At 52.6% G+C, this 115,457-nt stretch overlaps 2 protein-coding genes and 1 pseudogene across 11 annotated transcripts; 1 reads left to right on the forward strand and 2 right to left on the reverse strand.

Moving 5' to 3' along the window:
- Positions 1–10,367: 10,367 nt before the first annotated feature.
- LOC132514016 (ADP/ATP translocase 3-like) lies at positions 10,368–13,097 on the forward strand (annotated as a pseudogene).
- A 4,975-nt stretch (positions 13,098–18,072) lies between these two features.
- On the reverse strand, positions 18,073–19,435 carry LOC132514124 (paraneoplastic antigen-like protein 5). Its single transcript, XM_060138887.1, has one exon. It carries the CDS (start codon positions 19,433–19,435, stop codon positions 18,092–18,094), a length of 1,344 nt encoding a protein of 447 aa, XP_059994870.1. The 3' UTR covers positions 18,073–18,091.
- On the reverse strand, positions 19,427–89,815 carry ZNF185 (zinc finger protein 185 with LIM domain). Of its 10 annotated transcripts, XR_009538626.1 has the most exons (24): positions 89,675–89,815; positions 77,222–77,300; positions 76,912–77,035; positions 76,606–76,671; positions 74,389–74,427; positions 74,208–74,285; positions 73,692–73,757; positions 72,809–72,895; positions 72,003–72,086; positions 71,708–71,749; positions 70,306–70,365; positions 65,824–65,910; positions 62,632–62,736; positions 61,733–61,822; positions 59,583–59,678; positions 58,763–58,852; positions 53,602–53,799; positions 51,348–51,458; positions 50,144–50,224; positions 48,195–48,266; positions 47,032–47,134; positions 34,406–34,504; positions 19,733–19,793; positions 19,497–19,562 (listed from the first exon to the last, which is right to left on the reverse strand). XR_009538626.1 is itself a non-coding variant. In XM_060138879.1 (23 exons), the coding sequence occupies exons 2-23, from the start codon at positions 77,253–77,255 to the stop codon at positions 19,519–19,521; spliced, it is 1,818 nt and encodes a 605-aa protein (XP_059994862.1). In that variant the 5' UTR covers positions 77,256–77,300; positions 89,675–89,815; the 3' UTR covers positions 19,427–19,518. The 10 variants fall into 10 exon arrangements, 9 of the variants coding, with proteins under 9 accessions (XP_059994862.1, XP_059994867.1, XP_059994866.1 ...); XM_060138879.1 differs by lacking the exon at positions 34,406–34,504 and having other exon boundaries at positions 19,427–19,562; XM_060138881.1 differs by lacking the exon at positions 19,497–19,562 and having other exon boundaries at positions 19,704–19,793.
- Positions 89,816–115,457: the final 25,642 nt, after the last annotated feature.

Below are 115,457 nucleotides of genomic sequence, written 5' to 3' on the forward strand. Positions count from 1 at the left end.
CAACGGGCTCTGCATCGCCAAGTTCGCTCCCCCAACTCCGCAGCCTTGCAGGAGGCCTTCCTATTGGTGGAAGGCCAATGGGCGTGAAGGCGCCAAGCCTTGGGACCTCAGGCCCTCAGTGCGCATGGCTACTGCTGCTTCCGTGGCAGAGCGCCTCCTCACGTGCTCTTCTGATCCAACCAGTTTCTCGGTAAAGAGACGTCTAGAACTTTCTCCCTCATCTTCCTGGGGCTTCCGGGAGCACCCGGAAGCCCACGTGGCGTTCGCACAGAGTGCCTGGGACAGTCGGCGGCACAGTTCCTGGCTGCTCTGCTGAGACGAGCTCTTCAGCCCCTCGTGAGCGGGACTCCGGAGCCATCCAGAGAGTCAGAGCGAGTCAGGAGACAGGCGGGGGCTTTGCCGGGGGCTGGACTCCGCAGGTACCGGGGGCCCTGGGAAGGAGTGGAGGTCGGGGGAGGGCTACGGGCTGCTCGGTTGGGAGTGGGGGAGCGGCGGCGGAGGGTAGCGGGCTGAAGGGGGGCTGAGGGAAGGGTCCCCCAGTGAGCGGGTCAGAGGGGAGGACCGCTGGCTTCCGGGGTGGCTGGTGGGGGGCGTTCTGGAGTCGGGGTGCAGAGGGTGGGGCTAATGGCTAAGCGTGGGGGGGGGCCTGAGCGGAGGGCTTCCTGCTGGTCGGGTGGGGCCGGCCTTGGGGGCCAGAGGAGAGGACGACTGGCTGCGGGGCTGGGGAGGACGGGACGGGACGGGACGGACGGGACGGGACGGGACGGACGGGACGGGCGGGCCCCACCCCCGGGGCCGAGACGGGAGGGGAGGGCTAACGGCTGCGGCGTGTGGCGGGAGGAAGGCTGAGGCGGGGGTCGATGGGGAGGACTCCCGGGCGCGGGTGCGGTAGGCGTTAGGGGAGCTCCCGCCGGGGCGGGGCGTGGGGTGGGGGGGAGGACGCTCGTGGCAGTTAGGGGGCTCCGGCTCCCGGGTGGGCGGGGGCAAGACGGGTGGGCTCTGCGTCTGGGGTACGAGAAGCGAGAGCTCCTGACGCTGAGTGTGCTCGGGGGAGGACAAAACAGTATTTCCTCAGGCAAGTCTGAAAATTCCAGACCTGGTTAGCCTCCAAAAGATTTCACTTTGAGCATGTTTGTTCACTTTGCAAATTAAGTATTGAGGTTCTATGGCCACAGGTATTTGGGCCCTTGAAGCTAATAGGTAGCCAGCCCAGACAGCTTCTAGGCCCTGGACAGGCTAGTCAAAGAACTAAAATCTTAAACGCACCAACACCATTAGCTGTCCATTCTGTGCAGTGACAGCTTTAGTGCCCTATCCCTGCATGGGTTGCAATGTCAAATCAGGGAGTCTCCTACAGGTTGTTGCAAATGTCAATGCTCACTCCAGAAGCCTTCTGGGTGCAGTGTCTTTGTTGCCACTAACCACAGACTAGGGACGTATCTAACTAACCTGGAGAATACTAGAGGCTAATTTGAAAAGAAGTCATGGGAATTCTTGAAATTTAAAACTTCTGTTGCCTGAATTAAGAAAATATTCTGGTTCCCTAGTGGCTCAGTGGTTAATAATCTGCCTCCCAATGCAGGGGACACGGGTTCAATCCCTGGTCCAGGAAGATCCCACATGCTGCGGAGCAACTAAGCTACCGTGTGCCATAACTACTGAGCCTGCACGCCACAACTACTTAAGCCTGCGTACTCTAGGGTCTGCACACCACAACTACTGAGGCCTGCATGCTCTAGGGCCCGCGTGCCATAACTACTGAGCCCGCGTGTTGCTACTACTGAAGCCTGAGCGCCTAGAGCCCGCGCTCCACAACAAGAGAAGCCACTGCAAGGAGAAGCCCGCGCACCGCAAGGAAGAGTAGCCCCCGCTAGTGGCAACTAGAGGAAGTCCCGCACAGCAATGAAGACCCAATGCAGCCAAAAATAAATAAAATAAAATAAAATATTCCAATAGAAGGAATGATACCATTGATGACTAAATTAGATAGCTGAAAGTTAACACTGAGTAACTCTCCCAGGAAGACAAAGAAGTGGAAACCGTGAGGAAAAGAGCACTAACAGGATTTCCCAAAAGAGAAACAAAGGAAAAAGGAATACAACTTCTTCCCTTGGGATGTGGAGAGCTCCCTGTACTGCGTGTCTCCTCTCCTCCCGCCCCCACGCCTCTCCAGCTGCAGTGCTCCATCGGATCTTGTCTTCCTCCTTGAGTGTTCTCAATGGGAAAAAACTGTTCCAGAGCGTTATAACCTGGCTGAATCCATCGCCGCCCAGAGCAACTCCCCAGAGCAGCCTCGGCCAGCCCACGTTAACTCTGGTTGGGACGTCCGGACTGGTTGTGATCCGCCCCCATTTGGACGGTATGTGTACCGCACACACGTGTTCCCTGCAGGAATCGAGGAGAAACACCTTCTGTTCCCCAGCATACTGTGGGGAAAGCACTTCCTGAGCCGTTCAGGCTTGTGAGGGGCTGCAGCAAGCTTAGCAGCATCCCCATCACTTCTCAGAGCCTTCCCCCCTCGGCCAGTCAAGAGGCCGCGCTGTCTGGACCACTGCCCTCTGCTGGTGGGAGGTCCTAGTGCGGTCACAGACTTGGAATCTAGCCCCCTGTCTCTGTGAGCCTGACAGTTAAAGCTTCTCTCCTCCAGGCTTTTAAGGGTATTTGAAACAGTAAAGACAGTCCGATATACAGGTAATTTTCCTTAAATGCTTAGGAGTGTTTGATTAGTTTTGTAGCCAGTGTTTAAAGGTTTGGGGAAAGTTACTTTGTCAAATCCAGAACTAACAAGGGAATATTCATTCAGAGCAATCTTGGCCATTTGTCTTTCTAAAGTTATTATTATTATCTGGTTGCTTTAAAGTTCATAAGATTGATTTAAAGGGCATTAAACAGAGTACAAATAGCAGTGACTATTTCTATGTCTTCCCCCTTTCCCCTGAACCTTACGTACAACCATAGGCGGCCTCTGACGTGGTCTAGGGCATCCTGATCTCCAGTCAGTCTCTGTCTCCATTTTCCCAGCATCCTGCCATGCATAGCCATCCCATGTCCCCTAGATTTCTTGTGCACCACGGTGATGGCAGATTCATTACAGCTTTAAGATTCTGCCAAAGTGCCACTAATTAATTAAGAATTTATTAATATGGTCCCTCGAATCATTGGCCTCTGACCAAGCCTCTCCCCTAGAGTGCTCGCTTAAAGAATGAGGACCCTGTAACTCTATTCACTGTTGCCTTCGCTTGTCTACCTCACAAACCACTCACAGGGGCGTAAACATTGATCCAAGTCCTCAGATTCCCCTTTAATTTCTCTGTCCATTCCTCAGTCACAGGGAGATCCCCAAGGTCAAAATCTTTATGCATTGTTCCTACCGCTGGAGCCTGGGCACCCAAGCACGTTGGCAGTTGCCTCTCCAAAGCTCCTGCCTCCTCTGTGACCGTCTGGCATTTATCAGTGGCACACTAGGTGTGTATGGAAGTTGTGGCTGACACTTAAACAGTTAGACTTGGTCCCGTATGAGCTTTCTATGGCTGCTCTAACAAATTACCACAAACTGGGTGGTATAAAACAATAGAAATTTATTCTATCACAGTTCTGGAGGCCAGAAATTCAAAATTATTATCACTGAGCTGAATCCAAGGTTGACAGGGCTGAGCTACCTCTGGAGGCTCTAGAGTAGAATTCTTCTTTGCCTCTTCCAGCTTCTGTTGGCTGCCAGCATTCCTTGGCTTGTGTCTGCATCACTTCAAGGTCAGCATCTTCCAATCTCTTTGTGCTGCTTCACATCACCTTCTCCTCTTCTGTATGTGTGTGTGTGTGTGTGTGTGTGTGAGAGAGAGAGAGAGAGAGAGAGAGAGACAGAGAGAGAGACAGACAGAGAGAGAGACAGAGAGAGAGACAGACAGAGAGACAGAGAGACAGAGAGAGACAGAGAGAGACAGAGACAGAGAGAGACAGAGAGAGAGAGAGAGAGAGAGAGATCTCCTCTGCTTCTGTCTTATAAGGACAGTTGTGATTGGATTTAAGGCCCATCCTGATAACCCAGGATAAACTCCCCATCTCAAAATGCTCCCTTCCCCTGATATCTTCTGTTGGAAACTTCCTGCAGATAATTGTGTAAAAAATCCACACAGTAAAACAAAGTCTTGGCTTTCTGGTTGAAAAATTATTCTTGACCTTTATATACCCATCCCCCAACCTGGGAGCTAATAGCTCCTGGCCCCAAGTTTGAAGGGAAAGGGTGATGCTTACAGCCGTCAGCCACTGACAGTCCTCCAAAGGAATAGTCTTAAACTTTTCATATGCTTCATAGTGTCACACTTGCAAGACAAACAACCTTCTCTCTTATTAATATAGACTTTGTCTCATGACATAATCTCAATGTCATAACATGCCATTCTTGACATAAGTTATGCAGGGGTAAAGATGGAGAAGAATAGAGCACATGAAGGGGATGCAGGGTCACACTCTGTCATCTTCAGCTCCGTGTGTAATATTGTGTCCAAAGTTTCCATGTGTACACACCAAATGATAACAGCGTTTACCTTTGAGGAAGAGAGCGAGGTTCAGGAAGGGGGTCAAAGATGGACTTTTGCTTTTCACTCAATTGTATCACCTAATATTGTAAGCGCTGAATAAATGTTTTGTTTGTCTAAGTAAAAAAATAAAAGATAAATATATGTGACTTACCAATCAAGAGGGAAAACAAGACACAAACAATACTTACAGAATGATCCCATTTAAATAAAATAAACCAAATTTTATATATATATATATATATATTTATATATTTATATGTATGAATGTTAAAGGAATAGGCAGCGCTCCGGAAGGATGTTCACTGAGAGGTTGACAGTGTTCATCTCTGTGGAGGTAAAGGGGACAGAAGTGGGAGTGTGACTCTCAGTGTTTCTTCTCTATACTTCCCACTGTTTGAATTCTTTACAATGAAAATACAGGCAGGTAGTATGGTGGGCGATTTTATGTGCCAACTTGGCTGGGCTGTACTGCCCAGTTGCTTGGTTACACATGTCTCTAGATGTTGCTGTGAAGGTATTTTTAGATGTGATTGACATTTGAATCAGTGGCTATAAATAAAGCTGATTATTTTCCATAATCTGAGTGCACTGCATCCAAAGAGTTGAAGGTCTTAAGAGAAAAGACTGAAGTCCCTCAAAGAGGAAGAAATTCTGCCTGCAGACTGCGTTCGGACTCAAGCTGTAACATTAACTCTTCCCTGGGTCTCCAGTCTACCTGCCTGCCCTGAAGAAGTCAGGTATCTATATATCTAAACTGTTTCAAACACGTACATTAGAGCTGAAAAGGCCTGGCTTGGAATTCCAGCTTCACCACTTCTAACTGTGTCCTTAACCAATTAAATTCAGCTTTATAGATTTCTACTTACTCATTGGTATAAACAAGGGAAATAATCATTTGCATTACTATGAAAATCAAACGATACTGTGCCTGGTACATTGAGCATTATCACAACTCAGCCAATGCCATTTATTGTGATTAAAAATGTTTTTCATTTTATGCTAAGAAAGCAGTAGGAAGAATTGAAGGGTTTTGAGCATGGAAGTAACATAATATGATTTGTTTTTTAAAAATAATTCTGGGGCTTCCCTGGTGGCGCAGTGGTTGAGAGTCCGCCTGCTGAGGCAAGGGACGCGGGTTCGTGCCCCGGTCCGGGAGGATCCCACATGCCACGGAGCGGCTGGGCCAGTGAGCCATGGCCGCTGAGCCTGCGCGTCCAGAGAGAAGCCACCGCGGAGAGAGGCCCGCGTACCGCAAAAAAAAAAAAAAAAAAAAGTGAAAAAAAATAATTCTGGCTGCTATATGAGGAATGCATAAGAAGGAGGCAAAGTGGATACAAGATCAGTTTAGGAGGCTATTGGACTAGTATAGGGGATATATGGTCATAACTTGGACTACATGGTGGTAGAAGAGATGAGAACAGGTGGTAAAATTTGAGAACCATTGAAGGTGTCATGATTTTATTGATTTGACTTCTGCTTATGGGTACGACAGGGTAGTTTTTGGCAGACAAACGCTCCTATAGAGAACAACAGGAAAATCCCATTAAAACATGACATGTGTCCCCACCACAAAAAATAAATGAAAATTATGTGATGTGACAGACATGTTAGCTAACCCTAAAGTGGTAACACATTGCAACATATGAATGTATGAAGTCAACACATTGTACGCCTTAAACTTACACAGTTATACATCAATTATATCTCATTTAAATGAATTTTTTAAAATAACAATAATGTAGAATAGTTGCATGAGGGTGGACCGGGACTGAATATAAGTGAGGAGGGTCGGGGGCTCTGTCCTAAAGCTTACCTTCATGGTGGGTTTGTTACCGAGCCCAAGCCCGTACTATTCGGCACATGACAGGCCAATAAATGGAGACACAAGGCGCTGAGGCAAGGAACAGCGACTTTATTCAGAAGGCCAGCAGACTGAGAAGATCGCAGATTCATATCCCAAAGAACCATTTTACCCAGGTTAGAATTCAGGCTCCTTTTATACTAAAAGGGGAGGGGGTGTGGCTGGCTGTTGCAGACCTCTCGGTGCTGGCCAGACCTCAGAGAGGACGTGATAGTCCCTTGTTCTCGCAGGTGTCCAGGTAGGTCAGGTCACGAAGTTCCTGTAAACCTTCAATAAGACAAATTTTATTTTCTGTTCTATAAGTTTTTATGTCTATATGAATGAAAGTGTTATGGCTTTAAAGGTTAAGCCTGGGAGGCAGAGCCTTGAGAAAAGACTATTGTATATTTCAGGCTATAGGCAATGTTCTTTTACTGATTGAAGAGACAAAGGTTCAGAGCCAGCATGACTAAGCACAGAGATTAGAGCTAAAGGAATAGATCGAATATGGAGTTAGGTTTGTTCTTCTCTGTTATAGATTCATGGGCTTTTGGTTTTCTACTATTCCTTGGACTGTTAATGTACACGATACATTATCTTTCTTTTGTATATATGCAATATTTAATAATAATAACATTCTAAATAGCAAAAACAATTTTTAAAAATATGACGAAAAAGATCAGTTTGAACCACTGGAGACCTCCTGAAGTGATCAGAACTTAAAGGGCCACCGTGCAGGAGAAGGAGAACCATGGGAAGGTACACTGGTATTTTGCAGCTGCTTCTCCTCTGGGGACATTTGCCAATTCTAGGGCAGTGAAGGAGGCTGAGAATTCAGGCTTCATCCAGGTAGATGGATATATCTGGGGACCAAAAAACCAGCACAGCTTTCAGTGGTCTCACGGGCCTGGAGACACAAAATTGGAGATTTAAGGAGCCAAGATTGCAATGACGAAGAAGAGATAGAGGACTGAGTCAGAAGCTAAGGAGCTAAGCAGAAAGCCTTTCTAAGACACAGAAGAGTTTTGTCTCATGTTAAGAAAAAGAAATAAAAGGTATTCATTATTAGAAAAGAAAACTGCTGTTATCTGAAGACAACATTTTCTGTGTAGAAAAATCTCATAGAATCTACCAAGAAAAAGCTGCTAGAAGTAATAAGTGAGTTTAGCAAGGTTGCAGGATACAGGAGGGAGGGACTTCAAAAGGGTATGAGAAGGGCTTCCCGGGTGGCACAGTGGTTGAGAGTCCGCCTGCCGATGCAGGGGACACGGGTTCGTGCCCGGGTCCGGGAAGATCCCACATACTGCGGAGCGGCTGGGCCCGTGAGCCATGGCCGCTGAGCCTGCGCGTCCGGAGCCTGTGCTCCGCAACGGGAGAGGCAGCGGCGGTGAGGGGCCCACATACCGCAAGAAAGAAGAAAAAAAGGGTATGAGAAAGCTTTATCAAACTGTACACTTTAAATATGTGCATTTTAATTATACCTGAGTAAAGTCATTTAAATAAAGATTAAGTGAAAAAGGAGATGGCTGACAGGTAGAGACAGAGAAAGGCAATGCCTGAAGGCCCTGAAGAGGTCGGAAAATGACCACAGCGGGGATGCTTGAATCACTGATTATCAAGGTGGGGGCAGTTACAGGAGATGACAAAGCCTGGAAAGTGACAGCAAAAGTGGGTGGCTGAGGTAGAGGTCACTTTTGTGCCCACTGCATACTCTGTTCTTTTTGCCTGAGCACAACCTCCCTCACTCTTTGCCTGGCCAACTCCTACTCATCCTTCAGGTCTCAGCATCCATGTCCCTTCACCAAGGGCACCTCAAGTGGCGCTCCTGCCTCCATCTAACTTAAGTTCCTAACACACTCCTGTAGCAGTCTCGTAGTACTTGCCTTTCTCAAGCACTTAACATAATGATTACATGTGTATTTGTGCAGTTCCTCCCGCAGTTCAAAGCTCCATGATGACAGGAACCATGAGTGGTTTCGCTGTCCATTGCACCTCCAGCACCTGGGGCAATGCATGGCAGAACACAGCTATATACATACTTATTGAATACATATTTATTAAATACGTAATAGGATGTTAAATGGAATGTTGCCCATCTCCTCAGGGTTTTAGCCCAAACCTGAGGACAGGAGGTGCCAAGTCCCTGCACGGTCTCCGTTCTCAACAGAAATACATCGAAATGCTTGTTATATAAATCAGCCTCAGATGGCCTCTGTGTATTGGCCCCTCACTTTTCTATTTCTTCATTGCGGGCTGAGATTCATTAGCTCAAAATCCCACTGGTGCCAAACTCCAGTTTTTACACATTAAATTATTTTTAAAATAGCCCAAGCCAGCAGATTATTAGTCAATTAGGGCCTGCCTGCCTTGCAATTCCCAGGACACCTTACCCCACATCCGCTGGTCATTGATAAGACGCCAAGCCACTGCTGCCCTTCAGAATTCTCTGGCCTGGAGGCTCCCCGCCGTGCTGCTGAGTGCCGTAACAGTTACCCTACCCTCCTCTCCTTCTGGGTGGTGCTCCCTCAGCCCACCCATAAGCCTCTGGATGGTCTCACGCTACGGAGCACACGCAACCCAATAAAGCTTGTTGCGTGCGAGCAGCTCCCAAATCCCTCAAACAAACCCCCTACAGCGCTGAATTTCCTAAAATACGGCAAAGCCACTCCCGCAAGCACCACCCCATCAATGCTAGTTAAGAGAAGATAAAATATTTCGAAGGTAATTTTTAAAGGAAATTTTTAGGAGGAAAGAGTGTTTTGGCTTTTCTCCTACCTTCACCATGAAAGAAGAGGAGTACTCTCTAGCCTCAAATGAAATGTGTCAGTTCAGGTCCGCCAGGAAGCCAATATGGAGTTAGAAAGTGCAAAAGATTTATTGAGAAAGATAAAGGGGGGTAGGCAGGAAGAGCCTTCAGACCACAGTGAATGTAAGACACCTGTGGAAGGAGGGAGATGGAAGAAGGGCTGGAAGGGAGCGCCTTAGACGATGGTGCAGCTTTGAGAAAGTCTTGGCCAGCCCACTGGGAGCTCTGGTGCAAAGACGGCCCATTGAGGAGTCCCACACTGAGCAGAAATAATTCTAGTAGCCCTGCTGTGCTAAGTCATAGACTGGGCGCTGCCTGGGAATAGCATGACCTCTGTGCAAATGCTGCAGTGGATCCTGAAAGCATTGCATCTGGGTGCTGTCAGCTGACTGCACTCCTGTCTTAAAGTGACATCTAAGTGGTGAACTTCCATAGCTGCCCCGGTCCACCCCTTGTGCCACACAGATCCACTATTCCATGTACGTATGTTCAGGGAGCAGTTTCTCTGTGGTTCCCATGTGCCTGTCTTCTTGAGTGTCCACTTAGAAGAGAGAAATTGGTGGGACACAGTACAACGCCATTGATGCAGTTGGTCTTGCAGCTGTGACAGCTACTCATTACCTCCCTCCTCCACTGCCCCTTCTAGGTCTCCCTCACCCTCTGCTATCACCTCCGCAGTCTTGGCCACTTTCCTTCATCCCTGAGGTCTGAGTCCCTGGTATCCATGCCCTTCTCAGGGCAGAATCGCTGCACTTGGCCATTCACAGGCACAACTGGGCAAATGAGTACCACGAGTCACCTAAGCACATCATCTGTGTTCCGCACATATTCCAGCTGTAAGAGCAGTTCTCCCTCTTCCTTGATTAAGTGTTGGTTACTGCTGAAATGGCGACTCTTCCTGCCTGCTGGTCTCTGGACACAGGGGACAAAAAAATGCCGGGCAGCAGTCATATCTATAAGCACCACAGGACTCTGGCTGTGTCTCCTGGTGAGAGTGCACTGTCTTTAGGGACCAGAATATCCTCTCCTGCAAAGTCCAGAGCTAAGGAGATGTGACACACAATGTCCACCTGAGTAGGTCACTAGGGAAGATGGAAAGGGGGGCCACTCTGGCTTCCACCCCTCGGATCCCAGTCCCATGTATTCTTCCTATTGGGGACACAGTGCCACAGGGAGGTCTCAGATGCAGTGCATATACTGCATTCTGGAGGACGGCACCCCATCACTGCAGAGGATCGCCTCTAAGCATGGGCTTCAGCTGCACCTTCAGCAGGACACTGTGGCACGCTACAAAGCTAGCAGCTTCTGGGTGATGGAATGTGTGATACCAGAGGATCCCATGCTCATGCGCCCGCTCAGACACATCCTTCAGTCTGAAGTATATCCCCTGACAGTATACCATCTTGCATGGGATGCCAGGCCTGCATTTTCGGTCCCAGCGGCAACAGGGCTGGCCAGCAGTGCCCACCCTCCAGCTCTCTGTGCCTCCACTCTGTTTCCCACTCACTGAGCTGCCCGTTCTGCCACCACAACGAAACAGGCCCTCTCCTTTGCCAAGGACTTCCTGGCCAGAGGCATTGCCGCCACCATCTCCAAGGTGGCTGTGGCCCCGATGGAGTGGGCAAAACTGCTGTGCAGGTACGATACACCAGCAAGCAGATCACAGCCGACGAGCAGGACAAGGGCATCGTGGACTGCACCGTGCGCAGCCCCAAGGAGCAGGGTGTGCTGTCCTTCTGGACGGACAGCCTGGGTCATACACTACTTCCCACTCAAGTCCTCAACTCCGCCTTCAAGGATAAGTACAAGCAGATCTTCCTGGGGGCCTTGGACAAGCACACGCAGCTCTGGAAGTATTTTGCTGGCAATCTGGCCTCTGGTGGGGTGGCCAGAGCCACCTCCCTCTTGCTTCGTCTACTCCCTGGATTTCACCAGAACCCACCTGGCGGCTGACTTTGGGAAATCTGACATCGAGTTCAGAGGATTAGGAGACTGGTGAAGATCACCAGGTCTGATGGCATCCGGGGCCTATGCCAGGGCTTCAGCCTCTCCGTGCGGAGCATCGTCATCTACCAGCCCACCTACTCCGGCAAAGTCATGCTCCTTGACTCCAAGAACGTGACAGTGGTGGCCAGCACGGTCTCCTGCCCCTTCAACACCAAGTGGCGGCAGATGATGATGCAGTCAGGGCACAAAGGAGCCAACATCACGTACAGGGGGCCTCTTCAAAGACGAAAGGGGCAAAGCCTTCTTCAAGGGCGCCTGTCCAACGTCCTCTGCCTCATGGGTGGTGCCTTCATGCTGGTCCTGTACGATGACCTGAAGGAGGTCATCTAGGCCCCACCCCGCTGGACACACAGACCCAAGAGAACCACATAGAATACTTAACTTTTATGGACCATTGACCTTCGAGAAATTTCACCATGTTTGTGGAGAGCTGGAGGTGGCTCTGGCGAAAGGCTCATTGTGATCACGACCATTGGCACCCTGTGTCCATGTATTGATTAGGGAGGGAGTGGAATCGTGATGTCTTCATGGGTCCACAGGTGAGGCCGCTCCTACCAGACCTAGACTTCAGGTGGTCATAGGAGCAACTTCTATTTAAGTATTTATCTTAAAAAACCACGTCTCCCATTTGTACTTCAGCGTTATTAGCTTTGGCACGACCACATATTTGCAGTTATGCTCAATGTTGGGCATTCTGCTGCAAAACAATAAAACCAGGACACACACAAAAGAAAAACAGAAAACACCCTTTGTCCCTCCACCCTAACCCACGTAGGGGTTTAGATCTTCCCTCCCCCTTGTCTTTCAGGGACGTCCCTAGGTGTGGCTAGAATGTAACTGCCATCCATTTTCAACTTGTATCCAAAGACCAAGCAAATCCATCCAAAAGCCGGGCTTAGACCTTTTCCTCCTCCTTCATCTGGCTGTATGGGATCATGTGGCCATAGTGTGAGCTGAGGGAGGAGCTCTGGTATGACTGTGATGCGTAACATGAGGGCCTGTGCTACTGCTCACAAACCTTACTCACATCTCTGTCCCTGCCCAGCCTGCATTCCAGATGCACCACTGCCATCCTACAGTGAGTTGCCATCTGATTTTGACTTGGCAGGACCCAGCTCATGATGAGAAGTTCCAGACACAGAGTCAGTTGGTGTCCCATAGTCAAGCATCTGTCTCTACCAGGGCCCAGAAACACACCAGAGGCTATTTCTAGAAAGACATAGAATCTCTGATGCTGATGGCATGACCCTCCTCCAGAACCCCAGGGGACTGAGTGGCAATTCTCTTACAGGGGCTGGCCTTGAACTTGACACTGCATCCTTGCCCATTACTGATACCTCTGACACCACGGGGTCTGTCGTATAAGATGGTCCACGCGGCTACTTGCACCACAGCCTGGACCTGCTGCAGGTTCCTCTCCCGCACCCCACCTCTGCCGCAGGCGCCTCTCCTGCACCCCAGCTCTGCTGAAGCTTCCTCTCCTGCAGCCCAGCTCTCAGCCTTCTGTGTCGCCTGATATATGGACCGCAGCAATGATCCTGGGGCCTGCCAGGTGTGCTCCTTTCTTCTTTGTGCTGGAGGATCCAAGACGCAATGATTTGTCTTGTGCTTTGGAGGGGGCATCCTGGCATGCCTCTGATTACTGGACTCCTAAACACTTCACTGAAATGGCAGGTCCCTGAATCTTCATAGGGTTTAGCTCCCATGCTCTCGAGAGGCCATGTGTCTTAGAGAGAGGCCTCTTACTCTTCCTGTCCAATCAGTATGATGGTGTCAGTGTAACTGATCTGACTGATGTTCTATGGGCTGTCTAGATGGTCCACATCTCTTTGTACTATGTTATAAGAGAGTACAGATATGACATAGGGCAGGAGAGTTAACATGGTAGTGGACCAAATTGTAAATAAAGATGTCCACATAATTGTGAACTGCTTCTTATCCTCTTTCTTTGATTGGTTGGAATAGAAAGGAATGCACTCATCAAATCAATGGCCACGTAACATGGACCTAAGGCCTTATTCATCTGCTTGAGCGATTCTACCACGTCCAGCACACAGCATCCACAACTGGAATTGATAGTTGGTGAAGCCTGGGGTATACAGTCACTCTATGGAATTCATCCAATTTCTGCAGTGAACAGATTGGCAAAGTAAATGGAGATATGATGGGGACCACCACCCCTACATCTTTCAGAGCAGCTCTAATCTCTGCCATGCTTCCTGTGATATTGTCTGTAATTGACTCTCTTGGTTGTGTGTGTGGGGTGGGGGGGCAGTTCCATAGACTTGCACATAATTTCCACCAACGTAACCTGACAGACAGACCCCCACCCAAAATTTGCTTTGGATGTGGAGACCAATGACACCACACACACACACACACACACACCCCCAAGAAGTCAAGAAATGGTTCATTACTTACAGAATCAAGGGTTCTCAAGAGAGCAGGGCAAGCCTCTCAAGCAGTTGTAAAGTGACTTGTGCGAGAGCAAAGGATAGAGAGTGGCCTGGGATTTTACCATGTGAGGGGGCGGGGCCGAGGGGAGAGTTCTCACATGTGCTCAGGGGCATACATGGTTCTAATCTCCCTCTGGTGCCAAAGGAAGGAGCACCCAGGCTTTCTTACCAGCTTGCCCAGATATCGGGCACAAGGGGAAGACTGAGGGCTAGCTGAAAAGGAAAGGCCCGATTCTACCGAGAATAAGGGATGGGGGCGGTACTCTTCCCTGAACTGCTGGTGCTATGGGAAATGGGGGCTCTTAGGACTTGAAATATAAACCTCAAAATTACCTGTGCTGTGCCTGGCCTTAATTCAGGGAGAGGTTTTGCTAGAAAGAATAAAAATCAAATAAGGCTGAAAGGCAGAACCTGACTGTGGAAAGGGAGACAACGAAAGCCACAATCATGTCACCCAGAGTGTAACAGTTGAGTTTTAGTTAAATGACACAGAGGGTCTGTCAGGCATGAACAGTAATGCTAGATGTCTACATAGAATAGAGGTGTTGGCGAACCATCATTAGCATCTGAGAGGCAGGAGGTTAGATGACAAATAGGACAGGTTAAGAGGCACCCCTCCCTCACGTTTGGACAGACTGCCAGAGCTATCAGTATGGGTCCACCAGGCTCACCAAGGCCTTAGGGGTAATAACTACCCACGAACTGGGAGCAATACATAATGTGATGGAAGCAGCACAGGTCCCAGACTTAAGAAGCCTATAGCTCTGCAACTCGGCAACCTGGACAGTCCCCTCAGTCCTCTTCTACTCACTTTCGACCACAGAACAAGGAAAGGCTCCATGAACTCTGAGCTAGGAAAAGGCTCCACTGCTCTGCAGGAGGTCCCTGCCCACCCCATTCCCCTCCTTCCCCCACCTCTTAGGAACAAGCCCCTTCCCCACGGAGCCCCAGCGCCCAGAGCAGCATCTCCGCCCGAGGTCCCTCGTGGTTGGAGGGTCGAGCCGCCCTCCCCGCGTGTCCACAGCTCCTGGCCCCGGCCAGCTCTGAAAGCCAGCGCCCAGAGACCACCGACACCAGGGCACCCCGCCAAACAGCCCCCTTGGCTCCTTGCGGGCACCCAGCTCCCTTTCTCTCTCCCGCCTCTGCCGGCACTGCGGCGAGGGTGCACACGTGGCCGGGGGGGTGAGGGCTGCTTCAGCCGCAAGGCCGGCGAGACCACCGACGTCCTCCAGGCCAACGGGGGAAGGGCAGCAGGAGGCCAGGGTGCCCGAGACGGGCGGCGCGGCCCAATTGTGATCCTCGCGCGCCATCTAGCGGCAGGATCGGGCACGACGGCGGGAGAAGCGACGCCGAGGCCTCTCGCGCCCGCGGTAGCCATTTCGCTGTGTGGACGGTCCTGTTTCCCGATAGGCACCGGACACAAGCTCGGGGCTGCAGGAAATGGCGGCGCGCGCAGGCGCACACTCGCCGAACGCAAACGCGCACCCTCCCGGGGCACGCAGGCGCAGGACCACAGGGCACGGTCTCAGGGTCAGGGAGGCTTCTCCTGGATCACTAGGGACCCCACCCCTGGCCGATGCCCTCAGGTGGCACGGAGGGCCCCGGGGGTCCAGAGCCAGCCTCTGGGCAGGAAGGGGTCATCCCCGGGCCCCATCTACAGCCTCCCACTCACAGGACACCCGCCCCCCCGCCCCCCCCCGCCCCCCCCCCCCCCCCCCCCCCCCCCCCCGCCTCCTGCCTGCTCCCAGGACACAGGAGTGATGCAGGGAGTGGGACAGGGAGGGGGCGCCCCTGCCCCTCGGGGGGCCGCCCCGCCCGGGACTTAAAGTGGAGGACAGCTCTCCTTGCCTTTCTGTGCCCCCACCCAGGGCCTGAGGGCTCTGCAACTCCTGCTGGGCGGCCCTCCTTCCCTCGGCCACCCCATAGCCCCAGGTCCCCTGCCGTCCCTCAGCGCCTAGACCAGGGCAGGCCGCTGCGGGACGGCAGGGGCAGACGATCTCAGGCAGGTGGGCAAACGACCCCCACCCCGGAATCCTGCACTGCGTTCCTGGCAGGGGCCTCTGACCTCACGCCCGGACCCTTCTGTGGCCGGCTGGTCCTGGGAGGGCACACGCGACGTCTCTGAACTCTCTGGGTGCCCCGAGCCCCCCCAGCGCTGCCAGGGATCCTGGAGCTTCCGGTCCTGCCTGCCGTCCCTCCCCCTCCCCCCCGACACCGAACCCACTGGTTCCCGGGGACTCCCCGAGTTTCCCGGGGACCCAACCAGCCATGGCCCGTGCCCACAAGGCCCTGCCGCCCGGCTCCATCCAGCCGAGGAGACCACATGGACCCTCTTGGACGCTGCCCGGACCGTACCTCCGTGCCGACTCGGGGTGCCAGGCCACTGCTGCTGCCCCCAACCCTGACCCCACCACAGCAGCCCCTTCACTCCATTGCCCACAGCAGAGGCCAGACTCAGATGAAACGTTCAGGGAAATTTATTAAACAGAAACATTGACTGAAACCATTGAACACAGGGCATAACAACACACAGAGGAACTTCTAACGGCCACCGGAGCTCACGGGTCCCGCCCCATCCCAGGGTCCTCGAAAAGGTGCCTCCGCTACACCCCACCCGGCGGCCCTCCATCTCCCCACAGTCTCCCTTCCTGAGGGCCCCGCGGGTGGCCTCTCGCCAGGAAGATGGGCGCCGGCCATGCCCGCTCCCCCCAGGGCAGACCCTCCATTTCTGGCCCACATGCCCGGGGCCTGGCCCTGCCCTATGGCGGGCACAGGGCAGCCCCACAGCAGGGCGCACGCCACCGAGCCGGGGACGTGGAGTCCCGAGGAACAACGGGGTGGCCCAGCAGAACACAAGCCCTGGGGGGCCTCCCGCAGACCTCCTGCAGCCCCGGTCAAGGTCTTCCTTCCCAAGGTCCCGGGGGGGAGCCCAGGTCCTGGGGTGGGCGCTGGCTGTGACCTCGTCCATCCTGTCCTTCCTGCCGGCTCCTGAGACTGGGCTTCCTGTCTCGGCGCCGGGACCGGGGCGGGGTGGACTGCTCAGAGGAGAACACATGCACCTTTCCACAACAACAGGCAGCGCTGGGCCTGAATCTATGCCCAGAAAGCACACGTTGAGCTCACGACACTGGCCCACAGAGACCAGAGCCTTGGCTGGCTCGTGGCGCACCTCAGGGCTCTGCGGGGGGACGATGGCTAGGGTGTGTGTGTTGGGGGGAGGGGAGCGGGGGCTGGGGGTTCCTTGACACCTGGGTCCCTCTGGGGCCTACAGGGACACATTTGGGCTTGCCAGTACAGGGAGCAACCTGCCCCAGGGGATGATGAATAGGGGTCCCCTCTCAGGAGGGAGGCCCAGGCACCTGGAGTGGCCCCTAACGACTCCCAGGCCAGTGTGGGTGGCAGCCATCTGCAGGTGCCCCTCACCCAGGCCGGGGCTGGCCACTCAGGGCTGCTCCCAGGTGGCAGCCTTTGGGGCTGGCCTTGGCATTGGCAGCTGTGAGCTGTGGTTCTCCAGGCCAGTCCCACGTCTCCAGTGGCCACGCACAAACCTAGGGAGGACTAAACACTCCTTCCTCCCGCCAACTAATTCTCTTGGACCCTGCCCGGACCCCCTCCCCCTCCCGCCCCTCCCCCTCCCCTCTTCTCCAAGTCTCCCTCCTCCGTCTCCTCCTCCTCCTCCTTTGGAACAAACGCTTCCCTGCACCCCCACTCACACCAAAGCCAGTTGCGGGGTACTGGGCAACCAGGGACTCAGCGCCCTGCCTGCCAAGCTGACCTGACGCTCTCGCGTGGGATCGTCTCCTCAGTGTCTGCTGTCCTTGCCCCTACTGCCCTTTCAGGCTGCAGGGGGAGGAGACTTGCTCCTGCCCTCACCTGCGCAGAGGCTCCAGGGTGCTGCCTTCCCGGGGCTCCCCTCCAGCGGTGTAGATGATCGTGAAGTTGGACCCCGCGGTGTCCCTCCGGGGCATCTCCTCTCTGCCCCACAGCCCTTCCTCGCCAGCGCCGGCTCCTCCTGGCAGGGGCGGCCCCGGGGGAGGCGCCTCTAGGCCCCGCGTGGCCTGGGGGCCCGTCAACACCCTTAGCTCAGAGCCCCCAGGGTGGGCGTTTGAGGGTGGCCAGAAGACAGGGCTGACGCCAGAGCCCCCGACTATACCTTTTTCAGCCTCTGCTGTGTTGGGGTCTGTGTCTGAGGCTCGGGTACGCCTCGTGCTGCGTATGGCGGCTTCCCGCTTGTGCCGCCGGTGCCTCCCTGAGCTGATTTCGGCTTGCTTGGTGGAGTCCCTAACAGCTGGTGGACGCTGCGGGGGCTGGGGCGGGGCCTCGGCCTGGCTGCCCTGCCCCTGTGCCCCAGTCAAGGCCCCCACTGTTTCTGTGGGCTGCCCCTTCCCCTCGTTGAAATATCTGTGTTGCCTGCTAGGGGAGGGGGTGCCTGCGTATCTTGAGCCTATGCTTCCTGGGGCCTGGGGTGGCTCCCGGCCCCAGCCCGCATCTCGTTTCCCGACTCTTCTGCTGCGGGCTGAGGCGCCTGCTTTGCCGGGGGCTGGTCCTCGGCCCTAGGACACGCGGCCTGGCTGTGGCCTTCCTCCCCAGTCTCGCGGCAGCGTGGCACCCGCTTGCGCTTCAGTGACAGGGTAGCCCCTTCCTGGACGGTCTGAGTGCTGCTGTCATGGAACCGCCCTGCCCGCACCATGACCGGACGGACCGGGACTCTGGTTTCTGCCACTACCTGGGTGCCAGAGGCCCTGTGGCCCCCTCCTACCTGCCTCTGCTTCTCCCTGGTCACTGCCGCGGCGGTCTGCCACTCCTCCACGTCTCGAACGAGCTGCATCAACTCCAGGAAGGGGGGCGCACAGCCTCGCTGATCCAAGACCATGAGCTTGTCCCGGAGGCCGGTGCTCACGTGGGCCTGGGCTAGGATGTATTTCAGGCGAATCATGTCTGCGCTTCTCACCGGCAAGGGGCTGTGCCGCACAGCGTTCTGCAGCACGGGCTCTAGCCGTAGCAAGAAGGCAGAGACTTTCTCTCCGGGCTTCTGCAAGGTCTGGAGCAACTGAAAGCGTGCGGTTCTATAGTTCTCTTTATTCCCGAAGATCTGCTTCAGGGCGTCCAGGCACTGCGCCACGGTCATGGAGCCACTGTTGGCCCGGAGCATCCGCACGATGGACAGGGCGGGGCCGCGCAAGCTCTCCAGCAAACGCCGCTGCTTCTCTACCTCAGACACCCGCCACATCTGCATCATCTGAGTCACCTGCTCTAGCCAGGCTTCAAAGTTCTCTTCGCCCGGGCCTGGGGAAGTGCTTCCCGAAAACACCTTCAGTTTTCGGTACCACATGCTTTCTTGCAGAGGCTGCGGGTCTGGCGGCCTGACTTGGGCCAAGCCTTTTGGCTGTCCCTGCTCGGGGCGAGTGCTATACCCCAGGGTTTTGACCACATCTACCATTCTCCGGCCCTCAGCTTTCAGGAAGTGGTTCAGTCTGTTGATAAGTTCATCATCCGGGCTACGGGGCTTCACCACCACTTCCCAGGTACCTCCCTTTCCTGGGATCTGACTCGGCACCGTAGCGTAATTGACCTGGTCGGCCAATCCAATGAGAACTGCCTTAGAGCTGTCTTCCCTTCTGAACATTCTGCCCAGCACCCCGTAGGCACACAGTGGCTGTAAGCCCGCCTTCAGGGTCTCTTTAATTTCCTCTTCACTACACTCCACAGGAATGCCCACGATCAGCAGGGCCTTCCTGGGGTCCAGGTCCATGCCTTTGCACCAATCCTCCAACAGATTCACAGGCATTGCTCCCACTATCTATGGACTGATCTAACACTAGGGGCAGTAGGCAGCTCACAGAGTTGGACCGGGACTCAGGCAATTCTGAGTCAACGCCGAGTATGGAGGCAGAATCGTTCCGGGTTTGCACAGCCTATAATGCAAATGGGGTGAGAGCATCATTCACGCGCACCCTCCCACCCCGACTAAAAGCCCACGCACTACCCCCACTTCTGGTCACAGAGATTCAGGCCCTGCTTTTCAGGGCTTCCCCAGTCATTTGCTGGAGAGGTGTCTTTAGGCCAAGCTCCCCTCCCTGCTGACCTCGGCTTGCCGTGCACTCCTCCTCAAAGTCCAAGGACTCCTCTGTGTGTACTGCAGGTGCCTGTGGTGAAAAGGTCAGCGTCAGGAGGAGGGGCCTGACAAAGCCCGCCAAACGGGAGAGGACAGCAGGCTGTCCCACTCCCTGCCTCAGGGCTGTTCAGGCCCAGGGCACCTGGTACCCACTTCTCTGGGGCAAAGGTTGGAGGACGGAGATGTGAGTTCCCTCCTTTCTCAGAGAATGTCTGACAAATGAGAAAGACGGTTGGATCTCTCTCTGCACAAGGCAATGAAACTGGTGGGTGTGGAGAACGTGTGACAAGCTGCAGTGTTGCCGTGGATACTGAGAACGGCGGGGACCATGGGTTTCCATCGCAGAGGGGTGCTATGTGGTAAAGGTTAAGGAGCAACAGGGGATGTCACTGGCCTCCAACCAAACAAGTGTCCTGTTGTCGCTGGAGGGGAGGGGACATGGGGGGTGGCGGCAAGGATCACGTGCTGAAAAACAGTAGCCTACCGTTTCAAACTGTGTGGAAGCTAGAATCAGGGACAGAAAAGGGACCCAAAAAGGGTCTACAGTGCCACACTGCTGAAACAGACAACCCTCACCCTAGGTGTGACCCCACCCTGCAGACCCTGGAAACCCTGGCAGGCAACCCCACCCCTCCGGCTTTTTGCCAGGAAGTTACAGAAGCCTCTCCCGACATAGGTCTACGTCACAGCCGTTCACCATGCTGACTAGGGACCCACCGGCAGTGCAGATACGGGGATTCCACCCACACGCAACACTAGGCCTGCCCTCTAGCTCTGCCCAGAGGCAGCTCCCGGTGCTGGGGAGGTGGTACTGCCTCACTGCATCTGTCCAAGGCGAGGCAGAGGTGCTTTGCTACGGTTCCACCCCACACGGCCCTGCTCAGGCTGTGCCAATTCTGAGCCTACAGAGGCACTCTGGTACAGGGATACAGGAAACTGCTCAGGGGGCGGGGGGTGGTGGTGTGATGAACTGGGCCATTGGGATTGACATGTATACACTGATGTGTATAAAATGGATGACTAATAAGAACCTGCTGTAAAAAAAATAAAATTCAAAAATTCAAAAAAAAAAAAGAAAAGAAACTTCTCAACTGGTATACAGTGCTAGTACCGGAGGGATCCTACAGTATGATTATTGCCCCGCCCTCCAATCCACCCCCTCCCTCAAACTCTGCCCCCACTGACGCACGACGTAGGACTTAAGCCCCACCCCTGACGCCAAGCCTCCCCTCACAGAAGTTTGATCCCTGTCCCCCCTCCAAGTCCCACCCCCACCCAAGCGCCACCCCCACCTAAGCCCAGCCCCTGACGCCAAGCCCCATGCTTACGGAAGTCCGATCCCTGTCCCCACCGAGCCCCACCCCTTCCCATGTCCCATCCCCCACTCAAGTCCGATCCCTAACAAAGCCCTGCCCCCACTCAAGCCAAATCCCTGCCCCCACTCAAGCCATGTCCCCCCCCTTCCCAAGCATCATCCCTGTCCCAAGCCCTGACCTCACTCAAGTCCAACTACTGTCCCCAAGCCTCCCGCCCTCATTCCCCTGTTGTCCCCACCCACACCTAAACCCTCCTCCCTAAGTCCCCACGACCCCTCACACACCCGCTACCTCAAACGTCCCTCATTCCAGAGCAGGAATACACGTGGTCAGTGGAAGTTGGTGGAGGCCAGGGGAGGAAGGGCTGAAGCCACTTTCCCTCTAGGATAAGGCCCAGAGCCACCAGTCCTGACCGCAATGGCTGTGAGCAGGGTTAGGTGTGGAATAGGTTCCCCTGCAATTCCTAGGCTGGTCGCGGTGCCTGGAAATGGCACGGAATGGATGCGGTGCCAATGCCTGATGTAGTGGGATCCCATTTCCAGGGGAAACCTGTAGCCACCAACCCCTGGGACGCCAAGGGAGATGGCAAGGGTCATTGTGCGGAACCCCACGCGGTTTGGATGGCTCTCTGTGCCCGGGGCCTGACCAGTACCTGCTGGAGGTGCCTACAGGCCGAAGCGCCTGTACCCACGACCACCACGCGTCCGGAACCACGGCTCGCGCGGCGCACACCGGGACGGGAGCCCGTGGAAAGGGGCTGTCGGGCTACAAACTCCCCGCCCCCCCGCCCCCACTTCCCGCCCAGCAGAGCTGCACACGGCCCACTCGCGGCTGCGCCCTAGCAGCGTGGCGCCCACCATTTCCCCTCGGAAGGGGGAGACCTCGCCCCGCCCTGCGCCAGGGTGCGCAACTAGGCGGACGGAGTTCAAATTAAACCGGGGCACCTTAAACTGCAGAGCTGGACAGAATCCAGCCTTGGACTGTGAGCGGGGTTAGGTGTGGAATAGGGTCCCCTGCATTGCTAGGCTGGTCCCTGGAAGGAGGCCGCCAGACCCACCACGTGCCACGCCAGGCCCAGCAGCCATCTTGGCTCTTGTTTAGCCTGTCTGTTCCCCATTGAGCGGGAGCTGTGGCGTGACAGTCACCAGTCGCTCTCCCTATTTGAATATAACAAGAGGTCAGCGCAGGGCCGGGTGCAAAAGTAAAAGCCCGGTGGGTGCTTTTAAATGAAATCCTGATCTTTTTTTAATTGTTCTGTTTTCTAGAGGCGGACAGCATAAATACAGCTGCTTCCGGGAAAAATGCAAGGGCAGGAAAATTTTTCGTATTCACCAAGAGACCGAAAACTTTCAAAGGATTACATTCTCCCATTATTCCCTTGACTTCACAGCCTAGTACTACCCACCTAGTACTACCCACCTAGTACCCAAACTGCTTCCCGCCCTTTTCCAAAGAAAATTTCTTCCACAGAAGGAAGACTGGAACATTTTCCCTGGGGCCCGCGGGACTCTTAACTCGCTGTTCCAGAGAACGGCGTGGGGGGAGCTCAGGTTATCGCACTGGAAGTCTGCAAATCTGGTAGATCTTGGTAAAAATGAAAGTTCTGATTCAGGAGGACTGGGGTGGGACTGAGGTTCTGCGTTTCTCGAAAGCTAGGTGACTCCCATGCTGCAGATCCCTGACTACGCTTGGAGTACCAAGGCTCTGAAGCCTGTAGTCACTTTTCGGACCAGAAGTTGTGGTCATCTGGTGACAGAATAGATTTCTTTTGCTTTATTCGGGACACAGAAGAAGAGGCTTTTCGATAACGTTTTAATAAAAATATTAAAAGCAGACAAAAATGTTAAATTAAAGATTACCTTTAAGTCCAGATATTTCCTATATCAGAGAAGGAGAACACAGACCTGAACATGTCTTACTTAATTAGAACGTACTATTGAGAGGCTGTTAAATCATTCTCCTTCCATGCCAAGATAAAGGGGTTACCTGCTGGTGTCAGAAAGTTATGGACTCCAAGTGGGACATTTTACTTGAGGGATCTCATAACACTAGCCCACTGTGGCTCCATGAATCCCCCACTCAGCCACGTAGCATTACAGGTATGAGAAGGTGTCATAAAGGGTGATACCATGGGAAGAGGGGTTCTGACCGTCATGCTGGAAAACAGCGGAGGTTAAGAAATATGTTTGAAAACATATAACATTATATTAGTTTCAGGTGTGTTTGTATATGTTGCAAAATGATCACCATGATAAGTCTAGCAAACATTTATCAGCACACATAGTTGTTTTTTTCTTATCAGGAGAATTTTAAACATCTACTCTCTCAGCCAATTTCAAATATACAGTACAGTATTATTAATTACAGTCTCCATGCTGTACATTACATCCCCAGGACTTATTTATTTTATGTTTTTGTGTGTATGTATGTGTATATAATGTTTCCTACCCTGATGGTATTACCAAATTAGATTATAAAAGTCTTTCAAGGAGCTCCATTATTATTGGTTTAGAGATACTTAAGTGCTTTTATAAATTGAATCCTCAAAATTCTCAGGAATTAGTGACAGTGAATTTGTTCTCACAAAAACTTTATTTTAGCAGTAATTGTTTCATATGTAGTATGTCAGTCTTAAAGATAGTTTCCAAGATCTTTTGCTCACTTAAAACATTCCACTTATACTAAATTAACTATGCAGGATGTGTTTTTGTTAAATAAAAGACTAAAGTAAAATGACTAGCTGTTCCAGAATGAAAAAGATGGAAGTGTAGGACAAAACCTGAACGGATATGGTTCTCAGAGGAGATTTTATCTCTTGTGGTCAAAGCTGGCTAAAGTTCAGTGGGTTTGTTTATAAGATTTAAAAAAATGAGCTATAATATCAAATAGTACACTGATGCAAAACTAGAATTTGATTTTCTCTGTTAAAATGGAAACATTTCCTTAGATTATTGGTCTGCTCTTCATAAGAGGTAGTAGAAGATTTTTCTTTACTTTTTGAGTAATCTGCCTAGAAAGCAAAGATTCTTTCTTTCTTCTTCTTTTTTTTTAATTCAAGACCCATTTATTCTCTAGTTCTGCCCACATGGAGACAGCCTCCTTGAAAAGGCACTAAATCCTTCCATTCACTTTAACACCTTGTGCTGAAAACACGTGTTCCAAGGTTTCAACTACGAGATCCACATTCTTAAAGCACTGATTCTTAAACCTCATCTAGATTTCTCCCCGTGGATGGGGGGAGATGACCCAAACACAGAGAAGAACAGCTCAGGACCGCGGGCTCTGCTCGCCCAGAAGACCTTGCAGCTCCCCTGACCACCCGGCTGGAGCCAGGATTAGGGCCCTGAGACGAGGGGCGCCTGCTGGGCTGCCGCCCCCGCCCCCGCCTCCTGTCCTCTTCACTAGGCTGGCTGTCACCTTTAGTTTCCCTGGAGTCTGGGGATTCTAGACGGTCTCTGCTCACACTTCTGCATCACGCCTGCTGCCTCAGCACTGCTGATCCACACCAAGGGGGAAAGGCACACAGAACTGCTTTCAGCACACCAACGTTCCACACAAAAGTTATTTGATAAGCCTGCAGGTTCTTTTTCATCAGAGGACACTCCCAAGGCCATGACTTCCCCCGGCTCCCCACTGCCCTTGCCAGCAGACTGGACGTGCGTGGTCGCCGTGCTGAGTCAGGCACCCCCCCTTGGCTCCACTCCGGCGCACTCTCCTGGAGAGCTGAGGACAGTGCCCTGGGCTCATCGGCAGGATCTGTCCAGAAGCCAGTCCTAGAGTGACAAGAGCCACACCTGCAGGTCTATTCCACCGACCAGCCGCACAGGACCAAGCTGGGCCCTCGGACCCGGGTCTGGATTGTGTTGGCTGCTCGTTCTTGCCTAGGTTCACAGGCCAACAGCCAGTGTCCTTTTTTTCCTGCTCATCACCGCACCAGCGGCTCACTCCTACCTGCTGCCATCACACGCCTGGCAACCTCATGTTCCGGGGCCAGCCAAGAACTGAGACCCCAGCAGGCCCCTAGTTCCCAGCAGGCCAACTCTCCACTAAACTGCCGCTGCTTAGCCGTGTTCTCGAGGCTGCAGAGCCAGGAGAGTGCAGAGAGCATCGCAAGTCCGGACGCCCCCAGCCCCGGACCCACGATGCTCCGGCAGAACCGCTGGAACCTAGCCGCAGCCCCGCCCCCCAACACGGGCGACCTCTGCGCCAGCTTGTCCCGCGGCCCCGGGGCGCACCTCTGGCCAAAGAGTCTTTCTTATCAGAATAATTTTCTTTGCTTTATGTTGACTTTATCATGGCCTCAACCAAGTCTTGTCACTTTTGAAAGAACTAAGGTTCTTTATAATTGCATTACTGCCAAAGATTTACTTTTAAAATATTTTGTCACTTTGGTTAAATAGACAAGTAGTGTTTCTTACTGACACATGATCTTATTTAACCAAGTGTTCAAACCTTCTGACAACTTTTTTATCTTACTTTCCCCACGCTCAAATCCTAAGCGATATATTCTTTTTTTTTCTCTTCTTTATTTTTCGCTGCACCCGGTGGCTTGTGAGATCTTATTTCCCTGACCAGGGATTGAACCCTGGCCCTCGGCAGGGAAAGTGCTGAGTCCTAACCACTGGAACGGCAGCGAATTCCCCTGAGTGGTATATTCCTGATCTCAAAGCTTATTTGAGTTTTCCCAGATAGAGCCTGGAAAATCACAAAGTATCTCTTCCCTTGGAAAAACAGAGGTGCCAGAAATAATTAGGTTTATTTGATATATTGAGTTTCATGGGAGGCTTTGTCGTATCATAAGAGATGCCTAACCTTCTCTAGGTTACGTTTGTGTGAGCGAAATGTCATTAATATAAATGTTTCAGAAACCGTATTAATTTCCTGGCGGTTTGTCAATGCCCTCAGTGTTCGTGATACGTCCTGGTATTGCTTTGCCTGATATTAAAGAGTGTAGTGTTATCAATCATAATTGTAGTTATCTTTTAAAATGTTGCATGCCACAGAAACAACAAAATTTCCTTGTCAATTCCATTATTTTTGCGATGAACCCTCATCAGATCTTTAACCATGAGCATTTAAAACCTTTTGTCATGCACTAAGGCTTCCCTGAAAGAGCTTGCAATCAGCTACAGGCCAGAATGCTTCACCTTCAAGAAAAAGGGACTGTCTCAGACCCCCATGGAAAGGACTATGCCACATGCTCTGAGGCACGAGCTTCTGATGCCATTACTTAAATAACTTTGAAATCCTGTCACTGGACTAAGCCAGAATTCCCAGAACTCTAGTGAAGAAGCTGATGGGTTCATGAGACTGAGCGGAACAAGAATTGATGACATAGGACTTAATGAACTCATGAAAGATGATTACGGGTTTTGTTTGGAATGTTGCCAATGCTTTCATGCTCTATATTCTGGATATAAGGAACCCTTTCTCATTTCTCTTAAGCTATCCATAACTGATAACAATTTAGTAGACTATACTTTCATAAATGGACACAAACCATTTAGTTTTTCCTCCCTGCCCAATCCCTCTAGAATTTGGAAATTATTTTTGAGCACTCTTATTTTCATGGTCATACAGTTATATGCCTATAGGTTCAATAAGAACCTGCCTTTCTTATTAACAGGACATAATTGGAAACACTGGTTATATAACCAAGGCTTTGACTGGAATGTCATATTTGTAAATGATGTTCATAGAATCACATGTGACCTGACAATTTTAAGGAACTCGGGTTGAGTTTATGAAGCCAAGTCTTATAAAACTCCCTTGGGAACCTGGTACCTGGCTTACAGAGTTCCCAGCCTTATAGGTGAGTAAGGAACGTCTCTCCTTGGCAAGTCCAGGAAACTCAGGTGGCTTTGGGTACCTTGAGAAGAGAGGAATTCACCAATATGTATATATAGGAAGCACGGGTGATATCTGGTGGTGAGTTCTTGGCTTGGCCTACTAGCCTCGAGAGGCTTTAACAGTCCAATCTGAAATTCTTTATAAAAACTTCAGCAAAGCGAACTTTAAAAGGCCTGTATGGCCAATGACCATCCTTGCTGCACCTGTGCAAATAATCAGGTCAAATCTAGTAAGACCAGAGTTAGTTTGCAATCGAGAGTAACCTTATTTGAGATGATCTTTGATCAAAAGGAGGGCGACCATTGAGAGAAATTTTGCATTTCATTAGAAAATACTATGAGATGTGGGTTGTGACATTCTGGTCCTGTTCATTGTCTCTGAGCTATTTTGCCCCTCTTTGTAGAACGTCATGGTTTTGTTACCATGTAAGAATTTGTAAATTGGACTGAATCCTGCAATCTTGCGCACACTGTCCACACTTAAGAAATTTTCAGTTATTCCAATTTCTTTCAATATCTGCCTACAACCCTCCAAACTAACATTTCTCATTTTCCTCTCTCCCTCCTGATTTGGCCCCACAGACCTAAAAGCTGATAGATCCTTATGAAGACTCTAAGTTGTCTTTAAGCATAGATGAATTGAAAAAAAAATGATTGTTAATCAAAGTTTGGTTCAGCTCCTCTCCTTCCTCCAGGCCCCTGAACTTTGGCCCACCCCCAGCCTGAGTCAGCAGACAGCCCCTCCTGAGAATAGACTGGCCACCATTTCATCCCACTTCCCCACATCCAATTCTTTCTAACCTTGCTTACTCTTTAAAAAAGAAAAACTTTTTTCCTAACTTTTCAGATGCTCGCAGAATTTACTAGCACAGCATTCTCCCTATTGCAGAAGTCCCCCTCCCTCTGTTGCAAAAGTCCCTTTCCCCTCTTTCAACGATTCTTCTGAATAAAAGTCTCTCCTTAATGAGTCTGTATTTGTTTTTTATTTGACAATACTTAACAGACAATAAAACACATCCATTTTAAGTGTACATATGATGAGTTTTGACAAATGTATACATTCGTATATACTCACCATCCCAATCAAGGTTTAGAATGTTTCCATCCCTCCATCGAAGGGTGCATACTGTATGATTCCATTTATGTAAAACTCTTTATATAAAACTTTTTACGTAAAATGCTTTAAAATACAAAGTAATGCACAGTAGCAGAAAGCAGATAGGTGGCTGCAGGATAGAAGGATTACAAAGAAGCAGGAGGAAAGTCTTGAGAGTGATGTATATATTCACTATTTTAATGGGGTGATGAGTCCACAGATACATACATGTGTCAAAACTAATTTTAAAAAGTGAACACTTTTTTTTTTTTTTGTGGTACGCGGGCCTCTCACTGCTGTGGCCTCTCCCGCTGTGGAGCACAGGCTCTGGACACGCGGGCTCAGTGGCCATGGCTCACAGGCCCAGCCGCTCCGTGGCATGTGGGATCCTCCCGGACTGGGGCACGAACCCGTGTCCCCTGCATCGGCAGGTGGACTCTCAGTCACTGCACCACCAGGGAAGCCCAGTGAACAATTTTAATGTGTGCAGTTTCTTGTGTGTTAAATATATCTCAATAAAGCTGTTAAAAATATGAGTGTGCAGACAATCTTCACTAGAATGGCCTGTAGCAATGTCTCACAGCCAGAGGACTTTAGGAAGAGACCCACACATTCCCAAGCAGAGAGTTAGACGCAGAAAGCACCCAGAGGAGGAGGTCACGCTGATTACATTATGAAGAGTGCAGCAGACAGGAGTTCCTGGGCAGTGGGGGGTGGGATGGGGAGGGAACACGGGCAGCATTCATGAGCAGGGCTCAGTGTTCAGAGGATGTTCAAAAGGAAAGGAATCCTGCAGATGGCATTAGATAACGGGCCTGGCACACAAAGTGCTCCTTGGGCGACAGCACTGTGCAGAAGGTGTTCAGAGACAGAGTGTACAGTGAGGAAGGGCTGGAGCAGGGATTCTTCATGGGACAGATGGCATGGTGGGAAACACTCACAGGTAGAGTGCATGCTCCGGAAGCCATTCACAGGCAGGACATGCGGTACAGAAGAAGGTTGGGTGGAGACAGCATTAACAGGGAAGCCCATCAGGAAAGCAGTGCCACTCCCTCCCTAGCAGGAAGGGTTGAGAACAAGGAATCAGTGGCTTACACAAGCGGTAGAAGGCTGGAGCAGTGAAGGTCAGGGAAACTCTGCTGCTGGTACGCGAGGAAAAAGCCCCCAGCAATTCCACCCGCAGGACTGTCATGGATAATTCGCAGGAGGTTTCCCAGAAGGCGCCGGGAAAAAAGCCAGGTGTACCCTCTTTTTGACACCCCATATTTTTCTTACAAATGATAACAACAGTGACACTATGCTTCTGCTTAGCATGATGCAACCATACCTCATATACACGAATATGCCTTTGCCTTCTTCAAGAAGGGGGGACGTCAAAAGTCCCAGTAGATACACTCTCATTCTCTGGGGGATGTCTGTTCCTTCTCTAGTTCTGTCATAATTCCACTTTGACATACTGTGATCTACAGGTTAAATTATATGATTAAGCACCACCCACACAATTTAAACGCGAGATTTGGAAACAGGAGAAAGAAAAGTAATGGGGCAGATTTAAATATATAATAGCAAAGCAAGACGAAGTATGCATAGCTTCTGTAGCTGTTATTTTTGCAACTGGCCATGAGGTCATAGTATTTGTAACTTCCTTTCCCACTAGCATTTCAGTTCCCTATGACCTCGTCTAGCTGGCTGTGGTCGTCTACCAGGCAGTAAGATACAAACCTTTATTCCTAACCAATCTGATCCCTTAGTGGTCCTGCCTGCATGAGTCATCACAGTCATCCGTTATCTTACGTTATTGGACGTGGGAACACTAAGAGACACCCCCAGAAGACTCTCCTCCGGGGTTTGCTATGTGGTCCTTGCAGCGACCCTTTTCCCCTCGATTGTCAGGAGCGCTCAGCCGGCAGGTAAATAACACCCTTCTTGTTGATTCAGTGGCAAGAGGGGCCCCAAATGGCCACGTAGTGATCTCAACTTTGAATTCAATGTAACCAGTGTTGGGTCCCCCTGGTGGAAGCTTTCCTCCCTTGGGAAGTTCATGGGAAAAGGATATTGTGCAGAGAAACATCACAAGAGAAATGGAGCGTGTGGAAATTCACAGGCGGAATACATTCATAAGCAGAGTCCCCCAGAGGACCCCACGTGGGGGTGTATGGGTTGGGGGCCCTCACAGGTGTGGACCTATAAAGGGGAAGGAAGAATAGGGGAGGCTGGGTACTGGGGATCAACCGGCTTGGTGGGAACCTGGTCTGCTAAGCCATTTTTCAAAATAACTCTCCCCTATTTTTTTTCTAGGTCTTTGTGTCACATGCTATCACCAACAGAGACTCCAGGTCCTGGTTAGGAGCTACTGTTATAGTTCTTGCCTTTGAAGTGGTAAAACCTCTTCTTCCTTTCCCAAATGTACTCGTAGCCAAGATGGTGGGTGAGGTTGGGGTGAGAAAGTAGCTAGAGGGACACTAGTTCAATACCTACTGAATACTGGGTCCCAACGCCCCTGCTCAGTTGTAGAGGGATTTCTCTGTCATGTCTTCTATCTTTGGACTGACTTCCTGACCACCCTTTTTGGCCCCAGGCTGGATCAAGACATCGATGACATGCAAATTATATTTTCGGAAACAAAACCTGGAAGCATGGATCACGTGATAGGCAGAATGACTGTTCCACAGGATTCTGACCGCTTGGGCACCAGCCTTAATGAACAAGGTGAAAGTCCTGCCTGTCGGTACACATCTGGAGGAATGGGTTCGGACGTGCGGTTGGGGGCACCTCTGAGGGTTAAGAGATGCATACGCAGAATTCCTGTCAGAGTTGATGGGATCAGGGGTGTTTAAATGGGAGAAGAGTTGACAGAGGAAGAACCCAACAAGTGTATTTACCGATTTTAGGGGCTGGCATATAAAAGAGGGATTACAGATTACCGGTGGGTGATAGTTAAAGGGAACAGGTTGTAAGTCAGCTGAGGAATGCATTTCCCCAGACAGAATGGGCTTTTAAGGGACTGAGCTCTTGGTCACTGCAAGAGTTCAATAAGGACTGTCGACAATGAAAGGAAGGATGGGCCCGAAAGAATAAAATCTCCTTCATTCGATCTGACAGGCCTAGAATTGCACACTCGCTGTGCAGGCATAGTTTCTAGATAATGCTGTTGTTTTCTCTTTAGATTTGATACTTCTTAAAAGTATTTGCTTCTGTAGAGAAAACTTTGATACTCCTTAAAGTATTTATTTGCTTTTGTAAAGAGAGTGGCTTCAGGTAATAGGAGAAAATAAATCACACAGCCAAATACACCAAGTTATTACACCTATAAAAGGAAACCTTAACATTTACACATGAAATATCTTACCATTTATTATAATTGTGTACATTAATGAGTTAAGCAAGTATGATTAAAAATTCTAGGCAAATAAAAAGAAGCGAAAGAATTCTGTGCCATTTAAACATGAAAGAGACTTTTTCAGATTGGAGTCAATATCTTGCATGTTGGTTCTAAAACTCTCTTAAAGGCAGAGTGTATCTAGAAGGCAGGGAAGCCAGCCTATCTTGCACCTCTTGATCCTGCCAAGACTCAGGGGTGCTGCCTCCCACCCAAAGGCACGACCTTTCTTTCCCTTTCACTCATTCATTCAGCACCTACGTGTCAGTCCCTACCGTCCTGAGGAAAACCAGCTCATGTTTTGTGCGAGTACATGGCCAGTTTTCCACTCCACAGCAAATCTGACGCACATCTATGGAAATAAATGGAACATTCCTCTCTGCTCATTTGGCAGGAAGAAGAAGTCCACCAGCCAACGTGCACAGGGCTCAGAAACTGGAGAGAGATGGAGAGGCACTTTCTAATTAAACCAAGAGAAAACGCCCTCATTTGTCATCATAAAAACTGTCAGGTTGTCCTTTCGAGGAACTTACACAGCGATGCTGGTCCCAAAGGCAGAGGGGCCCAGTCGAACCTGAGCAGAGCATCAGCTGACTGCATGAATGGGCCTGCATCTGTCCAGCTGGCCGACAGGTATCCCTGTTCCAAGTACCTGGGGTCTCAGTAGTTGCCACTAGCATGGGACAGAGTCTGGACTGGAAAATGGGAGGTCACTGAGGGCCCTGTGCCCAGATCCGCTAGCCTACTGGAGCTTCCCCTGGGTTGACAAGCTCGTCTTTGGGAAGGTCTGTGAGTCAAATCTGTTCCCAGCTGAGAGTATTTCAGTTCAGAAGTGTTTTCATGGAAAAGGGAGGTGAGAGGGCCAGTTTGGCCCTTCTGGTATTTGATGGGGACCCAGGATGCCCAGAGGAGGGGTGCAATTCCCCACCTTCCCCTCTTTGTAGAAGTGTGCGTCAGGGTGTCACCTCCACACAGTGCTTCACATATACTCAGCATTACTGTTACTGGAGAGGGCATGGGTGCTAGAGAGCGTTACATGGGTGCGCCGTGCACAACGCAATGACCGCCTCCCTGAGCCTCAACGTCCTCACTTGCAAACTGCGGAGAGGAACACCCTCTGTACACGATTAGCATGGGGATTAACGCCACCACCTTGTGATGATGCCTGGTACGCAGTAAGGCCTCAAGAGATGTTAGCTGATTTTCTCCCTTCATAATCCTGCTGGAGTCTATAGACCCTACAACTTGCTTTAGGGGATTTCTGTGTAAAGTTTAGGGACCGGACATTGAGGGCAAAGGTATTAATCAGCCAGCAAGGTTCAGACACAGATGCCCCTTTGGTCAGTAGCCTCTTAAGAATCACATCCTATAGAATTTAAACCTAACGCATAAACTTTCTAATACGTGTCCACATGCCTGCAGGACAAAACGCAACTACACTGAAAGGTAGGTAGGTAGGAGGTCATTAAAATCTGCTATATAACTCAATCAAAAGCAACTAACTAGTTGTAAAAGTATACGGAAAGTTTAAAAAATATATACGGCAAATAGACAAGCTGAACTTTAGCCTATGTCAATCCCTAGCATTCAGCGTCTGCAATTTACCCACCAGGGATCGTCAACAGTCTTTAACCCCTCAGAAGCTTCAGGAGGTCTGCTTCTTCTGTCAAGTTCCAAAGGTACACTCAGAGCTGTGAACCAGAATGTGATTTGCTCTCTGTCCCAAGAGTCAGGATACACCGCACCCCACGCTCTTGTCCGTGACTATCGTACCAGGCCACCTAAACTCATCAGGAAGCCGACCAGTCTGAGGGAAGCCAAAATGGAATTACTGTTCAATCCGCTTTGCTTGAGCCGGAAGTAACATAATGGATGGGAAGTGCTTTCTAAGCTCTAAAAAGCCACACACACAAGTAATTATCATAACATCATTAAGATATGCTACTGGATGTAAGCAAGTTCAACTTAAGAAGAGCAAAAACGTGAAGCAATCACATGGAGGAGAGAGGAAGTGAGGAAAGAAGAGTCAGCAACTTGGGGCTCGTGGGGACAGTCAAACTTGTCCAGGAGTTATCAGCTTCTTCTTAGCCTGGAGGAGCTAAAAGGAAATAGAAGTGTCCATGAGACTGGAAACACACAGCCGATCCAGTGAGCAGTCAGAAGCCCTTGGCGAGGGCGACTGCTCCAGGCACCGGGAGGGACAGGCCAGGTCAATGTGTCTTCTGGAGAAAAGGCGGAACAGGCTTGTGGCTGGTGGAGGGCCCGGTTGGTACCGATCCCCACTGCCTTCAAGGGAGATATTCTGCTCTGTGCTTCTGGCTGAGGAGGGTCACTGGGCCCCGTGAAGCTGACACCGGGGTCGATCCCACGGGCTTTCAGCATGCAAACCTGACTTCAGGCAGAGTTCACAATGTGGCCCAGAGGCCGCCCAGGCGCTGGGACAGCACCATCATCTCCCACACACGCCTGCGTATCCTGGCCTTTACCTGCTGCTGCTACCCAGCTGTGCATCTGTTTCACTGAATACCTCAGCTGAGGCCTGATCTGATGCTATATGAGCAATGCCGGAGGCGACTCGAGGGAATGTGGCAGAGAGCCCCGGACCTGAATCTGAAGTCCTGGGTTGAGGTCCTGACTCTGCCATCTACAAGCCAGGTGTTTCCCCGTGTCCTTTTCCTTTCTAGGTCTTTACTTCCTTGTTCCCAAATGAGGCTAACAACATAGGCCTGGCCAGCATTTCAGGGCAGCTAGAGGGCTTAGCTGAGGTACTGCATGGAAGGTGCTTCTTGACAGGAAGAGACAATGACTCCTGCAACTTGGAAATGTCCACGGGGAGGGTCTTTATCTGCGCCACCTAAGACTTCAAAGTATCACAAGGCATAGGGACACAAGGACTCGGGGTCCCCTGAACATAAAGGCTAAGAGAGAGACCACTGTCCCAGGTCAAGACTCAGGGAGAGACCAGAGCCCATTTCTGCCCTCTAGTAAGTTTCCAGCACCCACCTAGAAGAGCTTCTCATAGCATTTCCCACAGTGGATGGTGTCGCGGTGAATGAAGATCTGATCCAGAAGCTCACCCATCGGTTTACTGCAAATCCCACACTGAAAGAGAGAACAAGCTAGAGGTCGGCACACAAGCGAAGCAACATAAGCGAGTGGAGCGGGCAGGCTCCAAGCTGATCGCACATCCTGGACTTCGAAGCAGACGATTTAAAAATGGCTAACAGAGACAAAACCCAACCAAAAACAAAAAGAACCTAACAGGCAGAATGATCACACAGCGGTTAGGAGCCAACGTTTCAGAATTGGGCCTGGGTTTGAGCCCTAAATCCACTACTTATTAGCCAGGTGAGCTTGGGTAAGTTACGGAGGCTCCCTGAGCCTCCATTTCCTCACCTACAGGAGGGCTTTAATTGTGACATTGAAAGTCCAAAAGAAGGTGACATGAAGGCCCACTGAAAGGTAAAGCTATTTCAGCAGTCCAGCCGCTCCGGCGTGTCTCTCCAGCGAACGTCTAAAGGATGAGAACAGTCAGTCATCTGCAGCAGACCCTCCTGGTACGAGGAGTCAGAGTAGGGCAGCCTGCAGACAGTCTCAGCTAAGAGGAGACCAAGAGTCCCCATGTTTCTGAGACTCCAGCTGTCTCCAGGCCCAGCCTGGCTAAGGCTGCTGGTTTCCAGCTGAAAGCAGCGGAGAGCGGCCGCAAGGGTCCCCAAGTCCCTCTGTGGGTTCTCACTAAGCACCTCTCTAGTGGCTCTTTCTTCCGTTTTTCAGTTCCTGTCTCCTGGCCATTTATTTTTTGAATTTTATTTTATGTACATTTTTATACAGCTGGTTCTTATCAGTTACCCATTTTATACATATTAGTGTACATTTGTCAATCCCAATCTCCCAATTCATCACACCCCCGCCCGCCCCCACCATTTTCTCACCTTGGTGCCCATATGTTTGTGCTCTACGTCTGTGTCTCTATTCCTGCCATGCAAACCGGTTCATCTGTACCATTTATCTAGGTTTCACATATGTGCATTAATACACGATATTTGTTTCTCTCTGACTTCCTTCACTCTGTATGACAGTCTCTAGATCCATCCACATCTCTACAAATGACCCAATTTCGTTCCTTTTGACGGCTGAGTAATATTCCATTGTATCTATGTACCATTTTTTCTTTATCCATTCGTCTGTCAATGGGCATTTAGATTGCTTCCATGACCTGGCTATTATAAATAGTGCTGCAATGAACATAGGGGTGCATGTGTCTTTTTGAATTATGGTATTCTCCGGGTATATGCCCAGTAGTGGGATTGCTGGGTCATATGGTAATTCTATTTTTAGTTTTTTAAGGAACCTCCATACTGGTCTCCATAGTGGCTCTATCAGTTTACATCGTCACCAATAGTGGAAGAGGGCTCCCTTTTCTCCACACCCTCTCCAGCGTTTATTGTTTATAGATTTTTTTTTCCCCGGTACGCGGGCCTCTCACTGCTGTGGCCTCTCCCGCTGCGGAGCACAGGCTCCGGACGCGCAGGCTCAGCGGTCATGGCTCACGGGCCCAGCCGCTCCGCGGCATGTGGGATCTTCCCGGACCGGGGCACGAACCCGTGTCCCCTGCACTGGCAGGCGGACTCTCAACCACTGCGCCACCAGGGAAGCCCTGTTTATAGATTTTTTATGATGGCCATTCTGACTGGTGTGAGATGATACCTCATTGTAGTTTTGATTTGCATTTCTGTAATAATTAGTGATGTTGAGCAGCTTTTCATGTGCTTCTTGGCCATCTGTATGTCTTCTTTGGAGAAACGTCTATTTAGGTCTTCTGCCCATTTTTGGATTGGGTTGTTTGTTTTTTTCAATATTGAGCTGCATGAGCTGTTTATATATTTTGGAGATTAATCCTTCGTCCGTTGATTCGTTTCAAATATTTTTTCCCATTCTGAGGGTTGTCTTTTCGTCTTGTTTGTAGTCTCTTTTGCTTTGCAAAAGCTTTTAAGTTTCATTAGGTCCCATTTGTTTATTTTTGTTTTTATTTCCATTTCTCTAGGAGGTGGCTCAAAAAAGATCTTGCTGTGATTTATGTCAAAGAGTGTTCTTCCTATGTTTTCCTCTAAGAGTTTTATAGTGTCCGGTCTTACACTTAGGTCTCTAATCCATTTTGAGTCTATTTTTGTGTATGGTGTTAGGGAGTGTTCTAATTTCATTCTTTTACATGTAGCTGTCCAGTTTTCCCAGCACCACTTACTTAAGAGACTGTCTTTTCTCCATTGTATATCCTTGCCTCCTTTGTCATAGATTAGCTGACCATAGGTGCATGGGTTTATCTCTGGGCTTTCCATCCTGTTCCATTGATCTATCTTTCTGTTTTTGTGCCAGTACCATACTGTCTTGATTACTGTAGCTTTGTAGTATAGTCTGAAGTCAGGGAGTCTGATTCCTCCAGCTCCGTTTTTTTCCCTCAAGACTGCTTTGGCTATTCGGGGTCTTTTGTGTCTCCATACAAATTTTAAGATTTTTTGTTCTAGTTCTGTAAAAAATACCATTGGTAATTTGATAAGGATTGCATTGAATCTGTAGACTGCTTTGGGCAGTATGGTCATTTTCACAATATTGATTCTTCCAATCCAAGAACATGGTATATCTCTCCATGTGTTTGTATCACCTTTAATTGCTTTCAACAGTGTCACAGTTTTCTGCATACAGGTCTTTTGTCTCCCTAGGAAGGTATATTCCTAGGTATTTTATTCTTTTTGTTGCAATGGTAAATGGGAGTGTTTCCTTCATTTCTCTTTCAGATAGTTCATCATTAGTGTATAGGAATGCAAGAGATTTCTGTGCATTAATTTTGTCTCCTGCAACTTTACCAAATTCATTGATTAGCTCTAGCAGTTTTCTGGTGGCATCTTTAGGATTCTCTATGTATAGTATCATGTCATCTGTGAACAGTGACAGTTTTACTACTTCTTTTCCGATTTGGATTCGTTTTATTTCTTTTTCTTCTCTGACTGCCATGGCTAGGACTTCCAAAACTATGTTGAATAATAGTGGCTTGAGTGGACATCCTTGTCTTGTTCCTGATCTCAGGAGGAAATGCTTTCAGTTTTTCACCATTGAGAAAAATGTTTGCTGTGGGTTTGTCATATATGGCCTTTATTATGTTGAGGTAGGTTCCCCCTCTATGCTCACTTTCTGGAGAGTTTCTTATCATAAATGGGTGTTGAATTTTGTCAAAAGCTTTCTCTGCATCTATTGAGATGATCATATGGTTTTTCTTCTTCAATTTGTTGATATGGTGTATCACATTGGTTAATTTGTGTATACTGAACAATTCTTGCATCCCTGGGATAAATCCCACTTGATCATGGTGTATGATCCTTTTAGTCTGTTGTTGGATTCTGTTTGCTAATATTTTGTTGAGGATTTTTGCATCTATATTCATCAGTGATATTGGTCTGTAATTTTTTTTTGGAGTATCTTTGTCTTGTTTTGGTATCAGGGTGATGGTGGCCTCATAGAATGAGTTTGGGAGTTTTCTTTCGTCTGCAATTTTTTGGAAGAGTTTGAGAAAGATGGGTGTCAGCTCTTCTCTAATTGTTGGATAGAATTCACCTGTGAAGCCATCTGGTCCTGGGCTTTTGTTTGTTGGAAGATTTTTAATCACAGTTTCATTACTTGTGAGTGGTCTGTTCATATTTCCTATTTCTTCCTGGTTCAGTCTTGGAAGGTTATACCTTTCTAAGAATTTGTCCATTTCTTCCAGGTTGTCCATTTTATTGGCATATAGTTGTCTGTAGTAATCTCTTATAATTCTTTGTATTTCTGCAGTGTTGGTTGTGATTTCTCCTTTTTCATTTCTAATTTTATTGATTTGAGTCCTCTCCCTCTTTTTCTTGATGAGTCTGGCTAATGGTTTAACAATTTTGTTTGTCTTCTCAAAGAACCAGCTTTTACTTTTATCAATCTTTGCTAATGTTTTCTTTGTTTCTATTTCATTTATTTCTGCTCTGATCTTTATGATTTCTCTCTTTCTACTAACTTTGGGTTTTGTTTGTTCTCCTTTCCCTAGTTCCTTTAGGTGTAACATTAGATTGTTTATTTGAGATTTTTCTTGTTTCTTGAGGCAGGCTTGTATAGCTATAAACTTCCCTCTTAGAACTGCTTTTGCTGCATCCCATAGGTTTTGGACCATCGTGTTTTCATTGTCATTTGTCTCTAGGTAGTTTTTGATTTCCTCTTTGACTTCTTTAGTGATCTCTTGGTTATTTAGTAACGTATTGTTTAGCCTCCATGTGTTTGTGCTTTTTACGTTGTTTTCCCTGTAACTGATTTCTAATCTCATGGCGTTGTGGTCAGAAAACATGCTTGATATGATTTCAGTTTTCTTAAATTTACTGAGGCTTGATTTGTGACCCAACATGTGATCTACCCTGGAGAATGTTCCGTGTGCACTTGAGAAGAAAGTGTAATCTGCGGTTTTTGGATGGAATGTCCTATAAATATCAATTAAATCTAGCTGGTCTGTTGTGTCATTTAAAGCTTGTGTTTCCTTATTAATTTTCTGTCTGGATGATCTGTCCACTGATGTTAAGTGAGGTGTTAAAGTCCCCCACTATTATTGTGTTACTGTCGATTTCCTCTTTTATAGCTGTTAGCAGTTGCCTTATGTACGGAGGTGCTATGTTGGGTGCATATATATTTATAATTGTCATATCTTCTTCTTGGATTGATCCCTTGATCATTATGTAGTGTCCTTCCTTGTCACTTGTAACATTCTTTATTTAAAAGTCTATTTTATCTGATATGAGTATTGCTACTCCAGCTTTCTTTTGATTTCCATTTGCATAGAATATCTTTTTCCATCCCCTCACTTTCAGTCTGAATGTGTCCCTAGGTCTGAAGTGGGTCTCTTGTAGACAGCATATATCTGGGTCTTGTTTTTGTATCCATTCAGCAAGCCTGTGTCTTTTGGCTGGAACATTTAATCCATTCACATTTAAGGTAATTATCGATATGTATGTTCCTATTACCATTTTCTTAATTGTTTTGGGTTTGTTCTTACAGGTCCTTTTCTTCTCTTGTGTTTCCCACTTAGAGAAGTTCCTTTAGCATTTGTTGTACAGCTGGTTTGGTGGTGCTGACTTCTCTTAGCTTTTGCTTGTCTGTAAAGCTTTTGATTTCTCCATCGAATCTGATGATATCCTTGCCGGGTAGAGTAATCTTGGTTGTAGGTTCTTCCCTTTCATCACTTTAAATATGTCATGCCATTCCCTTCTAGATTGTAGAGTTTCTGCTGAGAAATCAGTTGTTAAGCTTATGGGAGTTCCCTTGTATGTTATTTGTTGTTTTTCCCTTGCTGCTTTCAATAATTTTTCTTGTCTTTTTCTTTAATTTTTGCCAATTTGATTACTGTGTGTCTCGGCGTGTTTCTCATTGGGTTTATCCTGTATGGGACTCTCTGCATTTCCTGGACTTGGGTGGCTATTTCCTTTCCCATGTTAGGGAATTTTTTTTTCTGCTTTAAAATATACTCTTTATTTTTTTCAATTATAAAAATAATACATTATCTAAACAGATAGCTTAGGAAGCACAAAAATCCACCCAGGTAAACGACAACAAAAGCCCCTCCATCCCACCAGCCAGAGATAAGCACTGCTGGTGTCTGTGACGAAGGCGCACCTGAGGCCGTGCACCGTGTACAGATGATGCCTTTTAAGTCTGAGCAGAAGACAGAAGAACTCACACTAGAAGGAAGGCTGCATGCAGTAAGGCTCGAAAGTTTCTGCACGTAGAATGGTGGCCTTAAAGTCTCCTCCCCTTGACCATTTTTGATGCTGCAGAGCCCCACCCACCCGGGGACACAGGAAGAGCTCATCCCGGCTTCCTGGGGGCAGGGCTGGCCTCTGCTCCTCTCAGCCAGACGCCCACGTCCATGGCCACATGAGAAGCCCCAGGGCTCCACGGGGCACAGCGGGGACCTGCGGGTAGGGACCCCGAGACTGTGGGTGCGACTGTGCATTCCAGAGCGGGCACCAGGAGACAGGGCTGGAGTCCCAGCTCTGCTGCCCACTGCCCTTGGACCAGGCAGTCTCTTGGGCCTCAGTTTCCTCGTCTGTAAAATGGGAATAACGCCTACCTCATGGGCTCCTGAAGGGACTAAATAAAACATGAGAAGCAGGTCACAGCACTGGTACATCTCAAGGGTCAATAAATGTCCAGTACCCATCGCTCCTTCCCATTAACCTGCTTTGTGTCAACCCTGTGGCTCTCATTTTTTAAAAAAACCGTCCCTCTGAGCGCTGACCAAAGCCCGGGGGCGGGGGTAAAGGCGAGGTTTATCATATCCAGAGCCAACCCAAGTCTAGATCCAGCCAGGCCTGCCAGATGACGAGAACCCGTGAGCCTGGGGCCTGGACCCTGGACCAGAGAAGAGCAGCCTGGTGAGGACTCTGCCAGGGCCACGTTCATGCTGCAGAGCAGACAGGGCCCAACAAAGGACGGGCCTATGTGGAGGGGCCCCGTGGGGGGCATCGAGGCCACCCGGCAGACCTTGGGGGAAGGAAGCCCTTTCAGCGGCCAAGCTGGAACCCTCCCTGCAAAACAATGAATCCCCCATCATTGTTTTGCCCTTAATCACATTTTTAAACACTTAACATATGAACATCTGTTCCCTGACGTTTCGTCTTTGTGCATCTGTCATCCTCAAGATGAAAGTCTGGAACTTTCTGCACTAATTTTAAAGTCGGGCTGGATGTTTAGTAATGAACAAAGCTGCTTAAATTTCCCTCTAATTCTGTCTAAGTCTTCATGAAGTTTATCATAAGTAGGGTCATCATAAGGGAATTTCTGAATCATTCCAATCAACGATTCTAAGACCTTCATCTCTTTGCTGTCTTTCTCAGTGGCCCAGCCGTGCAGGAGACATCTCCACGCAAAAGCAAAACCTTGGTAGCACCCGATCTCAGATCCGATTTTAGCTCCATGTAACATGCCATACTGTCTTCCTTCAATCATACCCAAACTACTTCCTTCTTCATAGCCTTCCTGATAACCTTCCCCATGAAACTGGGCTTTCCATCACATCTCAGGAGACTAGCAAGGAGAAACGTCATCAGATGATCACAAAATGTACCGTGACTGTGGCTCTAACTTTGAAGGCCCAGCTGTGTAATTGGCACCATCATCACCTCTCATCCGCCATCACGATGGCGTCGAACATGTCCTGACTCCCGGCCATGGCAGCAGCCAGCCCGCCCCCAACCCCCACCCCCTCGAGCTCCAGCACCACACGCTGCGGCCGCAGACCCACAAGCCTCGGGCACGGACGCCGGGAAGTTTTTGACTATAATTTCTTCAAGTATTTTCTCCGGTCCTTTCTCTCTCTCTTGTCCTTTTGGGACCCCCTATAATGCAAATGTTGTTGCGTTTAATGTTGTTCCAGAGGTCTCTTAGGCTGTCTTCATTTCTTTTCATTCTTTTTTCTTTATTTTCTTCCGCGGCAGTGAATTCCACCATTCTGTCTTCCAGGTCACTTATCCATTCTTCTGCCTCAGTTATTCTGCTATTGATTCCTTCTAGTGTAGTTTTCATTTCAGTTACTGTAATGTTCATCTCTGTTTGTTTGTTCTTTAACTCTTCTAGGTCTTTGTTAAACATTTCTTGCATCTTCTCGATCTTTGCCTCCATTCTTTTTCTGAGGTCCTGGATCATCTTCCCTATCATTATTCTGAATTCTTTTTCTGGAAGGTTGCCTATCTCCACTTCATTCAGTTGCTTTTCTGGGGTTTTATCTTGTTCCTTCATCTGGTACATAGCCCTCAGCCTTTTCATCTTGTCTGTCTTTCTGTGAATGTGGTTTCTGTCCCACAGGCTGCAGGACTGTAGTTCTTCTTGCTTCTGCTGTCTGCCCTCTGGTGGATGAGGCTATCCTCCTGGCCATTTTTTCACTGTAAATTTATCAGCCCTCTGTGATTCTAGTTACTGTAGACCAGGACTTGAACCTCAACTTAGCCAGCTAATGGTGCTGATCCATTTAGGGGGTCACCTCTGGGAACACAGGAAAAAAATCAACAATCTGGGCTTGCAACATGCCTCACGCTGCGGAGAACAGGGACCCTAAAAGGTTGTTGTGATGCTGTGGCCATAAGTGTCTGCTCTTTCTTCCTAAATATAACAAAACAAACTAGTATTCCATTTTATTTATTTATTTTAGTATTTATTTATTTTAATGTTCATTTATTTATTTATTTTGGCTGCACCAGGTCTTAGTTGCGGCACGCAGGATCTTTAGTTGCGGCATGCGGACTCTTAGTTGTGGCATGTGGACTCTTAGTTGTGGCATACGGACTCTTAGCTAAGGCATGCATGAGGGATCTAGTTCCCTGACCAGGGATTGAACCGGGGCCCCCTGCATTGGGAGCGCGGAGGCTTACCCACTGGACCAGCAGGGAAGTCCCCTACAAACTAGTATTTTAAAATGTTATGTCAATCTAACAAAGGTAAGATAAACCTACAGTTAAGGATAGTGACAGATTAGTTTATACAAATGAACTTGAGCAATGGAATGGCATATCCTGGGAGGCTGCAGGGTGTAGCTGAGACAACACTGGCTCTGATATTGGAACCAGGATTTCCACCCTCGGTTCTGAGCAGCTGTGTGATCTTACGAAAATAATATCCTCTTCACCTCTGTGCTCATGGACCCCAGGGGTGGCTCTCAGGCACCCTGCCCACATTCCAAGAATTCCCCAAGAATATCAGGCCTATTTTGCCACAACTCCAAGTTCCCCAGCTCTGTGTGAGCTCCAATCAGGCAAGTTTAAAATCCCTGCCGTTCTGTGCCTCCTCCTCCCAGGCCTGCCAGCCTCCTGCCTGTCTCTTCATCCCTATTCCCTCCGTACGCATGATGGAGACCTGTTTAGCCACCTGGAAAAGACCCTTGGACACCTCTTCACCTCTGACTCTGGACCCACCTCCCTCACAAAGCCTTCCTGGGACCCCAACCCACTCCAACTGCACCCTTAACCCAACACTTGGCTCTGAGAGACCAAATGTGCCCAGAGTTGCTTAGGTCTGAGACTCCCGTAATTTTGCTCTCTGTTTAACAGGGGTGCCCTGTAATTAAAGTATATAACCAAAAATTGACAAAATATTCTAGATCTCTAGAACTTACTTATCTTGGGTACCTGACACGTTGTACCCTTTGACCATCACCTCCCCATTTCCCCCTCCCCAGCCCCTGGCAACCACCCTTCTACTCTCTTCTATGGGTTTGGCTGTTTTAGATTCCTCACATAAGTGGTACTAGGTAGTATTTGTCCTTCTGTGTCTGGCTTACTTCACTTAGCACAACGTCCTACGTGTTCATCCATGTTGTTGCAAATGGCAGGATTTCCTTCTTTCTTTAAAGGCTGAATAATATCCCATTTTGTGTATATACCACATTTTATTTTTTTAATGTATTTTTGGCTGCGTCGGGTCTTCGTTGCTGCACGCGGGCTTTTCTCTAGTTGTGTAGGTGGGGGCTGCTCTTCATTGCAGTGCATGGGCTTCTCACTGCGGTGGCTTATCTTGTCGCGGAGCACAGGCTCTAGGTGCACGGGCTTCAGTAGTTGTGGCACGTGGGCTCAGTAGTTGTGGCTCGTGGGGCTCTAGGGCACAGGCTCAGTAGTTGTGGTGCACGGGCTTAGTGGTTCCATGGCATGTGGGACCTTCCCGGACCAGGGCTCGAACCCGTGTCCCCTGCATTGGCAGGCGGATTCTTAACCACTGTGCCACCAGGGAAGTCCCTATATACCACATTTTCTTCAGCCATTCATCAGGGAACGCACAATCAGGTTGCTTCCATGTTTTGGCTATTGTTAACAATGCTGCAATGAACAGAGAATACAGACACCTCTTTGAGATCCTGATTTCAATTCCTTTGTGTATATACACAGAAGTGGGATTGCTGGATCATCTGGTAGCTCTATTTCTAATTTTTTGCCTGGCTTTGGTGTCAGGATAATGCTAACTTCATAAAATGAGTTTGGAAGTGTTCTTTCTTCCATTTCTGGAAGGGTATAAAAAGGATTGGTATTAATTTTTCTTTAAATGTTTGGTAGACTCGCCTGTGAAGACCCAGCCTTGAGTTCTTCTTTGTTGAGAGGTGTTTGGTTACTGAGTCAATCTTCTTATTTATTATTCGTCTGTTCAAGCTTCCAATTTCTTCTTGGTTCTGTCTTGGTAGGTTGTATGTTTCTAAGGATTTATCCACCTCTTCTAGGGTGTCCAATTTATTGGTATGTAATTGCTCATAATAGTTTCTAATAAGTTTTCATGTAAGTCCAGGAATCAGGGAAACAGAAAGTTCTTTGCCTGCAGCACTCCTGAGTCAATTCTGGGTCCACGCAGATGGAAGAGCTTCCCACCACGTGGCCTTTTGTTCCCTTCCTCCAATGTTCTGGGCCCCTCTCTGCCTCGGCCACTGCTCTGGCCAGACTCCATGTGGACAAGCAGCCTCAGCATTGCCTGGAAACTTGTTAGAGAGGCCAATTCTCAGGTCCCACCCAGACGTACTGAGCTAGATACTGGGCTGGGGCCCAGCACTCTGTGTCTTAACAAGCCCTTCAGGGGCTGGTCAAGTGTGAGATGCACACTCCAGAGTGAGAACTGCTGCTCTAGATCTCGTTACAACCAACAAGTCATACACCCCACTGCTTGACTTCCATGTCCTCCAGCTTATTTGGCTGGCCTCTGCCACCGCTGGAAGCTCCATTACTGGACCAGCTCGCCGCCTCACTGTTACTGTTCCGTTGCACACAGACCAAACCCTGCCAACTCACCTGGCATAATCTCCGCCCCAGTAAATGCAACTGCCCCCGCTTCACCCTTGTGGCTGAGCCTGGCTAGGGAACAACACAGTACATGCTGACCGGTCTCCATAGGAACGAACGAGCCCTCCCTTCAAGCAGGCTCTGCACAGCCCATCCACCCTCCCTGTCTCTGAGACAACATTTCACAGACTCCCCTTTCTTCTCGAGTGTCCAACACCCCTTGCCCACTCTCACTCATAGATGATCATGTTTTCTAATCGACTGAGAAAACAGAAGCAAGTACTGAAGTTCTTCATTCTTCCACCAGCCAACTTGGGAACCTCTCTGTATGTGACGCAGAGATTTGGCCTTTCCTATTCCTGCCATGTGTCAACTGGTACCCATCTTTCTCTCCTACAGACGTACATCATGATCACCATCAACATCTCTTTCTCCTGTGTCATCAGTGTCTGCTCACTACTGTATCGCTCCCATCTGCACCAACCCATGCCTGGCACCTCTGCCCCACTGTCTGCTTGCACTGCTCCCTTACAAAGCCAACCCATCAGGAGAGTCTTCCAGGCTCACTCTGTCCATTTCCACATGAGCCCACTCCAGTCAACCTTCTATCCCCCTCACTCCAGCAAAACTGCTCCAACTGAGGTCACAGATGACCACCATGCTGCAAAATTCAAGGTCAGTTCTCAGGCTTCATCCCATTTGATCTCTCAGCAACCACTGACAGGGTGACCAATGCAGTCTTCGGAGAAACTGTGTCACTTGGGGCATTGCACTCTGTGTTACTTCTCACCCTCCTCTGTGGACCCCCTCCTCTTCCCAACCTCTAAATGCTAGAAAGCCACAAGGCTCAGCGTCAGCCCCCCTCTCCACCCACTCACACCTTAGGTGATTTCATCAGGTCAGGGATGGCTCAGGGAAAAAGCATGCCCTGCGGACTCCCAGCTCCAGCCTTACCCTGGAACACAAACTCACATATCCAAACGACCATGTGAGCTCCTCACATAGCTCTCACTGAGGCATCTTCAATTTCACTCATCTCTGCCTTCCCTCTGCTCAAACCTGCTCCCCTCTAGTCCTTCCCTTCTCGGTAAAAGGTGCCACCATCCTTTCAGCTAATGGCCTGGGCCCCAAACTTTGCAATCTCCTTTGACTCCTCTCATTTTCTCATAGCCACAACCTACCAGCTCTATTTTCAAACAGTATCCCCGATCCAGGCACCATCTTGACATGTCCCCTGCCAACTCCTTAATCAAGTGACTGCTTTCTCTAGCTTGATCTACTGCAGCAGTTTCCTAACTGATCTCCCTTTTCCCATTCCTGCCCCTCTACATTCGCTCCTTCACCTAGCAGTCAGAGGGATCCTTTGAAAAGCATGAGTCAGACCCTGTCTCTCCACGACCCAAACCATCCAGTAGGTTCCAACTGCGTTCAGAATAAAACCCAAAGTCTCTCTGTGTCCTGAAAGGCCTGCATGATCCAGTTCTTAGCCATCCTTTAGACTTTATCTCCTACCACTCACCCCTCACTCATGTCATTCCAGCCACGCGAGCTAAACTACTCCATGCTGCTGCCCCAGGGCCTATGCACTTGTTGGCTGTCTGCTGGGAATAGTCTTTCCCCAGAAGAATGCTTTTGTTTCCCTCAAAGTATTAAGCACATAGTACTCCTTTTGACTTGGGAGCCCATTCAGCTCCCAGTTCTGCACAGCCTTTGAGATGGAGCACATTCATACAGAGATAAAGCCTTCTCCACACTCTCTGCACCCATAAAGGCTCCCCAGCTCTGGATGACGTTCTCAGCAACACCACCTGTCTTCCTTACCTTAAAGCAATAGTCATGGCAGCAAAGGCCGAGATGTTCCAAGGTAATCTTTGGACAGTCTCCGATCTCCTGGTTGCAGTAAGTACAGACCCCTCCACTTGTTCTGGGAAATGAAAAACAAGAATCTGCGGTCAGGCTGGTACGCAGACTATTGCTGTGACGCAGCCAGGTCCTGTGGTCTGACGCAGCCAGGCTTAGGCTGCTGCCAGGATTCCCAGCCTGCCATCTTTTCCTGTGCTGTGAACTGGCCACATAGCCTTGGGCCAGACTGGACCGCAGCCCACTGTAGACCGTCACACTGTTTCCAGAAACCAGTCCTGTGTCTTCACGCTACTCTCTATCGTATGTTTGGACACCACGATCTGATGCTTATTCCAGGCAGCTTGCTTGCCTCTGTCCCTCTGCCTAGCATATCTGCTTGGGGGGCTGTTCCCCCCTAGAATAGGAAGACATACGTCTTCTCCTACAGGAGACACGTCTCTGTATGCTCCACCTGGCCCCTTGTCTTGATGGCCCTTCTCTTCATGCCTGGGAGCACTGAGTCCTACCTGGAGTACCACAGAGGCAGCATGGGTCCAAGGACTATCACAAAATCAGTGTGGCTGTAGAGCCTGCTGGGACCTCATACTGAAGTCCTAGACACCGACTTGTAGATTGAGTATCTCCCCAGTTCCAGGATCCCTGCCTTTGTTCCTCAAGTCACCCCCTGGTTTTCCTCCTCAGACAGAACCTGTCAAAAGTCCCTGCCTGCCTTGCTGCTGGTCCAGGGCTCGGGCTCTTGACAGTGTTGCCCTCGTCACAGCCCTGTTCCTCCCTCCTATTTTGCGACCACCAGTCCCAGCCCACAGTTAGTCAGATGGCAGAGTGGAAACACCCCTTACCTGGGAGTACTCAGGGCCCTGGGGTTTAGCCCTAGCTCTGCCACTAACTCACTGTTTTTGCCCTTTGGTCTTAGCTGGATTCAAAGGCTTTCATTGCCACAAGTGTGACACCCCGATGAGGGAAGCAGTGCCCTGTGCTGTGGTGTGACACATCCCATCTGGAAATGGACCAGAAGTAGCAAAGCGGCAGACAAAAGCAAATGGACTTTCAGCGTGTAAATCTCCCTCACCTGCTTCTCCTTCTGGAGACCTGTGAGCTCCCTGGTAACACAGCAGACTTACCTCTCAGAGTATGGAGTACTGTCATGTGGGAGTTTCTTCTCCATGTTGTGTGAGTCCTCAATGCTGCTGACGCTGCAGGGAGTGTGATGGGAGAGAGGAGAGCAGTCATGAGTGGAGAATGCTTTTCTGATTAACACATGACTCTGCATGACCAGCCATCATCTGTTATGCCAAATGAACTTGGTGCCAACGAGGCATAATTCTCTGGGGGCAAAGAAGACCTGCTGTGGTGAGGAGATGAGAAGGGGGTGGCTAGGGTTCTGGAGAACTGTCAGTTTCACGGACCAGTGGGAAAGGACCATGGCTTTTCTCCCCACATACGGCCCTCGGTTATAATGTGACAATCGCCAGGGGCCCACTCACTGCAGGAATCAACTAAGAACGGGAACAAAAAAAACAAGGAAACATTCCAACATAATACTGTGCTGGGTTACACAGTGGAATTAGGGGTGATTTTTAATTTGTTTTTTTCCTTTTCGCATCTTCATTTTTCAATAATATGACTTTTTATAAGAAAAAATAATGATCAAAAAAACTATTTCCAGGGAAGGGCAACTAGCTACAAGCTCTGGGATATGGCTTAGTGAAGCTGTCATGCTAACAGGAGCTGTGTGATGACCTTCTGAGGTTAAGTGACTTGCCTAAGGTCATGCTTGGAGTAAGGGGTGAGCCAGAATTTCAGCCCAGCTTCTCATTTCTTTTGAGATTTAAGCTTACCTCTAAGCCTCCTGGAAGGTAAAGCAAAAGGCGAAAACACGCTGGACTACACAACTCTAAGTGCCCCATTAAACAAAATACTGGTGGGACTGGAAGAAGAAAAACCAGGAGATGGACAGAGTTCATAGAGGCACAGGTTCGATCCTTGGCTAGGGAACTAAGATCCCACATGCTGCGTGGCATGTCAAAAAAAAACCCCAAAGAAACAAACAAAAACAAAAAACCACCTCCCTGAAAAAAGCTATAGAGACAGAAAATAGTGGTGGCCAGGGGCTGTGGCTTGTGGTGCTGGGGGCGCTGCTAATGGGTCTGGGGTTCCCTTTTTGTGTGATAAAAATGTCCTGGAATTGGATGGTGGTGATGATTGCACAACATTGTAAATATACCAAAAACCACTGGACTGTACACTTTAAAGAGTGAATTTTATGATATATTAATTATATCTCAATAAAGCTACTAGGAAAAATCACTCTAAGGAGTTATAAGTGAAGAAGCTGAGGCTCATAAAGGTTGAGCATCTTCTCCAAAATGACCCAACAAATGGGGGCTGAGCAGGCACTTGAATTTGACCCCTACGCCCATGATCATCATTCCGCAGCAGCAGTGAAAGCTGGTCTGGAGTCCCCAGAGGCCCAATCCTGAAATAAGGCCAGGATGCACCTCTCTGTTACTAAAATCCTCGCCCTAGCAGTGGGGTGATGGACGTGTCATAAAAAAAAAATCCCAGGAGTACACTGTCTCAGTGTGGGTTAGTTTTCAGCTGAGGTGGCATCCGGAAGCAAGCAATGTGTGTTCAGATGAGGCAACCTGGCATGCTGGAAGGAGCGTGCGAGCTGAAGAGAGGAGCCCTGAGTTCTGGAACAGGATGGAATTAACTAGATGGTTCTTAGGGGCCTCACCAGCTCTATCATGAGTGATGCTCTCAGGATTTCACAAAAGAAAGCCTGTAGTCTACCGAGAAACAAATACAGGCAGAAACGGCTGCTGCTGGAAGTGGAGTGTAGGATGAGTTAATGACAAAAGGGGAGTGCAAAGGCACCGAGTCAGGTAGAACGTCGGGAAACGCATAAATCTTGTCCGTGAGCAATTAAATCATCTACCTATTCGATAAATGATTACACAGAAGGTACTCTGGGTGAAGTACTTAATGAGGTACTGGGGATGCAGGAATGAGGACAACACAGGGCCTGGCAGGAGAAGGCCGTGACATGGAAAGATCTGGGACTTCTCACCTGCTGTAGAATGAGGACAGTGGCTTCCCGGAAGATACCTCACCAGCATTCACGTACTCCTTCATAAAGAGAATCCCTTTGCTGTAGAAAAAAAACACAGCAGAACAGAAGGAGGTATACTGGAAGATTCCAGGGGACTGGGCCTGACCCAAAGCAGGGGCCCAGGACAGGAAGGACCCCCATTTTGTTTGAAGGAAGTGCAGGAGCTCATGGGAATGCCTGGGCGCAGAGGCGCTGGTGCTGTAGCCCCCAGCGGGCAGCAGAAGCAGGGAACAGGAGCTGCTAGGCTGCTGAGCCCACTGTGGACTCGGGCTGAACTCAAAGCCCATGACTACAGCCTGCTGTGTGTGGATGTGAGAGCGCTAGCAAGACGCTCCCTGCAGCCAGTGGTGGGACGCTACCCTCCTGAGACCTCAGTCCAGTGGACTTTCCATTCTCCTCTCTGACCACGTTTTGTTTCCCTTCTGCCTGGGACCGAGATCACCTCTAAGCCTCATCTTACACTGTCAAATCTCCAGCAGCAGTCCAACCTCTCCCTTCCCACTCTTGGAGCTCCAGGGTGAGCTCAGGAAGTTGCCTCACCCTGGACAAGCCCCTGGCAACTTTGGGAACAAGGTCTACCTCTCGATGGGCTCACCATGACACCATATTTGGCTCCATTTTCATGCTCTGCACTCCAGCCTGCTGGCTTGATGGCAGTAGGCGCTCCTCTGATCTCTCCTACACACACACACACACACACACACACACACACACACACACAGTTCACTCAGCCTCCTTGTAATGGCTCCCTTCCTGCACTCTAAGATGGCAGGTGAGGACAGAAGCTCAGGTGAGGCAGTGGTTATGCGCCTCTTCTCACAACAGATAACGTGAGAGAGACAGACATAGGCCCTGACCTCAAAGGGATTTCTTTGGACTTCACAAGCATGTTCCCCAAGAAACATTAGCAAGGTCCAAAGGATGGCAGAGCCCTAGGAAGTGCTACCTCAGCTTCTCATTGGGAGACTGTTCAGGCCCACACACAGGAGTTTATATTAGGGGAACTTGGGCTACGCTCTGTGGCCCCTCGACCAATGGGCTGCTGAGAATTGGAGTAGGTACTAGAGCTAATATCAGGGAAGTAACGTGGGACAAAAGCCGAGTCCTTTAGCTCCAGGGAGGAAACAGCCCACAGAACATCTCCCAGATTGTCCCTTCTTACCTGGTTGAGTTAGACTCCAATTCACTTGGGGAGCCTGGCACGTAAACCTGAGGCTGCTCAGAGGTGGCAGTGACAGTAACAGTGACCATACAGCTTGAGGGGTTCCTCGCCCTGAAAGAAGTGGAGGGAGCAGCAAGGGTGTCGACACTGAGAGCTGGTGCCTTCCAGGGTCCAGCAGGGTTATCAGGGGCTAATGCCGAGACTGCCACTTCAAAGAGTTTAAAAGAACACTGACGCTTTTTAAACAACCCTTGAAAATCACTCAGCTGTTCCTTGAGGCTCCTGAGATCAATGGGTAGAAGTACTCATTTTATAGATGAGAAAACCCAGGCTATGTGGCCCAGGTTACATTGTAAGTTGGTGGCAAAACCCCAGCCTTCCAGTGTGTGCCCAGAACGATCCCTGCAGCCAAGGGCCTTGGCCCATGACTCACTTGGTTACAGCAGAGCTATGGGGCTAGCAAGGGCTTGACAGACACAGCCCCGCTCACCTCCTCAGTGGGTGGGGCAGCCCCTTCCTGCAATGAGCTCCCTGCCCCCAACCTCCAGTGAAGTTTCTGGAGAGCACAAGGCTGAGTGAGAGGGACAAATGAATTTAGGTGTCACCAAGGAAGAGATGTGGATGGACCTCATTCTGGAAGTCACCTACCATAAGAAGAAGCAGGAGACTGACAGGTATAATGGTTTTTCTGAATCTCCACCCCTCGGCGTAGCACACAGCCCCTGGCTCGGAATCCAGTGCCCAGGACTTCAACTCGTTTAAGAGTGGAGAGGGTAGAGAACAATCATGACAGCAGCTGCCCAGCTTCCCAGCCTCATCTTCCCAGACCACGTCACGCGGACCTGATCGCTCTTGTACCTTTGCACGTGACACTACTTTCTCCTCGGGGAAGCCATTCCCAGAGTACCTGCCCTGTCACCCCAGGCTGGCTGAGGTACCCTGCCTCAATGTGCCCAGTCACCCTGTGCCTAGTCCTATGTCACTCTAGGACACAGGAATGCACCATGCAGACTGAAGGAGGTGGACGGGCTGGGAGGGGAGGCCCAATGGGAACGTGGAGAGACAGACGGGGGATAAAGTACAGGACCAGACAGTCAGAAGACGACTGAGTACAAGAGGAAGGAAACAGCATCCACTTCTGACTGAACAGCTATAGCAAGTGTCTGGCATCCTCTGACCCACACACAGCATGATAGTCGAGAGGACAGAAGAGCTGAGGGGGCAAGGAGGCCTGAAGCACAAGGAGAAGCCGGCTTATCAAAAACGGAGAGGCAGCGGATGGGCTTCCCTGGTGGCGCAGTGGTTGAGAGTCCGCCTGCCGATGCAGGGGACACGGGTTCGTGCCCCGATCCGGGAAGATCCCACATGCCGCGGAGCGGCTGGGCCCGTGAGCCATGGCCACTGAGCCTGCGCGTCCGGAGCCTGTGCCCCGCAACGGGAGAGGCCACAACAGTGAGAGGCCCGTGTACCGCAAAAAAAAAAAAAAAGAAAAAGAAAAAAAAATGGAGAGGCAGCGGACATAGCACAGTGATTAGCAATACAGGCTCTGGGCTGACTGCCGGGTTCTAACCCCTGTTAGGCCACTGCCTGGCTGGGTGACTACTGGCCAGCTATTCAACGTCCCTCCGCCTCAGCCTCCCAACTATAGAACAGATATAATAACAACACCTCTCTCGTAGGGTTGGTGTGAGGACACATAAAGCACGAGAAGGAGGCCTGCACGTTCTCAGCACGCAGCAAATACTAACGGTTCCTTCCGTGGTGTTACTGCTGTGGTATTTGTCTGCTTCCTGAGGGTGTGCTTGGGGGCCTGGCCATCGTGTTCAGTGTGTGTATGGCCGCTACCTACAACTGGTTCATATGAAGTACTGGTATATCGTCTCTGGGTTATTCCCAAACTCATGACCACTTTGGGCAAAGATCTCTGTAGAGCTAAGAGAACACTGAAATGGTACCATACAAGGCACAGCTTAGAAATCCTCCAGCCCCACGAACGGCAAAGCACCCCGTATCCTTCTGCCAAGCCAGGTCTTCACGCTCCTTGTGGCTACCAGATACCATGGTTCTCTGGGCGCCTTCTCTCTGTCAGGTTTGGTGTAACAGATTTGGTGCTGTCAGCCTCCCATGGGCTCCTAGCCCACCACACCGCAGAAGGTAGCTGGCATGCCTAGCGTGTTAGGGTTTGCTCTGGCCTACGGGCCCTGACAAAAGTCAGGTTCAGGCAGCTAGGAGTCCAGCACAGAGTGGCCCTTACCTGCTGGCCTGGTTGTCCACTTCCAGGTGCTGGTCAGGATTCCTGGGGCTGCTCTGCTGCTCGGGGCTGCTGGGGTCTGCTGGCTTATGGGTGGGTGCAGCTGGGTCTCCCCGGTCATCTTGCTGGGCTCCAGGCCTCCCCTGCCAGGCGTCTCCCACCTGGGTGACCACATTCTCCTCCTCAAAATCAGCCGAGGTACTGAGGGAGAATAAGCCCTTGGTTACCGACTACACATCGATATCCCCTCCCGTGGCCATAGCAGGCTCCTCTCCCAGGAGGTGGGGCAGACAGGAGCCCGGCACGGCCCCCACCTCGGGGAGAGCTCGTGTCTTCCTCAGGGGGACCCCAGCGCCGCTGCTCCCCTCCCACCAACAACGGCTGTCCCCACGTGTATGACACGAAGCCTGAGCCCAGATGCATTTGTCACCCCCTCAGTCCAGCAAGCGGGGAGCACCTTCCCTGCTGTCCTTGGCATCAGGCTCTTTGGGAGCTCTTCCTTCCTTCCTGGCCTCACATCACAGCTACCCCTGCACATCCCTGCCATCACCATCCCCACCCTGAGGTGCTTTGGAGGGCCTTGTTCTCAGTGCTGCCGCCTTCTCCACGTCCCGTGGGACGGCGCTGCTGCCTGGCGGCCTCAAGCACCCAAGATGTCATATGCCCACTGGCCGGGGCCAAGACTCAGTGAGATTATCGAGAACACGATGAGTATCTAGTTCACCATCACCTCGATCCTGGCCCATCCCGAACTCAACCCTCCTAACAGCATCTTAGGACAAGATCACACCACCAGCCACCTCCAGCCCTGGGGCTCTATTCATGGAAGTGAATCCCCTAGTAGGCAGGCAGGCTCGCTGCCTTCAAGCTGGAATAACAAGGGGAGTGGAGCTCACACCTTTCGGAGGGTACGCTCTCCTCAGATAGTGCCAGCCCCTTACCCCAGAGTGCCCGGACACACCCACCCCACCCTGCCTGGGACATACAGGCTGGAGCTAAAGGCAAACCAAGAAGGCCTTAAGAGTTTGCTTCCCAATTCTGGAAGCCCTGAGCTAGCTTTACCATGGACTTAATCGGAGTCCTGTACCAACCCATATCCCCTACAGAATTACGGTAATAGAAGTTATCCTCACCAAGTCTGTGAATAAAGCCAAGATTCTCAGCAAAGAGCAATCTGGATGTCCACTGCGACACATGGACAAGTGGATGAATAAGGCTCCTTCACCCTAGGCCTCAGAGCAGACTCACTACAATTCTAGGCAGTATAACCCACCTAACCCATAACAAGGAAATCTTAGTAAAACAGTCACAGGAAGTCTTGCTGAGCAGTGTAGCAACTAGAGGTCTTCCAGGCCCCTAACGAATTGCCTGGAAGTCAATTAGAGATAGGGAAGGTAATACCTGTGGCTGTAACCAGACCAAAGATCCAGAAACCTAACACAGCCACTGACAATTCTGGACACAATCACACTCTCTACGTGGAAGAACACAGCCCCTTCGACTCTTGTGCTACCTCCATCACACTTCTCCAATGGTTGACAGTTGTCCGCGGTGAACAAATGTGGTTAAAGTTCACCTGTTCCTGAAGCAGAGAGAATAGAAACCTGAAAATCCCAGACTTGCAACACAGAGGAAAACAGCATATGCTTTAGATGTAAAGTCTAATAACACAAATTTAGTGGGAAGAAGGTGAGCTAATCTAGCTTATTAAATGAAGTCAGGCCAATACGGCTGGTAAAGGGGACCAGAGGCCAGCTTTCTGAGTGTCCTTAAATAGTTCTGGTGGAAAGAGACAGTCCTCTGGGACTGCTTTATTTGGCTGTAACTTCTTATAAAAGGAGAATCCAACATTTATGTAGTACTTTGTGCCAGGAAATGTCCTACATGCAAACGCATTTAACCCTCACAACAACCCTGCGTGGTAGGATCCATTACGGCCACTACTCTACAAGTAGGGAAACTGAACCACATAGCTGAGCACGACACCCAAAACCACATAGCAAGTAACTGACAGAGCTTAGGTTTGAGCCCAGGCACAGGAGTCCGTGCTCACTATACTATACCACCTCTTCCTGTACCTGTACCGTGATGAAGCAAACCAAGTTAGACTAGGGTAGACTTCCTCAACTTTGGGACAGCTCCACTGCTCTGCAGGAGGTCCCTGCCCACCCCATTCCCCTCCTTCCCCCACCTCCTGGGAACAAGCCCCTTCCCCACGGAGCCCCAGCGCCCAGAGCAGCATCTCCGCCCGAGGTCCCTCGTGGTTGGAGGGTCGAGCCGCCCTCCCCGCGTGTCCACAGCTCCTGGCCCCGGCCAGCTCTGAAAGCCAGCGCCCAGAGACCACCGACACCAGGGCACCCCGCCAAACAGCCCCCTTGGCTCCTTGCGGGCACCCAGCTCCCTTTCTCTCTCCCGCCTCTGCCGGCACTGCGGCGAGGGTGCACACGTGGTCGGGGGGTCTGCTTCAGCCCCAAGGCCGGTGGAACCACCCACGTCCTCCAGGCCATCGGGGGAAGGGCAGGGAGAGCCTAGGGTGCCCGAGACGGGCGGCCCGGCCCAATTGTGATCCTCGCGCGCCATCTAGCGGCAGGCACGGGCACGACCGCGGGAGAAGCGCCGCCGAGGCCGCTCACGCCCGCGGTAGCCATTTCGCTGTGTGGACGGTCCCGTTTCCCGACGCACACCGGACCAAGCTCGGGGCTGCAGGAAATGGCGGCGAGCGCAGGCGCACACTCGCTGAACGCAAACGCGCACCCTCCCGGGGCACGCACGCGCAGGCGCACACAGGACGCTCTCACGCTGGTCTAGACCCAAAAGCGTGCAGGCATGCGCAAGTCGGGGACGCACGCACAGACGCACACGTTCTGTGACGGCGCGCGTGCGCAGGCGCACACTTCTGTGCCGGTGCGCGTGCGCAGGCGCACACTTCTGTGCCGGTGCGCGTGCACAGGCGTACAGTGTGTGCCGGCGCGCGTGGGCAATCACATTGCGTGCTGGCGCGCATGCGCAGGCGCACACGTGCGTGCCGGCGCGCGTGTTCAGGCGCAAACGTTGTGTCCCGGCGCGCGTGCGCAGGCGTACATGTTCGCGCAGGCGCTCGTGCGCAAGCGCACACGTTCTGTGCCGCCTGCGCAGTTCCATGCAGAGCAGGTGGGGACTCTGTCCACCTTTTTTTCTTCCCATTTCAGAATCTCCTGGCCTCCCACGACATCGTGACAGCTCTAGGACAGAGTTTGTCAGCCTCACCATTATTGACATTTTGGACTCGATAACTGTGGTGGGAGCTGTCCTCTGCACTGTAGGACGCTGGGCAGCATCCCTGGGCTCCACCCACTATTTGCCAGTTGTGGCAATCAACAGTGTCTTCAGACATTGCCAAGTGACTCTTGGGGGGTTGGAGGTGGGGGAGATGCCCCTGTTTCAGAACCACTACCCTCGAACAATTGAATCTAAATCTCTCTGCGTGGGTCACAGGATACTTAAAAAAAAAACAAACCACTTCTCAGGTGATTACCAAGTGCAGCCAGAGTTGTGAAACACTGATCAAGAGAGTTTGTTTTGATTTTGTGAACTTTTAATCAGAGAAAATTAGTTCTAAGCCTGGGCTCTACAGTTAGCCAGATCTGAGCTCTATTCCTAGCTTTGCTCTTCATAGGAGCCCACCGTTTCCTCCACTGTCAAACTGCGTAATAAGAAGCCAGATCCTTCCCCAGGTTTGGGGAATGTTACACGCGATTGTGCAGATGGCATGCTGTACACATTAACCATCTGACAGTTACTGGTTCTGGGTCTTGAGAATAGGCTCCAAAGAACAGAGTTCATAAACTAGCTTTTCAAAGTTTTTCCTGGGGTTTTTCTTAGAACCTCTTCAGTTGCGACTCAGCTCTGCCATTTGGAATCCCTTGACAAGTCAGTTAACATTTCTATGCCTCAGTTTCCCCATCTTATCAATTTCACAGGGTTGCTGGCAAGAGTAAAGCACCTGGCAGAGCGCACTATAGGTGTCAGTTTTTGTTTTCACTCTGTTAATTGTCAGGGCAATTTGAAACAAAAAAGTCACATAATAGGGCCTCATACCTTAGAGATCCATTACCCACCCCACCCCCAGCATCACGGTTTATGTAGGGGTGACGAATGTAAAAACGTAGCTGTAATGTGGTGTGAAATTGCAAACATTCACTCACTTCTTAAACACCTAAATCAGACTGTGTTCCTCTCTGGCTTAAAACTTGAAAGAAGATCCAATCTCCCTCTCATGGCTTTTACCAGGGCACGGTTCCATCTATGGTCCCCCTCACCAGGTAGGCTACTTTATGCTTTGGAACTGCTAAGCGTGTTCCCGAAGCAGGGTTTTAAGTCTGTGTTTCCCTATCTGCAGCTCTTTACTCCTTGCTCTTCCTAGAGTTGTTGGTTCCTCCACTCATCTAAGTAGTACCCTCCTCACCACCATTACTCTCTATCTTAGCACCCCGGCTATTTCTTTCAAAGCACTGTTCTTCCCAGGAGTCACAGAGACCTGACTTCCAGTCCTTTGTTATTCATTATAGTTAGGCACAAAGCTCACATGATTGTGGGGAGGGCCGTATGAGACACTGAGTTCAGGGCCGTGCACGCAGTAGGTGCCCCGAAGTGAAGCAGCTGTGGTGATGATTAACGATACCTGATAGAAAAGGCCACTCAGCCCCCGCCTACCTTGAGAAACCTCATGTTCCACGCTTAGCTACTTACAGTGCCCAGTAAACACCAGGTTATTTGGACTCCTTTGTACATCCTGTACCCTTTGCTTGGAGAACTCCTATTCACCTTTCAAGATTCAGCTCAAAAGTCACCTCTCCCATGAGGCTGTCCTGGGGCCCCCTTCCCCTGTTCCAGTCTGGACCAGGTTTTGCCCCCCCTTAGCCCTGTCCGATTTGTCTGTGTACTCGTCTCCAGCACAGAGCAGCTGCCTTCCAAGTAGTTGCTGACTGAAAGAGCGGTTGACTTCCTGACTATGGAGGACTTCCTGGCAGAGGCCAGAGGTTTCCAGCTGGGGCTTCCGCCCTCGCCACGTGCCTTGGGCCAGCTCACGGGCCTCACTGGCCTCACCTTCCCAGCCAAAGGCTAATGCACACTTGAGCCGCCTCTCTCCACCGCACGAGCTCAGCACTGTTAGCTGATGCCTTACCCCTTTGGGTCCGTCTCCATGTCCTCCAGGTGTGCCGGGCTGTTGCTCTTCCTGCCAGCCAGGACAGCAGAGGCAGGAGTGGCACCAGAGCTGAAGGAGGAAGCACACAGACCTTCTGAAGCCTCAGACCAAAGGAGACTTGGAGCCCAGGTCTTCCCCTTCCCAGCTGCATTCTCACGGGAAAGGAGGACCTACATCTGGCCGTGACCAGCTTGGAATTCCTGGGGAAGTGTCCTCCTAGTTTGGGGTTCCAGCATCCTTGCATGACCTACACCTCCCGGGGCTCTGTGGGAATCTAGAACGATCGTTCCTTACTAAATGTTGCACACACCCACAGCAAAATGGCCACTTCCCACTGGTGGATTGGTAGAGGAAATAGGGCAGAAGCCTGCAGCCTGGGAATGCACAACCTCCTCCCATTGCACCTTTGCACCTCCCCAGCCACCTCCACATGCTCCCTGGGGCTGAGCCCTCTGCTGCCGGCTGGCTGTCCGTGGGATTCTTCCCACCGACTTCTCCTAGCAGGGTCTCTTCCCAAGCTACACTTCTCAATGCCCTCTTCTCTGCCTCCTCAGCTTGGGTCCCTCTGGGTAGGTGCTGAGTTGTCTGGGTCCCCTGACTTATCACCTGTACCCACTCCTCCACTGCCCCTGGTGGGTGGGTTCGCCTCCCAGCCTTCTCTGTCCTGCAGTGATCACCTGATGTGAAGATGCCATGGAGCTGAGAGGTTCAAGGGGGACCCTGGGGTGCTGGACGTGAGGATGAAGCCTAAGGCCGTCTGGCAATGGGATTGGTCATTGAGCAGTTGCCCCACCCTTACCTGGTGGCTGCCGGTCCAGGCTTATGAGGCTGCGAGTTGGCACTGGGCACCTCCTGATCATCCAGCAGAGGGGTAAAGACAGCAGGTGAGCACAGCCTGTGGAAGGAGGCCAAGCCCGGTCTTGGTTCAGGACTTTGCGTCTTTATGTCTACACCCCCCGAGAGGGTGGCTTCTGTTCCCAACACATGCTGGGCACTAAGGAGTTCCTCAAGTGGTTGCCTGGAGTACGGTACTCACTCACATCCTACAGCTGACTGACACCAGGACAGCGTGGCCTCGTGGTGAAGTGCACACTCCCTGGGGGGGCACATTCCTCTGATTCAAATCACAGCTTTATTAAGCTTCTGGCTATGTGACCTTGGGCACATCAAGTGACCTCTCTGGGCCTCAGTTGGATCATCAGTGAAATGGGGTGACAACTGTGTCTGCCTCACACATTTTCTGAGAAGATTATCACTGGGCCCTGTGGCCATTTGTAGAAGCAGCAACCCTTTGCAGTCCGTCTGTGCCCGTCAACTTGATACAGATTCGGTGGGTGCTGTGTTATGCAGCCCTCCCAGGTACAGGCTGAGTTCCATGTCTCTCTGTGACTCACAGCATGCCGAGCAGTTACCTGTGCGCGCCTGCACCCTCCACTTGAATAGCATGCGTGCTAAGAGTTCCTCGTGTTTGTTTCCACACCCACTTACACCAGTTGCACTTGCAACCATAATCACTGAGTTCAATTATTAAGGAAACTCATAAAAATGAATGGAAAAGGAGAGTGGGTGTTCTTTTTCATGACAAACAACCTTTTCTTTGCAAAGACCATAAAAGCAAGTCTCTTGAAAATCATTGTCTACAGAAGAGACAATGTAAAAGACTGTTAAAAGTCATAAACGTCTAGAAGATATTACGATAATTTTGCAAGTTAATATGAGCTTTGGCTTCATTTTAAGGAAACAATGCAGAAAGCAAAGACTTCATTTTTGCGAGGGGGTAGAGGCAAGAAGGATGTTCTGGCCCAGTCATGTTGGACCGGAGAATGGAGTCAACCTGCAGGACCGTGCTGGCCGGCACCGTGATGCAGGCCGCGGGTGTTGGGCTCTTCCACAGTCCTCCCCACTAGCGGGAGCTCAGAGAACCGAGGCCCCGGCCCCGTGGCGTTTCCCGGCACTGGCTGAGGCACGGTGGGCAGACGCTGGGGCCTGTCATCCTCTTCCCGTGTTGGCTTGTGCTACCGATTTGGAAGTAGGGCCTTGGGGGTCCAGGCATCAGTTGCAAACTAGTGAAGTTAGTCAGGGCAAGGGGCTCCCGGTGGGCTTGGGCGAGCAGGGGCAGCTGAGAGGGCCAGACTCTTGGGAAAGCGGAGATTCTCTCCTCGGCCAGACTGCTGTAGGGCGGGGTGCCGGCTGGCAGCGTGCCTTGGCGGCTCTCTGGAGACACCGGCTTCACCATTCCTCCCTGGCCATCTGTTCTGAACCATAAGGGCTCTAGCACGGCTTGCAGCTGAACTATCTGTGCCAACATCTGTACACCTAACCTTTGTCCCCAGGGATAAGTCATGCTTGGTTTGGAACCACTTGGGGACAAGTGGGACCTTGCCACTCCGCATATCACCTGAGAAAATGGCCCCTGACTCTACCCAGGTCCAAGAAGTCAGAGCCCAGCTAGACACGCTTGCCTCCTACTTTGTCTCACTGGGGCCACTGCTTTTCCGCTCACTGAACTTGAGAGCAGAGCTGGACAGAGGAGGAAGGTGGAGGAGGCTCTGGGGCTTCTGGAAGGGATGACGGACCGCCTTCCAGCTTGCCCTCACAGCTCAGCCAAGAAGCAGGAAGGCAGCGATTCATCCATCATTCCCTCCTTCCCCACGTGTGCATCCTGCCCGCCCAGGCCCGCCCTCGTGCCTACTTGGGAGGAGCTTGAGAGCCAGTGGAAGAGGGTAGGAGAAGGAGCGAGACTGAAGCAGAGGTAAATCTCAGAAGTGGAAAGTCTGGGGACAAAGGAGGTGCTGGCGGCGGGAGTGCCGGAGATGGGAGAAGCAGTAGACGGGACTATGGGAAATGACCAATGCCCCGCCCCCAGCAGCCCAAGCAGCTGTGGCGACTTGACGAGGAACAGGAGAGAATCAACAACTTGGGGCCACGGGCCTCCCCCAGGTAGCTCACCCTCCTCTCCCAGAGCTGATGTCTGCTCCAGCCAAGCCTTCAGGTGTGGAGCCCGTGGCTCCGGATCCCACGTTGCCATCACTTGATCTGTTACGGGAAGAGAAACATTTGCTGGCTGATTGGGTTTCCATTGGATGTAACTCATATGTCCTGAGAGTGGGCGCCTTCAGCGGCCACTCTGCACCGCTCCAACTGAAGCCAAGCTGATATCAGCAATATTTCTGCCTTTTTTCCGAACTTGATGGGCTGGGAGCAAAAGTGGAGCCAAGAAACAGAGCCCAGGGCTGAGACAGGCTCCCTGAACAATCCTGGGTCCCCTTCCCTCATTCCAGTGCTGGGGCTCCGCAGGGCCCAGGGCTGCGCACTAAGAAGACAGTGGCCGGCAGACAAGCCTGTGGGCTCTTATCCATTACTTCCTGTTCAGGAAGTGCCCAGCTGTGAGCGACTGGTCACCATGCCCAGGCTCCCCTGGTCTGGCTTGAAGGACAGGTCGGTGGGATGGCTGTGGGGTGGCTGGCTATCATTCTGCCTCCTATCCCTGCACCCCCTCCGCGTCTCCCTTCGCCTACAGGCCACCCTGGAAGGCCCTGTTAGATGCTCTGCTGGGGTCCACGAATCCTTTGGTCACTGGCTTCCTGAAACCTCCAGCTTGGCGGCCTTGCTGGCCTAGAGTTTTGTCCTCCTCTGCAGCTGGCTCCCTGAGGAATCTTGGCAGGGGCCTGCCCTTCTCCAGGCCTCATGCATTCCTTCGTTCATTCCTTCAGCAGATATTCATTGAGGACCTGCACTGCCCCCGACTCTGGGGACACAGTGAAGAATGGGACAGTCCTGGTCCCAGCTCCATCCACTGACCTTGGATGGGGGGGCCACGTGGGCTCCGTGTCCCTGCACTGAGTTACCTTTCAGAGTCTGCACCAAGGCCCTTGAAGGCCCTTTCACCAGTCAAGTCTCTCTTGGGCTCTCTGGGGTTGGGGGCTTCGTTGTCCTTGGAGCCTGGGGAAGACCTATGGTGGAAAGAAACATACGTTAACTACCCATCAGCCAACCATACTTAGGTGGGGGCAGTTACCTCATCCCCAAATGCCAGCTTTCTCCAAAGAGCGCAAAGCCTGACATTGCAGGATTGGCTAATTATCAAAATCTACCAACAGCTGCTGTTGACTGAGGGTCAGACCCCATTCTCATGACTCTGAATGCATTAGCTCTCCGCATCAACCCCACAACATGGTCACTGTTCTTATCCATGCCCACCTTCCAGATGAGCAAACTGAGGCACAGAGAGCCTGGAGTGACTTGCCCCGAGTTCCACAAGTAACAAGGGGAAAAGCTGAGATTTAAACCCAAGCAGTCTGACTTCAGAGTTCCAGACTATAATCTTCTATGGTGCAAGACTGATCCTAACTCCTGATTCAACCTCCCTCTGTTCTCTCTGAGGTCATCAGGGAGCCTCATGGTGTCAAACCCAACAGAGACACTCCCATCATTCTCACCATTCAGGACCACTGACCCAGTGGGCCACTCCCGCCTTCTGTCCCCCATCCGTCCATCATGACTCTGTGTCACTGGCTTAAATGTCGGTGTTCCTGGCACCCCTCTCCATCTGCATGCTCTGCCACCTACCTTGGTCACCTCCTCTGCTCCCATGGCGTCAACTGTCATTCTTCAGCCAATGACGTCTGCCTGTTCCCACCTCTCCTCTGTGCTCTGACCCGTACCCTCACTGCTTCCGGGACTGGCCCTCAGGCACCTCACCCTCAACATGGCCAGAACTGACCACCCTCACCAGCTGCCCTCAGGGGAATGACCAGGCAGCTGCCACCTCCACGATACTATCTGTGCTCAGTTTGCCGGCTCCTCTCTCCTCGAGTCCCTTGACTTTGTACCCCATGTAAATATCGACGTTGAACCCCATTATTTCTGCTCTCATCCCTCTGCACAGAACATGGAAATCTCCTGAGCCCTGATCTCTCTGCCAAAGCTCAACCAGAAACCCTCAAAAGCCTCCTGGTAATTTGCATTTGGATGCCTACAAATAAACTCATCATATAGTCATTTGAAAGTACTAAGTATTTATAGCACCCCTTCCTGCCCCCTCCCCTTAGTTCCCACTACTGTAGAGACTTATGCAGCAAAAAGCGCAGGGAGGGAGTCAGGCAGTGGGGTGGGAGTCATGGATCTGCCTACTCTTGGCCGTGTGGCTTTGAGGAAGTTACTTAAGCATTCATGGTCTCAGTTTCCTCATCTGTAAAATGGGCATAGTGATTGCATCTACATCCTGCATGGGGACACGTGTTAGGCTGTTTGGGACAGGGCAGGGCTTAGTGAATTCTAGCTTTCCCTCTTTCTTCCTTTTCTCCAACATGACTTTCCTGTTGGAAAGTGGGGGAGGGGTGCTCCAGAGGATCTCCAAGGGCTGTTATAGCTTTGTCACTCCCAGACAAAATGCCAGAGGCCTTATGGGTTGTGGAGGCCTTATGGGGCGCACAGCACAGACCTTCCTGAGAGACAGCCTGGCTTCCTGCTGCATCTCTCAGGGTCACTTTGCCCCTGTTTCTCAGGGACTGGTCACCTTAGGGAAACCAGTGAAGCAGCTTCCAGTGTTGCCTTATTAAAGACGTTGTCACACTGGGTGATTCTCAATCATTCCAGCAATAAGTGCTCCTGCAGTCCTGTTCTGGACCAGCCAGGCCTTGAGCTCTCCAGGAGCTTGGAGTCCTTGGGGCAGAGCCATCTGTGAGTGGACAACTGTGACTCCGTGTGGAACACTCTCTGGTGGAGGGAGGAACACAGCGCTGTGTGAGCTCAGCGCGGAAAGCCCCTCACAGGCGCTGCCTCAGAAAGAAACACGAGCAAAGGAGGTGCTACAGAGGGGAGACATCTGAGCTGCGACTGAAAAGTGCAGATGGGAAAGGGCATCCTGCAGCCTGCATAGACGAATGGCGCTGGGGGAGGCTGGTGGGGAGGGCCCAGGGAGGAAAGGTGTACGAGGGGAACCTGGGGAGCGGGTGGATGAGCCCCGCCGGGCAAGGTAGAGAGTTCAGGCTGCGGAGCCTAAGGGGGAGGGGGCATTGCAGGGTTTTTCCCCAGGGACTGGCATAGGACTACTGCTGCCCTTTAGAAATGGCACCCAGGTAGAAATATGAAGGAGATTCTGGGATGGAGCGAGTGATGAAGGAGGCCTGGCCCCAGGGGAAAGGCACTAGGGACAGAAATATCTCTAAAATAGAATGGACAGGACTCAGTGCCCGACTGCGGTGAGGGTGTAGAGAGGGAGGGGCCAGTGAAGACAGTCAACGGCCCCAGAGATCAGAGCTCCCACCGCCCCAAGGATTAGCCTGGGCTTATGCTCTGGCCTCCCTCCCCAGACACTGGCTTCACAAGGTGGGGTCCCAGTCTGTCGGCTTCACTGCTGTGAGCTGGGTGAGTAGCTAAATGATCAGGAGTCAGAGCCCCTCCGGGAACAAGCGGCCCCTCCCTGCTCGCATCTCCCTTTGCCCCCACCCAACCTTCCCTGGGGCCCAGCTCCCAGCCCCCTGAACCCTGCCTGCATGTTACCTGACTGTCTGCCCCCTATCTTGGGGCAGGGGCTGGGCCTGCCGTGCTCCCTGCTGGTTGTGCCCCCCCGACCCCCTCCCCTGTCCCTTGAACTGTCAAGGCTGACCTAGTGACCCTGCCCTGTTCCTGGTGCCTCCCCCCGCCACAGCTGCTTCAGTGGCTTCACGGGGCTCTGCAAAGCCCAGATCCCCACCCAGCACGGCTGGCTGCTCCCATCCACAGGGCCCAGAGGGTGAACCATCACTTCCAGGGGCTCCTGGCACACGCTCAGCATCTCACTTGTGTCTGCATCTGCCCCCCCCAACAGGCAGACAGTCAGCAACTTCAGCGGGTCCCCAGGGCCGGGTCTGGTCTCCCATGGACCAAGTGCTCGCTCCCCAGGACTTGTGGAGTGAAATGGGATGGGGGCAGAGAACCCAGGTGGCTCATGTCTCTCACCAACCAGCCCCCAGGCCTCATCGCTTGCACCCTGACCCTGCTGCCCCCAACTCTAGAATCGTGTGTAAGGAGCCCAGGCAGCAGCAGGGCTCCTGTACCTCATTTCTTCCAGGTCTGGGGCCACCAGGCGGAGTCCCGCCCCGGGTGTTGTGATCTGCAGGCGGACAGTCTCCTCACCTCTTGCGCTGTGACCAAAGGAGAGCGTCAGAGAGTCGGTGGTAAGAAAGGCCTCCGCTTCTCCATCTGTGCTGGGGATCCAAGGGTGTCCTCTCTGAGGAGCCTCCTGGCTAGTGCAGTGGGACACCCAGACCCATTGCCTTCCCCCACCCCTTGTTTTTTCTCTCTCGTCTCCTCTTTGGGCTGAGCTCGGGCCACTGACCTCCAGGTCCCAGAGGAAAGGCATCGGAGGACCCGCTCACCAGTCTCCCATCCTCGACCCCAGCCCCCTTCAGACCGTGCTGCTGATCGGTTGCAGAGGCGCGCCCTGCCCGTGGCCGCACTGCGGCATCCAAAGTGGCTACTTGTGAGCTCAGGGGCTGATGGGAACGGGTGACGAACAAAATGCCCAGGAAACCTACAGACCGAATCTGGAGTGAGAGCCAGTGGAAGGGGCATGTGGGAGACTCGGGGGATGAAGGTCAGAGAGAAGGTGCCGGTGAGCTTGAGACCAGGGAGGATCAGACAGTCTCAGCCCTCAGAGGGTCCCTTTGAGGGTTCCTGCACTCAGAGGCTGGTCCGAGGGTGACTGCACACAGCCCTCCAGTTCCAGTGTTTTTGGGCCCCCACTGCAGCTCCTGACGCCCAGCAGGACCGGGCCGTGGTGATGGCTAGGGCTGGAGAGAATCTAGAACTCCCTGGCTTTCTGGGGTTCCCCCTCACTCCAAACCACACCCACCCAGGTCCACATCACAGACACTCAGTCTTTCCTTTGGTTGCACCTGGCCACTGGGCTACAGATGGGGGTGAGCCCCAGGTCTGCCTTGGTGAAGCCCCAGCCCAGCAGGGGGCAAGATGAGGGCTGAGTGGCATGGGCTGTGCACCCGAAAAGCTCCACGGAGGAGTAGGCCAGCCCAGGCCAACTGTGGGCACATAAGGGTAGGAGGTGGAGGCTGGCGGGGGACTTAAAAGCAGAGACCAGATTGAGTGCGGCGAAGGGAAGCCACAAGATGGGCTTGAAGTGGGGATTCGGGGTGGGTCTTGAGATGATCAGCCTGGCACGTTAGAAAGGACACTCCGGGGTCCCAAGAGGAGGAGGGGTGGGGGGTACAGGGTGGAGACAGGGACTTGAGTCGTCCGAGTAGTCCCCCTGGAGTTGACCGTGGCATCTGGCTCCAACCTAGACTAGGAGCTCGTGGAGGCCAGGTCGGTGGGATGCTCATCTCTGCCCCTCCTGGACACTGCAGATGACCAGAGGAAATGGAAGGGCTGCCAGAGACAGGGCCTCTCTGCACATGAAAGACCAGCGAGGGCCTGGTGCACGCAGGTAGCTCTGATCTGCGCCTGTCTCCATGATAGCCACGAAGACAGCGTAAAGCCCCGGGCTGCTGTCGCTACTCTGTCCCATCTAAAGCACATGGTGCCAGGGAACAAGGACACGTCCCACTTGGGGACGTCACAGGCAAGTAAAGCATACCTTCTCCCTGGCGTTTCTAGCTATGTCAGAGGGGAAATGGGGACCCCAGCTGGCGCCTGTCCCTCAGCACCCTGCTCCTGAGCGATTTCTTCTCAAAGGCCCAGCTCAAATGGTACCTCTTCCAGGGGTCCTGTTACAGGTTGCATTGTGTCCCCGCTAAAAGGTATGCTGAAGTCCTAACCCAGGTATCTGCGTGAACGTGACCCTATTTGGAAATAGGGTCTCTGCGGAGGTAATTAGTTAAGATAAGGTTGTACTGCAGTAGGATGCATCCTAATCCAATATGACTGGCGTCCTGACAGAAAGGGGACATTTGAACACAGACACACAGAGGGAAGACAGCCACGTGATGATAGAAGCAGAGGGTGGAGGGATGCACCTACCAGCTGAGAGGCGCCAAGGGCTGACTGCACTACCAGAAGCTGAGAGAAAGGCCTGGAACAGATTCTACCCCAGAGCCTTCGGAGGAGCACACAGCCCTGCCGACACCTTCCTTCATTTAACTTCTGGCCTCTAGAGCTGTGGAAGGACAACTTTCTGTTGCTTAATCCACCCGGTTTCTGGTACCTTGTCACGGAAGCCCCAGCAAATTCATACAGAGGCAGTAGCTCCTTCTCAGGCACCCACAGCGGCATTTCCCTCTGAGACCAGCAGGTGCCGATGTTGGTCTCTCCATTTGTTGAAGGGCCCAGCAAATCAGGAAGCGCCCAACCACACCAGCACCCAGGCAATGTGCAAAGGGCTTTATGTGTACTATCTCATATGGGATTTGGGACGGCCTCTGGAGGTACGTATCACTGCTCCCTATTTCACACATGAGGACACTGGGGCACAGAGAGGTAAAGTGACTTACTCAAGGTCACACAGCCAGTACAGGGCAATGCCAGGGTTTTGCCTTGTGCCAGAAGCTGTGCTCTTACTCACTGCTCCCCAGCCCCTCTGCCAGGCAGCATGTTGGGGCCCAGCCTCCAGGCCCCACCTTGATCAGGTGGGGCAGAGAGCCAAGAAAGCCTGAGCGGCGCTGTGATGGGGCAGCAGCCAGGCCTGGGGCTCTCACACAGGCCAGTTTCGCTGACAGAAGGTATCTGAGTGAGCTTAGTTTGGAAGGTGGGGAAATGAGCTGAACCCAAGAAACCAGCCCCATGGTGCCTGGAGGGAGGGCCATTGCCACAGGTGAGTGGGGGAGGGGGGAGGGGAGGGGGCTGATGGTGGAGACAGGAGCTCAGATTTGTACACTTGGTGCTGAGAAGCCTTTGAGGCACCCAGGCAGGTCAGGGGTCCGGAGGAAGACAGGGCATCCTTGTGCGGCACTCCTTCTGCTCCCCTCTGAAGTCCCTGAAGGGTTTGGTGCCTAGACAGGGGAGCCCCTCCTAGGTGGCTGAGAAGCTGACCTTCAGACCCAAGCCAAGGGGGATGGGGCAGGGACACGCTTGCAGAGGGGCCTGGGGACCAGGCTGTGAAACTCTCCTTTCCTACTTTGCCATAAACCAGCCTCCAGAACTGAGACAATACATTTCCATTGTCTGAGCCACCAGTTTGGGGGACTTCGTTATGGCAGCCTGAGCAGGACAGACAGCCATCTTGCTATGACAGCAGGTGATGGGTAGTGAACATCCAAAGGAATATTCTGGAATAAATGTTAAAATGCCTCTCAACTGAGAATATAGCACAACCTACTTCCTCCTCCTATGTTCTTTCAGAAGGCATCTGAAACCAACATTAATCGCTTTCTTTTATTCAAAAGAGAAATTAAGGAGAATTCAGAGATGTGCATTGTTTTTGCTGAATTGTGTCCCCTCCAAAATTTGTATATTTAAGTCCTAATCCCCAGTGCCTCAGAACGTGAGCTTATTTGGAATAAGGTCGTTGCAGATATAATAAAGATGACGTCATACTTGAGTAGGGTGGCCCCTAATCTAATACGACTAATATCCTCATAAGAAGAGGAGGTCAGAACACAGACACACAGAGGAAGACCTTATAAGAGATGCAGGGAGAAGACAGGCGTCTACACGCCAAGGAGAGAGGTCTTAAGGAGAAACCCTGACAACACCTTGACCTTGGACTTGCAGCCTCCATAACTGGGAGACAATAACTGGGTTATTTGAGTCACCCAGTTTGTGGTACTCTGTTACAGCAGCTCTGGCAAACTAAGCCCCCATGTTCCATCAATCACCATGTCCCATCAATGCTACCTCGCGAAGAGCTCTCAAATTTTCCTACTTGTTCAAAAGTTCTTAGGGTGTCCTGTCTCCCTCCCGGCACAGAAGAGGCGGCCCCGAGGACCGAGGTCACATACAAATGGTTGTGGGGCTTGAGTCGGGGAGGGGCGTGTGGGACATGCAGTGGCAATTCCAAGACCTGTAACAGCCCCAGAGGCAGTGGCACTGTCGGCAGGACTTAGCATGATTCAGCTCAAAGTACAAGGAGGTATTGATTGCCTTTGGCCTGCAGACAAGAGAGAGCCATTATCTGCCCGGAGACTCTGGGGCTCAGAAATCAGGGCAAATCAGAGCCCCACGTGGAGTGAGATTACCCACGCTCAGCCTGTCCCTGCCCTGTCACCCCGCTGCCAGACCCTCCCACCTGAGGGCCTCAGAGGCCAGAGCCAGTTCTTGGCACCCACCTGAGAATAGCAGGGCTAGTGCCCTGGCCACAGACCCCCTCACATCCCACAGCTGGTACTTTTCCTCGGGATGCCACTGGACTCAGTGGTGGAAGGGTTAAGTTGACACAGATAAGCACCTAACAGACAAGACCGAAGCACTGTCTCCCAGGAGACCAGGCTGTTTTGCGCCTTTCAACCCCAGGACATCCAGCCAGAGAGGCCCTTACTGGTTTCTGGGCCCCATCCTGTCACTGGGCATACAGGGACACTGACCCTGAGGTCCTGTAGGGAGATGACCTGGCAGTCACCAGCCCTGGGCGGAGATGAGCAATTGATTACCTGCTCGAGCCGGGAGGGGATCGCGCCAGAGCAGGTGGGTCCTCATCCACCACCTCAATCCTTTGGGCAAGAAGAGAAACAGATGCACCGCTATCCTCAGGGCACTTTTGGCCTGCGAAGCTGCCCCGGAGCTTGCAGACCCTGAAGGACATGCTTTCTTTCAGTGGTGTTTATGGCTTAGCAACTCCAGCTTGGGATAAGGGCAGACCACTGGGTTGAATAGCATCCCACCAGAATTCATGTCTTTCTGGAACCTGGGAATGTGATCTTATTTGGAAATAGAGTCTTTGCAATCAATTTGTCATCAAGTTACAATGAGGTCACACTGGGGTAGGGTGAGCCCTAAATCCATGACTGTTGTCCTTATAAGAGGGAAATTTGGACACAGACACACAGAGAAAAGAAGGTCATGTGATGATGGGGGCAGAGATAGGAGTGATGTGTCTACAAGTCAAGGACTGCCGGCAACAGCAGATGCTGAGAGAGAGGCCTGAGATGGCTTCTCCCTCACAGCTCCCAGAAGGAACCAAGCCTGCCCACACATTGATCTCGGACTTGTAGCCTCCAGAACTGGGAGACAATCTGTTCCTGGACCTTGTGTTCCCGCAAAGTGCCGGTTTGTGGTACTCTGATATCGCAGTCCCAGGAACCTCATGCAGCCAGGAGGAGGACAGCATTATCTGTCACTCCCGTCATGCTGCCACCACCCTCTGCCTGGAACACCTGGTATGCCGAGTCCTCCTTGTTTTTCAGTCCTCAGCTCGTCATGGATATCTTCCCTCTCTACCCAGTAGAATACCCCTAAATTTCAACGGGCCAGAAGTTTCTTCCCTCTCCTCCCCAAATACTCCCCTTTCCCAGAAGATGTCCTGTCAACTGATGGTACCATCCCTCCCTCATTCAGCTGGAGTGTCTTGATATCCCGATCATGGCCCATTGAACCCTGTTCACCCTTTAGGGTCCATCTCCAGTGTCATGGTCACTTCCAAGGGCCTGGTCAGGCAGGCGCCCCCAATGACAAGCCTCTGGACTCCAGCCCAATGATCCGTCCTACCCAGGCACTGTCCGGCCCACCCCTGGTAGGGTGGGCAACAGGGCAAAGGGACAACTTTTCTGTAGCCCAGTAGCTACTTTTGCTGCAAAACCCCAGAGGCCTTGGAAACACCTAAAGCTCCATCTTGGGTCGGCGGCTGGGTTCTCTCAGCTCCTGCCTACGCAGCGTTGGTTGCCAGGGTCTTATGTGCCACCACAGCCACCCACGTGCTTCCCTGGCTTCCAAACAGAAGCCACCAGCCCCTCACAACTCCCTCTACTCAGGGACAGTGACCGCATCCCACCCTGCGCCTGCTCTCCCCACACTCCACCCCTGCCAATGGAAGACCTTCCCTTTGCCGACACTTACCTCTTTGCGATGAACGGGGCCTGTGTCTCCTGGGCGAGGCTGCTGGAAGAAGGCAGAGAGGTGACAAGTTGGGCAGAACCCACAGCCAGGTGACATCACTCCCAGCACCTTGCCTACCCTGATGGCGGCAGCCAGACCTCTCAGGTTTCCAGAAAGTAGATCTGAGAGTCCCAGAAGGTCTGGTTAGGAGGGCCCTCTCAACCCGCCCGTCACCAGCCAGAGGAAGACCAGAGCCCTGAAGGGAAAGGAAGTGGCCCAGAGCAGGGAGCGGGTTGGTGTCTGAGCCACAGCTCACCTGGCACTCTTCTTGGCCGCCGACAGGACGTAGGAATGCTCCCGGGGAGCTGTCTTCCTCACCACACTGCTGGCAGCCTCTGACCTGGGGTGGCACAGGGAGGGGGCATCTGATGGCATGAGGAGGGGCTTGCTCTGCCAGCCTAGCCAGGCAGCTACTCGGGAGGCAGGGGGAGCTTTAGGGAGCTGCCCGAGACCCCACACCTAGAGGGCGGCAGAGTGGGCAGTCGATGCCCAGCAGCCTGGCTCTGGAGCTCTCGGCTCTTCCCCGGTACCTCCGAGGCCTGGGGACCCCTGCTACTGTTGACTCTGCCCTTAGGACTGCCTGTCTGCTGGGCCTTCAGTGTGGGGGGCTTTGGTGTGTTTCCTAAGTCACGGAGGGGCCAGCAGGTGTTGGGAGTGAGGGCAGGCTGAGCTCGGAGCCGAGCTGCTGCCCAAACATCCAACCCTCACTTTGGGACAAGGGGCGTGGGCACCTCTGGAGCCTGGCCCTGCCCCCAGGCACATACAGGAGGCTTCTACCAGGGCACCACGCACTGCCTATTTTGGTCCAATTTGCTCAGGAACCTCTTTAACAAACTATAGAAATTCCTCATTACCTAGGTTCTGCCCTCTTAGAAGGTTCATAAGAGGGTCCCCTGGGCTGGCCCAGCACTGAGTGGGTAGTTCGGGGGTTCCAGGAGTGCCGCCTGTGCTGGCAGCGACCCTCCAGCCAATAGACCAGCACCGATGCTCCGCATGTGGTGCACCAGGCTTCAGAGACCTGAGCCCCGCCCGGCCCACGGGACGCCCAGCAGGCACCGTTACCTCCGTTTCTGCTCATCAGAAGAGAAGGGCACCTCCTCGTCTTCAGCAACCCCTGACGCTGAGCTGCGCCTGACGTTGTAGGGTGCCCTGCGGGGGTGAAGAAGCTGGCAGTTATGGCCGCTCCTCCCTCTACGTCTGCCCCTGCTCCCTGTCACAGGCCGCCACCCTCAGCGGCTTGGTTGCCCTTGGACTCTGCTCGCGCCGCTTCTTCCTCTTCGAAAGCTACACTTGCTATCTGTCCCTGTTCCAACCCTTACTGTACCCCAGGACCCAGTTCAAGCCTCATCCCTTCTCCAGAAAGATTCCCTAGCTGCTCTGTGTCACTGGATGATGGTGACAAGGGACAAACAATATAAAGACGTGGGGCCCTGGGAATGCGGGCCCTGGGCACACAGGAGAGGGGCTTGGACAGGGGCCACAAGGGGAGCTCCAGAGGGAATCCCAAAGATTTATATCGAAGAAGCAAGCCAGAGTTAGGCACCAAGTGCCCATAGGTGACTGGCTGCCAGGGCCATCAGCATGCTTGGGCTCACCAGGTGCCCGCCCAGTTCGGCCCAGCCCAGGAAACAGCGAGGGCCATGACCCATGACACTTTCCCCAGACCCACTAGCTCCTTCTACAAGCTTCCTACAGCCCCTGCTTTGCTTCAGATCAGAAGTACAATGTGCACACTGTCCAATTTTCTGGAGCTTGTCAACCTCTGGTGGGTTCCAGGCCACAGTGGCAACTGGCAGGGATGTCAGGCCGACAGGACTTGCACTCCTGGGCTGTGCTCAGACCTGGCTGTGCCCAGAGGCAAGCAGCCAGCTGCCCTCAGCGGGCCCAGGGTTCGGGCTCGTCCTTGGAGGAGGGAACCAAGTTGAGTCTGTGATTGCATACTCACAGCTTCTTGTAATCCTCTGTGGTCATCCTGTAGCCAGAGGAGGAGGGGCGGGGAGGCCCGGCAGTGCTGCAGAGGCAAGGAATTTCTGTGAGTCCACCCGCAGGGCCCTCTTGCTTCCAGATTTGCCTACGTGGCCCAGCAGGCATGTGGCAGGTGGACAGGGGGTGCTGGCGCCCTTTCCTCTCTGCTCTCAGCCCTGCCAGATACCCAGAACAGCTGTGCAGAGCAGCCCTCTTGCCACAGACCCCTCAGCCACCTTGGTCCTGCTTTTCTGATGAAGCAGGTATCAGCGAGTCAGGGCTCCCACCCAGCCTCCTCCCGGTGCCTCTGTCTCAGTGACCTTGTCTCAAGGACAAGGGCACTGGTAGTGGTCCAGGGCCTTGCCTTACACAGGAAGACACCTGCCACCCACCCCCCCACCCCCTCAGTGACAGGCAGAGGACTCTCTCTGGCCTGAGCGTGGCCTGGGCCCTCACACCTCTCACGGGCCAACTGGCCAGCACCCTGTGAACATACCGTTTTGGAGCTCCGTTGGCCTTGGGTAAGTGCGGCTGGGGCTGAGACGAGCTGTCTACAGGCTTGGTGAACACTCCCCTGAAAGAGAGCCCGGGAGAAGCAGCACCGTGAGCGCCCCTGGAGAAGCTGGGGGCAGTGCGGGCGGGCATGGGGAGGTGGGCAGGGTCCTGTGGTCACCTACCGGATGATGTAGCCGGTGGGAGCCCTCGTGCTCGGGGGCCTGCCAAGGGAAAAGAAGGGATGGTGTGAAGCCAGGCTGCCCAGTGACGGCAAAGTGGGTTGGCTGCTGGGTGTCCCAGTGCAGGCAGAACGAGGGGAGCGACAGTGGCCAGCTGCTTCCCAAGAAATCCAGCCACGCCTGCACCCCTAGCTGGGCTACCTGTCCTGCTCTGCCTGTCTCCCTCATGCCCCCCAAGAAAGGTACCCCAGGCCGATTCTTCTGGGCCCTGGCTCACAGCAGGTGCCCCGGAAGGGCATTTATACAGAGGTGTCCCCTCCAAAGTCCGGTTTCTCCCTGTTCTGACAGCCCTCCTCCCCTCCCCTCTCAGAGCTGACCCAGCTCAGGCTGGAGGCTCTGTGCTCAGAGGTCTGGGGCTGAGGCGACGTCAGGCAGAGCCCCCAACCTGATCTGACCCCCTACTCTGCCCAGCCCCCTCCAGGAAGACTCATGAGGGCCCAAGGGGCAGAGCCAGGCAGGAGCCAGCCGCCCTTTCCTTCCCGCTCCGCTTGAGCCCCCCTCCCCCAGCCCGTGCGATGCCCACGTCACAAGTCTTGATGGAAGTTTGCGACCGGAAGGCACGGCCAGGGCTTGGTCAGTGCCTGGAAAACATTAGACTCCATGTGCTGGGCACCTTCCGCCTGGGCGGGGGCTCAGAGGACTCGGGTGAGGAGTGTGGGCAGGCAAGAGCTGGTAGTGCTGGGGAAGCAGGGCTGTGAGTTCTGGGATCAGAGGCAGGAGACAAAGACTCGGCAGATGGCTCTTCTGTCCAGGAATAGGGGAGCTTGGGGCTGGAGCAGCTGGGAGGGCAGTGCAGAGCCCCAGTGTTCTCCATCCCCATGGACCCTGTCCTTAACAGGGCATGGCCTCCTGGAGGTGACCAAGTTACAGGAACGCTTGGAGTGGAACCCGAGAAAGAAAGGTCACTCATCCCACGTGTTTTCCAAATATACTCCCAAACCAAAGCCCAGGCTGAGAACTGCACCCCCAAAGTAAACATACTCTCCAACGAATGGATTATCTTTGAACTGTGCTCAGGCTCTGGCCAACTGCCGCTATCACAGTCCGCAATTCTCTCTTTCATGCTCATCTCTCTACTCAGGACGTGCCCGTGTTCCTGGTGAGGATGTCAGTTCCCTGAGGAGAGGGTTGTGTACTCTGTGCCCAACACAGGACCTGGCAGGTAACAGGTGCTGAGTCATTGAGAGATTACGGGCAAGCACATAGTTGCCGGAGGGAGCCCCTGTAGCTAGCAGTGAACTTGGACGCCTGCCTTCCAGCTGCTGCCACTGCCTGTACCACCACCCCAGGAAGGCACTGGCCCTGCACTCAACTGCTAACTGCTGGCTCTTTGAAGCAAGGATCAAGCCTGAATTGAGGGGTCCCCCTAACCCTAACCCCGCACTTCTCAGGAGTAGTTCCTCCCCATACGGGCAGGATGTGCCCACCCTTCAGAGCCTCCCTGGATGCCATTATGCAAAAGTCCTTGAAACAGAGAGAAGAGCTGGTTCCCCTCGGCCAGCTGTCAAGATATGTCATCTTGAACTTGGGAGACAGTTGGGGCAAGTGTGTGAGTCTCCCCTGGCACTTGGGACGCTGTGCTGATACAACAAAAAAGTGACAAGTAAGCACGTCTTAGAGCTTGCAGAATTTGCATAAAACTGAAGTTGTCCAGACCTGTGGGTATTGCCTTTTTAAAAATGTGCCTGGGCTTCCCTGGTGGCGCAGTGGTTGAGAGTCCGCCTGCCGATGCAGGGGACGCGGGTTCGTGCCCCGGTCCGGGAAGATCCCACATGCCGCGGAGCGGCTGGGCCCGTGAGCCATGGCCGCTGAGCCTGCGCGTCCGGAGCCTGTGCTCCGCAACGGGAGAGGCCACAGCGGTGAGAGGCCCTGTGCCTGATAATGTGTATTATGCAGAATACGCATTTGCTTTTATAATCCCATATGCTCTGGCAGAACTTCGCATTTTGGAGCTAAGACTTTATTATTATGCTCAGTGACAATTTTGATCCCAGTTGACAGCTGAAGCCATGGACCTGGACCCAGTGACTCCCGCACTCCTTTTCCCAGGAAGGAGCAGAGTGGAAAAGCCATCCTTCCTGTGGAGTTCAAATGACTCAGCGTCCGCCAAAGGCTGCAGCGCAGGGCCCACCCACCGGCCACCTGGGCACCACTTCTTACCTGGCCTTCGGGACCTCCCCAGCTGAAGAAAAAGATATGGCACGACTCCGGCCCGAGGGCAGCTCGCTGAGGAAAGAGGGGACACAAAAGAGGGCGGCCACTACATGTACCCCAGGAACTTGGCCCACCGTTCCCGTCTCACCTTCTCCTTCCCTGGCCTGTGTCCACACTGCAGAGGCGTGTGTGTCCACGCACGCCCTGGCAGCCGCTCCTTTCTCACCCTGTGACTTAGACTGAGTGTGGCCCATGGAGTGCCACCCCACGCCCAGCCTGTCGCTGCCGGCCCTCCTGGCCTCCTGGACTTACAGGGTGTGGCTCTCCGATTCATCCTGCTTGGTGATCCAGCTCTTGTCCCCCTTCAGCGTGGTCCGAACCTTCATCTGCTTGAGGACATTATTGCGTTCCTCCTCGCCTGGTGGGAGAGGCTTCCCTGGTGGCGGCAAGGCCAGGCAGCATCAGAAGTGGAGCCCAGCCCCAGGACCCCGAGGCCTCCTTTCCAGCCCTCCCAATACGTTGCTGTCACTCGGCTGCCCAGGCAGTGCTGTGCCTTGCAGGGCAGGCCTGGAAGGAGGCAGCCACGTACCAAGCCCAGGACAAGAGGGCACCCAGGCCTCACCTTTGCTGCCTCCTCCGAGAGCTGAGATACTCATGGTGTTTGCTCTGAACGTCCCTTCTCGGTGGATTCAACAGGGCTCCTGGGGGCAAAGGCAAGCACATGGCTTGTCACTTCATGCACTTATAATGGCTCGTGGGTCACCGTACGGTCCTTGGCAAATTGAGACCATGCAGACTGTCCTTTGGGTGGAGTCTGGGCAGAGGCCGCCGCTGGGCTGCACACTGGGAAGCATGGCAAGGCCTGCCAGGGGCTCTCTGTTGGAGAGATGGCTGAGACAGGCAGACCACCAACTCTCTTAGAGACCTCTGATGGCCAGACTCCCGCCCAGCGAGTGTAGGGGAGGGGTGGAAGCAGTGGCCGACACTGGTGGACCCAGGAGGAGGGATGGGGGAAGGAAGGGTACAGGCTGGGGGATGGTCGCTTTGGGGGACCGTCTCTCTCACTCCTTAGTCGTCATCTGACAGACCTTGAACGGGTCATCTGACCTCTCCAGCCTGACCCAGTGTCTACCCTTCAGGACTGCTGGGAGGACAGAAGGCACCACTGTTCTTGCAACTGCCCAACACTCCCCAGGACAGCAAAGATCGCCGTGACTCTCAACCTATCCTTGTTGGGAGAGACCCTCGCATCAGCACAAGCACAGCCTGGAGGTGTCAGCCCCGTGTGGTTCGGGGGTTGGGTCCATCTCCGGTGGGGAAAGCCTGGGGCCCCACTGCCAACTCCTAGTGACCCTCGGGCACGAGGTCATGTTGGGGAAGAAGGGAACGTCCTGTGCTCTGCTTTCTCTTCCTCTCTCTGTCTTTTCGCCCTGCCCTCCCCCATTGTCTCCTCTCTGCCCTTGAGCCAGGCGCTGCCCTTCTGCGGCCCGTGAAGGGGGGGCCGTCATGGTCCCCGACACCTTCCAGCTCCAGGAGGCGCTGGGGTGAGGAAGTCGGCTCTCCAGAATGGGACTGGCCCAGCACGGGTTTAGTCAAGGCAGTGACCCTTGGGCCTCAAGCGAGTGGGCGTGACAGGAAGCAGGGGCCCTGGCTCTGCCCACACAGTCCTAAGGCACAGCCACCTCCCTCTTAGGGGCCTGCCACCCTCTGGGCCCCTCCAGGGCCAGGCCCTGAGCAGCCGGGCCATGCTGCCAGCTGGCAGAGTCCCGGGAATGTTTTCACGGAGGTCACGGGCATACTAAAACGGGCAGGGCAGAGGGCCAAGAGGAAACCAAATTTGCCCCGTCAGCAAGAGCTGGATTTCCCATAAACTGCACCGAACGAGCAGCCCAGCAGGCCCGAGCCCTCTGAGTGCCAGGAACGGCACCTCATCACTGCGAACGGGAGCCCCGCGTGCCTAGCCCTGCACCAAGGCTGCCACGTCAGAGTTCTGTTGAGCAGAGCTCACTCCATAGGTGACCGTCGGACCACACTGCCCAGCTGCCCCATCCCAGCAGCCCCTGGAACGGCCCCACTGGGCCGCCTGAGATCTCGGCCCCTCCGTCTCCTGAGGCTGCTGACTGACCGCGTGGCCTTGGGGGAGTCCCTCACCTCCTCTGGACCTTAGCTCATCAGTTTCCCCTCAACAAGCCTGTTGGCCACGTTGCCTAGAAATTTTCTGTCAAATCAGAAGCAAATAAGCCACTTACTTCCAAAATCAGGGCAGATGCACGAACATGCAGAATGACAGAGGCAGAGGGGCCACTGGGGACCCCCAAGCCAAAGGGGCAGGGACGCGCCCGAGAGCCCACAGCAAGGGCTGGCTTTACAGCTTCCTGTCCCACCTCACCAGATAAAGACCAGGACCGACGCCTCATCTCAGAAGTCAAGTGTCTTTTTTCATGGAACAAGAAATCTGAGTCAGGAAGTAGAGTCTCCTCATGGGACTGAAGAAGAACGCAGCGCTTCAGGACAAGGAGACTTTAAGGTGATGAGTCCCAGCCAGATGGACATGACATTTGAACCTATGTCCCGGCTGGACAGCTGGCTTCTCCCTCCACCTCACTGCCTGCCTTCCCTCCCCACAACAGCGCTGGTTCAGGCTGCAGTGACTTCTGCCTTCCTCCTTGGTCCACTGGTTTCCATCTGTGCCTCCTTCTGGCAGCACTCATCGGCCCCTGATCCCTCCTGCTGGTCCCCCACTGTCTCCAAGACTGGGGGCAAACTCCCCAGTCCTCCGACCCAGCCACTTCTCACACCTCAATGTCAACAGTGCGCTCCAAGCGGACCACATGCCTCAGCATCCCTGGAACGTGGCCCTGCGAAGTCAGTCCCCGCGCCTTTGCTTATGCCGCTGGGCTGGAGGCTGGCGGGGGCCGTGCTCCTAACTTATCCGATAGCGCCACCGCTCCTTTGAGCCAGGTCTCCTCTCAGACCCACCATCCATTCCCCTCCTCTGACCCTTCTCAGAAAGCAGGGCAAAGTAGCCGCCCAATCCGTGGGCAACCAGAAAACCCTCACTGCAGACACGAGCAGCTTTGGAGGATGGAGGGTGGACCACTCAGGAGGGCATTTCCTGGCGGCTCTCAAACACTGCTGGCGGGCAGGTCAGTCAGGGCATCTTTCTGGAGGACAGGTCTCCACGTGTGTCAAAAGCTTTGGAGAGGGCAAGCCCATTGATCCAACAGTTCCCCTCACAGTAACCTCTCCTAAGGATTCAAGTGCATAAGTACAACACAGTATACAAGAGGGTGTCATTCCAGTGTAGAATATGATGGTGAAAATTTGGCAATAATCTAAATTCCCAACAGTTGTATTTAAACATATTATGATCTACTGTTCAAGCAGATGATATGTGCCCATCACAAATGATATTGATATATGCGATATTCTACAGATAGAACTACCATACGACCCGGCAATCCCACTACTGGGATGCTTCCATTTCCTTAAAAATACAGTTACATAAAAATGCCCAGGAAAAGAAACAACTGAAAGGACATATACAAAAATAGTTTGCAGAAGCACCCTTGGGAGCAGGCTCAAAAACACAGGAGACACAGCAGCAGAGAATGAAGGCGCTTTGCACGTGCAGAGGCTCTCTGCTCCCTCCCTCACTTGGGGAGAACTGACCAAGCATCGAGGACCCACACCACCCCCTCCAGCCTGGCTGACTGGAGCCTTGGTCCTGCCCGTCCATGGGGCCTTGGGATGTGGGGTCCCAGCATCTAGTCCAGGCACCAGGGCAACCCGCCAGCAGTAAGTATACCATCGTCCTGCTTCACTGTGAGCAAACTGGGATCGGGGAGGTTGGGCAACTGGCCCCAGGCCACACTTCCAACACTTTCAGAGGGTGGCGGGCCCAGCTAGAATCTGGGCCCCAGCTGTGGCCGCACAGTAGCCCTGCTGACCCCACACACGACATCACGGAGTGCTCCTTGGAGCAAAATCCTGGGGTCCAGGCAGCTCACCACCAGTATGATTCCTGCAAAGCACGGCACATGGTCCCAGCAGCTGGCTCACACCTGCGGCAGGGAGGAGACTCTTGGACTCAGGCCAGCCATGCACACGGTGCCTGCCTGGACTCTCAGCCTCACTACCAACTCCGAGCTCCTGACTCCAGCATCCTCTCTGAGCTGGGCAGCCCTCGCCCTGCAGCCCCGGACTCTACCCTCTCCACGTCCAACGTGCCAAGGTCTCTTATGCCCAGGGCTTGCACCTGAGACGCAGGATGCAAAATTCAAGAAGACCTGGGAAGAGAGAAACTGTTCTGCACCTCCCCACTCACCCCACGCAGAAGGTGGAGAAAGAGGCAAGATGGACGCCACATCACTGGAATGTTCCATCTCCAGCGGCCTTCAAAAGTGGGGCAGGAGGGCTTCCCTGGTGGCGCAGTGGTTGAGGGTCCGCCTGCTGATGCAGGGGACGCGGGTTCGTGCCCCGATCTGGGAAGATCCCACATGCCGCGGAGCGGCTGGGCCCGTGAGCCATGGCCGCTGAGCCTGCGCGTCCGGAGCCTGTGCTCCGCAACGGGAGAGGCCACAGCAGTGAGAGGCCCGCGTACCGCAAAAAAAATAATAATAAAGTGGGGCAGGAGTCCTCCCAGCTGCCCAGGCCTTCCAGTCTTCCTCTTCGTCTGCGCACTTGGGCTTCTCCCAAACCGTCCTAGGCCCTCCTGGCGCACGAGGCCTGCCATCAGGAAGGGCCCCCCAGCCTGACAGCAAGCCCCGCCCAGCAGGCTCACGGCTCTGTTCCTCGTCCCTAAGGGGCCTCACAGGGCTGCAATGTTGTCCCACTCTCTGAGCCCCATCTGTGAAGTGGTGCGGAGCCGCCAAGCCCGTGAACCTACTCGCCGGCTCTACTCTTGGCAGGACGCCTCCAAGCCAGAGCATGTGCCACTCGCTGGAATTTGGTGCCATGGCTTGGTGTCTGGATGCTGGTGGGTGTCCCAACCTCCCAAATGGCCCATGTGAGCCCCGGTCTAGTCAGGGCAGCCGCTCTGTGCGCCGTTTCAGGACGATGGCCCCACTTCTACCTTGAGAGGGAGAAGTCTTCTGACTCTTTAGGAATTCTCACATCGCCTTGCCCAAGGGCCCGGCCTGGGCCACCAAAGGAACGGGTGGCTTATGTGCCACCTTCTACCGCAGCTACCCCTCATGGCACAGCCCTGGATCCTCACTAGATGTAGCCTCACTCGGCAGGACCCCTTCCCGTGCTAACTCCCAGGGAAAGGGCTTCCAGCCCTGATTGGATAGACAGAAGCAAGGAGCCGATGAGGGGCGTGCACGGAGCCTGTGGTCCCGGCCACAGCGAGCCTGGTGGCATCAGAGGCCAACAGAGCTGATGCAGGCAGACTAGCATGAGGGAGGGATGTGCTGTGCCTCCAAAATGAGAAAACTAACTCAGAGAAAGTTTTCTAGAATCGCCGGCCTGCCTGACACCCCATGTCGTGCACATCCACTTTCCCAAGCAGGCCTCTGTGCGTCTCCCCTCGCAGCTACCAACTTGACAAATGGCCCCGAGCTTCAGCCCAGGAGGCATCTCCCAGAGGCGCCCTCAAGTTCCCCTGGGGCTGCTCTCCCCACACCTTTCCCGGCTCCCCCCGGCACAGCTGGGACGGGCTGGCTTCTTCCGGACAACAGGAAGGACACCAAGGACGGGCCTGAGAACGCAGGCAGCCCCGCCCCCCGGTCCCTGCCCAGGATCCTTGTGTGAAAGGAGATGGCGGCTGAGTGACTGCTCTTGCCCCACCCTGGATGGCAGTGAGATGAGTGGGGGGCAGCGCTGGATGCCAGGCAGGGACCTCCTAGGTAAACTGCGACGGAAGAGGAACAAAACACCTTTAGCCGTGCTTTCCAGGAGCACAGGACACCGTTTCACACACAGGAGCTGCAGCCAGAGGGCGTGGCTGTTGGGGCTTGTCTGCAGGTGTTATGCTGGGCGCTGGCCACTGTGAACAGGCAGGCGTGGGTGCGCCACTGGCAGAAGAGCGAGGGGCAGGGCTTCTTCCCCAGAGGTGAGCTGTGACACTCTGCACCCAGGGAGCTGACAGGAAGCCTGGCTGTGTTTCCTCACATGTATCGACCTTCTGCGGGACCCCATCTCTGGCTGGCAGGGATCAGACGCGATTCTGTCTCTTGGCACCAGAGCCCACGGCTCAGCTCCGGGCAGACTCGTTAGGTGTGGTCACAGTGTGACCCACGCAGCCAAGCCCAGTGACCAAATACAGATGTGACGAGGACATCTGGAAGATGTCATTGAGGCTTCGGGCCCCCCGGGGGCTGGTTGCTGGGCCAACTTTAGGCCGTATTTCAGTAAAGCTCTGTCTGCGAGCATTTTTATGCGGCTCGGGGGCAGGGACTGCTAACAGCGGCAGGGCCCCGAATATGGCCTCCCCCATCACTTCAGCAGAGACACAGCACTCCTATCTGGGGCGGGAGGGAAGAGGTGAAGTGGCGAGAAGTCCCTTGTTTCCCAGCAGCTTGTTCCTGAGACGGGCGGACCCAGCCAGTTCTGATGCCTTCAGCTGGGTGCTGTCGGGGGGTCTCAGAGAAGACAGCTGGCCTGGGAGGAAGGAGACTCCTTCCTTCCATGGGGCCTTGGCTCCAGATGGGATGTCATGACTAAACCATGAAGAAACAAAACCTGCCAGGGGGACCTCAGCTGTCACACCTGTCCCCTCTGGCCCTCTACGACAAACAGCCTGGCCAGAGTCCCTCCACGCCTCCCTCCTGGCCCAATTCAACCTGGGGGCTGCCACTGGCAGCGAGAAGGGGGTGGGAGGGAGGGAGTGAGGACACCTGTGCATGACCTCCCAGGCCGTGCCCCTCCTCACCTGTCCAACAGCTCTACCCACCGGAAGACTTGCCCCGCTGACGGTGGCTACCTCCCAGAAGAGACACCTGGGCCCTCTTTGGGTGTGTTTCAAGCAAATGCCTTGAAGCTTCAACATAAAGGTCCCCCTAGTGTGTAAGTGCCCGTGAGAGGCCCCTCTCAAGGTCCTTCAGGGTAATGAGGTGTCCCAGAATTGGGGCAGTCTGCATCACCAGGGGACGGGTGACACCAAGGTAGTCAAAGCCCACCCGCTGGAGAGCCCTGGCTCTACCCAACGGGCAGCAGGTGCCTTCACCCACCCTGTCCGTCCTTAGAGAGCTTCCCTCTACAGTTGGCCTGGCAGCCCCTTGAGCCTGAAGGGGGCAGCAGAAACAAAAGCTGACGGGGCAGTGGGGACACTGCCTGCTCAGAGATGAGCTGGCCAGGCCCATCATCTGTCCCTTCACAGGAGGGGCACACATGGTGTTTCTTCCAAGTCAGGTGCAAAGGAAAGAGCAAGAGACACGGAGTCCCAGTCCTGTTCTGTCAGAAAAGGTCACCGGACATGTCACTTACCCCCTCTGGCTGAAGATGAAGCCCCAGCTTCAAAGCGCTCCCTGACCCCTGCCCCTGGCCGTGGGGGTAAGGCACAGGCTTCAGTGCGGCTCATCACCAGGGCCACAGCCTCCTGTCCTTCCTCTGCAACATCCCCGGAGGTCAAAGGTCTAGCGCCGTAGGGAGGGCCCAGGTTGCGCTGGGCTAAGGAAGGCCTGGACCCAGATGAGCGACGCTGAGGCCCCAGGCAGGACGTATGAGGGGGCTGGGGACCCCTGTTTGGGTGTCCTCGTCCAGTCCTTTCTCAAGGCACACACTTGGCTGGGTGTCAAAATCTGGACCCAGGCTGACTTACGGCAGCACTGGGTCAGCTGACCTGATTCCCCAGGCCAAAAGGGCTGGAACGATCAAACGTCCCATTTTATGAGGAGTCTCCTGAGAGCACGTCTCATGAATGAGGACATCCTGGTTCCCAGTCGCAGCAGCCGGCAAGAGGACAGCCAGCAGACGGGCTGCTTTCCTCCAGGGGTTCCTGGGATCCGGAGATGCTCAGCAGCGGTCCAGGGGGAAGGGGCCCTTCAGAGGCCTTCCAGATCCATGGCTGAGCAGCTGGGTTATGTCCAAGCCCCTCAGCTGGCTGCACAGCACACAGCTCCCGGGAGCCCTGGCTGGCCTCTCTGGCCTGTGCGAGCGACAGAGTGGAGCATCTCGCCGGCCCGTGATGCTCCAGTCCCAGGCCTCCTGCCCGGAAGCCAAGGGGTGGCAGGAAGGAGGCGTACCACATGGAAAAAAGAGCTGGAGGAGACTTGGGTTCCAGAGAGGGAAAATGTAATATGGAAAAAAAATGCATTGACTGGGGGGGAGTATTTGTAAATGTGCTTTACAGGTAAATGACTTCTGCATGAAAGTCTGGAATTTCACCTCCCCTCATCCCACCCCCAACACCCCAGAATCTAGACTTCTCGGCGTCAGCACCAGAGGGGCCCTGGGAGGCAGACATCTGAGGCTGGTCAGCTCCCTCCGGGCGGTGGGGAGCTGGAGCCCCAAGAGGACAAAAGGAGCCACAGCCACCCAGCCACACGCCACTCCTGTGCCCATTTGCTAGCGCTCAGCCGGCCAGATACGAGCGACTGCTTCGGGCAACTGGGCCATTTCAGAGGTGGCTTGGCCTCAAGGGCCAGCAAGGGTTTCCGGCAGGACCCCCTGAGATGTCTCTGTGGAGGCCAGGGGGCTGGGCGGGGCCAACATGCTGGGGACAGCAGGGCCCATGCATGGGCCTCACCCCACGCAGGACCCTTTGCCGGAGCCACGCACATGAGCTATTCCCAGGGCCGCGACCTCCCCTGCCGTGCCAGGAGAAGGGGCCCAGACAAAGCCCAGGAGCCGTCTTGTGGGGCCTGGGCCAGCTCTGTCCCTCCCACCACACACCCCAGTTGTCTCTGCAGCCCGGAACCAAGGTGGTCTTAAGCTCATCCCAGTGGGGCAGAGATGCTATCCACATCTGCACACAGACAGTCAAGGGGGTTGAAAGGGACCCAGGGGTCATTGGAGCCCACTTCCACCCCACACAACTCTTCCCACCCCAGGAATACCCCTGCACCCTCTCTACTGCCACCCATTCAGCCTTTGCCAGAGCAGGCCTGGTGACAGGGAAGTCCCTTCCATTTTCCCCTGACTGACACTGGCCAAGGCTGATGCCTTCTGTCCTAGTCACAGGTGATCACGAGTGGCGCTGCCCTCTCCCTTCCCACCTTCCTGTCCAGCCCAGACCCAGAGTCCCCTGAGCTCCACCCCGACCTCTTATCGCTGTCCGCACTTCTGGGTGAGAATATGGAGACCCGGGGAGGAGAAAGTGTTTGCCCAAGGCCACATATTCATTGATTCCATAAGCCTTTAGAGAAAGTGGAAGCCAGGCTAGGTGCTGGGCAGACAGGCAGACAGGAGCCTAGAGCGGCACCGCGTTTCCCAGGAAGGTGCCCTTGGCTCGGGCCATCTGAAGGAATGAAAGAATGAGTAGGAGCTCACTGGGCAGAAGCGATAAGGCAAGTCCTGGTTTTTTGTTTTGTTTTGTTTTGCTTCTTTCAGTCTGAAAGCGGGCGCTGCCTGAGGTAAGCATTTACACCAGGGATACCCGTTCTGCTGCTGGGAATCCTCGGGCCTGCTCTCTGCACCATCAAGCTCCGTGGGAAACTGACCTAGTCATCAGAAAGTGGCGAGCTGAGCCAGTGATCACGGGGACCAGATCAAGGCTGCTGGACCGAGCACCCGAGGTGTGCCCACAGACGTGGCCAGGGCCAGGGGCTGCCAGAGACAACCAGCAGCAGCGTGGGGCCTGCGCACCGGTGGCCCTGGAGGCCAGGCCTCCTCTTGGACCCAGGGTGTGCCACACAGCCCCACAGCCACCTCGGCTGCCACCACCAGCAGCCCCAGTGCCCGGCTCCCTCTTGAAATGGGAAGTGAGCACCCTCCCCACAGGAAAAGCCTAGGCAGTGTTTCTGAAAGTGGCCCCTGGGTCCCTCTGGCATCCAGGTCACCGGGGACGTGGGCTTAAGTTGCAAATTCCTGTTCTCCCAACCCCCATTAGACTTTGAGAATGACACCCACAGGGCCTCTCGTCCTTTCATTTTCCAGTCCCTTCTCCACGCAGCCCTGCCCCTCCTGCTTCCCTACCCCTGTCCTCCTCAGCCCTCAGTCCGCCCTGGGCCCCAGCGCCAAATACGGACATGCGTATCTGTGAGCTAAGGTAGCCTGGCTCTGCTCCTAATCCTCAAATGAGTATTGAGTTCCTCCCTGTGCCTCAGTTTCCCTTTGGAAAAATGAACTGACACCAGCCCTGCCCACCTCCTGACCCTGCCATGACCACTGAAAGGTGACAGTCACACAAGTACTCCCACGTCAACTTCCCCCTTCCTGAAGAAAACGATCAGAAATGTTCACACTGGGGGATGCAGATAAGGGAGTTCTTGGTACCATTTTTACCACTTTTCTGTGAGCTTTTGATTAATCCAAGATAAAAGTTAAAAAGAAAAACATTGAAAATTGTCAAAGAAAGCAAATCAGATGTTAGTAGGCATCCAGAAATGACCCAAGAATTAAGTGTTCTGTAGCAAATCACTGAACTGTGGGTAGACACAATATGCATCGTCGGCATAGACTAGCAGGGATTTTAAAACAGTTTCTCCTCCGGTGGGGAGGCCACAACCCTCCCAATCCGGCCTCAACCCCACTCCTGGCGACCACGGCTCCTGCAGGAGGACAGCTCTGACAGCATACGGGTGACAACCTGGGGCCTCCAGAGCTTTCGTGACGCACTCAGGTTTGCACAACTAGACAGTGGCCGAGCTGGTGTCTTAACGCAGTCTGACCTCCGAGCCGCGTTCTTACCGCTAGGCTGTAAAGGCGCCTCTGTGTCCCACCACACACCCTATGACCAGCCATCTCCCGTCGCCACTTCACAACCCTCAGCAGCAAAGATGCCAGCCTCTCCTGAGTGTCACTTCAGGCGCATGGGTCCCTGCATGGCTGCTCTTGTCCTGGCATCGGCCAGCTCTCTGTGGGCGCAGCAGGAATGGACGCAGAAGCCCTGATGGACCCCAACCTTAGGGGCCTGAACACCCGGGTTGCTGCTCACGGTCCTGTCCAATGCCAGGGGGCCTGCTTGCCAGCTGGTGTTACGCATGAGATGGCACCTTATGAGCTGTGGCTTGAAGCAAGATCCAGACCAAAGGGATCAGTCAGCCGTGGAGGCTGAGTGGGGATGGGGGACGGCAGGCTCCCAGAGCGCACTGGGCCAGATCTGAAACTTTTTTGGGCATGCAGCTGAGGGCAGTTTGGGGACCGGGTGCCAATGTCTATGTAGCCAGGTCCCAGGCCCGCTGCTGGGGGCCCAGAGTCTCTGTCCTGCTTGGTCTTAGAAGGCCACAGGGGCGCTAAGCAGAAACGCAAGGCAGGCTGAAGGAGGCTGAGGTGAAGCACTGGCTGCTCCTGGGGTCACTGCACTCCGTCTGGAATCTGGACTCGAGTTGGCGAGGAAAGGAGGTTGGATAGTTTCTTTACTGAGCGCCTGTCTCCTTGGGGCAAGGCTTGCCCCTGCTTTCTCTCCAGCGCCCTGCTGCCTAGCTCCGGGTGGAACATCGAGGGCTTAGGGAGTTTTTTCTGATCTTCCCCTACCCCAGACTCCCACAGCCCCTCGGGTTTATGCCTCCTCTGTCGCTGACTTGTGCGTGTCCAGAGGGTGGAGATGAACAGATCCCCACACTTGAGTACAGAGCCCCCAGCCCGGCCCCGGCTTCTCAAGGCCAGGCCAGGAAGGCACACGGGCTGGGGCTGGGAATTGATGGAAAGTGGGGGGAGGGCAGGTGAGGTGGATCCTCTCCTTCTCATCCTGGGGTGGCCCAGGGGTGATGAGGTGAACAGGCCAAGTACCACGGCCTACCTGCAAGCTGGCTCCTGGTCTGTGCATCCACCTCCCGGCCACTTGCTTCTAAGTGGTGAGCAGGGCCTCTGAGCTGCCCTTGGTTTTATGGATGAGGTAGTGGAGGCCCTGGGAAGGTAGGACACTCCTCCGCCGCCCCCTGCCGCCTTCCACCACAGCTCTAAGTGACCTGGTGAGGAGGGAGTGGGAACCCAGAGCCCCTCCCCACTGTCCAGGCCTATTGGCCCATGGGGCCCTGCCCCCTGTCCCCAGCCAGGTACCACGATCAGAAGTCCAAAAGGCCATGAGGCCCAGGCACGACTGGGTCCAGGTGCCAGAGGCCTGAACCACCGCTAGGTGGGTTGTGAGGGGCTCTCTCTCAGGGTTCGCTGAGTGGTCCTGAGATGCGGCCTTCCACGATGTTAAGACTAAGTGCAAACGGCTCAGTGCGAACACAATTCCTATCGCGCCTCAGGTGTCCCAAACCCCAGGCACAACCACCACCGACCTCATCTGAGACCCCAGCAGCCCCCGGTGGGAAGCGACCTAGTGTCTTACCCCCTTGGACCGTGGAGCTGCTGCCTGGGTGCCCCCGGCTCAGAAGCAGCAGAGTGGACAGAGCAGCTGAGCTTTCAGTCTCTTTCCAAGGCAGAGGTATCACTCTGCCTTTCCAAAGAGGACAAGGCTCTTGGCTCCCCTGCCCCCATGAAACAATCCAGCCACAGAGCCTGCTCACTGCAGATCCCGTCGATAACACCCAGCGGCGCTTGATTCGGCGCCTTCTGTCTGAGAAGCTACCTTCCCAGTGGCCCTTCAGGGACTGCCCTGTGCCCAGCACATGCTCATCACAAGCAACCGGTGAGCCTCCTGCTCTGGGCTCCAGGGTGAGCTGGACTCTGGGTCTCAGTTTTCTCATCTATAAAATGGACACAGGGAGAACTAGCTGATGTGAGACAGCACCCTGGGTCCAGGCCATTTACTAACCATCAAACCCTCTCTTCCAGAAAGAGTGAGGACGCCGGGACCAGGCCAGCCTTAGGTGCCTCTCTCCTTAGTCTCTTTGCTCAAAGTGAAAACCAGAAAACTAAGTACCCTGCCTCAGCCGGCGGAAGCCCGGGAGGGATGCTTAGAGAGGGTGAAGGTTATGGATGGGGAAACTGAGGTCCTGAGTTGTCCCTGTCACCCGGCTCAACACTGGCCGGGTTCCCCGCGCTGACTCCGCCGGCCGCGCCAACGGCGACTCGACAGTCCTACCTGGCACAGGTGCCCAGCTCGCGGGGCGGGCGGAGGGTCGGGCGGGCGCGGGGCGCGGGCTCCCTCAGGTGGGCAGCGCCGGCCGGGCCGGGCAGCGGACGCGGGGTGCGAGGCGCGGCGTGGAGCGCGCAGGGCGGCGAGGAGGAGCGGACTGGACTCCGCCCGCAGGAGAACAAACAGGTTTTCTCCTGCGCCCGAGCCTCGCCCCTCGCCCCTCCCCTCGGCCGGCCCCCTTCCTCTGCCCTCTCCCGGGGTAGGTAGATGCGCCTGGCACATTCCGCGCATTCTCCCGCCAGTGTCCTCGGCCCGCCCGCCCCTTCCCGGCCCCGCCCCGCGGGGCTGCTGGAGAAATCAAGGCCCGGGTTCCCCGCACCGAGCCCAAAGCGAGCTCCGGAAGGCTCTGCCGCGGTGGAAAACTTCCAGGCAAATTCCTCCGGGCTCGCGGCCCCGGGCTGGGAGGCCTCCGCCACGTGAAGAGCCCGGGCTGCCCAGTTGCGCCCCTGCCCGCGCCCGACGCGATCGGGCCCCCGCTCGGGGCGATGACTTGCACAGATGCTGCGGGTTAATTCTGTCGAGAACTACTGTTCCTAGATCCATTTTACAGATGGAGATCCCAGACAGGGGCGGGGAGGGGGGCTGGGGGCTGTCGGCTGAGATCATGCAGGAAGTCCCGGAGGCCGGGAAGGAGAAAAAAGTGGAAAAGCCTGCTCCCCGGCCGCGCCTGAGAAGTTCTCACCCTGGAAAACCATCCTGGGGGGACTTGGGGTTCCCAAGACACTGCAGTGAACACCCTGTCAACCAGCCAGGCCACCCCCACAAGCTGGGTGGGGAGACACAGGCAGACCCCGAGGGCCAGTGCAGTTTGATAAGTGTCATTCAGTCCTGCTTTTGGAGTACTTGTGTCATTGTCATGCTTGCGGAGTACTTGTGATGGTTAAGGCACTGGGCTGGGGGCTAGGATGGAGGGAGCGTCAGAAGAAGCCCCTAATCCTACCCGTGGGGCTTGTCCAAGAGACCGCACAGAGTTGGCCTATGGGGATGACAGGATCAAAACGATGGAGCAACAGGTTCTTCATCGATCCCTGCCAAATCGATGTCCTAGAGGGCCCTCCAATCCATCCACTTCCCTCCATGCCCACTGCCATCACCCTGGTCCAGGCCTGGGCTCCAGGATCAGCTTCCTCGGTGGTTTCCCTGCCTCCGGTCTTGCCTTGTCCCCGTCCAGTCTCCACACGGAAGTCACTTGAAGACTTTACACGTGGCTCCACTGCCTGCAGCTCTTTGATGCCCACTGCTCTCGAGATGAAACGAAACTCTCTAAGGGGCTCGAGGATTTGGCTGTGCCGACCTCTCTCTGCAGACCCAGCCACGCTCTCCCTCGGTTCAGTGCACTCCAGCCGCACTCAGCTCCTTCCGCCTTCCGAATACATCCTGTCTCCCTGAGGCAGACTCCCTAGAATGTCCTTTGTCCCCTTGTCTGGTTAGTGAACTCATAGTCATTCTTCAAAACGTTACTCAAGTGTCTGTAAATCCTCTCCTGACTCTACAGGCCACCCGGGTTTCGGGGTGGGGGGGAAGATCACTTCCTTCTGTGTGCTCCCCCAGTTCCCTCTGATTACATCAATCTAGCATAGCGGCTGTCACCTTTTATTGTTCTAGATGATGAGCTTGGGGAGGGTAGGGCCCTGTCTGAGTCATCACTGGGACGTGGAAACCAACATGGCAGGTTGGAGGGGATTGAGAGGCGATTGAAACTCAGGAAGCTGTCCTTGTTATTCTCGGGCTTTATCACGTAGGGAGGAGACTGCCCTGTGTCTGTGTGAATACGTGTGTGCGGTGTGAGGGTGGGGATCGTATATAAAGTATAACGTCACCTCAGTTCATCTGTGTCTCTTGCCAGCAAACGTTTCTCTGCTTCCACTCTGGCGGCCAGTGTCTAACGCCTTCCAGCCCCCTGACCCCAGGCTGCTGGTGGCCATGGACTTGGCTTGCCATCCTCGCTCCGAAACATACTCACCATATGACCTAGCGTGTGTTTCCCCCCTCTCTGGGCCCCCTTACCCTTCCAGAGCCCCTAGCTTAGAGAGGTAGAATGGAGAGGACAAGAGGTGAAGGGGTAAAGGGAAGGACGAGACAGAGGGTGGCCCTTCTCTCTAAGGCCACCAGTAGGAAATGGCAAGCTCACCCCCGAGCCCTGAGTCTGGGTTCGCCAGCTGGAGACTACAAGCAAGTGTGCTGTTCAAAGCCGCCAACGGCCAGTGAGCGAGGGCTGCCCTGGGCTGGGCTGCTCTGGGGTCTCAAGCTCTTCCCATATACCGGGTGATTCAGCCCCTGCCAGGTCAGATCTGCCATGACAGTGCCAGTCAGCCTTTCCTTAACTCTTCCCTCCCTGCCAGGCTTCCAGGCCCTGCATCTGATCTTGCCTGCAAACGGGTTTGACTCGAATGGTAAGCGCCTTGCCCTGCCCTGCCCTGCCCTGCGCACCTGTTCACTGCCCCAACACAGCCCCCACCGCCCCTGCCAGGGCCACCCGAAGTCACGTCAGCCAGAGTCCGTCAGCCTCCTCTTTGACTCCTTGCCCTCGGGCACGTGGACCCAGACACAGCAAGTGCTCTCGTCCCAGCAGGCCCCTGCACGAGATGTCCCCTTGGTGATGACCTCCCACCCATAACACTGGCTCCGCCATGAACTTCCCCTTCGCCCAGAGCTCGAGGGCCAAGACCCTTGTGGCTGCTGGCTGCCCCCAGACTGGGCTCTACCCCTGACTGGCTTGAGCTTGGCCCTGTCCTTTTCTACTCTCAGCTCCTCTTGTGCCTCGACACCCATCTCTAGCTCCAAGGCTGGCCAGCCGTCCAGGCTCTGGTGGAGTCCTCCCGAAGGCCCCCAGCTCGAGCAGTCTCCCCACGACAGGCAGGCCCTCAGCAAGGCCCTGCTCTGAGGCTACAAGTGCTGCCTCTAAGTAGGGTGGGCCGGAGGGTAGGGTCAGGCTGGGCTGCCTGGAAGGTAGAGGCAGGAACGGGCAGGTGTTGACCCCCTATATGCTGAGGGGAGCCATGAGCCTTGAGCCGGCAATGGAGGCAGGTTCTTCGGGAAGCAAGCAGATGACATGGGGACAGGTGACTGTCTGGAAAGAAGCGGCCACCAGTGCTCCTCAGCCCCAGGATGGCCCCATTCAGATCTCCAGGGCTGGGAACAGAATGTAGGCAAGCCAGTCTAGCCGAAGAGTTCCCAGGTTAGGGAGGAGGGCCGTGGGTGGGGCCCTGAAGACTGTCAGGCCCCAAAGCCAACACAGGCAGAGTGTCCCCACATTGGAGGGCACTGGAGACCAACCCTGCCATGGTGCACAGGGGGAAACAGCAGCGGTCACACAGCCAGTCTGAGGCAGAGCCGGGACTAAAACCAGGGCTCCAGTTGCTGCGGAAACATCCCTCACCCAGCTGGGGTTCTCAGGTTCACGTGTAGGGAGGGCCGGGCTTCTGTTTGCACCCTAATCCCCTCCTTCCTTCCCTTCTGCTAGGGCCCGCCCTGACACCTCATCCTCCTAAGCTCTTCAACCAGTCTCCACTTGCTGGGTGACTCCATTGGCTCCGAGCAGGGTGGGTCCCCTCGGGGCAGGGGTCCCCAGGCATGGTTGTAAACCACAGGGGCCCCTGCGGAGCCCCGAACCTGCAGGCCAGACCTCTGAGTCTGTAAGCAGCTCTCTGTGTTGCTGGGAGGTGGTCCAACCCTGCAGTGCGTGGCCTGAGACCCCGCCTGCCCAGTCTTGCCTTTGGGGCCCCAGCCCTACCCTCAACCTGCACCGCCCCTCCCTGGCAAACATACATACTCTCGCTCACCAAATGCCCCGTTTAGGACCTCCTGTCCCCCACCGCACTGCAAGCCCCACTGCACCCAGAGACCAGTCAGACCCAGTCCTGGCTTGGAGTAGCTCCCAGTCTGGTAGGGAAGGCAGACCAGTTCAGCTCCAAGGGGCAGCATGCACACCCGAGGATTTCTTGCTCTGTGGACAGTGGCCCCACCAGGAGCAGGAAGGCTGTACAGGCAGGCCTCCCCAGCCACATGGCCATCTCCCACCCCTGCAGCCTGGACTCCCCACTCCCTTTTGAATCTACTACTTTGGAGAAGCCCAGGAAACGCTCAGCCGTCAGTCTTGGCCTGTGTGACCTGATGCCCCCGGAACACAGACTGCCTTTTGTCTCTGGCTCTGAAGCAGCCCCAGGCCAGGCCTCCGGAGCACGAGTGCGCGAGCCGAGCCAAGGCCTCGCTGGCGGATAATCCCCACATGCCCTGAAGAATGGCTTTTTGCTGCTTTAAGAATCATCCACAGATCGGAAAAAGAATGTTCTAATTGGAAAACCTCCCCGCCATGGTTTTCCGGAGTTTTAGTACAGTTGGCCGGCAAGGAGGCTCCTGGGATGAAGAGGAAGGGAAATCATGAGGAGGAGAAAGTGGGCTGGCTGCCCAGCGCCCCCTCGTCCCCTGAGCTCAGCGGCCTGGGGAATCTGGAGGCTGTCTGGTCCTGCTGGGAGGCCCTCCCCCGAGCCGGGCCCGAGCCCTGTCCCCCAGGGACCCCACTGTTGCCCCAGAAGCCGCCCAGGCCCCCAGGACGCTCTGGCAGGACCGATGCCCCCTGGGCATTGTGATCACGGGCCAGGAAGTGGAAAGGTGTGGAAGCAACCACCTGCTCAAGGAACGGGAAGGTGCCCCCAGACCTGACTGGGGCCCTGGGCTGGGAGACCTAGCCGAGGATGCAGGGTGCACGGGGAAACTGACTTCTGAACAGCTAGATCTGTCTGGAGAGGGAGGACTCTCTCGCTCAGGGGCCCTGCTAAGCCTGGGCTGGCTAACACTCGTGGGAGGAGCCGAGGCTACAGCAACCTGAAGGTCTGTCCAGCTCCAAGAGTTGCTGATTTGCTCCTTTGGGTCAAGCATTGACCTCGCACTTGGGCAATGCCCACCTGGGAAGGGGAAATGCAGTGGATCCTTGAAACTCCTTCACACGGGAGCGCCAGGTTACTGAGACTCACCTTAGTTTTTCCAGAAACCGCCCTGTGTGCGTAGACAGTATCCTGTACTTGGGGACTAGGAACTTGACCACATGGCTCTAGGCTCCCTGGCACTGTGCCCTCTACCGCTCCCCTTTCTCCCCCGCTTGCCCCCTTTGTGACCTTGAAGACTGCAGCTCCCTCCCCAGCACGCCTCTGTAGAGCTCCACTGGCCACACGTGGCTATTTAAATTTAAATGAATTACAATGGAATAAAATTGAACCTTCAGTTCTTCAGTCACAATAGCCACATCTAGCCCCATGGACATCGCCACTCTAGCTGCTTCACTTCTCCTTAGAGGGAAGCTCTCAACTTCCTCCTTAACTGAAGCCGGGGTCCCTCCACTAAGCGAGGTGCCCCCGTAACCTGACCCAAAGGAGGCGTTTCCTTCTCCCACACCCCACCTACCTTGGGGTAGACTAGTCTGTCCTTGGATGAACACCTCTCCTCCTTCGAGGCTCAGGCCAACTGGCTAACGCACTCTCCAACGTTCAGTCAAGTCTTTGCAGTGGGCTTATTCTCCTTTTCCACCCAGACGTCACTGCATGTGAGAAAGGGATCGCGAGAATGGGACAGGACAGTAGCGACGTGGAGTAGTGAGTGTGAGACTTCAGCATGCCTGCCTGTGGACCATCGATCCTCAACCCTCAGGCCTCCCAGTTCTTCGAACCTGACATCTCTGAAGACCCTGTCGAGTCCACTGCAGCTGCCTCTTCCCACAGGGGCAGCCTACATCTTGTTGCCACCTCTGGACACTCTATGCGGGGCTCTCTCTTTCTACTGGGCTTGTTCAGCTACCTCCTGATGAAAGACACCACCAACTATCTTTCCAGCTTGTGGGGACCTCCTGTCCGCTGGTCTGCTTTCTTCCCACCCATTAGCCCTTACTTTCCTTCCTTTCTCTCCCTATCCAGCATAGAGTCAATGGCCCATCACTTCAACACCTCTTTTGCTAACATCTGAATTTCCCTTGCTTTGCTGTCCCTCTGTCACCTCCACCTGACACTGCATCAAATCTGGACAAATCTAACCATCTGCTTTCCTCCTGCCTGCCCCAAGGTGATGAAGGTGCTGGCAAAGTTCACACAATCATGCAGAATGGTGCCAATGTAAATTCCTGGATCCCACCCCTTCTCACCTCCGCAATGACTTTGTCTTTGTAATTATCCCTTTCTCTTCTGCATCATAAGAAGGTCCATTTTATTTGGAGCATTCCCTTCAAAGTTAAAAAAAGAAGAGTCTCACTTGACCCCACTCCCACCTCCAGTCAGTGTCCCATTTCTCTGCTCCTCTACTGAGCAAAACTCCATGAAAGAGTTGTCTACACTCTCTGTCCCTGCTTCTTCTCATTCTCTCATAAACCCATTCCCATCAGGATTTCAACCCTACTGCTCCCTTAAAATCGTTCTTGTCAAGGTTATCAGTGATCTCCATGTTGCCAAACCTGGTGCTCACACCTCTGTCTTCGCTTAACCTCTAAACCACAGTTGATCACTCCTTTGTTCTGGAAAAACATGCTTCTCTTGGCTTCCCTGACACTCCACTTCCCCCAAGGTATTGAAGGTTAGGAGCACAAACTCTGGAACGGGGCTGTCTGGGTGCAAATCCTGGCTGTGCCAATTAATAGCTGTGTGACCTTGGGCAAGTTACTTTCCCTCTCTAGGTTTCCATTTCTCACCTGTACAAAGGAGGTGAGAATACCAGCATCTACCTCCTGGGGTTGTTGTGAAGGTTATACTGGTAACAGATAAAAGTACTAACAACAGAGCTTGTTACATGGAGAGATGCTCAATGAAATCACCACATGGGCGTTGATGGGGTTCAAGACACACTACCCCCAAACATGGCACCTTGGCATGTTGGATATTTTAAGATGAAGGAGTTTGAGAAAATGGCAGAAGCAAGAAGGTCTCTCTGACCTTCCCCACACTCCTGCCCTTCTCCCTGGAAGCAGGTCATAAGCCCCTCATGTAAGAGGTGCCCTCCCCATGCCTGGAGAGAAGGAGTATCCTTATCTCTAAGACAGGGGTAATGACAAGAAGAATCCACACGAACAGGCCTTGCTGAGCTCCCCCCAGTTTACTACACTTTGCTCAAACTCTTCATCGAACCTAGCATCAAAACACTCAGGATTGACCGTTCCTCCAGGTCTCCATTTCCTTATGAAGGCTCCCAAGCTTATGTGAAATAGACGTGTGTGCTTTCCTCCTGTCAATCTTTCTTTGTCAGTCTAATTTTCAGACCTAGCCCGGGACCCTGAGAAAGTCGAGGAAACCTTTTTCCTTCCCTACAATGTCCAAGGGTTGACTCAAACTAAAGACATACAAATAGAGCTCTTGTGCCCTATTCCACACCCTCCAAACCTCTCTTCTCTAGGTCTTCCTCATCTCCATCAGTGGAACCTCCCAGATGTGCACGTCCAAAGGCCCAGGTGGCAAACTTGATTTTCTTTCCTTCCCTCATCTCCTACAGCCAATCAATCAGCAAGTCCCGATCACGGCTCCACCTTCAAAATATACCCAGAGCTTGACCACTTTTGCCCGCTTCCACTGCCACCACCATCTTACTCCAAGCCACCGCTCTCACTCACCTCCTCCCAGGTCTTCTGGCTTCCACTCTTGTCCTGCTGCATCTACTCTCCTCTAATCAGTCAGAGCAATCTCCCCCTGTGCTCTCAGTCTGAGCGATGCAGTGACTTAATTCACCCAGTTCTCCAAGCTGGGAATTGGGGTACCATCTGACACTCCTCTTTCCCTCTCTCCCTCCAGCCTCTTCTCCCAACTCTCAAACTCCAAGGTCCCGTCACACTGGACTTCTTGCTGATCCCCACATAAGCCTTGTTCTCTGTCTCCAAACCTTAGTGTTGACTGAGGTCTCCCTGCCCTGGTTAACTCCCACTATGTGCAAACCTCTAGCACGAAGTCATCCCTAACCACCAAGACCCGGCACTCATTACCCTGCAGCGTCCCTGTCTCCTGTCTCTCTCCTCCCTTCCACTTGGATGTAGGAAACATGTCTCATGCTCACCTGCTCACCCAAGCACCTGGTAGGGCTCCTGAGCGGCCACACAAGAAATATTTGCCAGATGAATGAAAGAAGGGATAAATGTTCATGTCAAATGTAGTGTATTATCAAATAATACACTGGCTTTTCAAATCAGTGAACTAAAAGTGTACCACTCAGTAGATGACGTTGGAACGACTGGCCATGTGGAAAAACAAGCTGGATTTCCTACCTCATACTCCACACCGAAATAAACTCCAGATGGCTCAGAAATTTCATGTAAAGAAAAATGAAACCATAAAAGTACTAGAAGGAATCCTGGGGTGGGGACGGCCTTTCTAAGTATGTCATGAAAACCAGAAACCATAAAAGAAAAGACAGAGAAATTAAAAACTTCTGTATGGCAAAACCCATCATAACTGTAGTTAGACAAATGACAAACAAAGAAGAGTTATTTGCGCTGCATGTGACAGTGAAAGACTTAATTTTCCTAAAATAAAAAAGGGCTCCTTTCAAAGCGAGCAATAGGAAAATGGGCCAGCATTAACCTCATGTGAAGGAAATACAAGTACAGACTCAGAGAAGTCAAAGTTAAATTAGATCTGCAAAACCCGGGGTTACCTGAGGTGTGGGGAAATGGTCACCCTCAGGCCCCAGGGGCCCTAGAGGTGGGAGGATTCATTGTTTTGACCTTTCTAGAAATACGTAACAAAAAGAACGTTGAAGACTCCCTTTGACCTAGCAATGGCAACGTTCAAAAATTCCTTCTGGGGGGCTTCCCTGGTGGCGCAGTGGTTGAGAGTCTGCCTGCCGATGCAGGGGACACGGGTTCGAGCCCTGGTCCGGGAAGATCCCACGTGCTGCGGAGCATCTGGGCCCGTGAGCCACAACTGCTGAGCCTGCGCATCTGGAGCTTGTGCTCCGCAGCAAGAGAGGCCGTGGCAGTGAGAGGCCCGCGCACCGCGATGAAGAGTGGCCCCCGCTCGCCGCAACTAGAGAAAGCCCACGCACAGAAACAAAGACCCAACACAGCCAAAAATAAATAAATAAATTAATTAATTAAAAAAAATTCCTTCTGGGACTTCCTTGGCGGTCCAGTGGTTAAGACTCCGCGCTTCCACTGCAGTGGGCAAAGGTTCGATCCCTGGTCCGGGAACTAAGATCCCGCATCCCGCATGCCGTGCGGCACGGCCAAAAGAACAAAACAAAATAAAACTGCTTAATTGTGCTGTACATCTGAAACTAACACGACATTGTAAATCAACTATACTTCAATAAAATTAAATTAAAAAAATAAAAATTAAAAAAATCTTTTTATTATCTGATATATATATGAAATGACATATATGTATATTATATAAAATGTGATGCATCTAAACGTCTACCCACCAGCCAGTGCCATTCCCTACACCTTCTGCCCTCTGTCCTAGTACTTGGGATGGCCTGTCCTGGCTTGGGCCCTTGAGTCCATCTCCTGCCACCTAGTCGGGGACGGCCCGCTAACATTTTTTTCCTTTTCTCCTGGATCATCAATTATTTCTTCTTGGCTGGATCATTCTGATCAACATGCAAGCATGCTGTCATTCCTCCTGCCATCAAAAAGCTTTTCCTTGTTTGCATCTTCCCCTCCAGCTACTCTCCATTTATTTCCCTTGTCCGTTTCTCCGTAGCAATCCTGGAGACAACTATCTACACTTCCTGTCTCTGACTCCTCTATCTCGTGGCCAGCACTTCACAGAACTGGCTCTTGTCAAGGCCACCGGTGCTCTCCATCTTGCAAAATCCAATGGTCAGCTTTCAGTTCTCATTTTACTAGATATGTCAGCTGCATTGGACACAGGAAACACTCCTTCTGGAAACACTTTTCACTTGACCCCTTCTCATTTTCCCCACCCTGTCCAACCTCTTCACTTCGGAGGGTCCCAGGACTCAGTCCTTGGAACTCTTCTCAATGATATTCATTTTTATGGTGTTTTCTATCCATCTCGTGTCTTTAAACACCATCTGAAGACTGGCAGCTCCCAAATTTATATCTCCAACTCAGGCCTTTCCCCTTAATTTCAGATTCCTATATCCCAAGGCCTATTCTATGCATACCTATTAGGCACTGTACTTGGTGTCCCAGATGAAACTCCTTATCGGCCCCTCCAAACCTGTTCCTTCCACAGTTGTCCCCACTGAAGTTGGGGATACAGAAATCTGGCCACTTCTCCCCGTCTCTACTATCTGGTGGTCTTTCTGTTAAGAACAAGGCTGCTCTGGAATTCTTGTACACATCTGACCACATGGGAAAGAGATTCTTTAGCTGAGTGGTTCTCATGCTTTGGGGGCTTCAGAATCCCCTGGAGGGCTTGTTAAAACCCAGAGTGCTGGGCCTCACCCCCAGAAATGCCAATTTGGTTAGGAATGTATTTGCATTTCTAACAAGATCCCAGGCGATGTTGATGCTACTGGTGGGGAAATCACACTTGGAGATCCACAGCTCTAGGGTGTATTATGCCCAGGAGTGGAAACGCTGGGTCATAGAATACGTACATATTCAACCGCACAACGGAACACTGCTCTTCCTTTCGATCAGCAGTGCCCGAGAGCGCTCAGCGTTCCACATCCTCACCAATATTTTGTGTTGTCAGAGGTGTTACGGTTGCCAATGTAAAGGATACGAAGTGTTAGCTCATTGTGGGTTTTGAGTTACTGGCATTTATCTTCAGGTGGCAACTACATGTTCTCTCTCTCAACCCCATGGAAAATGCCTATAAAACATATTGTTGAACAAGAGGGAAAAAGCAGTTTCCATGAGATACGTGACAGCATGTATAGCGTGATTTCATTTCTGTAACATTGTCTGAGGCATTGAGAAACACCTTGGAGAATATTAACACTTGGTATCTCTAGGAGATGGATTTTGAGTTACCTTTACTTTCTTTTTTTGTTTTTGTGCGACGTTTGATTTTTTAGAAAAATGTGCGTATCTCTTTTTTGTTTAAAAAAGTGATTTTCAAAAACGACATCATTATATTTCTGGAAGGTTTCACATGAAAATGATCAGAGCGGCTGCGTCTAGGCAGTGGGTTTGTGTGGGCCGATGGGAAGGTACTTTGTCATTTCTTGAGGGCCATGAGAAGGGGCTACTTCCTCCTCACAGTAGCCCCTCTGAGCTGCTGGCCACTGCCTTGTCAACATACATGGCTCAGTCCCTTCACAGAGCACGTCACGTGGTGGTCGTGTGGTTTGCCTCTGTTTCCCCCACAGCCCGTGAGCTCTAGAAGGCAGAACCCGGCTCCCTCTTCGCGACAGGCCCGGGGTCTGGTACACGCTCAGTGCTCAGTGAGTGTTGGGTCAACGGAGTGGAATCATCTCCAGTATGGAAAGAAAATGGAGATGCCATTTTGCAAATGCTCATTTTCAAAAGTCAAGGTAGTCACAGCTGGAGGTGTCCCAGCAACACTGTCCAATCTGCAGTGGTCCAGCAGGCCCTCCCCAGGGAGTGGCTTGGAGGAGGTGACACTCTCTTGAACATATACTTTCCCTTTAATAGAACAGCCACACAGAACACAAAGTGTATGGGACTTCACAGTGCCCACCTCCCTCCCCTCCCCCACTGTGGGCGGCAGGCAGAACCAGCCTTCAGCTGTCCTTGCATGATTACTGAGTTTGGCCACTCTTAACACTCGCGTGAGGATAATATTTGGAGGAGCCCAGTAAATACTTGGTATGTTTATTAAAACAGGTTAAATTGTGCTTTTTCAAGTTACATCTTAAAAGTCATACATACTTGCTCTAAAATATCAAAATTGCATAGGATTGTATGATGTCACCCCAGAAGGTGCTCCTGGAGCTTCCGCCCCTGCCCTCTCCCCATGACACAGGACAGAGGGAAATGACATTGGAAGGCAGGCTTCGGGTGGCCTGCACGTTTGTCTCGTACGGGAGACAAAACTGCAACAAGTCACTGAGTCCTGAGGCAAGAACTAGTGCCAGTTGGGAGCGGGCAGAGGGCTGTTGGGGGAAAAGTGAAAGAGATGGTCGTGGGAAGAGTGGACTTCAGGGGAGCCTGGCCACGGCAGAGACCCATTTGCAAAGAACTTCCAAGCTCCCTTTAGCCTCAGGCCTCAGGGAAGGAGGAGACAGAGATGGCAGGTGAAATCACGTCCTCCTGGGGTGGCAGAGAGCTCCTTCAGGTCATAGGTCTTGGCCCCTGGCTACACCACAGGGGACATGGGCCGCTCGGTCGATGTTTGCAAAAAGATGGAGAGAGGGAGAAAGGGAAGGAAGTGGGAAGTCTCCTGTCGATGAAATGCCACCAACATCAAGGTTCTTTGCTGTTTATTCCCTACATGTAAAAGTTGGACTCACAGCAGCTTTTCCAAGGCCCCCCTCACTAAGAAATCAAGATTCCATGTAAAACTAAGTAAACGTGGAGTCACATTTGTCTGTCTTCAATTAGCTCATCTTGTGGCCACTCTGGTGCAGGTTTCTTGCAGCAGCAGGATCATTCCTATGTGGCTGGGATAGACTTTCATCTCCTCTTTCCCTGGCCCCCACTCCCAGCTTCGACAAGGGAGACCGCCACCAGCCCTGTCCTCCCTAGGTTCAGAGGAGCTGAACCGTTTGGCCCATCCACAAAGAGAGAGGCAGGTGTTTGGGGGCATTAGAACAAGAAATAGGCTTGCTTCAGTTGCTTGCACAAATCTTTTATTCGGGACTTAGAGAAGCCTCGTGAAATAACTGAGGAAGGGAGTGAGACTGAGGGGCCTGTGCAACAACCAGGTGGAGAAGACTGACACTCAGATATTACAGGGCTGGGGCTCGGAGGCACTGTCCAGGGTGGAGGCCAAGTGCGTGCGGGCAGAGGTAGCTTGCGATGGCCGCTGGGCAGTATGGGAGGGTTGAGTGTGTAGAATGATAAGGAAGGCCAGGGAGGAGCCCCGCCCAGCTAAACTGAAAGGGAGCCCCCATGAGGAAAGAGCCTTTGAAGCAGGGGTCAGAGATCAGGCATGAGCAGTCACTTTTGTCAAGACTCATCCAGTTGCCAGGAAGCCTGAGCAGAGGGGAACAGGACGCCTGCAGCTCTGACCTGCTTGCTCCCAGGGGCTATTCGCAAATGACTGATTTGTTCCCACTAAGACCCCGGCACTCTTCTGGCCCCACGCTGAAAATGAAACGTGCGGCATTAAGTGTCCTCACAGTCTAAAGGTATCCACCAACAGTGGCAACCAGATACCTTCCACTGAGATGTTCAAAAGGTAGCAATACAGGCCTTGCCATTGTCACCAGCCACTGCCACAGCCCCTCCCCACCCCCATGCCTCTCCCCACCAGGGGAGATAAAAGAGCAGGGCTGGCTTGACCACAACAGGGGACTGACAGTGGAGATGCTCCCAAAGAACCCTTAAAAGAACTCACAACACCTCCCCCCACCCATGAAAGTCCCAGCAGGAGGGTCTCAGGGAGGCTGCCCTGGGCGGGAGGTGGGGAGGGGAGAGTTAAATCCAGTCTGAGATTGACATTTTAGTCTCCTCTGAACTTCAGTAACCAAAAAGGAGAAACTTCTGAAACCTCACCTCTGAGGGCAATTCTATGATTATCCCCATTTTACAGTTGAGGAGATGGGCCCAAGCTTACACAGCTAGCGCATGGTAGAGGTAGTATTTGAGCCTGGGCTGTCTCCAGAGACTGGACTCTTAACTTCCACATCTATCACCTCACCGGCTTCAAACAAATAACCCTGGAGGACTGCGTGTGGAGTTTCAGGAAGTTGGAAAGGATACCAAGGATATGAAGGTAATTGAAGGATGTGCATTGACTTCAAACGCATTTCATTAGAAAGTTTAACTGTTGGTGTGCTACCTACTTCCCAAATTGAATTTCATTATTTACATTAGTATGAATTGGCCCTGCAAGACCCAGTGTGCAACTGCACTGTGGTGCCAACACACTTGGTCATGATATAAGATCCTTTGATTGTGGCCACTTGGCTAATATTTTGTTGAGGGTGTGTGTGTGTGTGCGTGTGTGTGTGCGTGTGCGTGTGTGTATTTATGGTGAGTGGGATTGGTCTGTCATTTTTCTTTTCCATTGTGTTCCTATTAGGGAGACTTCCTTCTTTTCCTAGTCTCTGGAAAGTATTGTTTTTGTCAGACTGGAATTTTTTCCTTGGATGGTTGATAGAATTCACTGCCGAAACCATCTTTGCCTGGAAGTTGTGTTTGGGCGGGGAGTGTATCAGTCAGGGTTCAACCAGAGAAACAGAGTCAGTAGGAGATATATGAAGATATGTATTGTCAGGAATTGAGGGCTGGCTAGGAAGCCTGAAACCTGTAGGGCAGGCTGTGAGGAAGGACAGGCTAGAACTCTCTGCTCTTAGAGCTTTTCAATGGATTGACTCAGGCCCACCCAGATTATCCAGGATAATCTCCCTTAAAGTCTATTGATTATGGGTTTTAATCACATCTATAAAATACCCTCACAGCAACACCTAGAAGCGTGATTGAGTAACTGGGAACTGTAGCCTAGTCAAGTTGGCACGTAAAATTGGCCATCACGGGGTTGGGGGACTTCTAATTGCTGATTCAATTTTTAAATGGTTACAAGACTATTTGGACTTTTCTAAGTTGGGTTTTTTTCTACGAATTGTATTCTATTTCAAATTTTCTGTTTTTGCTCATAATTTCCTCTTATTATCATTTAAAGTCCATAGCATTTAAAATTACAGCCTCTTTTCTATTCTTGGGCTTTCCGTCTTTTTTCTTGATTAATCTCACCAAAGTTTTGCTAATTTTATTAGTCTTTTCAAAGAGTAAATTTTGGTTTTGTTAACCCTCTGTATTGAGTTTTTTTTCTTTTTAATTAATTTCTGTCCTTATCTTCATGCATTCATTCTTTTGGGGGGTTTATTTTGCTCTACTTTTGCTAATTTCTTGAGAGGAATACTTAGCTCATTAATTTTAGCCTTCTTTCTTTTTGAACCACACACATTTGTGGCTAAAATTTCCCTCTAAGCACGACCTTGACTGTATCCCACAAATTTTGGTATGTAGTATTTTCCCTATCAAAACATTCAAAATATTTTCAACTTTCTATTATGAAATTTTGACCTACAGTTATTTAGAAGCATGTTGCTTAATTTCCAAACATGCCACAATTTTTCCAGCTATTTTTTGTTACCAATTTGTAGCTTAATTGCATTCTTGTCACAGGGTATATACTTCATATGATTTCAATCCTGTTTCCTGTAGATATTTTTCAAGTTTTTCATTCATTTCCTTAAACATAATAAATGTAGTTCTTTTATAGTATGTGTCTGATAAATAATGGTGTTTGGGGGGTACCTGCCACAGGGGAGCTTAGGATATTGCATATCTCACTACGAGCTAGAACATTTATTGGAGGTCAGTATTGCCCACCCTTTAGTCACTTGCATGCTATTTTCACCAATTTTTGTAAAAAGAAACATTACAATAAAAAGGAAATAATATGACAAATCGTCTAAAATATTATTATCTGATGAATGCTTTGAGGCTGAGGTCTGCTCTCTTACTGTTAAAGATAGAAGATTTAACAAGTGTTTGAGGACCTAGTGAAATACTAGCAGCACAGTGCAAGGCAGTAGGAAAAGGATGGATTTTCCAATAAATATTATTTGTAACATGACATTAAAAACACTTTTCTCATCATTTTGCAAAATCATCATTGCAAAAATCATCAATGGATGCTAAATATGGGGGAGGGGGGCAAGTTTCATGAAAATTATTTGCATATGGTCCTGAAGTGTCTCTTGCAGATTGCTTATTAGTTGTAAGGGGGGAAAGTGTAACTACACAGGGGAGAAATTGGCTATCACTTTGATTGGGCAATCAAAATTAATAACATCTAGATGACACACTTACAAGGACACAACGTCACCTAGTTGTGTATTCATATGGAAAAATTGCTGATGAATCCCCACTGCACATCACATAAAAAAATTAGTTCCAGACAGGCTGCAGATCTAAATGTGAAAGATAAAACAACGAAGCTTTTTGAAGAAAAACATAGGAGAATATCTTTGTGAACTCAGAGTAATCAAGGGTTTCTTAAACACAACAAGAAAAGTGCAAAGTATAAAATAAAAAATGGATAAATTGAACTACTTGAAAATGAAGAACTTCTGTTCATCAAAACACACTGTTAAGAAAATGAAAGGCCACCCCCGATATGGAAATCTCCACAATACAGAAATCCAGAGAAACACTCGTCCAGAATATATTAAACAAATAACTACTATAAATCAACAAGAAAGACAATCAACCCAATAGGAGAGTGGGTAAATGATCTGAACAGGTATTTCACCAAAGAGCATAACCAAATGGTTCAACACATGGAAAGGTGGTCAGTCTCATTAGTTCGCAGGAAATGCAAATTAAAACCACGAGATCTAAAATTAAAAAAGACAGAGAGGGCTTCCCTGGTGGCGCAGTGGTTGAGAGTCCGCCTGCCGATGCAGGGGACACGGGTTCGTGTCCCGGTCCGGGAAGATCCCACATGCCGCGGAGCGGCTGGGCCCGTGAACCATGGCCGCTGAGCCTGCGCGTCCGGAGCCTGTGCTCCGCAACGGGAGAGGCCACAGCAGTGAGAGGCCCGAGTACCGCAAAACAAAAACAAAAACAAAAACAAAAAACAAAAAGACAGAGAATACCAAGTGTTAGCAAGGATGTGAGGGCAACTAGAACGCTCATGCATGGCTGGAGGGAGGGTAAATGGGTACAAGAACTTTAAAAGACTGTTTGACCTTGTCTACTAAAGTTTAATATGCATGTTCTCTGACCGTTATAGAAGCTGGGAGTGGGGGCCAGGGAAAGAGGAGGTAAAAGTATATCCCAAACACTCTGAAGTGTTATGGGTTGAATAGCGTTCCGCCCAAATTCCTATCTTGACGTTTTCACTCACCATACCTCAGAATGTGACTGTAGTATTTGGAGATAGGGTCTTTACAGAGGTAATTAAGTAAAAATGAGGTCACTAGGGAGGGCTCTAGTCCAATATGACTTCTTATAAGAAGAGAAAAGGAGGACCCAGACACACACAGAGGGAAGCCCATGTGAGGACACAAGGAGAAGACAGCTGTCTAAACGCCAAGGAAAGAGGCCTCAGGAGGAACCAGTCCTGTGCACACCTTGATCTCAGACTTCTAGTTTCCAGAACTGGGAGGAAATAAATTTCTGTCATTTAAGCCACTCAGCTTGTAGTACTTTGTCATGGCAGCCTGAGCAGACTAACACAGTACACATTTAGCACAATTGCATATATATGTTCAACAAAAGGCACACATGAGGAATAGCCATAGCAGCATGATTTATAATCGTCAAAAGAACCCAATGCCCATCAGAGCATTTCCACAGAACCACAAACGTATGGACGAGGCCCTCAAACATAATGCTGAGTGAGAGAAGCCAGACGTATAAGAGCACATACTGTGTGGTTTCATTTATGTAATACGTAAAAATGTGCAAAGCTAATGTCTGCTACTAGATATCAAGAGAGCGGTTCCCCTCACGGAGGGGACCTGGCAGATGGACTAGCGGGGTGCTGGTAATATTCTGTTTCTTGATCTGGGTGCTTTCGTACAGACAGTGTCCTCTTTGTGAGCCGGCATCAAGCTGCACTCTTTTTAGTGTCTATTTTGCTTCAGTACAAAGTAAAAAAAAACACAAGGGCACCAAACTTGGAGTTTTTGTTTTTTTAAAAAAATAATCTGAAGGATTGGCAGAAGAATTGTGCAGGGATGGCCTTCCTTCCTTTGTTATTGGACAACGATGGTTTTGTACCACCGATGGTATCCCAGGGCACCCACTGGGACATACTGGTGAGGGCAGCCGGAAGCCTTTGCCTAGTGTTTGGTGGGGATTGGCAGGACCAGACCCGCCTGGTGCACGGAGCCCCTGGTTGTTGGGTGGGGGACAAAGGGGAGCTTGTGCAGAGTCAGGGAGACCTGGGCCAGGGCTGCTTCCCTCCCCCAGGTTAATCAGTGGTGTGCCCACTGTCTAATCTATTGGGGCCCCCAGTGCTGTGGGGACAGCCGCAGCCCTGCCCCTCCCTGCTATGCCCAGCGGGCCTTGGTCTGAGTTTCTCCCCACTGACTTAGGGCAGGCTCCCGCCTCCAGGCCTTGCAAGCAGCTACTTGCCCAGCTCAAGTACTGATCACCCACTGAGGTCCTGAACATAAAGGGTGGAGGGATTCTTCCCTTTGGTTCTACAAGGCAGGGGGTGGCCAGACCCTGAGGGTCGCAGAACAACAGAAGGCCCTCCTGTGGTGGAATACTTGAAGATACACCTGAATTTTTGTAGGCTGCTGTTTAGAACCTCCAGTAAGACCATTTCAGTGACATGGAACAGTGCAGGGCTGTGTGGTTCTTCCTCTCTCTCTCTCTCTCTCTCTCTCTCTCTCTCACACACACACACACACACACACACACACACACGCTTAATCACAGAAACCATTTGGGTCACATGTGCTTGATTGACCAAGAGTGCCCACAGCTGGCGGTTTTCTGAAGCCCGTGGAGCTGAGGGGTAGAGGGGCCTCCCAGACTGCTGTTCCAGGGATGGTTGTGAAAGGCACAACATGTTACCACAAGATGAAGCTCACAGCCCAGCAGTCACCAGACTTCACTTGTGGCTAGATCTGGGCACAGAATGGAGATGATGTCATTAGAGCTTCACATTGTTTCTTCCAAATTAACCGAGAGTTAATTAGTATGTCCGGAGTGCTTCGAAGCCGAGGAGCGCTGTTTACTCATGGTTGGGGCGCAGCAGTGACTTTGGAATGGGAAGGTAAGCAAGGCTTCTGTCCCTGACTTGCTGTGAGGCTACTAGGAGATAAGTGTCAAAGCGCGTATAGGAGTGTCCTGGGCCTGCTACAATAAAGTGCCGTATGCAGGGCAGGGTGCGGGGGAGCTTTAAACAACAGACATTTATCTTCTCAAAGTTCCGGAGGCCAGAAATCTGAAATCAAGGTATGTGCAGGGCCGTGCTCCTTCAGAAACCTCTAGGAGAAAATACTTCCTGCCTCTTCCAGCTTCTGGTGGCCCTAGGCTTTCCTTGGCTTGTGGCCGCATCACTCCCAGCTCTGCCTCCGTCTCGACAAGGCAATCCATGTCTCTCTTTCCTCTCCTCATTAGGACATCATCTTATCGCATGAGGGTCCCCCTGAATGCCCTCGTCTCAACTTGCTTGTCTACTAAGACCCCATTTCCATATCACGTCCCGTTCACAGGTACTGAGGGTTAGGGCTTCAACGTGTCTTTTGGAGGAACACAAGGCAACTGGTAACAGTGCCCATCTGGTTTCCAGTTGTCAGTGAGAGCTTTATTCCTGTGACTTACCCTCCCTCACTACTTTCCTCAGCACAGACTTCTAGAAGGAGCTGGACAGAAGACTCTAGGATGGGATTATCATTGTAATAGCTATTCTTTCATGAATAGGCTTTTCTTCTTAGACTAATCTCAGCCCTTCCTGAGTCTTGGCCCCTTATCTGAGCGATGAAGGGGCTGACCTAGGTGCCCTCACTCAGTTCCAGACCCTAGAGTAGGAAGCTCAGCCGACTGGGTGCTGGACTCTGGCCCCTGAAGACCGCTAGGCAGAGCCTGGCTGTTCCCAGGCAGTCTTAGGCCAACTTGGACTCATGGAACTTGGGTCCTGGAGAATCCCTTCAGCCCTGGGTAATTACTGCTTTCTCATTACTGTATTGCTCTTCAATTCCATTTAGTTCAGCTCTGTGGAACACTCATGCTGAGGTGGGGAGAGGTAGGCTCCAGGGGGCCAATGCCTGTACTGGCAATTCAAGGGTCACAGGGAGGTTCTGAGTGGGCCCTGTCTTGGAGGACTCCTTAGTCTAGACGGATGCAGGCATAAGAGCCAGGAATCTTGGGTCAGGGCCAGTGGTAGAGGAAGCAGGCACAGTGGGAGCTTGGGGGAGGGCACAGCGGGACCTTCAACTGGCCAGGCTGCCAGCCCAGGCAAAGGGGACAGGAGGCATTCCAGGGAGAGTGCGCGTGGAACCCCCCGGCCATAGACGTCAAAGGTTACCTTGGGCCCCTCCACACCGAAAACAGCCTCTCAACATCCAGTGGTCTGAGCCAGAACTGGCTTTGGAAAATTGAGCGATCAGACAGTCATGTTAACAGGACAGGGACCTCTGGAGCCCTTGGCACTGCAGCGGCATGGGGCACCCTCTCCTGCACAGCCTGCAGTGCCGCCGAGCCTTGGGTCTTGCCCCTGCCTCTCTGGCAGGGCCCAGTCTCTACGGGTTTGTTATCAGCACCACATGGGCCCATACTGGGAGCCCCTTTAGTTGGCTCTGGCTAGATGGCCTTTGGCTGGTTGGCCTTCGCTTAGCCTCTGAGCTTCCTTCCTCTGAATGCTAATCCCAGCCCCAAACAGGGCAAAAGAGCATGTCCAAATCCCAGTCCCTCCCCTACTGGGACCCAAGGCCCAGTCCAGGATCAGGGGCCCAGGTCCCGGGCCTGGAGGCAGTGTTGGAGCAAACGCTTGCTCACCCGGGCCACTGGATTCTCAGGCCTTTCTGAGCCCACCCTACAGATCCACCCACATTTCTCAGCACCTTCTAAGCCAGTGCCATCCTATTAGTGGCCTCCGTACAGGTTTTACAATCATCACTTGTGCCAAACTAGCCCGGTGAATGATCTGAATAATATTTGGCAGACAGGGCTCCAGGGATGTAGCAGTTTGCTCAAAGCCCTTGGCCCAGCAGAGGCAGGTTAGACCGTTAGGTAGGCAGCCCTTTGGCGCTTTACTCAGGGCCTCGTCTCTTCCAGCCAGCTCTGCAGGAGCTGCCCCACACTGGATTCATGGCTGTTGAGCCTGTCAGGACTTGTCTGCCCTTTGGCTCCCTCTTCCAGCTGGGCCTGCCACGTACCTGGGCCCCTCCCAGGCCTCAATGGCCTGCTCAGCACCCTCTGTATGCATCTACCCATAGTGTTGCAACTCTACCTGGCCACCGCCTAAGCTAGTTGTCTCACTGCCTTGCACTTGGGTTCAGACAGAACCTCATGCTTGACTGGTTTTTCCAGACGAATGTTAGAGGACCAGGACACTCCTACCCCACTGATCACCAGCCCCGAGGAATCCCTTTCGAGATCCCATGTACCTCATTAGCCACTGTGGTAGGTTGATTAATGGCTCCCAAAGATGTCTACATCTTGAGGAGAAGGAGATGTGGCAATGGAAAACAGAGACTGGAGTGAAATAGGCAAGAAAATGGATTTTCCCCCCAGAGCCTCCAAAAGCAACCCCCCTGTTGGCACTTTGACTTTCTGTCAGTGTAACTGATTTTGAACTTCCGACTTCTAGAACTGTAAGAGGATAAGTTTCCATCGTTTTAAGCCACTAAGTTTGCGGTAATTTGTTGCAGCAGCCACAGGAAACTCATACATCCAGTGCAGGGGTTGGGGCTCAGGCCACTCAGGATTATCCTGGGAGAGTGGAAAGCCATTGGGGAAAAGAAAGTTGGGCCAGAGGGCAGCCAGCCTGGGGTTAAGGCACAACTGTGACTCAATCAGCTGTGTGTCTTGAGAGAACCCCTCTCCCCCGCCCAAGGCTTTGGGCTTCCCTGTACAAAGTGGGGATTAGAATAAACAGGACTGTTGTGAGGATCAAAGAAGAGAACACTGACCCGTGTGTCTGTTCATCCGTATATTTGGGAATGTGCTGGCTGAGGAGGTGCTGAACAAAAGCCAGCCCTCTGCCCCGCTCCCTAAGACCCTGCTCCTGTCATCCTGCTCTGCATTCCTCTTTGGCCTTTTCTCCAGTCCTCTCCTATCAAAATCATTTAACAAATCTGGAGTGTCATTGGTGTGAATAGCATCATCTGGGTCAGGAGCTGGAGGGTTCTTTAAAGTCAAAGAAAATCTGCCCTTGAGAAGACGACCATCAAAGAAGAATACGGAGGGGAAGATGGAGGAAGGATTCGAGTTGCCCGAGCAGGACATGGAAATCTGCTTTGGGTACAAGAGTACCACTGACTGACAATGCTTGCTGCCTCAGGCTGCAGCTTCTCTGCGACCACTGAGCCCAGTTGTAATGAACTGTGATTCTGTCATTAATAACTACCTCTTCCTCCCTCGCCAGACCGTGAGCTCCATGTCACTCTCCAGGGGGCAAGAAAGTCAAAGCTCCTTGACCCCTGCAACCTCGTCTCCTACCATTTCTAGCCAGAGCCCACGGTGGTTCCCTTAGCCTGGAAGGTGGAATGCTATTCTTCCTCAAGTTGGCCAAATCGGTCTCATTCTATTTTGTTTTGTTTTGTTTTTTTGATAGTAGCCATCCTAATGCGTGTGAGGTGATATCTCATTGTGGTTTTGATGTGCATTTCCCTAACGATCAGTGATGTCGAGCAGCTTTTCATGTGCCTGTTGGCGTATCGGTCACTCTTAAGCAGACGTTGGCAAACTTCTTCTGTAAAGATGAACTATTTTAGGCTTGTGGGTCACATGATCTCTGTCATAACTGGTCAACTCTGCTGTGGTAGCACAAACACAGTCATTGACAATATGTAAAAGAACCAGGCAACAAGCAGGATGTGACCCTGACTTCACGGTTTGCAGACCTCTGCTCTTGAGGCAAGGAGCACTTGAGTTGTTACTTTCTCTGTGGGACTCACTGAGAGTAAGGGCTCTATCTTGGTCACTTCTGTATCCCTTTGGACTTAGCGTGGTCAGTTAATATTTTCTGCGTTGATGGTCCCCGACTTCCCCCGCCACAGCCAACGGCGCCTGTGTCTCCTAGTACCTGCTAGACGAGGCATATTGCAAGAGTTAGTTGGGAGACAGGCTGCAGTAGAGGACAAAAGGAGGGACACTTTTCCCTCCTTTTCTCCCTTACCCAGGTCACTCTGGAAAGTTCTCTGGGCTGAAGCAGCTAATGTGAACAAAACTGCTGGGGCTGAGTAGGTGCGAGGCAGACACAACAAAGGGGAGTCTACTTTGTGGCCACCGTAACTTGGAGTCTTTCGAGATCAACAACTAGGTAGTGCTTATGGAAAGAGGTGAATGCTGGTGATGGAAGGTTCTAGTGTCTCCCAATATGCCTCTTTTGTGCCCTGTGAGTCCTTCACTTTGGAAAGCCTCAGATGAGAGCCTGTGTCCCTTGGTGGTGTGTTAAGCTGCCTGAATCTAGATGGTGACATGGGGTGCACCGGCCTGGGGAATCGGGAGCCCGTGGTCCAGCCCTGGCTGCTTCTCTCTGGGGCTCCCCCAGCTGGTCAGTGTGGGTGTTACTGGCTTTCTCCTCTCAGTGCCCTTCCAGTCTGGTGACACTTACTGATCACCTTCTCGGGAGTAAGCACTACACAGGACTCCAGGGACAGAGAAATGAACGAAAAGCCCCTGGCCCTTGAGCAGTGTAGCGGCTCACGGGAGATCTGGGCAGCTGAGCCAGTGATTACCGTATGATCGAGGAAGTGCTCAGACGGCAGGCCAGGATTTGTAGGAAAAGCCAGAAGAGAGAGATCTTCATGGGGGGGAGCTGCGAGGAGGAAATGCTGCTACAGGTGAGGTTTGAAAGAAGAGGATGCGGGCCCAGCTGTGCAGAGGAGAGTGCCGCGGAGAAGCCACGAGGAGCTTAGAGGCTAACTTGCTGGGGTTGTGCGGAGGGAGCGAAGGCGAGGGAAGTCACATCAAGAGGCATTTCAGTTCAGTAGAAGGGAGAACTTTCCAGCACCAAGGCTGTCTCACCCAGCAAGTAGAGGGGAAGCCTAGAGCTCCTTGTCAGTGAGGAGAAACGCACACCAGAGTTTAGAGGGCTGTGGCCAGAGGCCTCAACCGTTCCTGTCCTGTCTGCTGAGCCAGCGTCTGCCTTGGTTCCACTCCTTCCCTGGTTTGGAGTCATGGACCCCACAGATGGAACAGCTGGCCACAGGCACCCCCTGTCCCAGGAACACACGCAGACGGGGGTGCCCATGAGGCCTGGGAGCCCCAGTCTGGGCGCTGCCCCCTCGGCTTGTCTCTCTTGGACCCTCCGTCCAGGGCAGGCTTCTCTGCAGCTGCTGGCCCCCAGCCCACTGGCTCGAATTTTGTGTTGGGCCACAGTCATCTGTGAAAAGCTGATGACAGCTCTGTGCCTCTCCTGCCAAAAGACACACACTCACAGATGCCCCAAAGGCCATGTCCAATTTATGGGGTTCACAGACCTCCCGAGTCCACGCACGAATGCCAGGCCTGGAACCTCTGCTCCAACTAGGCCCGCTGGCTGCTGTTCCCCATTCCTTGGACTGTTTCCTCTGCTCGCAGCTGTTACTCCAGGATTATAGGCCAGGCAGGTGCTTACCCACGCTTCCTGACCTCCCCTCTGTGCTGTGGGGACACTGGTTGCCTCTACCTCCAAGGAGCTCCTGCCTGGTGTGGGTAGGAGGAAGCACACAGAGGGAACACAGTAAACGATGTAAAGATCGAGAGCCTCGGGCTGGGAGCCCAGAGGAAAGAGATGGTTTCCAGTCGGGAGGCTCAGGGTAGGCACCGGCGGGGAAAGGGAGCTGGCCATTCTGGACTTGGGGCCACATGGGGGACAGGACACTGCAGGCGGCGGGGGCAGCCTGGGCAAGGGGATGGATGACACGGCCAGAGCAGTCTGCCTAGGGCACAGCAGGTGGGAAGCCCGGGGAAGAAGCTGGCAAGGTGCACTGGGCCGTTAGGGACTGGCTGCAGAATGTGCTCAGGAGAAAACTGGGACCCACTGCAGTGTTTCCGGCAGAGGAGAGGCAGGATCTAGTTGTGGTTTAGGAAGGACACCTGTATGGGCGCAGAGTCTGCATTGGAGGGGACACACAGATCAGCTCAGCCGTCCCAGTACACCTGACCCAGGTGCGCACGGGGCCACGTGTGGAACTAGGTCAGCACGGAGGGGGAGGGGAGAGGGCCTGAAACAAGAGAGCTCCCCAATGAACATGCAGAACCGGGCCTGGACTTGTAGCTGTCCCCAAGCTGGGAGACAACGGCCTTCCCTCAGGCCTGAGGCTGCACAGGGGTGAGCCACAGGCCGGGTCGGTCATCCAGTGTGTCATTTTAGGGACGTGCACTGCACTGCCAGGCTCTGGTTGGCAGGAGAGGGACGGGGTGGGAAAGCGGAGGGAAGGCGGTGGTCCAGGGATCTGGGCAAGTTCAGTCTTTTGGGGGCTGATGCGAGGTTCTAGCTGTACTCAGTGACCTGGTGGGAGCCCACTTCAGTTGTTCTGAACCATCGGGGGGGCTTGTGAAACAGAGTGCCAGGCCTGCCCTCCAAGTCTCAGTTCAGGTCTGCGGTGGGGCGCCAGTTTCTAACAACTTCCCAGGGCTGTGCAGAGTCTGTTTTCCTGGCTGTCACACTTTCTACAAACGGGTGGGGGGCCGAGAGCATTTTGGTCCTCGGTCCTCCTCAGCGAGACCCGCCAGCTTCAGTCTTCCCGGCCTGAGACCCCTCCTTCAGCAGCTCCAAAAGCGGAGTCTTCCCTTCACTGCCCTGGCCTCCTCCTGCCTCTCACCCCCCAGAGGAATCCTGACTCCTTTCCAGGCCCTTCCACTAAGGCTCCATTTCTAGTTCCATGGACAGCTGCAACATTGCTCAGAGTTTTGTTACTTCCTATCTGGTCTCTCAGGCTCCACACAGGGTGGCTGGAATGAGCTTGTGGGTTTTTGCTCCCCATTGCTGGAACTGTCAATGGTTTCCCAGGCCTACAAGATAAAGTTCAGCTCAACTAACCTCCA

Source organism: Lagenorhynchus albirostris, chromosome X (assembly GCF_949774975.1).
Source record: "Lagenorhynchus albirostris chromosome X, mLagAlb1.1, whole genome shotgun sequence".
NCBI lineage: Eukaryota > Metazoa > Chordata > Mammalia > Artiodactyla > Delphinidae > Lagenorhynchus > Lagenorhynchus albirostris.

Bases quoted from the DNA above. Each gene is read 5' to 3' on its own strand.
- LOC132514124 (XM_060138887.1), bottom strand. From the start codon at position 19,435: ATGCCTGTGAATCTGTTGGAGGATTGGTGCAAAGGCATGGACCTGGAC.
- ZNF185 (XM_060138877.1), bottom strand. From the start codon at position 77,255: ATGAGTATCTCAGCTCTCGGAGGAGGCAGCAAAG. The intron at 72,087-72,808 runs GTAACGGTGCCT...GTGCCACCCCAG, and splicing joins TCTGATGAGCAGAAACGGAG to GTCAGAGGCTGCCAGCAGTG. The intron at 19,794-47,031 runs GTAAGGAAGACA...TTTTCACCACAG, and splicing joins GCCATGACTATTGCTTTAAG to GCACCTGCAGTACACACAGA.